Genomic DNA, 117050 nt, shown 5'->3' with positions numbered 1-117050 from the left:
CCACTGTGTCTGCTAACCCAATGGGGCAGGCACCACAGCAGTCCCACCTGGGGAGCTTTTCAAACTAAAGCAGTGAGAGAGAAGGGGAGGGGGACCAGTCGGTGATTTTCTTACCCTGGGTGCACATTGGAACTAACTGGACCTTTTCTGAAATAGCAGTGTTAGGGACCCCGCCCCAGAGATTCCGATTTAATTGGTTTATGGTATGGCCTGGGAATTTGCATTTCAAAAGTTCTTCAAATATTTCCAATGTGCAGTCTAGGTGGACACCTACTTAATAAATGGACCAGAAGATTCTGAATCAGTAGATTTGGGGTAAATCAAACTTTCCATATATATATATATACACATATATATGTATGTATGTGTGTGTGTATATATATATATTTTTTTAGAGACAGGGTCTCATTCTGCCACCCAGGGGAATGCAGTGGCAAGATCATAGTTCAGTTCACTGCAACCTTGGACTTCAGGGCTGAAGCAAAGTGAGCTTGCCTCAACCTCCAAAGTAGCTAGGGCTATTGGCATGCACCATCACACCCGGCTAATTTCTTAAATGTCTTATAGAGATGGGGTCTGGCTCTGTTGCCCAGGCTGGTCTGGAACTCCTAGCCTCAAGTAATCCTCCTGCCTCTATCTCCTAAAGTGCTGGCATTGTAGGCATGAGCCACCACGCCTGGCTCCTTCACCCCAGAGACTGTGACACTCCCCACTGCCCCAGGGTCTGGCTACTCCAAGTGTGGTCTGAAGCAAGAGCACATCGCTGGGCGCCTGTAAGAAATGCAGTCTCAGGCCCTCCCCTAGACCTGATGACTGAAAACCACAGTGTAGCCAGACTCTCGGGAGATCAGCACACACCTTTAGTGCCGGCAGCGCTGCTGCGAGGCGCATGGGCTCCTTTGGGGAGGACAGCAGTTTAGGTTCTGTGATCAGGGCTGGCTCGTCTTCTCTTCCATCGCCACCCACCTCCTGAAGCTGCAGACACTTTTCTAGTGTCATCGGCGTAGTCTGTCCTCATATTATCTGGGCCTTGCTGCTCCCATGCCGTGGCCATCTGTTCACGGATCCGTCGTTGGAAGGTCTGGGCACGTGCATGGTTTGATGAAGCAGCAAGGGGGTCCCAGGCCTTTCCTGCCAGGGAGGGACATCACAGAGTCTGGGCGTGCACCCAGGAGTGGGCCGGGGGATTGGGTGTTTCTCCCAAAGATCTAAAGGTCGTTAGATATGCAGGTTGGGGACACTACACACTTATTCTGTGAGGTTCTAGGACCAATCAGAGGGAGTTATAGGGAAGGAGGTTGTGGTTCAAAATAAAGAAAATGTTCAAACAAGCAAGAAGGGGCTGAGTCAGAGGGGAGAGGACAGCTACCTGCTGAGTTCCATACCCGGCAGGGGGTCCATCATGGTATGTAACAGCTTCTGCCCTATCAAGATTTGTTGACTTAAATGTAATTGGTTAAAAATGAGTATAAATCCCTTGTCTGTCCCTTATTGGTAGTTTCTGTGCACTATAGGATAACCTGGCAATCTTTTGTGTCCTTTAAAGCTTTTTTGTCAGGTGTTCAAATTTCTGTGTTTTCTTGTTTTCTCAGTATGTTCTAATTCTTTTTCATCCAGCTTATATCTGCACCACATTCTTTCCAACAGCTAAAATACCCTAACTGGCCCACAAAAGGGGGTTTGTTAAATCCTGCTTAGCTAAACAATGAAACAGAAGTTGTCAGGAGTATTAAGATACAAGCTTACTGTAGTTGTAAATGAAAATAGCATGTTGCAAAATAGCCTGTATGGTAAGATCTCATTACAAATATTTTTAATGTATATTCCTAGAAAATACCTAAAATATTGTGGTTCTTGTTTGGACTAGAGTCAGGAATCTGTCTGCAAATTGAATGAGAGGTAGAAAATCAAACCCAAACGCACAATTTTAGTGAGTTCAGGGGCTCCCTTCCCCCCAAAGCCCACCCATCAATCCAGGGTAAGAACCAGGTATCTAGAAGGGTCCTACTGAGATGCCAACAGCATGGTGTCCGGGTGGGTGGGATGACAGGTGTCCTTATGAACTACTTTTTACCGCACTGTATCTTTCCCTACCCCCCTGTTCTGAGCATCTATTACTTTTGAATAAGAAAAACAAGCAAATAAAAACAAAACTGGTTCTAAACTCTACTTTAAATGTCTAATTCATTTTAGCCAGCTCTATCTAATTGGCAGTGTTTTTATTTGAGAAAATTGCAGATTTTTAAAAAGTGGACGCTGCCAATAACCAGTTAACAAGGAAGCTGAGGCCCCAGCAGGCACCAGGGCAGGATCAGAACTCAGGCCCTTTGCCTACATCCTCCCTTCCTTTCCCACCATAAGCCCCTTTCTGCTTTCTCTCTCATTAAGCCAGCAGGGCGGGGGTGTCTCAGGCATTCGTGGCCTGGACACTCCATTCACTGACATGGTTTGTGTGGATTCTAGAGAGTGGACAGCCACTGGGCCGGGCAGCCTCCACATATGCCTCTGCTTTACCGGAAAAGCACACTGGGCTGTGGATCAAATGCACAGAACGCTGGCACCAGGGCCAGGAGCTGTCTGCCCACTATGAAAGTCTGCTCTTGGGGGATTCCATGCCATTCATTTGCAAAACATCCCACATGGGATGTTTTCTTGGGAATACCCAGGCGATATTGACAAGTCCATCACAGACACATCCTCCAGGCAGGCTCTGGCTTGCTCTGAACCAAGTGGATGGAGTAGGACACTGCTCTGGGAGTCCTCACTGTCCCTGGCAGGGCTTAGGACCGGGCTCCATCCCATTTCCCCTCTGAGGGGACCTAGTGGATGCAAGAGAATGTGTCTGCGTCCATGCCCAGCCAGAGCCTATGCCAGCAGCTGCAGGCTCCTCCGCAGAAGTGCCAGGAGGCTTGGCTCAGCTGGAAATTCACTGGGCAAATGGATCTCAGGTTTCAAAGCTGAGAAATGAGCGTGAAGGTTTTTTCCTGGTGTCAGGGCAGATGAGCCCACAGTGGGTGTTCTGGGTTCCCTAAGGTCAGCCACAGGATGCATTTTGTTTCTGAGCTCTGGTCTGTGAGGAGGAGTATCTCTGGGCTAAGATGACTCTCAGAGACGGCTCCACCAGGCGGAGGCCCACACTGAGGACTTCGTCCTATACCTCATCAGGGACTGGGCAGCAGGCACTTACACGATTCAGTTCTTTTTTTTTTTTTTTGTCTCGCTTTGTTGTCCAGGCTAGAGTGAGTGCCGTGGCGTCAGCCTAGCTCACAGCAACCTCAAACTCCTGGGCTCCAGCGATCCTTCTGCCTCAGCCTCCCGAGTAGCTGGGACTACAGGCATGTGCCACCATGCCCGGCTAATTTTTTATATATATATATCAGTTGGCCAATTAATTTCTTTCTATTTATAGTAGAGACGGGGTCTCGCTCTTGCTCAGGCTGGTTTTGAACTCCTGACCTTGAGCAATCCGCCCGCCTTGGCCTCCCAGAGAGCTAGGATTACAGGCGTGAGCCACCGTGCCCGGCCTACGATTCAGTTCTTAAGAACATTTGCAAAGTCAGCCAATAGTTAATAGTCAAAGATGTGTAGATTTTTTTAAAAAATTCTTTAATGGCTTTTCAGAAGAATTACAGAAACACAGGTTCATTATTACAAATTCAAATCATATATAAAGAAGTAAAAATAACTCTATTATCCTGAAGAGGCACAGAATAAAATAAGGTATCACTTTTTAAATTAAGAGATTGTCAAAATTAAAAGGAATGACAATATCTAGCACTGGCAAAGTGCAGGCCAGGAATTCTCAACCTTTGATGTAATTCTTTGTTGTAGGGGATTGTCCTGTTTATTAAAATTTGTATCATGAGGAACTTTACTTAAAATACACTTACAAGAGTAAAAACTTTTTTTTTTTTTTTTTTGAGACAGAGTCTTGCTTTGTTGCCCGGGCTAGAGTGAGTGCCATGGCGTCAGCCTAGCTCACAGCAACCTCAAACTCCTGGGCTCAAGCAATCCTCCTTCCTCAGCCTCCCGAGTAGCTGGGACTACAGGCATACGCCACCATGCCCGGCTAATTTTTTCTATGTATATTAGTTGGCCAATTAATTTCTTTCTATTTTTTTATAGTAGAGACGGGGTCTCGCTCACGCTGGTTTTGAACTCCTGACCTTGAGCAATCCGCCCACCTCGGCCTCCCAGAGTGCTAGGATTATAGGCGTGAGCCACCGCGCACAGCCAAGAGTAAAAACTTTTGTTTTTTTTGGGGGGGTGACTATTTATTAAGAGACAGAGTCTACGTTGTCTAGGCTGGACTCAAAACTCTTGGACCCACCCAAGTGATCCTCCTGGCTCAGCCTCCCAAGTAGCTGGGACTACAGGTATCCACCACTGTGCTCAGGGAGTACAAACTTGTTTGACAAACTTTTTAATGCAGCACCATTGGTAATATTTTAGAAATTGGTAATGACTCAAATTAAATAATGTTAAATGTAAAATGCCCAGACACAGGAAAAAATTTCTTTTTGTTTTTATGAGACAGAGTCTCACTCTGCCACCCAGGCTAGAGTACAATGACATATTCACAGCTCATTGTAACCCTAAACTCCTGGGTGTGTGCTACCATGCCTGGTTAATTTTTTAAAAACTTTTATTAAAGACAAGGTCTCACTAAGTTGTCCAGGCTGGTCTTGAACTCCTGGCCTCAAGTAATCCATCCACCTTGGCCTCCCAAAGCTCAGGGATTATAGGCATGAGCCACTGTGCCCTGCTGAAAAGAATTTCTATGTCTTTCTTTCCAGAAAATTAGCTCTGATGTAGCAAAGTCTTCAAGATAAAATTATTCAGGGGAAAAGACAAGGTGCAGAAAGTGTAGAGGACATTTTTATAAGATTTAAAAAACAAAACTGTATAAACAACTGCAAATGCGAATGTATTTAAAAAGCACATACACAGAACTACGTTATGGGTTTTGTTTATTTAAAGCCTGGAAGGAGGTGTGCTAAGCCACATACAGTGGCTGTTTCTCTGCAGAGTAGGATGAAAGGGCACAGGGGAGCACATGGAATTTTTTATTTCTATTTAAAATATTCCAGCATTGCTTGCATCACCTTACAAGGACATTGTCAAATAATAAAGATAAAAATAAGAGGTAGGAAAGGAAGAAAGAAGGACAAGAACTCTCACTGGAGTCCTGCCCTCCCCTCCCCTGGAGTAAGCAAGCCGAGCTTAAGGGGCTCCTCATGCTCCGCGATGGAGTCCCCAGGGCAGCCTCATCCATACCACCTTGCCAGATCCTCGAAGCAATGCTTCCATGTTGGCAGACAGAGGTAGTTATTTCCATTTTGCAAATGGGGAAACTGAGACCCAAAAACATAGTGACTTGCCCAAGCCCTGGAGAGATCGAGGGGTCCCAGATCTCTGGAGTCCCGGGCTGCTGTTTCTTCTGCTGCAACTCCCCCCCCCCCTGCCCCGGCCCAAGTAACGGGGGCACGAGCCGCAAGAGGCTCTTGGAACCACCGGCCTAACATCTATGCCCGGTCCAAGCTTGTGCCTCGACTCCTTCAGCTCCTCTTCAGCACTTAGGCTTCGCACACAGCGGGTATTCGTCCCTCTAGAGCCGTTTTCATCCTCTGGCTCTCCTTTTCTGAGGGCAACGTGCTTTAGAAAGCGCATCTGGCTGTCACTCACCAGCTCAAGAAGCGGCTTCACCTCTCTGCGCCTCATCTGCAAAAGGGAGATAAATGTACCTAACTCAAGGACCATTCTGAGGATCAAAGGAATCGTGTATGAATGCATTTTGTAAAATATAAAGTATTTCAAAATGACAGTTTATTTTAACAGAATAAAACTCTAGCTCTCTCTCTCTCTCTCTCTGGAAGTTTAGAGTAAGATTAGTAGGGTAATTGCAAGTGAGAGTACTTGAATGAAAGTATGAAGTTGCAACAGGCACAACTACGGGCGTGGAGGTTGGGAAGAGTTCAGATAATGGGTCAGTACCCCTAAGCTCATATCTTACCCAAGTCAGGTTTCTTTGGAACCTATTATTGGGCTTTGGCACTTGTGCTGTCGCCAGGGAGAGATCCACAATGCTAAACATCTTAGGGCATGGGCAACAAGGAAACGAGAAAAAACCAATGTGTTACCAGCACCTCAAGATTGTATTTCCACCCACAGGAAAACAGACCAGGCAGGAAACAGGTTAATATGTCCACCAGGGTTTATGGAACTGCTTGGTTAATTTATTAACATTATAAAAAGTAATGTAGGTGGAAGTGCCTTGGGCATGGGACCAACTCCCACCATCCCAGGGAAACGCAGTAAAACCCACCTTGTAAAGAGACAGCAGCAAGAAAGGCCACTTTAGAAAAGCTCAGCTCACTGCTAGGCAGGGTGTGGTGAGGCAGCGCTATTACACACGCTGCCGAGTGTGTGAGTGGCTCATTACTTTCCTTTTAAGCAATTTATCAGTGTGTCATTGGAGACTTTCAACAGTTCACACCTTCTCACACAGGAGTTCTAGGTGCAAAATTCTATTCTAAGAAAATAATCAGACTCATGGTCAGATGTAGACACACACACGGTTTTGTATGTACACACACAAAGATGTTCAGCTCAGAGTCACACACACGCACGCACACACACACACACGCGCGCACACACGCACACACACACAGACACCCCCCAACTGTCCAAAAATAGAGGAATGGTTAACTGTAAAATATTAATAAGTTATGAATATATTTAAATGATGGATTATACAATCATGAAAATCATGTTTAAGGAATATTTTGTGACATGAAAAATGCTCACAATAGTAAATGAAAAAAAGCAGGACATAAAACTTAGTTTATAAATATTTAAAATATACACGTTTAAAATAGTAATGATAATGATGATGATGATGATAGTAGCAGCTGACACTTATTGGATGCCGTGAGCCAGGCAGGGCTCCACCACATGACTCATTTCCACCTCTCCAGTCCCCTAAGGTAGGTCCCTATCATCACTCCCGTGACTCAGAGCAGTGAAGGGGCACGGGGCTGGGTGGTGTGTCCAAGGCCACGCAAGGGCGGGCACAGGGAGGCAGGGCTTCCAGCAGAAGCCTTCCCTTGCGGCTCTCGGCCCTCTGTAACACTACGACAAAATGCTGAAAATGGACATCGTCGAGTGCTGGGACCGAAGAGCAGGTGAGTTTCTTCTTTATCCTAAACTTTCTATAGAGGCATATTTTTCTTTTGTTAAAATTGGTTACTGCAAAAATATCAACACATTCAAATATTTCCAAAATACAGGGAGAGAGTATTAAATAACCTAAGCTCCAGAGAGATGGGAGGAGGGAAATCAAATTCAATTACACTGGAAGGGACCAGGAAAGGCCAGCAGACGAGGCCTAGAGGGCAGACAACCAGCTCAACTGGAAACACGTTTCCCTGGGTATTTGAGGGACATTCATGTGGATGACTCGTGGGACAAGGGGACACTACTGGACACGGAGGTGTGGCGCTGAGGAGCCACGTGGGCTGGAGACGGATGTGGCGTGAACAGCAAGCACATGTGCCTGAGGCTGTGAAAGACACCACTGTTTCCGCTTGTCCTTCGCCTCCACTCCTTTCTTGGGGTAACAGCAACCCATCTCTCCCCTCAGAGAACTACCCCACCTTTCCACAAAGGCTTGGTGAGACAATTAAAGTGCCCTGCCACCCGGGGAGTGGGGACATCTGCCAAGATCAGGGGAAAGGAGAAAGTGTGACGTGTAAGCCAATGCGCGTTTGTGGCCGATGATCCCTAACTCCTCATTAGCACGCAGCCCCCAGCCTTGCAATCAACGGCCTTTGCTGCTTAGGGAGCCACTGCTCAGCTCTGAGTTTTAAATTTGGATTTTCTTGAGGCCACAGTGAGACAGTCTTAAAAGCTGGCTTTGTTGAAGGAGGAAAAGTTTTCCTAATTTCCAAATCTTTCCTTTGCAGATCAAGAGAACAACCTGGGGACGAGAAGATAGAGATTTTCCATAAGCCACAGTGTGGAGATGACGCAGAACAAGGTCAAAGACAAGCTCCCATACAGCAGGAAGGGACAAAGGCCTTCTGGTGCCGCCAAGGAGAAAAAGCAGGACAAGAGTTCAGATGCAAGTGTTCTGGTCCACCCTCCTCTAAGGTCGAATCCTCTGTGTGGGGCTCAGAAGCACCAAGACAAGTTTAGGGGACACTGGTGTCCCACTGCCCCGAGCACAGCCCCAGGAGAGCACTGGCCTCTCAGAGGACCCTCCCACGGGCCAGGTCACAGAGGCATCAAAGCAGCCCTGGGAGATGGTGTGCGGACAACAGCAGTTCCCCGTCTCCCCTTGGCCTGGGGGTGCCACGCAGGTGGTCGAGAAGTGTGCACACGCTCCAGTGATGAGCCGAGAAAGGCTGATGGATGAAGAAAGGCCAGGTGACAAGCTGTGAGGGCCATGGCACACACATGGCCCTCGAGACAATAGACACTGGCAATTTTCATGATTATAAGCAGGTCAGTGTACTGCTCAGGAACTACTAATAAATTAGGTCGGCCCCATCTTGGTGGGTACTACCATAAACCATAATGGCTAGGGACAAACCCATAGCAGCCATGTGGCAGTGAAGACCAGCAAAGGGCAGAGAACAGCATCTGAACCATAGGGCTCCCCCACTGCCCCCTTATATCCAAAGGCCACCCCATGACAATGGAAGCAGATGGGAGACGCGAGAGATCCCAACTTACTGAATATGTATGCAAAACAGAGTGCTGGAAACCAGAAGAGACTGAAATGCCCCTACAGTGGGGAGAATGGAGGTTGAGAAGAAAGTAAGATCAGCTGAGAGATAGAGAGGAAGTTGCATTGTTTTTGCACCTGAGTAGGAATGGGCAAAATGTGCCCCTGCCACAGAGCCCAATCAGAGCTTCTCTCCCAGGAATTTGAATCTTGTAAGGAGAGACACATCGGGACCAAAAATGCAGGGAACCAAATCACCCTGGACAATGCCCCAGAGACTGCTGGCACCTGGAAAAGGCTTCGTCTGGTTCCCAGGCTGATAAGGCCTGGCTGTTCAGCTTTTCCTTTTGTTGAGTTAGTTTTCTGATATTCTTCCAGTATATTCCTTTTTCACTCAAGCAGGTCAGCAGGTCAGAGTTCTTCTTTTTTTTTTTTTTTTTTTTGAGACAGAGTCCTGTTTTGTTGTCCATGCTAGAGTGAGTGCTGTGGCGTCAGCCTAGCTCACAGCAACCTCAAACTCCTGGGCTCAAGCAATCCTCCTGCCTCAGCCTCCCGAGTAGCTGGGACTACAGGCATGTGCCACCATGCCCGGCTAATTTTTTCTCTATATATTAGTTGGCCAATTAATTTCTTTCTATTTATAGTAGAGACGGGGTCTTGCTCTTGCTCAGGGTGGTTTCAAACTCCTGAACTCGAGCAATCCGCCCGCCTTGGCCTCCCAGAGTGCTAGGATTACACGCGTGAGCCACCGCGCCCGGCCCAGAGTTGCTTTCTACATTCTCGGACCCAGGATGATCCTGGAAGTGAGTGCGAGATGAGAAGAGAGCCGAGATGTGGCCCCCGAGGGCCAGGAGATGGACAAGGAGAGGCCCTGAGGACACCCGCACGTGCAGTGGCCGCACAGGCCGGAAGGGGCATCAGTTAGGGAGGCCGTGTCCAGGGCCAGGCAGTGCTCGGAACTCAAGCAACGTAAGAAAGAGACGGGGACGCTGCATTCAGCAAAGGAGGTCACTCACGACCTTGGCAAGGTGTGTTTCCGTGGGAGAGGAGCCTGGTTGCAGTAGGCTGACAAGAGGAGGAGGGAGAGAAAGAAGTAGAGACACTGACCACGGCTCCAACAGGGACAAAAGAGAAAAGGAAAGGAGCTTTAGGGGGGAATCTGGGTAGAGGGGGGCTCTGTGGGTTTGGGTTTCCATTTTTCGTTTGTTTTCGTTTTTTTTTTTTTTAAATATGAGAGAAGACACGATGTGCATCGGCATGTACAGAAAACGCTGTGAGTTTCCTGAGAAGGTGGGAGAGATGGGAACCAACGTGATGTCAGAGTAGGGGCTAATTTGAGGAGGAGGAGGAAGGGGGACAGAAGGGATGGAGACACAGGCAAAGATCAAGGACATACAGCAAGATCTCGTATCTAATGGCTTCTGAGGACACTTCTATGGTGAAACCTTTTCTTTTTCCCTCAGGCAGAATTAGATGTTCACGAATGAGCAGAGAATGAAGATATACTTTGAATAGTAACAGTTGAGGGTCAACACTTGAGGGGGAAGATCGGGTCAGAGCACATGGAAAGGAAAGCACAGGGCAAGGAAGGAATTCTTGAGAGTTAGGCTGAGCCAGGAAACCGTGACACAATAGTTCCAATGTAGGGTAAATTGAAGACTCTTACCACGACGGAGGTAATTCAAACTGAAAATCCAAACCCAGGCATTCTGCAGCTGGGCAGATGTAATCATTTATGAATGCTTAAAGGCTTAATTCAACAGCTTTAGAGCAGGGGCTCTTTAAATTTTTTGTTTTGCACAGGTAATACATTGACATGATTCAAAAGTCTAGAACACACGGTACATAAGAAGTCTGGCCTCTCCCACCTGCCCCCCATTTCTGAAACACTTCTCTTAGTCCATCTTGTCAGTGTTTCTTTATGCACATACAAGCAAAACAAATATACTAATATATTCTCAGTTGTACATCCTTTTACTATTTATATGTCTTAGATATCTTTCCTCAGTGCACACAGAGCTTCCTCAAACTTTTTTCTAGTGTTTTTTTTATTTTTAAATTTCAAATTATGGGGGTACATTTTGGTTACATATGCTGCCTTTGCACTGCCCAAGCCAGAGCTCCAAGGGTGCCCACCCCCCAGACAGTGTGCTCTGTACCCATTAGTTGTGAATTTACTCAGCCCCTCTACCTCCTTCACTTTGCGTATGCTCCAGTTTTTTTGCTCAGTCCTCTACAGATAGACACTTGAGTTGTTTCCAATCTTTTGCAAGTGCAACCCATGTTGCAATGGATAACCTTTTACATAAGTTATTACATATATGTACAAATGTCATCTACAGGGCAGATTCCTAGGCTTGTAATTCTGGTAGATATTACCAATCAGCAGGGCTGCCTGTTTCACAATCCCTCCAGCAATGTATCAAAGGGCCTGCTGCCGATTCTACCCCTCGCCTACCCCTACCTCCACCCCCGTCCAGAGTGTGCTGTCAAACCCTGGGCTTCCTGCCAATCTGACAGGTTCACGATGGTATCTTAGTGTACTTTTCATAAGCACTTATCTTTTGAAGATTAAGGTTGAGCAACTTTTCATGAGTTTAAGAGCCATCTGTATTTCTTTTTCTGTGAACCATCTATGTGTCCTTTGCTCATTTTTTCTCTACTTCTGCTGTAAAAGTTCTTAACCTGGGGTTTGTGGCTTTCCCAGGGGATACTGTGACTCAGATAAGGTTAACAAGTATTGTGGGGTGGGGGGAAGGAGAACTCACACTAATCCAGTATCTTGAGGCATACATATAGGGGTTTATTTTTACTTTTTAACTTTTTAAAAACTTTTAATTGAAGCTTAAATATACACACGGAAAAATGTACATATACTGTTACAGAGCACACTCCTATAACCAACATCAGGTCAAGAAACAATATCACCAGCACCCTAGAAGCTGTCCTCAATACTCCAAAGATTCTTTTCTTTTGTAGCTGTACTTCTTGATTCCACCTTTTAGCCTTAACACCTTCCTGATGTCATCATACAGTTCAAACTGCAAAGTTCCAATGAATGGCAATTTGAGTGAGAAGGCAAGCGGTTCACAAACTTGGTCTTCAACAATGTGAAAATCCACAGTGAAAGGCTTTGCCACAGTTAAGGCAAGAGGACCTGCGACCCTAGGGCTCCCTCTGCTGGTAACAAGTAGCAACCAGGAAGACACCCCCGCCCCGTGCCCCATCCAGAGTTTTTGAGGATTAACTGGAGTCTCAGAATTCAAGTTGCTGCAAACTTAATGGGAATCTGCACAAAGGGGCATGGCGAGGCCACTTAACAAGGTGTCACAGAGTCGTTCGCTCCCCAATCTGTTCCCCAACATTTCAGTAAAGCAAATACCAAAATAACAGGCCACGATAGCTTTGGGGCTTTGAAGAGAATGACGAGAAAGGGCAACTAATCCCCACTTCCCCAGCCCTTACCTATTTCCTCCCCACCCTATGCCAAAAAAACCAAAAAACAAAAAAAACCCCAAAAAACAAGAGACTGGTGTGAAAGTCTCTGATGCTCAAATTGCCTGTCAAAGGTGTCCACAGTCCCCAGTCACGGCTCTAAAAGACCAGCAGGCAAATGGACTTGCTGAGTTGCTGGAGCGGCTGACGGATGGACTCCCTGGCGCACTCGCTCATTCAGTGCATACGGTGGCAGACCCTGTGCTGGGTACAGGGATGCAGGATGCAGGATGCAGCCCCTGCTCTGATGGGCTACATGCAAAGTGCCTTGGGGACAGGGACTAGGAGGGAGGGGGGAGGCAAGAGAAAAAAATGTAATATAAATGTATCTTGTCCTCCAGAAATTTAGAATCTAGCTGGAGATACAAGGAATGTACAGAAAAAAGGCTAAAAAATAACTTAATGGGGCACCTGAAGAAGTCCTAAGTGAAGTGTTACTGGAGTACTAGAGACAGAGAGGGGCCCTGAGCTGACAAGGTTGGCAGTTGGTGGACAGAGGGGCTGGAGGCTGTTCAATTATAGATTTTTGCAAAAGAAGATGCCCAGTGAAGTCAACTGGACACCAAGTAGAACCTCAAGGGAGAAGAGAGTAGGGAGGACTCAGGATTACCACCATCCAGGGTAGGTTACAACCATAACCCAGGTTGTGGGTCCATGAACTCTACTTTGTCAGGGTATCCAGAGCTGATCAAATTAGGGGGGGATGGGCCAGGCGCAGGGGCTCACGCTTGTAATCCCAGCAGTTTGGGAAGCTGAGGCAGGAGGATCGCTTGAGCCCAGAAGTTGGAAACCAGTCTGGACAATAGAGCAAGACCCTGTCTCTACACAAAATTAAAAAAAAAAAAAAATTCAAGGGGATGGACTCGGTGTTGACCAATGATCTATAAGCCAGATGAGAATTCACAGAAGGAAAGATAACCTCCCCACTACTGGGATGGATGCTCATGTTTGCCCCTTTCCTCCTATTATTTCCCACCCTCTCCTTGGGGGTCCTCATCCTTTCCTGTGGCTTCAAGGCCACCTGTATGCAGACTCCACAGTCTCTACCTCCATTTCCAATCTCCCACTTGAGCTTCTGACCTGTGTATCTTCCTGCCCCCAGGACACTTGCTGCCCCACAGATCTCTCGGGTTCAGTATGTCCCACCTGAGCTCGTCATTTAGCGCTATCTCAGCATGGGAAGGCAGTGACAGCACCAACTCTAGCCAGGCAGCCTAGGCTCAAATTCTAGCTCCGTCACTTGCTAGCCATGTGACCTCAGGTGAGCTACTTCTCTTTGCTTCAGTTTCCTCATCTGGAAAAATGAAGATAATGGTGATTTTATAGGATTGTTGTGAGAATTAAAATGAGTTTTCTGACACACACTAAGAGCTAGTATTAGCTGTTATTATTTTCCTCCATTTAAATGTTGTTCTTTCTCTGTTTCTGTCAACTGGATTTAGTAGAGTTTAATTAGACAGGCAGTAACATCCCTTCGGCTACGCAAAGCAGAAAGCAAAATACTGACTTTCGCTCACTGCCCCTGCTGTTCACATTCACTCTCTCGCCAAAGCCTCATCTACACAACTTTTCGATGTGTTAACTTGTCCTCAATACCGTGGCCACCTGTTCTCCAGATCACTGCTACCTTAGGCCTGGCTCACTGTGCCAGGCCACACTGAGACCAGAATAATCTTCCTAAAATAAATCCAGCCATTTCTTCTCTCTCCCATGACCCCCATGGTCCTTAGGATAAACTCCTTGCCATGGTCTTTAAGACCTTTCATGACCCGATTCCTGCTTTCATCAGCACCTCAAACTCCGTATGTCCGAAAGCAAACTCTCCCACTCCCCAGACCTGTTCTTCCTGGATTTCCTCCCTCAGTGAGTGGGCCACCTACGGAGACATCCCTGCTCAGCCTAGCACTGTCCTTCAGCCCAGGTGTCAGGTCTGGCCGTCCCTCAGATTATTCCCAGTGCCTTTTAAGTGGCCGCTTTTACATTCCCCTCCCCGTCCCAGCTACTTTCTAAGAGGCTGCCAGAATGATATCAACTGCTAACTGGGGCATAACATTTTGTTGAAAATCATTCATGACCTTCGGGATAAACTCCAAGCTCTTTAACTTGACTCTCTCCCTGAGCTGGCCTGGCCTCGCTCTCCAGACTCGTTCTAGCCCCTCCCTCTGCCCCGGCAACCTCTGACTTCCCAAATGTCCCCAGGAGCTTCTCCCAGACACGGCCCTGCACCTCCAGAGGGGGCTCGGCAACCCTCCGAGGTGCCCACACCACACCCTGTCCTCTGCTGACTCTGGGGCTCTCCAGCGAGACCACCAGCTTCGCAGGGGCTTCTGCCCAGCACCAGGCAGGCAGCAAGTGTTCGCTAAAGTCTGCAGAAAGAATGAGCGGAAACTGAGGACACGAGAGGCAACCTGACACACTGTGGTCCCACAGCTGAGCAGAGCCACTGGACGCAGCTCTCTTCACTGCCCCAGCCTTCCAAAATGAGCAACGTACATTTACTTTCCACTGCCACACTGCCTTGGCAACAGGAAGTATTTCATAACGGGATGACTGTGGGGATTGAAAATATTTAAATAGTTTCGGTCACACGGTGACACTCAATGCCTTCCTTTGATAAGTAATTACCGAGTGCCAACTATGTGCCACACAAGAGTTTAGGCCCTGGGGATATACTGTATTTTCATCAACTCTAAGACAACATTACTTTAAATACTTACCATATACTGTAGGTACAATTAAGAAAGAAAAAAAATACTACCATTAAACTAGGACATACTGCGGATTATACTGTGTTTCCCTGAAAATAAGACCTATCCATAAAATAAGCCCTAGCAGGATTTCTAAGCATTGGTGCAATATAAGCCCTACCCCCAAAATAAGAAGTAGTGATGGGCGTGGCTACGCAGCGTATCTGTACAACCTATGCATCTTGTCGCTGGGCGGTAAAGAAGACGAGCAGCCCTTCTCATCTGTCCCATGAGAGCTCTAGAGCTCGACATGAGAGATTGGGGCCAATGGTTCTAAAGGAAATAGAGTTGCAAGAAATTCAGGATGGAATTTGGGATTTGGAGAGTTATGATGATGTTCTAGAAGAAGACGACTTAACTATATTTGAATAAATGTAGATTGTTGTACCATACTTAAAAAAAATAACACATCCCCTGAAAATAAGCCCTAGGGTGTCTTCTTGAGAAAAAATAAATATAAGACCTTGTCTTATTTTTGGGGAAACACGGTAAAACACATCCAGATTTTAAGAGTGCTAAGTTGTGGGAAAATGTGCAGCTTAGACTCAATTAAAAAAGTGGTGATAAAGAAAAGAGATAAACTCTCTGTCCTCAGATAGCTTCTATTCCAGTGAGGGGGCCAAATAATAACAGACATTGTCAGGCAGTGGTAAGTGCTATCACGAAAAACAAAGCAGGGGGAAGGGCTACAGAGTAGATGGCGCTGCTAGGGTAGCCAGGGAAGGCCCCTCTGGGGAGATGATGTGAGCGGGGATTCCAATGAAAAGATGAGTTGTGGGTAAATACTGTTCTTGCAAAGGAAATACCAAACGTAGAAGACCTGAGAGGGAAATATGCCTGGTAGGTTCAAAGACACACAAGGCAAATGTGGCTGGAACAGTGCCAGGCCCTGGGCAGCTAATTTCCTCAAGCCCACTGGTGTTTCCAGGGTGAAAGCAGGTGTCCCTGGTCTAGCGGGGTATGTATGGAAGGTGGGTGTGGGTAGGCTAAGAAGAGCAGCGTAACCCAGCAATCAGGAAGGTGGTGTGGAGTCAGATTGCTCAGATTAGAATCCGTGTTCTGCCACTTACAAGCTGTGTTACCTTGGACAATTTATCTAACTGCTCTGAGCCTTAGTTTCTCCATCTAGTTTCTTCAGGACATAACAAAAGTATCTGTTTCACAAGTTGGTTATGCTGATTAAATGAACAGTTGTAAATCAATACACAAATCATAATTTTTATCACTACCTTCTATCTATCCCAAAGGCATTTTAAAAATTATATCAAGGTAAAGAACAAATTAAATTATTTGAGCCTTAAAAGATAAGACTGCTTTTCCAGATTACCAACTGGCAGGATGGCAGCCACATTGGTAGGGAAATAAATTAAAGACTGTGAACTTAGATATAAAAAAAATAATTTTATGCTTTGTATGGAACCAAAGAAGACCCGAATATCAAGAGCAATTCTAGGCAACAAAAACAAAATGGGAGGTATTAATATGCCAGATATCAAACTATACTACAAAGCTGTAGTAATTAAAACAATTTGGTATTGGCACAAAAATAGGAATAGTGACCAGTGGAGCAGATCTGAGAATCCTGATATAAAACCATCCTCATATAGGCATCTAATCTTTGACAAAGCAGACAAAAACATACACTGGGGAAAAGAATCCCTTTTCAATAAATGGTGCTGGGAAAACTGGATAGCCACTTGTAAAAGGCTAAAGCAAAGCCCACACCTTTCACCTGTCACAAAAATCAACTAACGCTGGATAACAGACTTAAACCTAAGGTATGAAACTATTAGAATTCTAGAGGAAAATGTTGGAAACACTCTCCTAGACATAGGCCTAGGTAAAGAGTTTATGAAGAAGTCCCCAAAGGCAATCACAGCAGCAACAAAAATAAATAAATGGGACATGATCAAACTAAAAAGCTTCTGCACAGCCAAAGAAATAGTCATGAAAGTAAACAGACAACCTACAGAATGGGAGAAAATTTTTGCATCCTATGCATCCGATAAGGGACTGATAACTAGAATACTTAGAACTCACGAAAATCAGCAAGAAAAAATCAAATAACCCTATTAAAAAGTGGGCAAAGGACTTGAACAGAAACTTTTCTAAAGAAGACAGAAGAATGGCCAACAAACATATGAAAACTTGCTCAACATCTCTAATCATCAGGGAGATGCAAATCAAAACCACGATGAGATATCACTTAACTGCAGTGAGAATGGCCTTTATCAAAAAGTCTCCGAACAATAAATGCTGGCGTGGATGTGGAGAGAGAGGAACACTCCTACACTGCTGGTGGGACTGCAAACTAGTTCAACCTCTGTGGAAAGCAATATGGAGATACCTTAAAGCAATACAAGTGAATCTACCATTTGATCCAGCAATCCCATTACTGGGCATCTACCCAAAAGATCCAATGACACTCTACAAAAAAAGACACCTGTACTCGAATGTTTATAGCAGCACAATTCATAATTGCAAGGCTGTGGAAACAGCCCAAGTGCCCATCAATCCAAGAATGGATTAATAAAATGTGGTATATGTATACCATGGAGTACTATTCAGCTCTAAGAAACAATGGTGATATAGCACATCTTATATTTTCCTGGTTAGAGCTGGAACCTATACTACTAAGTGAAGTATCCCAAGAATGGAAAAACAAGCACCACATATACTCACCAGCACACTGGTATTAACTGAGCAGCACCTAAGTGGACACATAGATACTACAGTAATAGGGTATTGGAAGGGGGGAGGGGGGCGGGTATATACATACATAATGAGTGAGATGTGCACCATCTGGGGGATGGTCATGCTGGAAACTCAGACTTGTGTGTGGGGGGGAAGGGCATTTATTGAAACCTTAAAATGTGTACCCCCATAATATGCCGGAAAAAAAAAAAAGACTGTGAACTTGTCTTCTTCAAAGTTATATTTTAAAACAAAAACGTATCTTCCTATATAAATTGATTGCTTTTACAGTATAAATGATGGAATTAAGTTTCTATTCAGTCACTTATAAGACCCCTGTAACAAGAAGGAAACACTGTTAGAGGAATGTTATGTCTACCATAGCTTTTAAATTAAATGGCATTACTATGTACTTAAGTTAATACCAAGATAATTTCCTGTAAAGTCCACACAAGTTCAGGTATTTTCCCATGGCTAGAATGATCCTGTGTTGCTGGAACAGGAGGCAGGTCTGGCTTCTGTTCACTCAGATCACATGTTTTGCGGCTTCTCTAACTCATTCCAAGTCATGAGGTACCACACAGTGAACGAATCCTATGTATAATGACTTAAAACTTCAGGCCATGTCAGGTGTGTGAGCTAAGAGACTTTGTATTCCCAAGAGACTCTCATCTTCCAAGTATTCCTTGAGTAATGAGTCGTATTCTCCATCATAACTTTATGATGGAGATGTGCTTACAAAAACTGAAACACTTGAACTTTCTAGATATTAGTATTTAATGTTATAACAGGTGGAAATCAGGTAAAATGACGATTAACCAAAATTGTATTGTACATCTACTAGCCCCCAGGAACGTTTTAAGATCTGGGAATTCAATAGCGATCTACACACAGTCCTTGCTCTTGAGGATGTATGAGATTTTATCTGAAGTTATATTTTGAAATGGCAGCTTAAAACGTTATTTAATCTTGATGCAATTCACTTGGCAAGGTCTGAGAAAAAAATCATATTTTCCTCTCTCTTATTCTTTTCCAAGAAATTGTTGACAAGGGCAAACACTGATAAACAGGCTTTTGAGACAGTTTAAATTCTGATTTAAAAGCACTGTGTGACACAAGACAAGTTAGAACAAGGTATCTAATCTCACTGAGTCCCAGTCATCCTCATCTGCAGAATGTGTAAAATCACAGGAGCATTAAATGAAAGAATATGTACATAACTGCTTGTCAGTAGAGGACAGCCATTATTATTATTGTAATTAAGTTCAATTAATAGTTTTCTTTCACCCCTGCCAGTTATTGAGCCTCTGGCATGAATAAAAAAAATTTTCAATGCTTTACCCAGGACTAAGTGCTTTATATTTAACAACCACATACAATAAGTTGCAGATTTCATTTCCAGACACAGGCCAGGCATTCCAAGGCTGGACAAAGCTAAACTATCTTTGGCAGCCTATCTAGTTAGTTAACTATACCTAAGGCATTGAGAAAAGGGGTGGGAGGGGCCCGTTTTGGTTCCTGGAAAAGTCCTTACTCTAGGGCTGGGCCAGAAGTAGCGCTAGCAACCTCTACTGAGGAAAGCCATCTTTTCCCACGAAGCTTTGAGAAGTGTAGACGTGGAGCAGGGGAGTGGCAGGCGAGGAGAGGCAGAACTAGATCAACAGAACCAGTCCTGGTGATGGAGGAGGTGGAAGCTGGTTGCACAGATCACCCTTTCCTGCCTGCCATTTGAGCAACCTTCAGAATCACAGAAATGAAAAAGTCCCTAAAAAATCACCTACTTAGGTGAACTGCCTAAATCTTTTTGCGAAATTCGGTGTGTAGGCGCGTTTCTCTGGTTAGAGGATCTATAGTTCTCACCATATTCTCAAAGGAGTGTACGGCTGAAAAAGAGAGATTCGCTAGCTGATACAGTCCAACTTTCTCACATACAAGATGGAGAAACTGAGGCCCAGAGAGAGAAAAGCAGCTGCCTCAAGACAAACAACAGGGACATCAAAAGCGAGCATTTCAATTCAACCCCAATTCCGGCCTCACATTCATGGTCCTGGCCATATCCAACACCTCCTCGCTTCCGTGCAGGACCCGAAAGATGCTAGGAGCAGAGGGCTGCTGTCAGAGCCCGGGAGAGGTCGCAGGCGGTCCAGATTCTAGCATCAAGCCAACCGCGTTAGACAGGGCTAGACTGCGATAAAGACTCCAGATCCCGTCCTCATCCCCGAATTCCGTTGCCTAGGTGACTCCAGGTAGAGGACTAAGCACCAGGAGACCCCGGGGAAGTGGAGGTAGTCGGCGACTGAGAAAAATAACGCCCACTCACTCACCTGACACGGAGGAGGAAGCAGACACGCCCCAAATGCGGGTCCAGAGCGAACCACGCGGGAGGGAGTAGGGAGAGAAAAGAATAACAGGAAGTGACGTACGGCGCACGTGCTCCCGAGAGGGCGGGTGCCGGGCGTTTGCCAGGCGCCGCCACCGCCCCGCGCCTGCGCAGCCGCCGCCTGCCGCGCCGCCGACTCACTGGGGTGGGAGGAGCATGAGCAGGGGGTGCGGTGCGTGCCAGAGTGACGCAGGCGCAGTGCGACTCCGGAGGCGCGGGCCGACCCCTCCGCGGGTTTGGATCCGGGTCAGTCAGGCGCCGCGATCGGGGAAGAGACGATCTGAACTGACGGGACCGGGTCACCGGAGCGCCCCAGCTGCGAGGAGGTGAGTGTCCTGACGTGATGGGGAGGGGCCGCGGCACCGCGTCTCGGCCTCCACGCCCGGCCTGGCCGCGGGCGGCTCCCCCTGGGCCCGCCTGCCTCCAGTCGCGCCGTCTCCCGGCGCCCACTGCCTGGGCCGGGCCTGGGCCCCTCCGCGCCCCCTCATCCTCTGCGGCCTGGACCTGCCCGAGCCGCCTCTCTCCCCTGCCCGCTCTCCTGTCCTCCCGCGGCCCCCGCCCCGGCCCGCTCCTCCGCGGTCTCCCGCGCGGCCGTAGCTTCCCTTTTCGCCTTCCTCGGCCGCCCTTTGCCCCTTCCCGCCCTTTCCCGCTTGCCTGTGAGCCCCATTCTCGTTGGCTGCCTCTTCGGCCTCACTCCTTTCTCCTCCCGCATCCCTTGAGCTTTGGCCCTACTCCAGCCACTCATTCTGGCCGGGGGACTCTCCTGAGGGCGCAGCTTTCCCACTGGAGACCCCGGGCAGGCAGAGCCCCTGGACAGCTCCCCGCTCGGCGTTGTCCCTCCTCTCCGTGTCCCCCCAAGTTTGGACCTTTTCTCATGATCCTGTTTAGCCGCGACAGGTCCTGATTCTGCGTGAAAAGAATTAACATGGTGTTTCGGCTGTAGTACTGTGAGTGTGAGTGGGTGTGCAGAGATGTGAATGTGTTTTTTGTCCTAGAAGCCGATTGTTTCAGCCCGGTCTTGTTTACCTCTTCGAGAGTTGGTGGGCCGGGTTTTGTTTCCCAGACTCCACGTTTCCTGCTGGTCTGGGAAAGTTTTGAAGTCTTTAACATTGTGATGACACGCTTACGCGCGGATCCCTTATTTGTCGTTCTCAGGTCTTTTAAGGGTCCTGGAAATGTAGACCTAATAAGCTTGAGGTTCAAGGAGGTCCTGGTTAAAATGGCAAGGTGTAAATAAGATTGTGACATATACTATTCGTAGAAAGACAAAACCAGGAATTTGCCCTATTGATGGAGAAACTTAGAAGAACTTACCTTTTTTGGAAGGTTGGGGAAAATCCGAGGCAAAGTTAAATTGCCCTGTGGGATTTGACTTAAAACAATACAAAGTAACTTCTAATAGGCCTTTAAAAGTTCTGTTAGGGGATTAGTTCAACCAGAAGTCAAAGCGGTGAAAACGGCAAGAATGTCTCCCACAATTTTGATGTTAATGAAGAAGGACAAACCAATTGTATCTGTTGTGTGGAATGAATTGTGCAGCTCTTGCTTTGAGTGAATGGGAAGCTATGAATACAGAAGAGCATAAGCTTTTTGTAATTACAAACATGGCTCTAATCTAGTACTTAAGGCAATGCCTAAGACTCACCTTTGCTCTGGGTTAAAATAATTGAAAAAAAAAGGTGAGTAATCAAAATCCTGGAAGTCTGAAAATGTTTACACAGAACTTCATTTCTAAAGCTTTAGTCTGCAGCCAGATGTTTATTTCGGTCTCTTTTGTTTTTTAGATGGTAGATCTTTTAGAATGTTAACTAGGTTTGTATTAACATTTAGAGTGGTCACCAGCCATACTATTAAGTCAGCACTGTATAATTAAAATTTACATATGTGGGTGCAGAGCTGAGCAGTGTTATAGGGTCAGCTCCTGGAAGTCAGGAATGAAATTTGAGTCCTTACAGAAATGGAGTTCACAGGCTTCTATCCCTAGGATCTAGTGCTACACTCATGGTAGAAATTCTGTAAACATTTGTGGAAGGAATGAATTTCTGCCTATAGAATTCAGCAGTGTATATTTAGATGTGATGCTTACTTAAATATTGACTGATTTCTAGAGAGGCCTAAAGAGGATTGAGAATTGTATGGGGTCTGTGGGTTGGGGAGACTGGCTTAGATGATTTTTTAACACTTTAAGGGCTGAGCATTTGACTAACTGGTTATAAGGTACTTGAGAACAATAAATCAAACTTTAGTTCTGGCAGCAGGAAGAATTTGTTTACAACATGCAGTAGTACTCGTTTAGAGGCTGTGGCGCTTCGAAATATTAGAATAAGTGATCTTTGCTCACTCCCCCTCCCCCACGTATATAGGACATTATTGTGTATTTGAGAGGATCCTGCTGTAAATTGAATTAGAGACTGGTGAAGTATGGAATAGTATGGATAATGTGTCTTCATGTTCAAGTACTAGTTAAATAAACCAGCAAAGTATGTGTGGAGAGTGTATTTAAATTTTTTGTGTTAAGTTGAGGTGAAAGCTAGCTGAATTCTTTTGAGACTGTTTTCAGTGTTCTTCAGAGAGCTCTGCCTAAAATACCTTAACTTTACATACAAATAAATAAATGGAGTGAAACATCTTGATTCCTTGTCTCTTTATTTTGCAATTATGACACTTTGACCTTTGGAATAGTAGCGGTCTCACAATTACATCAAACCCACCTGAGATATGAGCAGATACGGAATCAGAGAGGACCCAAGGGTCCACAGAGGCACTGCTGCTCCTGCTGAGAGTGCCATGGGGTGGTGGGAAGATGGGGTTGGGGGTAATAGCTTAAAATAAAGAAGTGAAGTGAATCCTCTGCACAACAATTCTCTATCTTCTATTTTTTGTTTTACTTTTTTTTTCCTTCATGATTCCCTGTGATAAGTTTATAGATACTGGTTTGCTTATTTTTGTTTGGGATTTGGTACCTACTAATTACCCTGAGTGAAAAATAATTTGGAGTCTAAATTCAAGGGTTTATTAACAGACTTCTTTGTTGTGTTCCTTGTCACTTTGGTTAGTCCTTCATCCCCTTTTCTTTGTTTAAATAGAAAAATTAGGGTGGAAGAAATGGAAAACTTTGGTTAAGCAAATGAGTTAAGAGATCATTTAAAGGTGCATCTATAGAACAGTAATTTTTTTTCTTTACTTTCTACCTCTTTCTTTTGGCTAAAGAAAAATTCTATCTTGTTTGAGTTGCACTTAGTTCATTTATTTTCTTTCTTGTTTAATAATTAGAGTATTCAAAGCTATGAAAAAAAACAGTGAGTCTTATTGGCAGAGTGTTAAAATCAATAATCATTGAAATAAGTTTCTAATTCTGCTTTAACAGTGGTAAAACATGTATTCTCTAAAACATGTATTCATGAATATTGATACCTGGGTCAGATTGCCTTAGAGATACCCTATCATGTGTCATGAAATTACACTTAATTGGAATTGTTAGTCTAGACAAATATTTAGTATCATTCTAAAGAATCAGAGTGCTCTAGCTTGAGATTTTTTCCTTTTATTTCTGATGTAAAAGTCATTTTGTCCATAGGTTTCTAGACCAACTGAGGAGATTTTTTTCCCCTGTTAGAAAGTATACTGAAACATAGATTTCAGGTGATCTAGCTTCCAAAATTGTATAGTAGGATATTGGCATCAGGTGTTTGGAGAATTTAAATTCTGTCATAATACATATCCATTTTCTGTATCATTTCAATTCTTAAAGCCTATAATGTCCTAATTATCTACACTTAAACTTCCTTTTAGACATAAAAATTTGCTTTTTTTTGCCTTCCAACAATAATGGTATCAGGAATATGTATTTTTAACAAAAGCTATGCTTTTGATCGCACCTGTTTTCACTTTGCTCATCTTATTTTTCTTTTTTAGTATTAACTGGAACATCTATAGTAGTGTAAAAACTTTCACAATGAAATCTGAAGCCAAGGATGGAGAGGAGGAGAGTCTACAAACTGCTTTCAAGAAATTAAGAGTGGATGCATCAGGGTAATTAACTGTGTAATATGTTATTTAGAATTATTTATTTACTAATTTTAAGTAGTCCCTGTCCCCTAAGGAGTTCTTCCTCTTTTAATATTTCTCATTCTTAGAAGATGTAAATGGTGATAGTGTGACATTCTACTAATTGCTGTACAGTAGTTTTATTTTTAAAAGAAACTTTATTTTTAAAAGAAACTCTTTTCTGTTAAATTTGAAAAATAGCAGCTCATTTGTACTCCAAGGTTGGGTGTTTTGGTTTTCTTTACCTTTGAGGAGGGGTCCCCCTTCTCTTTTTAATCAAAGAGTCTTAAATCAAAGATTATCAAGCAGTGTCCCATCAGGGATTTCCTCATACATCTCAAGGGAATGACAGTATTTTCCACTAAAAGTGAATTGGTTCAGTAGAAATCTGTGAAGACATTGTCGATTTCATGGTCTGTGATTGCTGAGTCTATCACTATGGAAACCTCTATTCAGTAGGGTTCTGTCACTGAGATCAATAATCTTGGATCCTTTGGTCAAACTAATTAGAGCACCTGCAGACCAGCTGCTGTCTGAATGTTAATATTTTACCGTTTGCAAAATGTTCTGTACAAGACTCTTCTTACCCCAATTCTTTGCCCCAGGCCAAAAGAAATCTCAAAATTTTAATGGATATAACAATTTTTCTTTTGATGAATGGAAACCAAACACTGGAGGTGTAGAGTAGAACATTCCGCAAGTAATATTAATGATTGCTAATGTTTATTGCTCACGTGCTATGCCCTCAACACCGGAGTCAGTACTTTGTGCACGTTATTTAATCTTCCAGCCACCTTGGAAGATAGATACTACTGTCATTTCTGTTTATAGATTAAGGCACAAATTAAGTCACTTGCTAAAGGTCAAATTGGTAGAAAGTTGCAGAGCCGGGATATTTGAAACTAGATAATGTCTCTTCAGATCCTGTGCTCTTATCCATTCCTTTATATGGTACCGTGAAGACAATATGCAGTACCTAGCATAAAGTAAAAATTACATAGATATTGTCACAGCTGTCTGCCTATTCCTAGAATTATTTTTGGCCTACCAAATGGGAAGATTTATGCTCATAGATTTGCACAGGTGCTTACGTTTGCTTCTATGATACTCCAAAAAAGTACTTTTCTTCCAAGTGGTTCTCCAATATGGTCATCTTGCCATTTCATATCGGGACTTTGATAAGCTATTTTGGGTAACAGAAACAAAGCACAGAATCAGGTCCAGATTTTAGTCGCAGTATATTTATTCCTTTGTGACTTCTTGTATAGAAATATTTTTTTTAAATCAAGAGAATACTAGGAATGTATACACATATACATACATATTTCTCAGTGTGTAAATTTATATAAGTAACTCTTGATACACAGACTTCTTTACTGATGTTTTAAGAAGTTTAAATGTAAAATTAAGCTTTTGGTGTCCCTAAAAACTACTTGGAACATAAAAATATCTTTCAAAGTATCTGTACAATATATGGTCAAAAATTATATATTTGTAGTTGTGATCTACCTTGAGTAAAATTATGGGAAGAGAAGGAACAGTAGAGAACATTTGAGAAAACCAAATAAGAGTACAAGGGGTGAGTCATTAGCATGACTAAGCAGAATAAGACTTGTGTAGTGTAGCGTACCTTTCAGTTGTTTCATATTGTTGCCAGTTTAAAAATGGGACATCTAAGGTACTGACTCATAAACTAACCAAGCTTTGTCAGGAATTTAGCATGATCCTGTTCAACAGGTTTGTGATTCCTAATGGTATTTATCTTATCAGGACAAATCTCTATATATTTATTATAAAGCAACAATCCTTTTTATCTAACTATAAAATAATATATGCTTATTATAGAAAACTTTCTAAAAGCAAAAAAGTTAAGAAAGAATTACAATTTACCATAACTGCTATTAACATCTAGACCATCTGTACCTGATACCCTATATTTTTTTTACATAGCGGATATCATAATGTATGTATAGGTATTTACCTATGCTGTTTTCTTATAATATTATTTAATATAAGCATTCTCCTATATCATTACAAGTTCTTTGTATACTTAATTTTTAATAAATTCCTAATATTCTTTTGTATAGATGTGCCATAATTTATATAATACAGTATTTTTCTATTGTTGGATATTTAGGTTATTCCCAGTTACTTATTATTTTGTGTTTCAGTGAGCATCTTTTTACTTAACTAGATTTAATGTATCTTCCTAAAGGATTTTGTCAATACCATGGCATATATAGTAGGTATCCTGCATATGTATTGAAAATGCCTGGAAGGATTTACGCCACAATGTTAAGTGTTGACAATCTCTGGGTTGTGAAATAGTAGATGATTCTCTTTTTCTCTCTTTCAAATTTTTTCATGTTTTTTACTGGGAATCGATATTCCCAATGTAATTTTAAACCATAAAGATTTAACTCAGTAATATTTCACATTTATTAGTTGTAAAAATTAGAATGTTTCTGATGTTGTATAATAATTGAAATATGTATTCATTTTTAAGTTAGATTGAGTCTCCTAAAGTTTCTGTACTTAGTTCTCATGGCTCTAGTTTGCCTGCATAAAATAAACAGTCAGTGTTAGCATTCTCTCTGGACATAAGGCCTGATTTGCCCCAGAGAAACAGCCTAAAAGTCTATTTATATCCTGCTGCTAATTATACTTACAGATCATTCTTTGGCTTATGCTTTTTCAACCATGGACTTTTCGGGATCCTTCAAATTTGGTTTTGGAGGAAAATTTACACTAAATACTGAGCAATTTTTGAGAAACCCAAACTAGGAAGAAAATTAAGACATCAATAATAGCTTTATTTGAGTTGGTGATAGCAATAAGTTCTCCTCATTTTACAATTTTCTATAGCAGTATACATTGTTCTTGTCTTCAGGTCCATAGCATCTCTGTCGGTTGGAGAAGGCACAAGTGTCAGAGCATCAGTCAGAACAGCAGCAGATGATACCAAACCTAAAACCACATGTGCATCTAAAGACAGTTGGCATGGGTAAGAGCTTTTTATGGAGATGATTTTTATCCCAATACCTTAAAATATTACTGAATTTTCTTTCCTGTGTGTCCTGGAACGATTAGGTTATAATATAAAACCCAAGATCCAGCTATCAAGAGAATGACCCATTCTTCTCAGTTGTGAATTTACTTAGACTTTCTGTTTGGCCTGGTCCATAGTAAGGTTTTATACATTTTCTACATGTGTTTTTTGTTGTTATTATTGTTTTGAGACAGAGTCTCACTTTGTTGCCCAGGCTAGAGTGAGTGCCGTGGCGTCAGCCTAGCTCACAGCAACCTCAAACTCCTGGGCTCAAGCGATCCTCCTGCCTCAGCCTCCCGAGTAGCTGGGACTACAGGCATGTGCCACCATGCTCGGCTAATTTTTTCTATATATATATTAGTTGGCCAATTAAATTTTTCTATTTATAGTAGAAACAGGGTCTTGCTCTTGCTCAGGCTGGTTTCGAACTCTTGACCTCGAGCAGTCCGCCAGCCTAGGCCTCCCAGAGTGCTAGGATTATAGGCGTGAGCCACTGCGCCCAGCCTACATTTGTTTGAGAAGAATGGGTTCTTGGGTTCTATGGTCCATTAAATCAGGCTTTTAAATGTGTTATTTGAATCTGTATTCAATTTTTTTGTCAGCTTGACCTGTCAATAATTGAGATGGTGAAACCTCCCCCATGGGAGTAAATTTGTGTGTTTTATATTTTTGCTTTATATAGTTCGAGGTTATTTTGTTAGGTTTGTACAGCCTAGGTTCATTCAAGTTTAGAATGTTTTCTTCCTGGTGAATTGAAACTTACACTATGTAGTGAGTGACATTCTTAATCCTTCATAATGGCTTTCGTCTTAATGTCTACTTTGTCTGGAATTAATATAGCTAATCCAGTTTTCTTTTAGATAGTGTCTGGAATTAATATAGCTAATCCAGTTTTCTTTTAGTTAGTGTTTGCCTAGTGTATCTTTTTCTATTTTTTTTCCCAACCATTCTGTGTTCTTAAGTTTTAGATAGTCTCATGAAAATAACATATGGTTAGGTTTTATTGTGTTCTGTTTTATTCAATCTGTTCAGCTCTTTAACTGCTGAATTGAGTGCATTTACTTTTGTTTTGATTATTGATATATTTGGACTTGATTCTGCCATTTTACTTTATGTTATTTCTCCTGCTTTTTCCTATTTTTTCTTTCTACCTTTCCTTTTTCCCTAGGAATTTAAAAAAAATGTTTTTTTAATTTAAAAATTTGTTTTAAAAATAGCTTGACAGGGTTTTGTTTTTTTCCCTCTACTTGTTTGGAAATTGTACACTTGTTTCTATTCTTTTAGTAGTTAGCCTTGATTTTACCATGCAAGCTTTTAATAAATACAAAAATCGGTAGTTTTTTTGTTTTCTATTTTTTTCCTTTTGAGACTATCTCACTCTGTTGCCTGGGCTAGAATGCAGTGGCTTCATCACAGCTCACTGCAACCTCAAACTCCTAGGCTCAAATGATTCTCCTGCCTCAGCCTCCTGAGTAGCTGAGACCACAGGTTGGGTGCCACCACACCTGGCTAATTTTTCTATTTGTTTTATAGAGACTGAGGGTGGGGGAGTTTGGCCAAATTAATAGTATTTTAACCTTACTTGTTAGAATCCTTTTACTCTGACTTCCATGATATAGTTACCCAATATTTAATTTTGTTACTTCTTTTAATCTCACAAACTAAGTTTTGTTATTATTAAACAAACAGTGTTTGTTTAGACTTTTCTACTTGTTCACAGTTACTTTGTTCACCATTTTCAGCCCAGACTTTCCATATAGGATCACTTACTTGCTTCTTAGTTTCTTTAGTAAAGGCTTGCTATTAGTAAATAGGGCTTCTGCATTGTATAACTCCACATAAAATACATTTGAATGGTGCCCCCTGGAGTTATTTATGTCGTGTATATATAAATATGCAATTGTCCCTCTGTAACCCTGGGGATTGGATTGCTTCCAGGACTACCCTGCCCTTGCTAAAATCTGATGATGTTCAAGTCTCTTATATAAAATGGCATAGTATTTGCATATAACCTATATACATCCTCCTGTATAGGTTAAATCATTTCTATGTTACTTATAATACCTAATACGGTGCCTATGAATCATTTCATTCATGCGGATTCAGTGTAGTACTTGGTGCACGGCAAATTCGAATTTTGCTTTTTGGAACTTTGTGGAATTTGCCCCCCCCCTCAGAATATTTTTGACTGAGGTTAGTTGAATTAACAGATGTAGAACCCATGAACACATGGGGCTGACTGCAATTTGCTTTGATTTGTCTGAAAATATCTTTATTTCATTCTTGTTTTTGAAAGATTTGATATACTTAAAATCATAGTTATAGGTTGGCAGTTATTTTTTCTTAGCACTTGAAGGTACAATTCGTTGTCTTCTGGCTTCATCATGTTGATATTGAAAGCCTACTTTCAATCTAATTGTTGTTCTTTTGGAAATAATCTGATTAGCATCTGGCTGCTTTTAAAGTCTTCCTGTGATTTTGCTATTCTACAGTTTTGCTACAATGTGTCTATATGTGGATTTGTTTTAATCTTGCTCCAGTGTGCTTCATGTATTTATAGATTCTCTTCTTTCATCACTCAGAAAATTTCTCAGTCATTAGCTCTTCAAAAAACACTGTCCTCCATTTTCTATATCATTCCTTCAGAGACCATAGACTTGTTCTGTCTTCCATCTCTCTTAATTTTTACCTTTTTTTTTTCCAAATTCTTGTCTCTGAATTGCCTCTTAGCAAACTTTTATTAAGTGCCATATAGTAAATATTTTAGCTTTTGAGGCCAAGAGGCCAAATCCAAGGATATTATGTGAGTAGTTACATAAGAGAGAAAACTTTTACCCTACCCTGTTTGCCTGGGGTTAGGTCATTCTGGCTGGTGAACACACTTTGTGTTCACTTGCTGAGACAGTCTTAGATTGAAATGAGTAGCCTGAGGGGAGGGCTTGGAGGAGTGGTTGGGTAAGGAGCAGCATCAGGATCAGTTTTACTCTGCCCCAGTGACACCCAGATCCTACCATGCCCTTCTATTCTCCAGAGATCCTAGCACCAGTTGAGTCTCAAACTGAGATTCTGCCGCTCAGTGCTCAGCAGCTGACAATAACAGAGGCCCAACATGTAGATAGTAGCCACTGTGGATCCTGGAAGTGGTGCAACATGTCCACTGACCAGGAAGGCTGGCAGGGAGAACAGGGACCAGGGTGGGGGAACACCCCAGTCTGGTCTCTGGCTCACAGTGCTAGCCCACTGGAGCAGTGTCCGTGTACAGGAACATGTAGGGGGCCAGATTGACCCATGACCTGTAATTTGCTGGCCTCTGTTGTAAATAATTTAGATTTATCTTCCAGTTCAGTGATTCATTCTTTAGCTGTGTGTACAGTAGTCGCCTCTTATCCATGGGAGGAATACATTCTAAGACCTCCAGTGGATACCTGAAACTGCAGATAGTACTGAACCTATTTGCTGTCATTCGGAGCATGTTTCTGTTCACGTCTTCCTCCCATAAATTTGATGCCTTTTTCATTGTAACTAAGGACCTATCATGCACTATGCCTGTAACTTTAGCAGTTTGAGGTGCAATAGCAAAATGATCAAAAATTTCTTTTTCCTTCACAGTTTCATGGAGAAGATTCATTTTACTGTAGATCTTAGCAACCTCAGCATATGATTTTTTTCCCCTTATTAAGTCAAGAACTCTCATCTTTATACTTAAAGAAAATTGTCTTTTTCTGTTGCTGTAATTGAGTGCCTGAGGCTGGGTACTTTTTAAAGAAAAGAAATTTATTGCTTACAGTTCTGGAGCTGGGAAGTCCAAGAGCACGGGGCCAGTGTCAAGTGAGCGCCTTCTTGCTGTGTCACAACATGGTGAAGGGCATCACATGGCAAGGGAGCTCACAAAAGATGTCCAAACTAGCTGTTATAACAGACCCACTCTTATGATAACTAAACTACTCCCTCTATAACCCTAATCCATTCATGAAAGCAGAGCCTTTATCACCCAGTCACCTCCCAAGGGTCCCACCTCTCAACACTGCTACATTGGAAACCAAGTTTCCAACACATATCCTTTTAGGGGACATGTTCAAACCACAGCAGAAGCAAAAGACTTCTCTTTGGTATATCTGAAGTGCCAGCATTGCCACTCTTGCACTTTGGGGCCATTATTGAGTAAAATAAGGGTTCCTTGAACACAACCACTGGGATACTGTAGCAGTTGATCTGATAACCAGGACAGCTACTAAGTGACTAATGGGCAGGTAATATATACAGTGTGGAGAACGGGACAAAGGGATGATTTTCATCCCAGATGGTACAGAGTGGGACATCGCAAGGTTTCATGACACTGCTCAGAATGGTGTGCAATTTAAAACTTAATGAATTGTTTATTTCTGGAATTTTCCATTTAATATTTTGGACCACTGTTGACCACAGTTGACAGGTATCTGAAACTGGAAAGTGAAACCACAAATAAGAGGGGACTGCTGTGTTCTGCTATTTAGGCTACCCATTTAGTTTAATTCTAAACATAAAATATTTTATTTCCAGGAGTCCTGTTTGATTCTTTTGTCTAATTTGCTTGGTAGTTTTGAGTCTCTGTTTTTTCTTTGTTCTGTTCTTTCATTTACTTAAATGTTTTATAAATAGTTATATAGTATGTCCGGTATCTGAAAACCTCAGGGATTCTAAATGTTTGTTTTTCTGTCAGCTGTTACCAGTCATAGAAACGAATTATAAATCTGCTTCTCTATTTAATAATAATGGCGCAGTGGCAGTTTGTGGCATTAGCCTCACTGTAGTACTGAAGCAGCTACATTCACGTTTAGGGTACAACCTTTAGGCTTTACAGCATCAGTTTAAATTGTCTTTGTGAGGTGCTCCCCACAGACACACTGTTACGGTTCCCAAGCCTGGGGTTGAGACAGGGCGGGTGTTCTGCACCAGCTGTTTATCCCAAGTGAGTCAATTAAAACTACCCTTATCTCACCTATTTCTATAGCTTACTAATGTGAAGATATTGAAGTTTTTGAGACAAAGACTTAGGCAGCTTGAATATGGAAGCAGATACATCTCTTGGGGGAAATTTCTCTTGGGGGAAATTTATGACCTTAGACTCAAATCTGAGAGGAGGTAAGTTTCCAATTCTTTTAAAGTTCTGTTTAAGAGGGCTCTGTATCCCAACATCTTCTTGTATATTTTTTTCCTCTTAGGTCTACAAGGAAGTCTTCACGAGGAGCAGTGAGGACTCAGCGTCGACGACGTTCTAAGTCTCCTGTCCTTCATCCTCCAAAGTTTATACATTGCAGTACAATAGCATCTTCTTCCAGCAGCCAACTCAAGCACAAAAGCCAGACTGACGCCCCTGATGGCAGCAGTGGGCTGGGAATTTCAACCCCTAAAGAGTTCAGTGCAGGAGAAAGCTCTACTTCTCTTGATGCTAATCACACAGGGCCAGTCATTGAGCCTTTGAGAACTTCGGTTCCAAGGCTCCCATCAGAGAGTAAGAAAGAAGACTCCTCTGACACTACCCAAGTCTCCCAAGCAAGTCTCAAAGCCAGTGATCTCTCTGACTTTCAATCCGTTTCCAAGCTAAACCAGGGCAAGCCATGTGCATGCATAGGCAAGGAATGCCAGTGTAAGAGATGGCATGATATGGAAGTGTATTCCTTTTCAGGCCTGCAGAACGTCCCTCCCCTGGCTCCAGAACGAAGATCAACGCTTGAGGACTACTCTCAGTCACTGCACACCAGAACTCTGTCTGGCTCTCCCCGCTCCTGTTCTGAGCAAGCTCGAGTCTATGTGGATGATGTGACCATTGAGGACCTATCAGGCTACATGGAATATTACTTGTATATTCCTAAGAAAATGTCCCACATGGCAGAAATGATGTACACCTGATAGCAAGAAGTTAATTCATGTGCTTTAAACCAATGAAGGGTTATCAAAGAGATTTAGTTAATGGCAGACCTTGCAGCCACTTTTGTGTGAGAAGACATCTCTTTCTGCTCACTGTGCTTGCAATAAAAACTTTTCTTGGCATCTCAGTTAATCTTACCTTCATTCTTTAAACTTAACTGAGTTCTTACAGTACCCATCAAGGCAAGCAGATCAAAGGAGAATCCCTCTCATTTAGAAATGGTCCTGGGGGATGAAGAAACTCATTACTTGATACTGTCAGCAGTGGGTATATAGTAAACACTTTTGTAAAACAGTGCATTTTTCAGATCTGTTCAAGATTTGGTAGCCAAGGAAAATCAAATGTGGTTTTGTAACTATATCGAACATTTGTTATGCTGTAGTTGCCAGCCTAGAATATTAGAAGTTATAAGACTGATTTAAACCATCTCTGATTTAACACAAGATTTATTGTGTCTATAAAGGTTTTTTATGTTATTGTTAAGCCAGAGATCTAAGGTTTAGATTCAATTTGAATAAACTAGCTGGCCTGCCCTGTATTGTTTGAGAGTTATTAACCATCACTAAACAAATCCCTGCTGATGCGTTTCATTCCAAGGCATGTTACATGAAGTTTCTCAAGCAGCTTGGAGTGGGCTGCTTCACTTGGAGGGAGGGGATATAATATTTGAAACTAGTGAGTATCTTTCTCACATCTGGCATTTTTATATATGGCATGTATTTTGTAATCAGTTGTAATATAGGTCTCATACTTCAGCCTCAAATGTTCTAGATGGTTATTATCTCTTTGAACTTCCCTCTCATCCCAATAACCCCCAGAGAGAATTTTGTACATTTCTGGTCAACCAGCCCAAAATCCCCCAAAAGTTTGGTTAAAAAAAAAAAATCTATCCTCCATTCCAGCTAGAGGATGAATCCCTATCTTTTTCAGGTATTTTCAAAATGAATTTTGTATATTCCACATAGCTTATATTTTAATTCATAACATCATGTACCCATCAAATTTAGTGACACTGTTTAGCCATGTTAACGTAATGTTAGCAGAAAGTTTCTTTTATTTATAGTTTAACATCCCACTGGCTGTATGGCTGATCCATGACAGTGGGGTTGTGGGCTTCACAAATAGGTGATTTATACTTGGGAGAGGTGGGAGGGGTATTTCCTAGAAAAGCTCTGGATTTGCTTAAGTAGTGGGAGTCCCCTGCTAGTACCAGCTTAGTGCAGATTCAGTAACACGTCTGAAGGCTGTTTTACAGTGAGGGAGCAAAATGCCTTATCACAGCATTAGAAGCTGTAACGTATTTCTTACGCAGAAGGTACACTAGTATATCAAAGGCAGCAATTCTCAAACTTTTTGGTCTCCTTTACATTTCCAAATTCAGGACCCCAAAGAGGTTTTGTATGTGGGTTATAACTCAGTATTTACCATATTAGAAATTAAAACGAAATTCTAAAACTACTTTGTTTAAAAATAACCCATTACAAACTAACATAAATAACATTTTTTATTTTTTTCTTGTATGTGCAATTTATTTTGATACAATTGAAAACATTTATTAATATTATGCTATTCCAAGTACATTTTCCAGAAATATATATCACCAATGAATTATTAGAAAGGCTTATATTACAACACTATATGTATCTAAATTATAAGAATGTTTATCTGAAAAATAATTGTTAGTACAGCATTGAAAGACCTTGGCCAAATATTCGATTAACACCATTTGGAGAATTTTCTATATGTTTTAACAGTAACATACTTTTATTACTCTGGTAACTACTGAAATTAATCAAAATCTTTCATAAGCATCTAAAATTTAAAAACAAAATAATAAGAAAATAAAAATTAGTATACTCTGCCATCTGCTTACATACCTGTTCAATGTGGCAAATCATAATCTGCAGAGAGATTGTTTTTGAAACCACATAATTAAACTTTAAAATAAAAAGATTTAATTTATAAACTACTAATGCTGACTTAGATGTTATAGGCAGTAAAAATTTGGATGTTGGGAGGAAGGAAGAATGGTGTAGAAAAAATATATATAGGCATCTAAGAAAAGTGCTTCATAATTTTCTAACCTTAATATAAAGCACCATTTTATTGTTCTCTCAATGCCAGTGTCTCAATTGGTCTTAGTAATCTTATCAGCATTACATAATCAATTTCAGAAATTATTGGATGAATTATAATATTTTATGAGTAGTTGTATAAAGAACTAATCTAACTTTTATGTATTTGCAAAGATGGAGAAATGTATCCATAGCACTTACATGTAGAATGCATTGGGACAAAGAAGACAAACAAAAGATGCATGACCAGTGCCCTCATCCCTATCAGTTTTAATTGTGAATGTCTTGAGAATAGATATTTTGTACTTTGCCTTTACATTTTTATTTCTTGAAGCTCCTCTCCTGGCTGCACTTATTATTTTTCCAGTTTCAATAGCCTAATTATGGATTACCTTAACAAAAAATGTGTGATATTCAGGGAGGAAGAAATCTTTAAGCATAGAGGTCAATGGCTATGTTGAAGTCAGCCAGAACAGTGTGGCTCACAATAATATACCTCTATTTCATGGAACAATAAATAACATTTTTAAATGAAGAATAACTTTTCCAAAAAATATTACAAGAGAGGCATTGTTCTACATTTAATGTTTGGCTTTAAAGAAGACATTCTCATACATGCTCCTGCATTTACTCTCTCAGGATATCACATACTATGCGGTTTCCAGCAAACTCTTGTATACTTGTGAGAGAATGAGTGTGAAAAGGTCAAATACAGGCTAAGTATCCCTTATAGGAAATGCTTGGGACCAGAAATGTCTCGGATTTTTTTTTCAGATTTTGGAATGTTTGCACTATATACTTGCTGGTTCAGCATCCCTAATCCTAAAATCTGAAATGCTTCAGTGTGCATGTCTTTTGAGCCTCACGATGAGACTCAAAAAGATTTTCGATTTTTTGATGAGGGATACTCAGCCTGTAATGTCTTAGGACAGGGAAAATTGTTTTGACCTCCCAGATTCCCTAGAAGGATCGCAGGGACTCCCAGACCATACTTTGAGAACCACTAATCTAGCTTCTGGTTGTAAAGGTACCACCCCATCCTCACCTCCACTACTAGTGTTTTGCCTTATCTACCTTTTTAGTTTTTTTTTTTTTTTTTTTGAGACAGAGTCTCACTCTGTTGCCCAGGCTAGAGTGTCGTGGTGTCAGCCTAGCTCACAGCAACCTCAAAACTCCTGGGCTCAAGTGATCCTTCTGTCTCAGCCTCCTGAGTAGCTGGGACTACAGGCATGCGCCACTATGCCTGGCCAATTTTGTTTTCTTTTCTTTTTAGACAGAGTCTTGCTTTGTTGCCCAGGCTTGAGTGAGTGCCGTGGCGTCAACCTAGCTCACAGCAACCTCAAACTCCTGGGCTCAAGCGATCCTCCTGCCTCAGCCTCCCGAGTAGCTGGGACTACAGGCATGCGCCACCATGCCCAGCTAAATTTTTCTATATATGTTAGTTGGCCAATTAAGTTCTTTCTATTTATAGTAGAGACAGGGTCTCACTCTTGCTTAGGCTGGTTTCAAACTCCTGACCTTGAGCAATCCGCCCGCCTTGGCCTCCCAGAGTGCTAGGATTACAGGCGTGAGCCACTGCGCCTGGCCTAATTTTTTTTTTTTACTATATATATTTTAGTTGTCCAGCTAATTTCTTTCTATTTTTTTAAGAGACGGGGTCTCTTGCTCAGGCTGGTTTCAAACTCCTGAGCTCAAACGATCTGCCCGCCTCGGCCTCCCAGAGTGCTAGGATTACAGGCGTGAGCCACCGCGCCCTGCCTAAGATTAGTTCTTAAACCTTTTAAGTCCTTTTTAGTTTGCTTTTCAAGCCAGTGGTCTGATTATTTACTCAATGCTGTTATATTAACCCAGCAGTCACTAGAGAATGAAGAATGATACATATTCTTTTCATACAAAGTTGTTAGAAGGAGTGAGTGTAAGGATTGAAAAGGACAAAGTTTCAATGACCTGGTAACTTGAAGAAATCCAATTTGGATGAAAGTTTAGGCATTCCAGATTTGTGGGAGTTAGTTGTAAGTCTCATCATCTCATCAAAATCTTCCTGAAAACATGAATCTTGAAGTTAAAAATTACTCTGCTCAGACCCAATTGGACCAACTTTAATATTAGTGTCCCTCATTGGAACGTTAGCTTTTCATCTGTGGATGTGACTTACTGAACTAATCTTTCTGTGATGCATCCTGGAAAATGAGTTCAGTTTGTGAATTGGATTGTTTCGGTTTTGGTGTTCTGGAAAAGTAGCATCCTGATTTCCACATGCCTTCATTTAACAACTTTTCATTGAACATTCATTCAACAAATATTTCTCAAGTGTCTATAACACCCCAGGCGCACTGTACTAGGTGCTGGGACTAGAACAGTAAGCAGAACAATATCATTGTCCTCAGTGGAGAAAGATGATGAACATGGAAGTGGTATGGAAAGAAAGGATTAGGAGATCGGAAGGGCCAGGGTAGGGGTAGGGGTTTGCTATTTTATTTGGGGTGGTCAGAGAAGCTTCTGTGATAAGATGACATTTGAGCAGAGATCTGAAGGAATGAGAGTGAGCCACGGGCGGGATCTGAGGGAGGAACATTCTTGGTAGAGGAAATAATCAATGTGCCTTGAGTAGGTGGAGTCAGAGAGATGAGGTGGGGCCAGATCGTGGAGGTCCTGATAGGCCATTTTCAAGGCTTTGGCTCCTAGTCTGAGGAGCCTCTGGAGGGTTCGGAGCAGAGGATATGTAACATGGTCAGACTTACCTTTCCTTTTTTGAGACAGAGTCTCACTCTGTTGCCCTGGCTAGAGTACAGTGGCATCATCGTAGTTCCCTACAACTTCAAACTCCTGGGCTCCAGCCATCCTCTTGCTTCAGCCTCCCGAGGAGCTGGGACTATAGGGGCGAGTGTGCCACCACTCCTGGCTAACAGACTTACCTTTTAAAAGAGCACTGGCTGCTGCGTGCAGACTAAGGGAAGGCAAAGAGGGCAGTTAGGAGGCTCTTGTAGTAAATCAGGCCATGGGGTTTGGTGGCTTGGACACTTGGCAGTTCGGGAGACAGGGTGTGCCCTGGAATTATTCGAAGGGATTTATTTGCTAATGCACCGGATCTGGGGTGTGAGAGAAAGACATTAAAGATGACTTCAAAGGTGTTAATAAATTGGGAGTCAGCTGGAGGAGCGGATTCGGAAGGGGAAATTGGGAGTTTGGTTTGTTCGTGTCAAGTCTGAGGTTTTTATGAGATATACAGAAATGTGAGTAGGTGGCTGGATAAATGAAGATCAGGCTGGAAATGCAAATTTAGGAGCCATCTGTTATTTAAAGCCATGTGACTGGAGGAGATCACTTAGGAAAGGAAAGTAGAGAAAGAAGTCAGACGACTAAGCTCTGGGACATTTCCAAGGAGCAGAGGTCAGAGGAATGAGGAGGAACCAGTAAGTCAGGAGCGGAACCAAGAGGAGGATTCTAGAAGTCAATTGAAAAAGCGTTTTAAGAAGGGAGCCACCAGCTGCCAAATGCTGCTAGGAAGGACGGATGAGGAGCACCCACCACGTGCAGGCCCGGGGGTCTGCCATCTAGGGGTTCCTTTGGTTTTGCTTTGGTTTTGGTTTCTAACAGCTCCCAGTTTGGGGGAGGAGCCGGCGCGTGGGAGGGGTACCTGACCCAGCCGGGAATCTTGTCTGGGAGGCTGCCTGGGCAGGCCAGGCTTCCTCAGCTGAGCCTGCAGTGGCTGAGAGGAGCTCGCGTGGGTTTCTGTGCTGTCTTTCTGCTCTGGATTTTTGGTTCTCTCCTCTAGGTGCCCTGAGGAGCAGCAGCCAAGCTTGAGAAGTTGAGAAATTAATAGAGGGAGGACGTGACCAAAGAACAGAACCAAAGAAAAGACCTGGGAAGAGGAAAGAATGGGATAGCTACCTTTAAAAACAGTTTAAAATTCATTTCAAGTTTAGTAAATTCCACTTGGTTTGAGAACTTGGTTTCCCTGAGGGAAATCTGTTGCAATGCACATGTGGCCGCAAGAGGGCTCCCTTGAGTAGGGAGGGACAAAAAACAAGCAGCTTGTCAGAGAGCGCCACACGGGGCAGGTAGGGCCAGTACCGAATCCGGGGAAGAATTTTACTTAAACTTTCATAAACTCACAGTGTCCCTGTACCAGTAACTTAGTTTAGCATTAGAGAAACCACAGAGTAATGTTGAGTAAATGTGTATTGAGAAGAGTAAGGAGTGCTTTAATGTCAAGGTCTTTAATATTTAGGAGAGTTTCTCTCTTTGGTGATTATTTTATTAAGCATGATGGTATGGAAAGAAAATTATTATGTGAGAATAATATTGGTAATAGCTAACATTTATTAGGTGTTTAGTGTGTTCTAAGCCTTTTTACAGTATTAACTAACTCATGTAATCCTTACCTACCCATGTAAGGTAGGTACAACTATCCTTAATACCAATAACCCTTTGAGGTAGGTACTTTTACAGATGAGAAATTTGCAGCTTAGAGAAATTAACAATTGGTCCAAGGTCACACAGCTTGTTAGGGGCAGAACTGGGGATTCACACACATAGCTAATTCCAAAACTACATCACACACAGCCTACAGTTAAGTAAAAGAATTCATGAATTTATACATGTTATTAAGAAGCAGTTTCTTGATTGGAAAACTTAACAGTGGTTTTTAACCAGAGATGAGAATCAGATTCAGTGAGAAGCTTTTTATTTTTTTTTTTTTTTTTTTTTTTTTTTTTTTTGAGACAGAGTCTCGCTTTGTTGCCCAGGCTAGAGTGAGTGCCATGGCGTCAGCCTAGCTCACAGCAACCTCAAACTCCTGGGCTCAAGCAATCCTTCTGCCTCAACCTCCCGAGTAGCTGGGACTGCAGGCACGCGCCACCATGCCCGGCTAATTTTTTTTTTTATATATATATATATTAGTTGGCCAATTAATTTCTTTCTATTTTTTTTTTTATAGTAGAGACAGGGTCTCGCTCAGGCTGGTTTTGAACTCCTGACCTTGAGCAATCCGCCCGCCTCGGCCTCCCAGAGTGCTAGGATTACAGGCGTGAGCCACCGCGCCCGGCCCGAGAAGCTTTTTAAAACAATGCAACTGCCCAAGTCTTCTCCCAGGACAAGGTATTCTATAGGTCTGGGGTGGGCCTCTGGGATCTGTTTATGTTTTTAAGTTCTACAGCTGGTTCTTTTTTTTTTTTTTGAGACAGAGTCTCGCTTTGTTGCCCAGGCTAGTGTGAGTGCCATGGCGTCAGCCTAGCTCACAGCAACCTCAAACTCCTGGGCTCGAGCGATCCTTCTGTCTCAGCCTCCCGAGTAGCTGGGACTACAGGCATGCGCCACCATGCCCGGCTAATTTTTTTTTATATATATATCAGTTGGCCAATTAGTTTCTTTCTATTTATAGTAGAGACGGGGTCTCGCTCTTGCTCAGGCTGGTTTTGAACTCCTGACCTTGAGCAATCCACCCGCCTCGGCCTCCCAGAGAGCTAGGATTACAGGCGTGAGCCACCGCGCCCGGCCTACAGCTGGTTCTTATGTGCACCCACCCCTGGAAGAGAACCACCATCGGCAGCTGCCATGGATGAACAGTAGATAAATTTATATAGGTGGCACAGCTTACTAGGGTGTGGAAATGGACTCTCAGCCTTAGAACAGGATTACAGTGATTTACCCAGCATTTAATGATAGAGGGTAGGGAACTCAGGTGAATCAAACTCCTCTAGCTTCCAGTTTGTCATGCTCTTCCCTCTTCCTTTGACAGCAGAGCTGGAAAGAAACTTGTGATTCTTCAAAGACCGTGGCAAGAAGTGGTAAAAGCAGAACGATCTGGGGTAGCGTTGAGGTGTCCTCAGAAGAGAATTGTGCAAGCAGGCTATCAGTGGACCTGGCCAGGGTATGAGTCCAGTTACCCAGATGATAGTCTTTATCCACTGCTATTTGCTGCCTGTCGGCTTGGCAAACAGACAGAAACAGTGAGCTCAAGAGGCTGGGTGTTTCTACCTGGTGGCGAAATGCAGACACAGAAGGGACTCTCTAAGGTCGAGAGCTGCGAACAAAGACAGAATCAAGTCATAAGAACAGGTGATGAGCTGGGAGGAGAGGAGAGAACACTTTCTACCCATTTCTGAAACAAGAGCAAAACTTCTGCAGTGACTTTAAGTGGCCTAAGTCGTCATGGGATTTGGAAACGTCAGATAAGTTTAAAGGCAGATGATGGTCTAATTTTCTCTACTGCCTTCTGTGCTTGATTTCTCTGCCCAACCCTCAGTGCCCCCCTCCCCCGCCCAGCTTCCTATTCTTCGTGGCTCTCACCTTTCCCAGAATTGCTGTATACTCCTGGCTCCGCTGGGATTTACAGTCACTGGCCCAGGCACCAGCTTCTTGTCGTGGAGAATTATTTGTTCTTTTTACTGGAGTTCAGTGGGAACCTGAGTGCTGGGAATCCACCCAGGCCCTTCGTTCTTGACCCTGCCCCAAGAGCTTTCGGAAGCCTGGCCTCACAGCCTTTTGGGACACTAGAGCAAAAGAGAGCTTGGAAAGGGAAATAAAAAAAAATTATGATCGCTGAGTATTTCTGAGAGGACCTCTTTCCAACACAACCCACGCTCTGTGTCTTGCAGACAGAGCCAGGAGGGCGGGCTCCTCTCCCTTCAGAGGGTTGTCCCAGCCTTCCCGGGGTGGAGGGCATTTGGGGTTGTGCGTGAGAGCTGGACTCATGTTTGGGGGAGCTTCCAGACTGTGTCCAGAACTCACCTCTTTTTCTGAGTTCTCTCCTCTGCTTTCAAAAGCACATGTGAAACTGTCCCGTTCCTTTCTCTTTAGGTCACCGGATTCCTTTGATGGGGCTGGCAGTGTCGCCGTAGCCCCAGGTCCTGTTGGGGCAAGTGCGTGGTGGTGGGGGTGCTGGGACCTGCCAAGCCCTGCGCTCTGGGGGATTTTCAGTGTTCCAGGACGGGGTGTTCTGCGAGGCTCCCTCTCTCCTCCCTCCGCTGACTCTGTGTCCTCCCTGCCCGCAGACCCCAGGCCTCCCTCGGGGTGGAAGGGAGCTGTCACCCTTGGGAAGAACAGACACCCAGTCCCCCGGGGCTGCCTGCACTTAGCCCTCAGCCTCCTTCCTCTCTGCAGCCCCTGCCTGGGTGGCGGGTTTGAAACACCCCTCCTTCCCGCTTCGAAGGAGGCCGGGCCGGCCAGGGGTTATTTTGGGAGCAGCTTCTAGATCCGATGGCCTTGTTAGGGCAACGCTGACCTTTCCGTGCGGGAGGAGGCCGGGTTGGGGAAGGGGCGGGGCGGCGGCCGAGCCTCCCGCCGCGCACGCCCACCGCGGAGAAGGGGGCCAGCGGGGCGCGGGGCCACCAGGGGACCGTCCCGCCTGGAAGCCCGCGGGACCCCTGGCTTCTTAAAGGGATCACACCGCTTTTCCTTGGACTCCATGGAAGCCGGACGCGGGACGCTTTGCGGGGACTTGGAGTCCCTCCTTGGCGCCCGGGTCCCCGCGGACGGCCTGGCTGGGGCCGACTCAGGGCCCCGGGCATGGCACTGACCGGCCGCCCCGGTGCCGACTGGGCTCCTGGGCTCGGGCAGCCTCTGCCGGCGTCCTGCTGCCCCCGTCCCGGGGCGCGGCGGTGAGTCCGGGGCCAGCCCCGGGGGTGCCCCTGCACCCAAGCTGGAGCACCGGGAGGCCGTCGGGGGCTACGATGAGATGAGCGGGGGCCGCTTCGACTTCGACGATGGCGGGGCGTACTGCGGGGGCTGGGAGGGGGGCAAGGCGCACGGGCACGGGCTGTGCACCGGCCCTAAGGGCCAGGGCGAGTACTCGGGCTCCTGGAACTTCGGCTTCGAAGTGGCAGGCGTCTATACCTGGCCCAGCGGAAACACCTTCGAGGGCTACTGGAGCCAGGGCAAGCGGCACGGGCTGGGCATAGAGACCAAGGGGCGCTGGCTCTACAAGGGCGAGTGGACACACGGCTTCAAGGGGCGCTATGGGATCCGGCAGAGCACCAGCAGCGGTGCCAAGTATGAGGGCACTTGGAACAATGGCCTGCAGGACGGCTATGGCACCGAGACCTACGCAGATGGAGGTGAGCCCAGCCTGGGACTTGTGGGGTGGGGTGGGGCCAGACAGGGTGGGGGGCACTGGCCGAGGGCAGGAAGGCTGGGGGCAGTTGGCACAATCCGATGGGCTGGGGTGTGATGTGCTGTGTGGCTTCGGGCAAGCTGCTCTACCTTTCTGAACATCCCTTTTCTTGCAGTAAAGGTGGGGCCCATAAAGAGGGTATTGAGAGGATTGGCAGGAGTGCTTAGTACAAGGCCTGCCATATAAATGCACAGTCCAAACACACTGATAAAACGCAACTACTACTGTTTGCAGGTTGAGTATATAAATAGCCATGGAATATGCTCTAGCTTATGCTCTAGCAGAATTGGAGTCTAGTGTCAACTTTGCCATGAAAATTATTTTCAAGCAACAGATCATGAGGAGTGTCCATCCATCCATCCATCCATCCATCCATCCATCCATCCATCCACATATCCACCCACCCACCCATCCACCTATCTATCCATTCTCCCACCCGCCCACCCATCTGCCCATCCATCCATCCACCCATTCATCCACCCACCCACGCAGCAATCCATCTATCTAGCCACTCGCCATCTATCCATGCCTTCTTTCATCCAATGAGTATTTCTGTGGTACTTCCTCTTTGCCAGGCATTGAACAAAAGATTAGATTTAAAGAGGAATAAGAGACGTACAGTCCCGGGCTTCAATGATAGGCGTGCAGACAGTTATACGCATTCTACCCAAGTGTGCAGAGTGCTGTGGCAGAAAGGAGCACTTCGATTTAGGAGATCAGGGAATGCTTTGGTGGAGGCGATACCTGAGCTTGATCTTGGTGGGAAAGTTGCATTTGTGAGGCTGGGAGTGGGGACTATCCAGGCAGAGAGGGGCGTGGGTACAAAGGTTCAGAAGCATGAGAGTAATCAGTGGGTTAAGGAATCAGAGAGGAGTTCTCTGTGGCAAAACAGCCCTATGAAGTGACAGGGCACAGTCATTATCTCATCCACTGAATGTAACTTTGGACATATCATTTATCCGGGCCTCAGTTTCCTCATCCATAAAATGGAATGCTTTATAATATTGGTAGTGGTCAGTGGACAGGTCAGTGGACAGGTCAGTTCCAGCTGTCTACCAGTTTGAAAGGCAAATTCCGGGGCCCTAACCCAGATCTTCTGAATCAGAGTCTCTGAGTGTGGGCCCAGAAAACTGTTTGAATAAGCTTATGTGGCAATTTTTTTTTTTTTTTTTTGAGACAGAGTCTCACTTTGTTGCCCAGGCTAGAGTGCCGTGGTGTCAGCTAACTCATAGCAACCTTAAACTCTTGGGCTCAAGAGATCCTCCTGTGTCAGCCTCCTGAGTAGCTGGGACTACAGGCATGCGCCACCATGCCCGGCTAATTTTTTCTATATATTTTTAGTTGGCCAATTAATTTGTTTCTATTTTTAGTAGAGATGGAGTCTCGCTCTTGCTCAGGCTGGTTTTGAACTCCTAACCTAGAGTGATTCTCTAGCCTCGGCCTCCCAGAGTGCTGGGATTATAGGTGTGAGCCACTGTGCCTGGCCTATCAGGCAATCTGTATACACCTTACAGATTAAAAAGTGTTGCTTTGCATGAGGGGCTAGCAAACTAAATCATGGGCCAAACTGGCCCACTGCCTGTTCTGTACAGCTGGTGAGCTGAGAGTGGTTTTACATTTTTAAATGTTTGGAAAAAAATCAAAAGAACAGTATTTTTGACACGTGAAATTATATGGAAGCCCCTACATAATACATCCTCTTGTCCCACAGATCCTAAAGTATTTACTTCTTGACTCTTTATAGAGAAAAGTTTGCTGGCTCCTGCTTTAAATGGTCTTTCAGACTTCTCCTGACTCAGAGAATTCTACCAAGTCTTCCTAATGTGCAGCACTGGAAAGAGACACACAGATAACTCACAGCTGGCTAATTAAAAAAATCACATTTGGCATTAGAAGGCATTTGTAGGATATTATATTTGTCTCCAGCCCTTGGGCACATGGAGAGCGGCTGCAGGTGCACAACAGGTTTATATCTGGGCTTCTCATTAGTGGGTGTCTGGATCAAGGCCTGGCCTCGAATGTGTCTGGATGTGCACGAGGTTGTGTCCCTGGAGTTTCTGCAGGCACCTGTGGCTGCTACACAGCACTGGCCGGAATGGAACAGCGCTCAGGACAAATTCTGCCCCTGCCACTTGCCAGTTTGGTGACCTTGAGCCATTCACTGGGCTTCTCCAATTCAGTGCAGTTCAGAGGTTTACGCCGGGTACTGTGCTAGGCGCTGGTGACATGGCACCGAGCAAGCCTCGGTTTCCCTGCCTAGAAAATGGGGATGACCCTTGAGTGTGTACATGGCGTCAGTTACCTATGCAACGTGGTGCACTGCAGGCACACGCCGAATGTCCCTTGCCTTCCCTCTTCTCTGTTTCCAAACCAAGAGGGGTGTGTGTGTGCGTGTGTCGGGAGTCCGGATTTGAGTCCCAGACACTCGTATTTCTGGGTTGAGATGAGTATGGGAAACTATGGGGTGATCTCCCAATCTGTCTAAAAGGGGAAGACCTATCGATTCATTCATTCACGCAACCAATATTACTGAGCACCACTCTGTTCCAGGCACTATGTCACAGCAAGTTCTAGGGGCAGTGAACAGGACAAGGTCCTTAAGGAACTCTCTGTCTAGTGGAGAAGACAGACATAAACCAGAAAAAAAAAAAAAACATATGTAAGGACCAGATCAGAGAGGGAAGAGGGTGCTTGTTTTCAGATAGGGTGGTCTCAGAAGCAGGATGGGGAGGCCTAGAGAGGAGGACTTTCGGGCAGAAGGAATGTCAATGCAAAGGCCCTGAGGCAGGACTGGGCTTGGAATGAACACCAGGGCAGTAGGGACAGAGTGGATGAAAGGTACAGGCAGGAGTGGACGTTGAAATTGTGGCCATGGGCTGGATCCCACCGGCGTCGTAGACCCTGGGTTTATCCTAGGTGTGCCCGGGAGCTCTTCAGGCCAGGTAACCAGAGCCCCTGCTGCGCTGGTGTGTCGGAAGCCTGTGCTCCAGGCTTCTCCCCGATGAGAGATGGCCCCACATCCACGGGCCCTGGAAACCGCACAGCTTCTCTCTCCCAAGCCACACACGAGGTGTAACTATCCAAAATTAGATGTGGCCACTGTTTCGGAAAATCTCTTTAATCAACCTGTCATCAGTCCCCCGTGGGTTCGTTAAGGATTTACCCTATGCTCTCTGCCCTGCCCTGGGCAGCTGAGGGAACGTGGACACGTAAGATCCTGTGATTAGGAACAGGTGGGAGTCGGGCAGCCCTGGGCTCTTGCTCTGGCCTGACCGTGTGATTTCATCCCTTTGATCCTTAATTTCCTCGTCCATAAAATGCACCTATCCTAATCTCTCAAAAGGTTTCTCATGGGATAAACAAGTGCTCAATAAATGGTAGCTGCTACTGGTGGCTATTAACTATTTTTAATTCATCCAATAAATGCTTCTTGATTATGATGAAGCCAGCACTGGCTACACTGGGGGCGTGGAAATAAACAGAATGGAAAAACTCCCTGCCTTTGCAGCAAACCTAACAGGAAATGGCACTACAGGACAGTGCCGGGTGCTAGGCAGGGACACACAGGGGACCAAACGAGCCAGATGTGGCAACTACCAAGACTTAGGCATTGAGGGAAGCTTCCTGAAGTACGCGGCGAGCCAAGCTCTGAAGTAGGTGCAAGAGTTAGCAGGTAACAAGGCGGGAGGGTGATACTCCAGGTGGAGAGAAAACAGGGTGCGTAGAAGTTGAAGGTCCAACACGTGCCGCCCAGCCAGGAGATAGAGCTGGAACTTGCGTCTTATTCTACCACCTTTTCTGTAGTCAAATGTTACAGGTGCCTTCCTGCTCTGAACCAAAGAAAATAGCAGTTTTCCAACCTGGAGCGTGGTGAAATCAATTTCACTATCAATCATGACCTGCACTTTCCAAAATGAAAGCATAAAATAGAATAGAATAGAAAATAATAGAGTATGTCACACAGAATAAGATAAAGTATTATTTTTTCTGAAATGATTGTTCATTTGGGGAATATATGTATGTACATACAATGCGTGAGACAGTATGTATGTTTTTTAATGTCTATATTTATAATATGTGCGTGCCATGATGTAAAATGTATTTCTTACCACAGGTCATAGTGTTGTTTTTTTTTTTTTTTTTTTTTTTTTTGTTTTTTTTGAGAGAAAGTCTCACTCTGTTGTCCGGGCTAGAGTGTCATGGCATCATCACAGCTCACAGCAACCTCAAACTCCTGACCTCAAGAGATCCTCCCACCTTGGCCTCCCAGAGTGCTAGGATTATAGGCGTGAGCCACCGTGCCCAGCCAGGTCACGGTCAATAAAACTTGCAAATCACTGTTCTAAGGTGACTTGGCCTGGCACCTTTGTCAAAGCTCCTGTCATTCCTACCTCCACGGACCCTCCCCTTCCTCCAGGCTGTTGTTTTGGTCTAGGGCTAAGCCCTCCAGCCTAGGGGAAGGGGAAGCTGGGGCTGGCATAGGAGCTCTGGCCTCCCAAGCCCTGTTGTAGGCTGCTTGGCCCCCTCCCCCTCCTATAGCCCTCATTCCTCCCCTGGCCATATATAGCAAAGCTAAAAATAGCTGCTGACTTAAAGCACATGCACACACCCCAGCCTCGAAGGAGCAATGTGCTGCTAGGCGGGCTGGCTGTTCCCACCAAGGGACTCCAGCACCTCAAGGGCCATTAGTGCACCTTCCTTTCTGAGATTTTTGACCCGGGACCCCTGCCTTGGCCTCAGAGGCCTATAAATGCCCTGAAACTTCAGGCAAGATGTGCATAGACTATCTGTGTTTTTCTGGGAGGTGTTTTCTCAGATGGTCATGAGATTCTCAAAGTAATCTAGTGCTCAAATAAATTCCAGAACCATTGATTACTTTAATAATCCCTTCCCCAAAATGTGCAGTGGAAAAACCAGGCCTGAGATTGACTGTTTTTCATAAAGCTAATGATAATATTAATAGTTAACATTCGTGGAGTGCTTATTATGTGCTAGGCGCTCTTCTTGGCACTTGATGTATGTTGTGTTATTTCTTTTTTTTTTTTTTGAGACAGAGTCTCGCTTTGTTGCCCAGGCTAGAGTGAGCGCCATGGCGTCAGCCTAGCTCACAGCAACCTCAAACTCCTGGGCTCAAGTGATCCTCCTGCCTCAGCCTCCCAAGTAGCTGGGACTACAGGCATGCGCCACCATGCCCGGCTAATTTTTTCTATATATATTAGTTGGCCAATTCATTTCTTTCTATTTATAGTAGAGACGGGGGTCTCGCTCTTGCTCAGGCTGGTTTCGAACTCCTGACCTCGAGCAATCTGCACGCCTCGGCCTCCTAGAGTGCTAGGATCATAGACATGAGCCACATTACAGGCGCCTGGCCATATGTTGTGTTATTTCAACCTTCACAATAACCCTATGGGGAAGTACTGTTTTGCAGATGAGGATAGTGAGACAGAGATCTTATAAGTATTCTCACTCAAGTTCCTCTAGCTAACAAGCAACAGGCATGGAACTTGATAATAATAAATGATAATTGAATATTTCATATTATTAACATGTATTTTAATAAATTACAAACAATGACACAAAATAGTCAAGACTGACTATATAATTTGTGGGACCTGATTCAAAAATGAAATGATTTTTGAAATCATTAAGAATTTCAAGATGGTGACCACAGAGCATTAACCCAAGCTCAGGACCCTTCGAAGTGCCAGGCCCTATTTGACTATGTACTTCCAACACCCGTGAAGCTCACCTTGACAATAGCAATAACTGCCATCTACCATTTATTGAGTCTTTGCTACGTGCCAGTCTCTGTGCTAAGAATCTTACATGCATTGTATTACTTAGGCTTCTTATTAACTCTTACCTACCATACTAGTGGCTTTCCAACTTTTCTGATTGCAGCCTGACTATAATACATGTATTTCACACTGGAATTCTCTGTACCTACACACATCTACAAAAATGTAAAACTTAAACAAACCATCACAAACCAGTATTTCCCCTCCTACATGCAGTGCTTGCTATTTTCTCTTTTATTTTGTCTTGTGAGAATTAAATAATGCCCTGTTATGTGTAAAGCTCTTAGAGTTTGGCATGTGTTAGTGCTTTCATTATTATTTTAATATTACACGCCGAAAAGATGAAGCTTTTGCATTTAACTATGGCGATTGGGTCAAAAACCCAAGCTTCTGTGCTCTGGATCCACTTTTCTTTCTCTTGTCCAAAGCTAACGACTTAAGTTCATTTCAGTCCACAGAACGCAGGAGCTAAGTGATTTTGCCAGGAGAGAGGACTGAGCAGTAATGCCTGGTGTCACATTCTCTGGGCCTGTCAGATGTATTCCTTGCGGAGATAAGCTTGAAGGAACTTAACCTCTAGACTTATTTATTTATTTGCTCCCCCAAAGAATATCTTTTCTATTGATCTATTTGTCTAACTTTATAGCAATGCCATGCTTCCTCAGTTACTGTAGCTTTATATTATCTTAAAAGCAGGCAGAGTAAATTGTCCAACTTTGCTCTTCTTGTTCAAGATTGGATTATTCTAGGTTATTTCCATTACCACATACATTATAAAATCAGCTTGTTGATTTATAGAAAAGCCTGCTGGGATTTTGCTTGTGACTGCATGAGATCTATAGGTCACGTTGAGAGAATGGACATCTTATCAGCTGTGAGTCTTCCAGCCCACACACATAGTGTGTGTCCCTATTTAAGTCTTTAATTCCACTCAGTGATGTTTTGGAGTTTGCACTGTCTTGCATATCTTTTGCCAATTTTATCCCTAAGTATTTTGTTTTTTTATAATATCGCAAATGGCATTTAAATGTTATTTTTTCAATTGTTCATTGCTAGTTTATAGAAATACAATTAGCTTGTATATTGACTTTGAATCCTTTTACCTTGCTAAATTAATGTCTTGGTTTTAAGTGAGGTTTTTGTTGTTGTTTGCTTTTGATTTTCAGGTTTAAAAGGAATGTCTTTTTTAAATTTAAAAATTCTTGATTGCTATTAAAAATCAAGCGTAGAGGTCCTAAGACAATCTGATATTACTAAAGGGAGACGTGGTACTTAAGCACCCTAGAGTCAGGGCTCAAATCCCAGCGGTGCCAGCTCTTAGCTCTGTGAACCTGGGCACGTCCTGTAGCCTCTCTGAGCTTCCGTCTCCTTTTTTCCATTGGGGATGTTAAAATCTCCCTCAAAATATGGGTTGAGACAATGAAAGGAGATAGACATATAAAGCACGTGGCATCCTGGCACATAGAAAATGTCGAAATATATGTTCTCCTTCTTGTATGTCCTTCCTACTCCAAAGGGTGAATTAATTCAGGATGGCCTGAACCATCGCTGTCCCTGTCTTTGGGAGAATGTTTGAGCAGAAAAACTGGTTTTTGCGTTTAGAGCAGTTAAGATGACAAGACTTTGAGTTGCTTAGCCCCGCTAGTATCAGTAGAATCCGTGCCAGGCACGATTCCATTTCGAATGTAGAATCAGCATAATTTAACCTCATGTTGAAAATCTCATGTCCCAGTTCACAGCCAGGGGTCAGCGTGACAGCCAGCTGAGTCGCTGTCTCGGCAGCTTCTTGGCATGATCTGGAGACCCCAGGGGAGCGGAGCGGACCCTCGGCAAGACAGGAAAGGGGGCATAACCAGTCTTTCCTCTCGGTGGCCCTGTCTTCTGTGATTCGTGCGTCCGATTGCCCGAGCCTCTGCAGACGTGCCCCTGTGCAGGCCAGGCCTTTGGGATGCCTCGAGCTTGCTTGTTTCCAGGGCCTACTCGTTCCTCATTCCATTGCCCCAGCAGCTGTGCCCGGGGCCAGGCCTTGCAAGCCACACCCTTGTGCGGAATGTCCAGTCTCATTTTCGGAGGGCCCTGGCTGAGGGTGGAGTGCCCGGTGAGGGGGACAGGGCTGTTTCCTGCTGTAGACTAGAGGGCTGGCCTTGTTCTGTCCCATCCATTCCCAAGCCAGAGCCACAGAGTAGGTGGGCGGCTGGGGCTGGCCCTCTTGGCTGCTGAGTAACTGCCACTTCCTGCTGACGGGGGGGGGGGGGGGGCTGAAGAGAGTTGACTGGCACAGCCCCGGGCCTGGAAGAACCCACAGAGCAACCCACGGGCAGCAGGAACTCCAGAACGACCCTTTCTAGGCCACCAGGGACACCCGGTGCCTGGAGGCCTTCACGCCAGTGCTGGCTGACTGCTCGGGGCTGGGGACAGTGTAGACCGAGGGCCGTATGCAACCAGTTTGGCATGTGTCATGCTTTTGTTGCTTTTAATTTTAATGAAATTGGAATTCTTTATGGACACTTTCCTAACAAAGTGATCAAATTTAACATCATCAGTGAGCGGTCACACTGTCAGCGTGTACCCGTGACGGGACAAGCGGAGAAGGACGTGACACCACCTACACAATACTCCTGCCAGGAGGGTGTGGGTAGTGTGTGCGGGGCCTTGTAGGCCAGTGGAAGATTTTGGCTTTTATGCTGAGAAAAATGGGAACGACAAAAGTGACAAGATCTGAATTCTTTGGCTACTACATGAAGAAGAGCCTGTTTGGGGCTGGGGTTCGAGGGAGGCAGTGTTGAGGCCAGCTAGTGAGGCAACTGCAGTGACGCGGGTGAGAGAGGGTGGCGGCCGAGACCACTGTTGGGTGTCGGCCAAGGTGCTGAGAAGCGGTACTTGGAGGAAGGGCTGGTAGGTTGTGCTGACCGGTGGCACAGGAGGAGTGAGAATGACATGGCGTGAGGTTTGTGGGAGAAGCTCAGTGGGCAGGTCTGAGCACAGGCAGGGTGGGCCTCCTTTTGAACCCAGGCTCTCCCCACATGGCCCCTTTTCCTCCCGCACAAACCATTTTTTTCTGGTTGCCCAGGCCCTCAGGTGCTGAGCTGACGCAGGGCCTGGCCAAAGGGCTGTCACCCATACACAGCCCGAGGCTGTCAGCACCCAGGCCATGTCACCTGGCGAATCCTCCACTTCTTGTGTGAGCTGAGGGGCACCGTCCGGGGCAGCAGCCTCTGGGGGAGGGGTGGTGGAGCCTTGCAGGGGAGGGGACTTGTCATCCACTAGCTGCAACCCGACCCTGCTCCCAGGAACCGGGCACAGCCGCAGCAGCGCCTTTGCTTCGGGTTGTCTGTCGGTGATCCCAGGAAACCAGAGACTGTGGGGATTTGACGGACGGCAGCATTTGGAAGGCATGGGAAGGGACTTCGGTGCCACCCTTGCGGGAGAGCCAGGGAGCAAAGCCTGGGGATGGTTATGGGGGAAATGTAATGCCGTCTACATGCTCACCAGAGCGACTTAAATTCGTGAGACCATGTGATGAAGTATGAAAGCCATTTAAAAAGACAGAGGTAGACACCCACCTATAAGCATATGGAAAGGAATCTAAGGCATTTTAAGTGAACAAAAGCCATTTGAGAAATATTTATCGAGTGCCTACCATGGGCTAGGTAGTGTTCTCAGAGATAGAGAACAGCTACTTTTTCATCTGTTTGTGACATGTATAGGCTCATAAGTGAATAGAAAAAGGCCTGGAAGGACCTAAATTGTTAATAGTGGTCACCTCTAGGGAGATGCCATTTATTTTATGTACTCATCTATAAAAGCATAATGACTTTTACAATTTTTAAAAAGTTCTCCCTCCCCACACTCAAACAATATTTACATGTAGAAATGATAAGAAGCCCTTAGGCTGCAAAAGGGATCTGGGGGGGGGGTTAAGCAGAGTTCCCCAGAATCTAGGCTCAGAATCCCAGATGGCCACCCCTTTATCGTCCCTGCTCTGGGGTATTCAGCTCTTCAAGGCAAGGCAGAGTTGAAAGAGCAATTGAGGCAAGAGATCTGTTCTTTAGTCCCAAATAAGCTACTGCAGGCTGTGTGGCCTTGGGTGGGTCCCTCTACCTCTCTGAGCCTAAGCTTCCTCCCCTGTATAATGAGGGAGCAGGACCCAACTTACCCCAAAGATAAGTCAATCTTCTCCCAGTGCAATACCAGCTAATGGGCTGTGGCTACATGGAGAAGTGGCGAGACCATATTGGGATTCAGCATCATGATTGATTAGCAATGCCTACTGGGACATAGCATGGGGAAGAGATGGTGAGATGGCCCATGTGGTAGCAGATCACTTATTGCCTGGGACTAAATGGTCTTCAAGCTCCACTCCAGCTGTGACCTTCTCAGGATTGAGATAGTGTCCTTCACACCAGAGTTGAGGTTGTCTATGACTGTGTTGCACATTTGCAGATACCAGGGACCTGATAGTCCATATTAAATACGGGGTGCTGGCACCACCTCCTACTGGCTCATGAGAGCCCATCATTAAATTTTCAGGAATTTTGCAAACTGGCTGTTCAACTATTGGTAGCTTGACCAGCCATGGTGGGAGAATTTACATGGTGGAAATTGGTTAGTGCTTCAAATCAAGGTTGGCTGCTTTGTTTTTCCTGAAAAGCTAGTTTACCAGTAGTACACCCTTAAATATTGTGCTAATAGGAAACGAATGCCCTTCTTTCCTTCTCATGCAAATTTAGGGTGACCAGTCATCTCGGTTTGCTTGGAACTATCCTGGTGTCATCATGAGAAGTCCCACATCTCAGGAAACACGTCAGGCTCAGGCAAACTGGGATGACTGGTCACCCCCCCCAGTCCTTTCCCCTGAAATGAAGGGGAGCTGACGTTTGTCGAGGGCCTGAAATCTCCGCTAGACACAACCCATGCAACACAGCGACCATATAAGGTAAACTTGCTAACGCTCACTCTACGGAGAGGAGATAGACTCAAAGAGAACTTGTCCAGGGCTGTGTGCTCGTTCATTCATTTGACAGTGTCTGCCGAATGCCCTGCGTGTGTGAGTCACTGCATCGCACGGGGAATGCTGGGGTGGGCGAGGCAGACTCGGTCCCTGCCCTGGGGAGCAGGATCCTCACAGCAGAGACCTGCATCTGACAGTTACTTAGCCACACGGTGTGACAAACCATGGGAAGGGGAAGGGGAAGGTTTATGAACTGATAACAGGGGATGCTGGCCCGGTCTGGGAACCGGAGAAGGCTTCCTCGAGGAAGTGATGTTTGAGCTGAGATCTGCAGGATGAGCATGGGCTGACTTGGCGACAGGGAGACCACGTTGCACAGGCAGAAGGGACAGCAAGCGCAAAGGCTTGGAGATGAGCCCAGAGCGTGTCGTGTTCCAGAGAAGACCTGAGCACAGAGACTGAGAGGGGCGTGGGGTCCATGAGGCTGGAGAGGTTGGCGGGACCGGATCTTGTGGGCTTCGTGGGTCACAGTGAGGAGTTTGCACTTCGTCCTTCTGATAGACTCTGGGGCACACCCTCAGATACCCCTCAGCACCAGGGGCCTCAATCCCGCGGCTCCCGGGAGTGTCAGCGGTGACCGTGCCTGGCTGGGCGCTGCCCTCATGGAAAGCAGTTGCTTCAGCCACTGTTCCCTGCAGGAATACGGAGCCCTGGCCCCTGCGTCGCTTTTGGGCAACTGTGAAGGGTCATTCCGGCTCAAGAGATCCCCTTGGGGTCAGCTGGAGATTCCGTTGCAGATGTTCAACATTTCCCACCGCCAACTCCTGCGTCCTTCCTCACAGGGGTTCTTTCCGAGAGCTCTAACCCCAAACCACCCACCTGCAACCTCAGCCTCAGACTCTGTGCCCTGGGGACCCTGAGCCAAGGCAATCCCCAGGCACTGGGAAGCTACGAGGCTCTTAAGAGCCAGAGTAGCCTGTCGAGATCTGCATCTTATAAGGCAGGTGACGCTGGCAGCAGCAAAGGGTCACCTGAAGTGGGGAACAGGGAGGATACCACGACAGTCAGCCAGGGAGCCTGGGATGGCTTGGACTAGACGGACGCGGTGGAGATCAAGAGAAGTGGAAAGGGTAAAGAGATACATAGAGTCAGGTCTATCTGTTTCCAAAGTCCATGCAGTTCCCACTATTCTTTGCTGCCCCCAAAGCTGTCTTAGCCCTGACTTGCTTTCTCTGGGATGCTGGGTCCATAGTCCTTCTCAAAGTGGGTTACAGCCCAGCTGGGATGAGTCTCCGGTACTCGGAAGCATCTACATGACGTCCGTGGCATGGGCGTACCTGTTCCCCACAGCGTGCCTTTCTGATTTACCTGGTCTAGCCTTGGTGTGCTTGGACAAGAGCCGCTGAGCCTGGACTCTCTGGCGCTCACTCCACACCTGCCATGCTCCGTCTCAAGCCCTGTGCGAAATCTGTTGATGACGTTTTCACGGGGCCGCCCAAAGATCTCGTGCTAACATCTGATACCATGTGAGAGGACTTGAAGAAGGACCAGGAATGGCTGGAAGATAAAGTAGACAAGGCGTAGACAAGAGAGCTGCCCTAGGAAGTACGAAGTGACACATGTCCCAGGTGATAAGGAAGGAAGTTGGTTTCCCGAGGACGGCGGCTTTGAAACTGGGCTTTGAAGGATGTGGGAAGACAAGGCTGGGGAGGTGAGTCAGAACCAGGTCACGAAGGGGCTGCACTGTCGGGTAAGGACATCCACAGGCCAGGGAGACCCCATAGAGGAGCAAGTCCTGTTTCCTCTCTCCACCTCTGTTCAGTTCTCCAGTGTCTTAGTCTGTTTTCTGTGACTTACAACAAAATGCCTGAAACTGGGTAATTTATAAGAAATGAAATTTATTTCTTACAGTTCTAGAGGCTGGGAAGTCCAGGGTCAAAGGGCTGCATCTGACGAGGGCCTTCTTGCTGGTGGAGACTCTCTGCAGAGCCCTGAGGCCATGCAAGGCATCACACGTGGTGGGGCTGCATTTGCTAACTCAGGTCTCTCTTCCTCTTCTTATAAAGCCACCAGTCCCACTCTCACGATCCATGAATCGATCAATCCATCCACGAAGGCAGAGCCCGCACGTCCCAATCACCTCTCGAAGGCCCTACTTCTCAACACTGCCACAGTGGAGATTAAATTTCAACATGAGTTTTTGGGGGTATAGCAAATATTCAAGTCATAGCACCCAAGGACACTGACGTTCCAACCTCAGATAATTTCCTAGCAATAGGAAGGTGTCGCTGGCCAGATGGGTGGCGTTCTCAGTGCCCATCCTGTATTTGGAGCAGAACCCCTGGTCTGGCCCACGTGTCTCTTCTCTGTCTCCAAGTGAGAGTCTGGATCTCCTAGCCTTTCCTTGAAGTCTCAGTCTGTTTGAGGTTGCTACAGAGGAATACCTGAGGCTGGGCACCTTATAAAGGCAGAAGGCGGAGGGGGAGCCAGTGTGTGCAGAGATCGCATGTTGGGAGAGGAGGCAAGAGAGAGAGAGAGAAGGAGGTGCCAGACTATTCCTAACAACCAGCTCTTGGGAACTGATAGAGTGAGAATTCACTCACCCCCCAAGGGAGGGCATTCATCTATTCATGAGGGGTCTACCACACGACCCAAACACCTCCTACTAGGCCCCAACACTGGGGACGAAATTTCAACCTGAGGTTCAGAAAGGGGCAAACATCCAACCCTGAGGTTTAGGTGAGGACTTGTGAACCTTTAACTTGTAAGGGATGTTCTGAGATTCTTAGAGGTGCAGGCACTCATCAGGGCACTTGGGTGTGACCGCCAACAACTGCCACACTGTGTCGTCATGAGGGATTCATTTAAATCCTTAGTTTCAGTTTTTCCAACTGTAAAATCAGAATGATGATACCTGTTATCAGTTAGGATTTTTTTTTTTTGTCTGTAGGTAACAGAAATGACTTAAACCAGTACTTTCCAAGAGAAGTATAATGGGAGCTATGTATGTCATTTAAAATTTTCTAGTAGCCACATTTAAAAAGGGTGAAATTAATTTTAATATATTTTATTTAACCCATTATTCAAAATCATTTCTGTGCCTAATCAATATGTAATTATTAAGGAAATATTTTACATTCCTTTTGAAAGAATTCTTTAAATTCAGTGCTGTTCAATTTCTACATGTGGCTAGTGGCTACCATATTGGACAGCACAGACTTAAACAATAAGGATATTTATGATCTCATGTAAACAAGAATCCAGAGGTAGAGCAGCTCTAGGATAGGTTAACTCAGAGGCTCAACAGCATCAACAAGGACCTTACGTTCCCGCCACCTTTCTCCTCTGCCATCCACAGAATGTCAGCTTTGTTTGCAGCTAACTCTCCTCATGGCCCCAAGATGGCTGCCATAGCTCCAGGGGTCACCTCCAGATGCATCAACATCCAGCAGAAGCAGAGGGCATGTTTCTCTACATGTATCTCTTCATAAGAGCAAAGAATTCTTTCCTGCCTCCCCTGCTCCCCCACCTACCTGACTTTCCCTTGGTCTCAATGTCAGATTTAATCACGTACTCAGATGTAATTCAATCATAGGCAAAGAGGATAGACCTGAAAGCCTGGCTTAGAGCAATCAGGATTTATCCCTGGAATTGGAGACAGGCTTACCTCCCTCTGATTCATGGAGGAGGACTGGACACTGGAACAAAATTGAAGTTCTATCAGCAAAGAAGTAGAAAATTGCCATTGTGCAAAGTTGGTTTAATGGAACACAAATCCTGGCAGATGTTCTGCAAAAAGTGTCTTCTCATTAAATGGCATCTGCCTCTTGGACATTCATGGTATTCCTGAGTACATTAGGTGTTCTGGTAAGTCCCGTGATAAGGAAACCTTTCATTTTATGTAACTTTGATTTTTCTCAAACTTTCTTGACTTCAGAACTGTTGTGTTTTTTTCTCCCCCCGATGAAAACCCAAATCTTGAGAAACACATTTCTGGAGATCTTGCCTTAATGGATTATTTGTTTGTACAGCAGGGAATGCCTTCCGCAGGCTATATGCTGCCACATTGACCCTTTTTGGTTGGAACTGAACAACCTGTACAGACACGTTGGGGAAATTCCTACAGACAAGGGCAAAGGCAGAGTATCCAGGGGCTCAGACCACAATCGTCATTTCCCTGAAAAAGAACAGAAAGTACAGTTTCCTCTGGGCTAAACCCATCCAAACCTTGGATTCGTACCCTGTGGGAAAGCCTCACATGAGATCACGTGCCGAGGCCGTTGGCATATGGCTATTTGCTTATTTTCCTTGCCTTAGCCCTAATGATCCTTATAGTGTCTTCCTTCCTGGGAGAGACAGATCTCTCTGTCAAAGCACATGCATTCAGACTGATGCTTAAAACCACAGTAGAAGCCCTTTTATCTGATATCATTAAGACCATTTGTAAGCTGGTTAATTGAATGAGTCAGTGAAAGCAGAGAAACATAAAAAAGATGCAGATATTATAATTTTTTTATTTTAATTTAAATCACATATGTGTATAATGTTTAGTCATTCAACCTTTATTTTTCATTCACTGATCTTTGATGATGAAGTCTTTTTTTTTTCTTTTTCTTTTTTTAATCAAGACAGAGTCTCGCTCTGTTGCCTGGGCTAGAGTGCCATGGGGTCAGCCTAGCTCACAGCAACCTCAAACTCCTGGGCTCAAGTAATCCTCCTGCCTCAGCCTCCCAAGTGGCTGGGACTACAGGCATTCGCCACCATGCCTGGGTGATTTTTTCTATATATTTTCAGTTGGCCAATTAATTCCTTTCTATTTTTTAGTAGAGATGGGGTCTCGCTCTTTCTCAGGCTGGTCTCAAACTCCTGACCTCGAGCAATCCGCCCGCCCCGGCCTCCATCCAAAGGAATGAATAAACACCCAGCTGAAGCAGGTATCATCACCTCCGTTTCATAGGACAAACTGAAGCTCAGCAGGCTTAATGAATTTATGCATGTTTTTTAGAATGACTCGGTGTCAGAGTTAAGGTTAAAATCCATGTCATTCTGTACTAAACCAGAGCAACTGCGGGGAGAAGGCTATATTCAGGTTTTATTGAATTCAGCAGCCCTGTCTGGGGGACAGGACTGTGTTTACCTTGGTTACAGCCCCCACTAGCCTTTTCCATGCACCCCAATAACGCCCAGGGTTTGAGCTGCTGAATCTAGACCTGAACACCCTTGGCAGTCACTGCCAACCTATGGCATGCTGAGCCACGAGGGAAAAGAGTTATGGTTTCTGCCCCTCGAAGAACATTCAGGAAATGACAGTTGCGAATTCATCAGCTGTTTACCGAAGGCATCTGTGGGCCTGGGAACTGCGCTCCATGCTAGGATCAGAGCGGGAATAAGGTAGACACGGCTCCCTCCCTCTTGGAAGCCAAAGGCAGGTAGGGAAGGCTCACAGTGCACGAATGGTCATAATAATTGTCTAAGCGCACTAGGGGAAAGCGCTAAGAAGAAGGGTGGCGTAACGGCATGTGTCTGTTTCCGGCAGTGCTCAGGGAATGAGGCTCAAGAAATCTTCCTGAATGAAGTCACAATTAAGCTGAAGCTTCAACTGTCAGTAGAAGTTGGCCAGGGGACTGGGAGGAGAAGAGCACACTGAGAAAAGGGGACAGCATGTGCAAAGTCCCTGGGGTGGGAAGGTGAGCGTGACTAGAGAGCAGTTCAAGGTGAGGCAGGGGAGGTGGCAGGGGCAGCCCATGCCAGGCTTTGTGGGCTGCCGAGGACCTTGGTCCTTGGCCCGAGGACAATAGGAAGCCCTGCAGGGTTCACAAAGCCTAGCGAGGGGCCAGCCCAACTGTATCACAGGAGGCACCGACGACGTCTGCAGAGGGTCCCTCTCTGCAGATGGCGGTGGGCAGGGTCTTCCTCCTTTGGATGTGTTCTCCCTGTCCCCAGGGGGAACTGTCCTGTCTTAGAGAGAGTCAGGCTGGAGGTGGCCGCAGCAGCTGGCTTTCCCCCCTTCCCAGGGCCCCGTCACTCCCAGCCTCCCTTGGGTGTCTGTGCCCCTTGCCACTTGCTTGTAAGTTTCCTAATATAGCCTGGCCGCTTCCTCCCCAACCGGTGGCCAAGAGCAGCTCTCCTGTTGCAATCTCAGTTTTTTCCTGAGCTTAAAGGGACCATGTCAGCCCATTTCATGCCAAGTTTAAGCTAAAGGTAGGTTGGCTGATTTAATTTCACAAACTCGTCCAACCCAGAGATTAGATGTCTTCTCTCTCTCTCCCCGAATTTTCCATCTTCTCTGCTCTATTCTTGTTCACTTTCTCCTTTCGTATTTTTTTTTCTTCTTTCTTTGGAGGAGACATGGAAGGAGCATAGCTAGATGTGCATGGAAGTGAGTTTTGCCTCTGGCTTGTTTATTGGCTGTGTCATCTTAGATGAGTCCTCTGTCCTTGCTGGACCTTAGTTTTTTCTCGTCTATAAACTAGTCCCTATACAATACTTCTCCAGTTATTTTCACAGAGGTGTTTGCAGAGGGATAAAGCAGAAAGCATAAACTGTTATAGAATGTATGCAGTTCATTCACTCATTCATTCATCCATTCAACAAATATTTATTGAGTACCTACTTGGCACTGTTTTAGACACTGAGGATACTGCAGTGAACAAAAACAGAAAGGAATCCCTGCCTTTACGGAGCTCGCATGCCAGTAAAGGAGATGGTCAATAAACAACAACAACAAAAAAAGCAAAATATATGTTACAGTAGATATGCTACGAGGAAAAATAAAGCAAAGAAGGGAGATATCATATCTTGGGTGGGGGTGATAATTTTAAATAATGAGGTCACGGATGGCTTTACTGAGAAGGTGACATTTGAGTAAAGGCTTGAAGAAGGCAAGGAGGTGAGCCACACAGATATCTACAGGAAGAGCATTCCAGGCAGAGGGAATAGCATGTGCAAAGGTCCTGAGGCAGGCCCATGGCTAGTGTGTGGGAGGAACAGCAAAGAGGCCTTTGTGGCTAGAGTGGAATGAGGGAAAGGGGAGAATGGAAGAGAAGAGAACAGAACAGAGAAGTGACGGGGATGAGGTCAGGTAGGGTCTTATGGGCCATTAAGGAATTCAGCTTTTCCTTTGAGTGAGAAGGGGCAATGCAGTGTCGTAATCTGACTTACTATATTCGAACAGAATCCCTCTGATTGCTGTGTTAGAAACAGGTAGAAGGGGCAAGGGCAGAAGCAGGGGGCCAGTGTGGCAGCGACTATGAAAATGCAGGTGAGAGAGAACCGTGGCTCAGACCACCTTCTAGTGGAAGTGGAGGTGGTGAGAAGCGGCTGGCTTCTAGATTCATTCGGAAAGTAGAGCTGATGGATTTCCTGATGGGTGTTTTTTTTTCTTAAATTTTATTTGCAATTTATTTATTTAAATTTTTAAACAATCAACTTTATTGATGTATAATTTCCATACAATAAAATGCATTTGAAGTATACATTGGTGACAAATGTATGCACCTGTGTAAACTACCAGCACAATCAAGATACAGCACATTTCCACCCACTCAGAAAGTCTCCTTGTGCTCCTTTGCATTTGATCCTCCCTGGCAACCACAGATGCACTTTGTGCCACCATAGGTTAGTTTCTCCCGGACTTTCATGTAATTGGAATCGTACGGTTTGTGCTCCTTTGTCTCTGGCTTCATTCCCTTAGCATGTTTTGGATGCCCATCCACGTGTTGCATGTAACAGTATTTCATCACATGGCTGCACTACCATTTGTTTATCCACATACCATGTGATGGACTTTTGGGTTATTTCCATTTTGTGTTGTCTCATATTTTATCCTCAAAAAAATCCTGCAAAGTGGGTATTACTTTTTCATTTTCCAGATAAGGAAACTGAGAATCAGAAGAAGGGAACTTGTCCACGGTTCCATGGCTGAGATGATATTTGAACCCAGGTTGACTCCACGTCCATTCTGTCCCACTGCCCCCATCCAATGTGGTCACATGTGAATGAGCCTGGCAGGTGGAACCTATTCGTTCCCCATCCGTCTCCCCAGTGTTCATCCGTTGGACCACGTTCTCGTTTCTCTGGGCACTGCACCTGCCATGGAGCCCCATTTCCCCACTTGCTCAGCTTGAGTCGGATCGTAGTTCAAGTCCCAGTTCTGTTCCCAGTCACGTAGCTTCTCTGGACACCAATCCACCTATGCAGTGGAGGTCATTTCTGCATCTTCCTCTGGGAGAGCCGGCCCAACGCTTTCCCCTCCATTTCTCTTTGGCCCTTTTATAGCTGATATTTCAAGATCCTTAGTTTTTCCAGGGTGGTCCCTGAAGGGAAGGAGGGCCCAGATGTGTCTCACCTCTGGCCACTCCTCCTGCTGTACAGAGGGCCTGGGAGCACCAGGGACCTTCCCTGGCAGATTAAATCAGAACTTCTGGTGGTGAGGCCCAGGGACCCATCGTTATATTGGGAAGCTTCCCTGGTGCTTCTAACGCGCACCAGGATTAAGAACCACGGGCTCGGAGCATGAGCTTTGCTTTCAGATAGACTTAGGTTTGGACCCTGCTTCTTTGGTCAAGCTGCTTTAGCTCTCAGACCACCAGCTTCCCCTCCTGGAAATAAGCATCTCCTTGGGACCCACCTCACAGGACTGCTGAGGGGCTGAAGCGAGCCTTTGACATTGGACCTGATCCTGAATGGGGCCTCTTAATGCAGAAGGGGCTAGGGCGGGGTAGGGGTGGGGCCCTGAACTGGAGCAGCCTGTGCTGGGAGGGACCAGGCAGGGCAGGGACATCTAGACGTGCTGCCCTTGTCCTCCAGAGGCACGGTGCCCCCTTTTCTAGGAGCCCAGCATCTCAGAGTTAGGTCAAGCCCTAGAGAGCTTTTCACCCAACACACCACTGATAGACAAGGCAACTGAGGCATTAAGAAAGGGAGCTGCCCAAGGTCACCCAATGAGATGGAGTCTGTGGACAGGCCCCGAGAGTCACCCTGCAGACATCAGTGGAGCACGTCTATGTGCCAGGCACGGCTCCAGGTTCCAGGGATCCGTCAGAGCACAGAATAGAAAAGATCCCTGTCTTCACGGAGCTTCCACTCTGGCAAGGGCAGAAAAGCAATGAATGTAATAAATGGGTCACATGTATGGTAGAGGGTGAGAAATGCCGTGCGAACAAAAGGAAAAGTAGGGAAGGGAGCAGAGTGCTGGCCGGGGTGAGGGGCTGACATATCGCAATTGTCAATAGCGTGGTCAGGGTCGGTCTCGTGCAGCAAAGACTTGAAGGATATTGGAGGGAAAGAGTCCCAGGCGGAGGGAACAGCCAGTGCAAAAGGCAGAATAAGAGCACGCCTGTGGAGTGAGCTTAGGAGTCTTTTTCCTGGTTGGCTGTTTCAGTTTCCCAGCCGTCCTGCTCTTGGGCATGTGATGGGAAGAAGGCCATTTGGTTTTTGTCAACCAGGGGAAAGCATAAGCTTGTGTTTAAAACAAAGGCTCCTAATTTCTGCCTTCAGTTCGGCTCATGTTATGTATCAGGCACTGTACTATGCGCTGGAGGCATGAAGACGGAGGCAGCGGTGAGCGGGAGAGAGGGACCAAGACGGTGGCACAGGGGGGCACAGGGGTGTGTGTGGGTGGGTGAGGGGAGATGTGACCTGGAGGTGGCTGTGTTTCCCCATGTATGGGGACATCAGTCTCCAAGCTGACATCTGCAGAGGGGAGGGGAAAGGGTTGGGGAAGTCAGCAGGACATAGATGGCAACTAAAAAGCACTGGATGGTGCATTCGCGCAGGGAGAACGGGAGAAGGTTGGATGGAGGCCTGGGAAGCACCACGTGTTGGGATGGGGGTTATTTTGGCAGCTGTGTATCAGTTTTTTCATATAACTCAGGTGCCCTCACATGTTGGCACAAGTTTATAAAATCACAGTATCACAACATTTTTTTTTTTTCGAGACAGATCTCGCTCTGTCCTCCTGGGTAGAGTGCAATGGTGTCATCACTCACTGCAACCTCAAACTCCTGGGCTCAAGCGATCCTCCTGCCTTAGCCTCCCGAGTAGCTGGGACTATAGGTGTGCCATGACACCCAACTAAGTTTTCTATGTTTAGTAGAGACGGAGTCTCGCTCTTGCTTAGGCTGGTCTTGAACTCCTGAGCTCAAGCAATCCTCCCACCTCGGCCTCCCAGAGTGCTAGGATTACAGGCGTGACCCACCGCACCCTGCCTCAATCATATCTTTTTGTTCAGAGTTTTTCAGTGCTATTAACTCATTTAAACCTAAAAAAACCCACAAAACCCTATGAGGTAAGAGGCAGTTATTATCTCTGACAGATGAAGAAGGTGAGGCACAGAGAGGTTAAGTCAGTTGCCCAAGGTCACACAGCTGGGAAGGGTAGAGAGGCAGGATTTGGACCCAGGAGCCCGGCTCTGGAGTCTGCTGTTAACCACTAGTCTGTGCTGGCTTTCAACTCTCATAAGGCTTGTGTGGCCTACTAACAAACTCCATCATCCCAGAAGCTCATGACTTGTGTACCGGCAGGGCCTTGGTTGCTGACACCTCCTTGTGCACACCACTGTCCTTTGTACGTTTGGTTTCACATGGTCTCAGTTTCACTAACGCCCACAACCTGGCTCACTCAGCCTCTGTTCTCTGACACTCAGATGGCCTTGCACACTCAGATCCTCACACACATCCCGATGCCACCCCCCTGGGACCTCAGGCACTCACCCCACCGCGTACACACCAACCTGCACATTCATGATCGAGACACGCATGCCCACAAAAGTGTCTCGGAAACACAGGCTGGTACAGACACACACCCACAGCCCTGTGTCCTCCCGCTCTCACACCTGCACGCCAACTCCCTGGCTCATGCATTCATGACCTCGAACGTCCACACCGCCGGGGTGCCAGGATTTCTGTGCGTGCACGTTTAACCTCACGGACCCACAGGGCCTTGCCTGTTCCCACGGCTTTGCACCTCCACGCTCTGGCTCACGCAGCCTCGCCTTATCTTGCACACTCGTGGCCCTGCCACGTCCCGCCAGAGGACATATTCACGCTGCGGTGCAGACTGCTCCTGGCTTGCCCTTCGCGCTGGCCTCACGTAGGCACGGGAGCCGGGCGCTCTGGGCGCCGCCCCGCCTGCGCACCGGGTCGCCGTGCTCGCGCGGGCCGTCGCGCCGCGCCACTGACCGCCTCTCCTCGCCCGCAGGGACGTACCAGGGCCAGTTCACCAACGGCATGCGCCACGGCTACGGGGTGCGCCAGAGCGTGCCCTACGGGATGGCCGTGGTGGTGCGCTCGCCGCTGCGCACGTCGCTGTCGTCCCTGCGCAGCGAGCACAGCAACGGCACGCTGGCCCCCGACTCGCCCGCCTCGCCGGCCTCCGACGGCCCGCCGCTACCGTCGCCGGCCGTCCCGCGCGGCGGCTTCGCGCTCAGCCTGCTGGCCAGCGCGGACGCGGCGGCGCGCGCGCCCCGGGGCGGCCTGTTCCAGCGCGGCGCGCTGCTGGGCAAGCTGCGGCGCGCAGAGTCGCGCGCGTCCCTCGGCAGCCAGCGCAGCCGCGTCAGCTTCCTCAAGAGCGACCTCAGCTCGGGCGCCAGCGACGCCGCCTCCACCGCCAGCCTGGGCGAGGCCGCCGAGGGCGCCGACGAGGCCGCGCCCTTCGAGGCCGACATCGACGCCACCACCACCGAGACCTACATGGGCGAGTGGAAGAACGACAAGCGCTCGGGCTTCGGCGTGAGCGAGCGCTCCAGCGGCCTCCGCTACGAGGGCGAGTGGCTGGACAACCTGCGCCACGGCTACGGCTGCACCACGCTGCCCGACGGCCACCGCGAGGAGGGCAAGTACCGCCACAACGTGCTGGTCAAGGGCACCAAGCGCCGCGTGCTGCCGCTCAAGAGCAACAAGGTCCGCCAGAAGGTGGAGCACAGCGTGGAGGGCGCCCAGCGCGCCGCCGCCATCGCGCGCCAGAAGGCCGAGATCGCCGCCTCCAGGTAGGACCCGGCTGGGGCGCATGGGGTGGGCTCGGTAGGGGAACGGGTGCTGGCGCAGGGCAACCTAGGAGGCCCTGTCTCCAAGCCTCTTGCTGCTACTTTTACCGTCACGGGTTCCCTGTGATCTTTGGGGGGTTCATTGGATGCTGTCCAGGAGCTGGCGTCCCCTGTCCACCCAACCATCCATCCTCTCCTCCGTCCACCCAGCCTCACCCGACCCCTCCGTTGCCTTAACCCTTCTGTTCACCCAACCTCTCTAATATCCACCGAACAGCCATCTCTCCAGCCATCCTCCCCACCCACCCAGCCACCCACTCCACTTTCTGTTTACCCACTCAGCCATCCAGTCACCTCCCCAGCCCCACAGTCAGCCACCCAGACATCCATCCGAATCCATCCAATCTCCTCACCTGACTTCTCTAACACCCACTGAACAACTCTTTCCATCCACCCACCCATCCCGTCAGCCTCCCCTCTGATGTCCCCCTGAACAACCACTCATCCACACAACCACTTATTCACTCCCGTCCGCCCATCCGATTTTCCATCCTTTTATCCACCTTAACCATCGACTCAACTGCCCAGACATCCATCCAGACATCCGGACACCCATTCGACCTCCCATCCATCCCCTCATCCACCAGTCACCTGCTCTCACTGCACTGTTCCCATCCCCCCAGCCACCCGTCTTGACCTGCAGTCACACATCCACGCACACAACTGCCTCGCTTGCCCAGCCACCCGCATCGCCCAACACAGCTCCACCCAGCGGTCCATCCACGCTGCCGTTCCCTCCCCACCCGCCCAGCCCTGCGTCCCTCCAGCCCGTCCACCAGGCGCCCGCTGTCATCTACACTCAAGCCCCTCTAAGTCGTCTCATTGCACTTCAGATAAACTTCTAGTGTCGGCTCCAAACATTTGCAGCACCTACAAGGCACACAGCAATTTTATGAGGTTTACAGATATTTGACTCATTCACTCCCCTTAACAACCTTTTAAGACGCCATGTTGCAGATGAGCTAAATGAAGCTCAGAGAGAGAATGTGACTTGTCCAAAGTCACATTTGGTGAGTCGCCTTTCCTAATCTGGTTCCCACTCTCCTGTCCAGCCTCATCTTTCTTCCTTCCTTCCTTCCTTCCTTCCTTCCTTCCTTCCTTCCTTCCTTCCTTCCTTCCTTCCTTCCTTCCTCTTTCTTTCTTTCTTTCTTTCTTTCTTTCTTTCTTTCTCTCTCTCTTTCTCTCTCTTTCTTTCTTTCTTTCTTTCTTTCTTTCTTTCTTTCTTTCTTTCTTTCTTTCTTCCTCCCTTCCTCCTTTCTTTCTTTCTCTTTCTTTCTTTCTCTCTCTCTCTTTCTTTCTTTCTTTCTTTCTTTCTTTCTTTCTTTCTTTCTTTCTTTCTTTCTTTCTTCCTTCCTCCTTTCTTTCTTTCTTTCTTTCTTTCTTTCTTTCTTTCTTTCTTTCTCTCTTTCTTTCTCTCTTTCCTCCCTTCCTCCCTTCTTTCTTTCTTTCTTTCTTTCTTTCTTTCTTCCTCCCTTCTTCATTTCTTTCTTTCTTTCTTTCTTTCTTTCCTCCCTTCCTCCCTTCCTCCCTTCTTCCCTTCCTCCTTTCCTCCTTTCCTCCTTTCCTCCTTTCTTTCTTTCTTTCTTTCTTTCTTTCTTTCTCTCTTTCTTTCTCTCTTCTTTCTTTCTCTCTTTCCTCCCTTCCTCCCTTCTTTCTTTCTTTCTTTCTTCTCCCTTCTTCATTTCTTTCTTTCTTTCTTTCTTTCTTTCTTTCTTTCTTTCTTTCTTTCTTTCTTTCTTTCTTTCTTTCCTCCCTTCCTCCCTTCCTCCCTTCCTCCTTTCCTCCTTTCCTCCTTTCTTTCTTTCTTTCTTTCTTTCTTTCTTTCTTTCTTTCTTTCTTTCCTTTCCTTCCTTCCTTCCTTCCTTCCTTCCTTCTTTCCTTCCTTCCTTCCTTCCTTCCTTCCTTCCTTCCTTCCTTCCTTCCTTCCTTCCTTCCTTCCTTCCTTCTTTCTTTCTTTCTTTCTTTCTTTCTTTCTTTCTTTCTTTCTTTCTTTCTTTCTTTCTTTCTTTCTTTCTTTCTTTCTTTCTTTCTTTCTTTCACCATTTTTGCCCTGGGTCTGGATTGTTTTCCTCTGTGCTAGTCACTCTGGCCTTTTATCATCCTTCTTCAGTTCCTCCTGCTACAGGGCCTTTGGCCTTTGCTCATGCTACTTCCTCTACCTGGATTGCTCTCCTTCCTCTCTCTTCCTGCCCACTTAATTTCTACGCCTACTTCGAAGCTCAGGTCAAGCCTGACTCCCTTGGAGAGCTGACGAGGTCCAACCCCCGGGGACTCTCACCCAACTTCGTGACCTATGCTTAGAGCGTTCACAGCTGCAGCTTCACGTTGCTTATGCGATTTGCTTTTGATCTGCCACTTGTGAAGGGCTCCCTATGTGCCAGTCACTGTTCTGAGGTCTTTACCTTCCTAACTCATGTAATCTTTACGAGGTCCTAACGAGGCAGGCACTGCTACTATTCTCATTTTGCACATTTGGTGTGAGCTGCGGAGACAGCAGAGGGTGCCACAGGAGGGAGGTGCAAGGAAGGCACTTGCCTGTCCCGGGGCTGTAGCGGTCGTATTGGAAAAGGGGCCGATGTTCTTCAGAGTTCAGCAGACCTAGGGCCAAATCCTGGCCCTACCACCTTTGAGCTCAGTGACCCAGGCAGATCACATTGCCTGTCTGAGCCTCAGTTTCCCCATCTGTGGCACCACCATTGCTTAGTTGTGTGTCCTTGCAAATCAGTTCTCATCTCTAGTCTCAATTGCCTCATCTATAAGATGGGGTTGGTCTGAGGTTTAAGAGAGGCAGTGCAGGTGCCGTGGTGCACGGGCCTGTGTCGAGGTGAGTTCCCCAGGAAGCAGACTTGGAGAAGGGGCTGAGGGAGCAGGAAGTTTGTAGGGAGTGCTCTCAGGATCAGCACTGCGGGGGTGGGAGGGAAGCAGGACTGGGCAGCGGGAGATGCTGGGCTGCCATGCCGTCCCCACGAAGGGCTCAGCCCACCACAAGGGGCGCTCTGCAGTAGTGCTGACCTTCAATGCTGTCCCAAATTGGGGTAAGGGAGCTGAACCTTTACACCCTCTGCATCGGATGCAGGCTACCTTCCAGAAAGGGGCTTGTCCTGGGGCTGGACAGCTCTCTTCAGCCAAGGGCAGTCTCTGGAGAGGGCCGACAGCTGGCAGCTCTCTGAGCAGCTGGGAGTGGAGAAATAAATCCTGCAGTTCTGAAGAGGAACCTGGGTGGCCCATCCGGGGTCCTACCACAGTGTGGGACACCAAGCACGGGCTTAATAAATATTACTTGTCATTGTCGTCATTTGTTTGACATTTGTGGAAACTGAGGCCCAGAGAAGGAATGTAATGTGGCCAGGACCACCTGGCAAGCAAGCGGGAGACCCAGGGCAGCAGCCCCTAGCTTTCTTATTCTAGAACTTTAACCAGCACATCTTGCTGTCTCTAAACTTTGTAAACTTCCATGAATGTGTGAGCAGTTAATATTAAGGGGGAAAGAAGGTACGGTTGATTTTCTTAAGACTTCGTGGTTAGAAGCTACTGTGGTGTGAATGTTTGTCCCCTCCAAAACTCGTGTCAAAAGTAGATTGCCATTGTAACAGTATGGTAACAGTATTGGGAGAGGGAATGAGGCCATAAGGGCTCTACCCTCACAGGTGGGATTCAAGCCCTCATAAAAGAGCAGGTTTGGGCTGAGCACAGTGGTTCACACCTGTACTCCCAGTGCTTTGGGAGACCAAGGTGGGAGGATCACTTGAGCCCAGGAGTTCAAGACCAGCCTGGACAACATAATGAAACCCTGTTTCTACAAAAAAAAAAATTAATAATAATAATAAAAATCACCTGGGCAAGGTGGTGCACACCTGTAGTCTTAGCTATTCAGGAGGATCCCTTGAGCCCAGGAGTTCGGGGTTCCAGCCTGGCCAACAGAGTGAGACCTTATCTCTTAAACAAACAAACAAACAGAAAAGACCAAGAAGAATGAGTTTGGCCCCTTTCACCTCTTGGCCCTCCTGCCTTCTGCGATCTGAGGATCCAGCCTTCCTCTCCTTCCAGAGAACGAAGTGTGCAAAGTGTCATCTTGGAGGAAGAGAATGGCCTCACCGGACATCGCACGTGCTGGTGCCTTGACCTTAGACTTCCCGGCCTCCGGAGTTGTTGGCCAGGACATTTCTGTTGGTGTCTGTTAGCCAGCCCGTTGTCACAGCAGCACAGATGGTCAGAGCCAGGCTTCTGACCAGGTGATCGTATAATTTAGTGTCTAAACCCGGACACTTTTATGAGTAAAAGGGAGCACTTTTTAGAAATAAAACTTTTATGTTGGGATAATTTTAGATTTACAAAGTTGCAAAGATAGTACAAAAAGTTCCCATGTCCTCTCTGCCCCTTCTGTTAACATCTTACATTGCCATAATGCATTCGTCACAACAAACACTGGCACGTTACTGTTCACTGACCTCCAGACTGCACTCGAATTTCACTAGTTTTTCCACTAATGTCCTTTTGCTATTCCAGGGTCCCATGTCGGATCCCACGTTGCATTAAGTTGTCAGGCCTCCTGGGTCTCCTCTGGTCTGTGATCGTTTCTCATTCTTTCCTTGTTTTTTTACGACTTTGACAGTTTTGAAGAGTACTGGTCAGATATTTTGTAGAATGTCCCTCCGTTTGGGTTTGTCTGCTGTGTTTCTTTTCTCACTTTGTCACCCAGGCTGGAGTGCAGTGGCATGATCATAGCTCACTGAAATCTCAAATGCTTGGGTGAGGAAAACCCTCCTGCCCAGCCTCCTGAGTAGCTGGGCCTATAGATGCATGCCACCATGCCCAGCTAATTTTTTTTTTTTTTTTTAGATATTTTGTAGAGACATGGTCTTGCTATGTTGCCAGGCTGGTCTTGAACTCCTGACCTCAAGTGATCCTCTTACCTTGGCCTCCCAAAGTGCTGGGATTATAGGCCTGAGCTACCACGCCCAGCCAGGAAATGTCTACATATATTATTTGAAATTCTTCTGTGTGGAAGATTTGCCCCTTCTTCCAAAGGGAACATTTTTAATAATTGTACCAAATGTATATGGGCACAACAGGTGTAAGCCTGGAGTGTCCTGGGCCACCCTGGGACAGGGCAGAGCAAAGTAGGTAAGAGCTTAGGCTCGTGGTTCAGAAGACTGTGAACTGGAACTCTGGCTCTTCTACTAAATAGCTGTGTGACCTTGCCCAAGTTGCTTCACCACTCTGAACCTGGGATCCTCTTTCCTGATAGGGCTGTCAGAAGGAGTAGATGAGCTAATGCTTATAAAATGCTTGGCCCTGCGACAGCCAGCAGTAAAAACAATCCTTGCTATCATCTAACAGTGTTAGATTTTTTTTTTTTTATTTCGGCATATTATGGGGGTACAGATTTTAAGGTTTCAATAAATGCCCATTTCCCCCCCTCCTCCCAAAAGTCTGAGTCTCCATCATGACCATCCCCCAGATGGTGCGCATCTCACTCATTATGTATGTATATACCCGCCCCCCTCCCCCCTCCCACCTGCACAATACTCTATTACTGTAGTACCTATGTGTCCACTTAGGTGCTGCTCAGTTAATACCAGTTTGCTGGAGAATATATCTGGTGCTTGTTTTTCCATTCTTGGGATACTTCACTTAGTAGTATGGGTTCCAGCTCTAACCAGGAAAATATAAGATGTGCTATATCACCATTGCTTCTTAGAGCTGAATAGTACTCCATGGTATACATATACCACATTTTATTAATCCATTCTTGGATTGATGGGCACTTGGGCTGTTTCCACAGCCTTGCAATTATGAATTGTGCTGCTATAAACATTCGAGTGCAGGTGTCTTTTTTGTAGAGTGTCATTGGAAAAATATGGAACGCTTCACGAATTTTCGTGTCATCCTTGCGCAGGGGCCATGCTAATCTTCTCTGTATCGTTCCAATTTTAGTATATGTGCTGCCGAAGCGAGCACTAACAGTGTTAGATTTTAAAGGTGAGGAAATGGAAGTTTGGGGAGAAGGAAGGATGCCCCCTTACTTTCCCCTCCCTCCTTGTCGTGCCTGCCGAACTTGAACGTGGCGGTGTTGAGCTCCCACTGTGAAGGCCGCCAGGCTCTCGGCTGGGAATTGAGCCAATGGAGCCAGAAGCTGGCGTCCAGCCTCCTCCACTGGATGATGCTGTGTGGGTGCTCGGGCAGATTTGGAGTCCCCGTGTGCATGCGGAAGGAGTCCTGTGTGCCCAGGGGGCTGGTGCCATGGGGACAGGGCGCTGCTTGGCTCGGTTTCCAGCTCAGGCTGAATTCCCAATTAAGGGAATTTTGGGGTCAGGAGGAAAAGCAGGATGTGGCCTTGTTCCTCGTACCAACTTCCCTCTCCTGGGGCTTTGTGAGCTGGCTGGCTGCAGCGGGACAGGCAGCAGCCCTGCAGCCACCAGCCGCCTGGCACCCAGGCAGGGCTGGCATTTGTCCCCACTGTGGGACTTAGGTGGAACTTGTCAGCCCAGAGACTACTAAGAATAGGACATCTTTCCCAGGAGAAGGGAGAAAGCTGAGACAGCTCTTCCTTCTGAAACAGGCAATGGACTGGAAGAGATGCCTGGCCTGTGCTGTCGAACGTGGCAGCCCCTGGCCGCACGTGCTGCTGGGCGCTGGGCATGCGCCGGTCCGGGTGGGGACGGGCGGCGGGTGTGACACTCACGCCGGATTGTGAAGACCTTGTAGGAAAAGAATGTACAGGAACCTGTGAATAATTCTTAAAATATTGATTACATATCAAAATGATTACATTTTAGATATACTGGGTTAGAGAAAACGTATTCTTGAAATTGATCTCACCTGTTTCTTCTTGCATTTTTTAATTCCGTTACCAGAACATTTAAAAATGACATATGTGACTCGTGTTATATTTGTATTGGACAGCGTGGCTGTAGACGCATTCAGGGCCCTCAGGATAGTCCAGTTCCTTCCCGGATCATACGGGGAAACTGAGGTGCGGAAAGGGATAAAGAGATACCCACAGCCACTAAGTGATCGAGGAGGTACCAGATTCACGGTTTCTGGTTTTGTGGCTAAGAACTCTTGTCGTAACGCCTTTTAAGGTCGTGGATCCTGGATTGTGGAGGGAAGCTGGGATGTTAGGGGAGGTGCCCAAACTTTGCTGGTTGTCATGCCAACGCCTGATAAATGGCCCTCTTCCAGGAGGAGCACAGTCAGTAGTGAGGAGTGAGGCTTTGGCAGCTGTGCCTCTTGCTCTATCTCATCTTCTCTCCAGACCTCGGTCCCCTCGTGTCTGAAAGGAGGTCCACCTTGAAGTGTTTTCATGAGGGTTAAAGCAGAGTCCGTACACGAAGCACTCAGCACAGGGCTGGCAAGTAGGAAGCACTCAATAAATGTTGGCCGCTGTGGCCATTGCCTAGTATTCTAGTATTGTCGTTGTGCCACCAGGGCAGAGTTTAGGGCTGGCCTGGAGGAGTTCTCAGCCGCCCCAGGGGCTGAGGTTCAGAACATCTCAGGTTTTATACCAGGATGGCATCTCTGAACTGGCCTGTCTTCTCCCCCCCACCCTCATCCCACCTCCACCTCCATCTCTTCCCCCCCTGGCCCTGGGAACTCCCAAGCTGAGTGCAGGTTGGAGTTGGTTTTGCCAGGAGCTCTCTTGCAGGCGGGTGGATTTCTCCGGTGAGCTAAGAGAATGCATGTCTACCGTGGCTGAGAGCTTGGGCCGTGGCATTGGATGGACCCAAGTTTGAATCTGGATTCAGCCTCTTACAAGCTGTGTGACTTTAGGCAAATGATCTCACCTCTCTGGGGCTCACTTTCCTTTTCGGTCAAATGGGAATTATATTAATTATATTAATTCCTCCCTCGAAGTGTTGCTGAAGAGAGTAAAATAAACAGTTGAAGGCATGCAAGGAGGTGCAAGCTGTTCTTTTGGATCATGTAGCATTCTGTGCTGACCCAAGAGTCTCCCCGGAGAAGGAAATCACCCCAGGGAAGACCCTCCCTGTCTTGCAGTTCCTGCAGCTGTGCATCCCCAACTGTCATCTTCTGCGTGACTTTCAGTGTTTGCTACATCCATGTACCACTTCTACTTACCTTCTTCATCTTTAAACCAACTTACTTAAACATACTTGGGTATGTACTTAGGTAAATTTATTGAAAAGGAAGACTTTCTAATCACTGTTATAAATGGGAAACCAATATCACAGGGAGTTCTGAAAAGAGAACAATGTTATTGAAGTCTGAGGTCAAACTATTGATGGCCAAAGGCACTGAGCCTGAAGTCTATTTTCTTTTTGTTAAAAAGAAACACTCGGCTGGGTGCAGTGGTTCACGCCTGTAATCTGAGCACTTTGGGAGGCCACGGCAGGAGGATTGCTTGAGGCCAGGAGTTCAAGATCAGCCTAGGCAACGTAGCCAGAACCCATCTCAACAAAAAGTAAAATACAAAATTAACTGGGTGTGGTGGCACACACCTGTAGTCCCAGCTACCTGGGAGGCTGAGGCAGGAGGATTGCATGAGCCCAGGAGTTTGAGGTTGCTGTGAGCTAGGCTGACGCCACGGCACTCTAGCACATTAACTGCTGTATGAGTTGTATTTAACTCATGCTAGTTTTGAGCCTGGGGCCTCGTGAAGCATATGTAATTTACAGGTCTCTGTCTTGGGAGCTGTGTGGAATATTTTTCAAGTTGCACATACACAGAGAAAACAATAAAAAATAACACTATTTTCATTAAAGTAGAAAGCATCATTTTGTTTTTGCAGTTTTTATTCTATTTTTATAATAAAACTGTGGCCCCGAGGAAAAAATATTTTATTTCCAGTGTGGCAGTTAATGTGCTAGCCCAGGGAACAGAGTGACTGTCTCAAAAAAGAAAAAAAAAGAGAGAGACATTGGCAAGAGATCGACTAGTATGAAAAAGCTGCAGGCACCTAACCGAGGCTTTTTCCTTGACAAAAGAGAAGGATGGATTTGGTGCCATTTGAAGCCATGACTTCTCACTGCCAACACTCATTTCCAGCACCGCCACGGGATGCGGGTCACCCAGAGGGACGAGGATCTAGTCCAAGGGAGAGTCTTGGCAATTGCCCATGTTTGAGCCTGTTTATTTAGTTTTAATGTAACAAGCATTCATATAGTCCTTATTTCTGGGAGCCAGGCATGATTCTAAGTACCATGCGTATATTGACTTATTTTATCCTAAAAATAACCCTGTAAGGAAAGTACTGTTACTCTCATTTTACAGATGGAAAAACTGAGGCACAGATAGGGTAAGTGTCTCAACTAGGACATAGCTGAGTAGGAAGCCAGGTGACCTGGTTCTAGAACGCTCTTAACCGTGCATGATCTGACCTTTGGTCGGTTTTCTTTCACGAACCTCGAGTAGTGTTTACTCTGTGCTGGCTCGTGCTGGGGCACCCAGGGGTGAATGAGTGTGGTCAGCATCCTCCAGGGCCCCCCCTCCGCAGCCTTGTGGTGAAGCCAGGCGGGACTGGACGCAGTCAGTGGTCAGTGGACGCAGCAGAGGGAGGAATGACCTGCAAGCGGTGGGGCCCGGAGCAAAGAGTACCTACGTGTCCCTGGGGAGGTCTGGGGACACTCCCTGCAGGGGCCAGGCTGGGAGTTTGCCAGGTGGAGAAGTGGAGGCCAAGGTCGTCCCAGGTAGAGGAATGAGAATGTGCAAAGGCATGGAGGTAGGAATTTGCATGGTGTATTTTGGGAGCATGAGTCACTGAGAATGCCGGGGTGGGTGGGGGAAGATTAGAGATTAGGCAGGGGAGGTGGCCTGGGGCCGGGTTAGGACGGGCTTTGAGTGCCGGGTGAAGCATGTTACAAACTAAAATATTAGGGGGCCCAGGCAGGTAGCAGGCCTGTGTCCTCCTGGCTAGAGGGTGGTGGGACCTTGGGGACCTGGTCTCGGCAAGCCCCCTGGGAAGGGGCTGCCACCTTCTCTCTGCCCTGTAGGAGCGTGGATTCAGTGCTAGCCCAGCTCTCGATGTTTCAAGAGAAACTGGAGATTTGCATTTCGGCATAAGATCTTTGTTTTTTGACTTTTTTATTGAAAACATCCAGTATGTATAAAAATAGACTGGTATAATGAATACCCATTTACTCATTAACTGGACTTAACAATTGATAGCAATTTTGCCATATTTGCTTCTTTGATATCTAATTTTTTTTTTCTGAAAAAGCCTAAAGTAATTCACCTCAAAGTACTTTCAAGTGCACCTGTGGAACATAAGGGCATTTCCTACATAAGCCTTAAAGCCATCATCGTACCTAACAGAGATCAACGGCAATTCATTATGCGTTATTTCTTCCTCCAAAATTTATTCAATATGTCTCATATCTCATTGGTTCCAAGAAAGAGTTCTCTTCTCGTGGCTTTAATTTGCACTTCCCTGAGGACTAATGATGTTGAGCATCTTTTCTTATGCTTGTGGGTTATTCGTATGTCTTCTTTGGAGAAGTATCTATTCAAATCCTTTGCTCATTTTTAGATTGGGTTACAGTTGGCCCTCCATATCTGTGGGTCCCACACCTGCAGATTCAGCCAACCACTGATCAAAAATATTTGAATTGCATAAAAAAAATCATACAAATTTTAAAATGCAGTATAACAACTATTTACATAGCATTTGCATTGTATTAGGTATTTTAAGTCATCTAGAGATGATTTAAAATATATGGGAGGATGTATGCAAATTATATGCAAATATGCCATTTTATATAGGGACTCGAGCAGCCACAGAATTTGGTGTCTGAGGGGGTGCAGATACCAAGGGACAACTGTATTTGTCTTTTTATTATCGAGTTGTAATATATTACAACTGGATACAAGTCCTGTATCAGAGATATGGTTTGCAAATATTTTTTCCCATTCTGTGGGATGTCTTTCCACTTTCTTGATGGCATCCTTGGAAACACGAAAGTTTTTTATTTTGACGAAGTCCAGTTTATCTGTGTGTTCTTGTGTTGCCTGTGATTTTGGTGTCAGGCCTAAGAAAACATCCTCTAATACAAAATCTACTCCTACTGGTTAGGAGAAGAATAAAAAAATGAAAAAAACAAAATGAAATCTATTCCCGTATTTTTTTTCTAAGCATTTTTATAGTTTTACCTCTTACATTGAAGTCTACGATTCATTCTGAGTTAATTTTTGTACATGGTGTGGAATCTAATTTCATTCTTTGGCTTGTGGATGTCCAAGTTATCCCAGCACTATTTGTTGAAAAGTCTATTCTTACCCCATTGAGTTGTCTAGACACCCTTGTTGAAAATTAATTGGTCATAAATGTGAGAGTTCATTTCCGGATTCTCAGTTCTATTCTGTTGTATGTCCGTCCTTATGCCCGGTGCTGGTCTTGATTAGTGTAGCTTCGTATTAAACTCTGAAACTGGGAATTGTGAGTCCTCCAACTTGGTTCTTTTTCAAGATTATCTTGGGTATTTTGAGTCCCTTGCATTTCCACATGGATTTTAGCATCAGCTTGTCAATTTCTGTAGGAATGAAAAAGGCAGCTAGAATTTTGATAGGGATCTCTGTTGACTCTGTGGATCAATTTGGGGAACACTCTCATTTTAACAATTTTAAGTTTTCCAATCTGTGAACATGGAGCACCTTTCTATTTATTTAGGTCTTTAATTTCTTTCAGTGATGTTTTGTTGTCAGTGTACAATTTTTTTGTTAAATTTATTCTGAAGTGTTTTATTCTTTTTGCTGCTATTATAAATGGAATTGTTTTCTTAATTTCATTTTCAGATTGAGAGCTATATCCTAAGTCTCTCTTAATCTAGAGTCATCCTCCTCCCATTTTTAATGACATACAGGACATCTTCTGGATTTGTCGGGTTAATTCCTTATGGTGCTATTTAACTTGTTGCTCGCTTTCCTGTACTTATTGTAAATTCTACCCATAACAGATTCAGGGTCAACTTTTCTGGCATGAAAACTTAATAAATGGTTTTGTATACTTGATTATTGTATCACTTCAGGAGGCATATAATGCCTGGCTGGTATGAATCTTCCAATTCTTAAGTACTTTGCATAACAAATCAGGGGAACTTGGTTTGGGAGCAGGGGCGAGGCACAGAGAGGAGATGGAGGAGGTGAAGAGGGTGCAGAAAACGGAAGTCAGAACAACAGAGAGTGACAGGGAGCAACAGAGAAGCAGGGAGAGAGACCTAGAACGTCTTTACTATACCCTAAAGCTCTCTCATCTGTGCATGAAAATCCACCAACACGGGAAGGTGGATATGCACATGCGTGCACACACACGTGCATGTGCACAAATATTATGTAGGCCAAATAAATCATGCATGTGCTCTGTGCTGCCCCTGGGTCCCCTTTGGCTTGCTCTCTCTAAGCAGTGGGTGGGCCCTGGAGCTCGGAGTGGCCAACTCAGGTGGGCAGGACCCTTCTGGCTATCTCTCCAGTGACAGTGAGGGGTCACACAGCAGGGGCCAGGTTGTAGGTAGGGGTGGGTCAGGGAGGAACCTGCCACCGGGATTTGGGGAGATTACAGAGACTTGAAATGTGACAGGGCCATTGAGTGGGGAGGAGGGGCCTGGTGGCACCAGTAGGAGGCTGGCCAGCAGCTTGGGGTAGAGTTGGTCAAATTATCCTTTTTGTATTCTTTTCTTTTTTTCTAACTGGAGAATTCATGTATTAAATTCTTACAGGTAGAATTGCTGGGTTAAAAAAGAACATACATTTCAATGGTCAGAACCCCAGTGTTGAGTGTAGAGGTGGCACTCTGCCCAGTGCTGGGTCAGGGGCCTTGCAGGTGTAGAGACACGCATGCCGTAGACTGGGGGTTTGGAGAGGTGCCCAGAGCAGACGGGCAGAGAAGGGCAGTGACGAACCCAAGGTCGTGCAGCTCCTCAGAGGGCAGCTGGGGTCGCCTTCGCCCTGCACGTTCTTCCTCTGTGCATCCAGGACCTTGGCAGCAGGTGGGAGAGAAACCGAGAATCCTTTGTTTCCTTGTCACCGCATCCCCTGCTAGGGGAAGCCCCTTGAGTTGGAAACAGAGGCAGGCACGCAGAGCAGAAGGGGCCTGGGCTGGCCCCGGCTCAGCCCCTGTTTGCAGTTAACACCTCGCAGCCTCAGCTGCCTTGAGGGTCCCGGGGAATCTCAGATCACAATGGCCAGCGTTCTTAGATGGCATTTATTGAGGACTCAGTACATAGCAGGCACTGTTGTAAGTGTCCAGCTGAATTAGCTCATCTAATTCTGAAGCACATGTCCATAGTCACATAGCTTGTAAGTGACAGAGCTGAGGTTCTGACCCCAAGTCTATGTTCCAAGCCACTCACCTACTCTGCCACATCAGATACACTGAGCTTCTCTTTTTCTCTTTCTTTTTCTTTTTTTTTTTTACATTCTTCTAAACAACATACTTGTCCTTAAAATTTAAGGAAAGTCAGAATAAATGAAAAATAAAAAGTAATAAAACCGCTCACCTGTGTCCACCCCAGTTGCACCTGTGAAATAACCATTGTTAACAGTTCACTTACAGACATCTTCCATTTACCTATTCTGGTTGTGTTCTTCATAACTAGGGCTGCCTACATGAATGTTTTTCAACTTTTCGATGTAATATTTTTGAGATCTTTTCAAATCTGTGCACGTAGATCTGCCTCGCTCTCTGTCACAGCTGTGTACCGGCCTGCAGAGTGGTGGTGCCATGATTTCTTTAACCAGATCTCTCTTGCTGGAGCTGGAAACCATTTCACATTGTCATGATGACAGGCGAGGCTGCAGTGGACAGCCCTGGACACAGACCTTCAGTCATGTGGTTGGGCAAAGGGATGGCTGAGCCAAGGCATTGTGTCCCATCGGGGACATTCAAGCATCGTTGGAATACATTGGACATATAATGCCAGTCCACCTGGGTCTCTGCCTGCCATTGTCTGTCGAAATGCAGATTTCGTGTTCTCCCAGCAAGGTCCACAGCACCCTTGAGTGCATTAACACAAACAAATAATTCATTCACCTCTGTCCGGTGTCTCACCCCAACCCTCTAACAAATGTTCAACAGTATTTAAAGAATAATCGTTGCAGGGAACATACAGATCATCATTTATGTGTTAAAGTCCTACAAGTGGAATTGCTGGGTCAAAAAGAATGTGCATTGTAATTATCAGAATCCCAGTTAACTCCTAAAAGGGTTGCCCCAAATTTAAACCCTTTCTGCCACCAACAGCATGCAAGAGAACAGTTTTCCTCACACCCTCGCTGCCAGCAGTCTTTGCATCTTTGCCAAGTTGTTTTAAGACAGTCAGGTGTTCGGGGAACCTGGCAACCACCTTCAACACCCCTCTGAACAACCACCCAGACCCACAGAGCCAAAGTTTGCCCTCGTTCTCGCTGTTTCTGGCTCACCTCCTGCGATTCCTGGACGAGAGGTTCCATGGAGCGGGTTAAACTCCCTGAGGATGGGCTTGAAATGGTGGAAAGGCCCCTGGGCCCGGGCTCCTGCCGTTATCACATCCCTCCTTTGCGAATGGCCAGATGGACAAGATCCCTTTGCGCTCAGATGAGAATGGAATTTCCTGAGTTGTCAGAGCTGGATTCTCGCGACATACACGAGACAGCTGTGACTCCCAGGCTGAGTGGTCTGGGGAGAGAGAGAAGGGCTCGCCGGGGTCCCTGGCAGCAGGGGGATGTTAGCACTACGGGGACAATGTGTTTGGGCTGATCAGGCCTTCCAAGCTTGGAGAGCAGAGAACTAGAGAGAGGACCCAGGGTGTCCCCATCGGTCCTCAGAAAGAGCAGGCCAGAGCTGGAAGGCACCTTAGGGAGGCTGAATCTGCTCATTTCACAGATGAAGAAACTGAGGCCTCCCTGGAAAGGGGCAGAGACCCAGCCAGGGTTGCGCAGTGAGCCTGGGCCAGAGCAGAGAGGCGTGTGGCCAGAAGGCCGGGTGAGGGAGGTCACATTTCATAAATCCAATGGGAAGGGGACAGGGTTCTGCGAGGTGGAAACGTGTGTTTTATCTCCTCCACCCCCAGCCCTATAAACCGTGCTCAGGGTCCAGCGCCGGAACCTTTCCAGCTTTACTTTTTAGCCTAAATAGACTCAGAGAACGGACAGGCACACGACACCCTGCACCTTTGGGAGAAAATGCGCCTCCCCTCAAATGCAAGAGAGTCCCCACCTCCCAGTGAGGCCCGTGCTTGGCCCCAATTCTGGCCCCTGAGCTGAGTGCCAGAGACTCAGGGGTCAGTGCTGGAAGGGCCGGGACACAGAATGCCGGAATGACAGTAATAACGAGAATGCTGGTGGCCGTGCAGGGTGAGTGTTTGAAGCTCGGACTGCGGTCAGGCGGCCTGGGCTCTAGTCCTGCACTGTTACTGGCCTTGATGGCTTTGGTCAAGCGACGTCCCCCTAAGCCTCCTGTACCTCCAGGTCTTCATCTCCAAGCTGAGGGCCCTGGGGGAGCCTGCCTCATGGGCACACGAGAGGATCGGGTGGCCGTTCACAACCGGGAAGAGCTCAGGGCAGCGCCTGGCTCAGAGCGGGCCCTCTCCCAGCGCCCCCTCCCAGGCTCCGCGCTGGGGTCCTTTCTGTGCGTCGTTTCATTCACCGCTCGTGAAGGAGGTGCTGCTCGTTATACTAACCCATGTCACAGAGGAGGAGGCCAGTCCCAACTCACAGTGACGGACCCAGCCCGGCTTCAGAGTCTCTGCTCCGGATTCCACCCTCCCACCCGGGGCGGGAAGAGGAGGTCTCTCAGCTCCAGCGTTTCCTGTCACCCTCCTGCCAGCTGATGTTCCGAGCCTAGACCTTGGTGCCCGCCATCCTTTTGCGTGGCAGAGCGTTGAGACGCTGAGAGGGGAGACTGGGGACCTGAGGTCCAAATCCCACCCTGTTACTTGCCCACCGCTGTCCTCATTTGCAGAATGGGGACAGCGACAGCCCTGCCCGCAGGGTTATGGCGAGGACTGGATGAGGTGACGTGTGTAAAGGGCTTTGCACGGCCGTGGCGCTCGGCAGGCGCTTGATAAGTGGGGAGCATGGCCAGTCCGATCACCGTCTGTCTTACCCGGAGGCCGAGGCCAGTGGAACTTGGGGAGGCCAGCGGGCTCCTTCTCCAAGCGTCATTCTTCCCCAAGTGCCGTGTGGCTCCCTGGCTTTCCAAAGCCTAGTCCAGCTTCCACTGGACTTCCTAAGCCCATACCAGCAAGTCTCTGCCTTTGGGAGGGGAGTTAAAAATAAAGCCAGTCTTCACATCCTTCAAGTAAACACCCAGCTCTCTAAAAATAGTGCCCTCCCAATAGGTCTTTGGAGCCAGGCCGGGCTCGAGGGCTGGAAGTCAGCGGGGCTGGTCCTCGCAGCTAGGCACAACCCGGCTGAGCCCTGCCGCCCTCTGCTGCCTGCCGAGCCTCTGCTCCCGAGGGGAGCCAGGCGCCCCGTCTGTCTCCAGCCCCTTCTCTCTCTCCACTGCCACCAGCCCAGTGCTGGCCACCGGCTGCTCACGCCCCACCACAGGCGTCCCTCACTGGCTCTTCCTGCCCTGTGCTCTTCTACACACAGCCCCAGCTTTTAAAATGTTAGCCTGCCCACGCCACTCTGGTCTACCAAACTAACTTTTTTTTTTTTAAGAGATAGAGTCTCACTCTGTTGCCCAGGCTGGAGTGCAGTGGCCTGATCAGAGCTCACAGCAACCTTGAACTCCTGAGCTCAAGGGATCCTCCAGCCGCAGCCTCCTGAATAGCTGGGACTACAGGCATGCGTCACCACCACGCCTGGCTAAATTTTTTATATTTGTGTATTGATGGGATCTCGAACTCCTGGCCTCAAGTGATCCTCCCACCTTGGCCTTCCAAAGTGCTAGGATTACAGGCATGAGCCAGCACACTGACTCTGATGTACGAAGCTCGCATGGAGCCCTTAGTTTGGGTTCCTGCAGAAGCAGAGCATGAGAGGAGGGTTCGGGCACAGGTCGTGTATTTGGGAGGTGACACCAGGAAGGGGGAGGAGGGAGGGAGAGGGCGCAGAGAGTGAGGGAGGGAAGGACGAGCCAGTGCAAGTGGGTGCCATTGTGACGTGGCTGCAGATCACGGGGACTGGGTCCTGCTGGGACCTCTGTACCCCTAGGATTGTCCACCTGAAGGATGGGCGTGGCCTCTGGTGCCTCAGTCTCGGAGCGTTTCTGCTGGGACAGACCTCCCTCCACTTCCGGTTGTGCTTGCCTTGGGGCGAGGGTGAGAGGCCTCCTGCAGATGAGCAGGCTCCAGGCAGGGTGGACAGCTGTGCTTGGGTGGGACCCCAACAGCGCTGGGTACGTCCGGCCTTATGTGGAGCTGCCTCCACAGTTGTGGTGAGACTGGGGGGAGCAGAGGAGAGGTGTCGCCGGCCCCAGGGCTGCCTGCTTTTAGGAGAAACTCCAGATTCCCTACTTTGGCCCCCAGGACACTTCCTGTCTGGCTCCATTTACGCCACCAGCCCTGTCTCATGCCACCCTCGATGCCACTCACCTTCAGTCGGTTCCTCCAAAGCACCATTCTCTTTCCTGCCTACAGCCCTTTGCACAGGCTGTTCCCTTTGCCTGAAATGCTTTTCCTTTACTTCTGCTCTCTCACTGTCACCTGCTCGCTCATCTGGCCTCACTCAGCTCAAATGTTCCTTCCTCAGGGAAGCTCTGAGTCCCCTCCAGGCCGGGTCCCCTGTTTTATGTGCCCCTGACGCCCCAGCCCCAGGTACCTGGCATGGCACCTGGCAGGTGCGAGAGGCCCCGGAAGCCCGGGTCACGGACTGACGTCGGAGTACAGGGCACCTTTCACTTCGCTCATTTCAGCCTTGGAACACATTCGGCGCGTGGTTCTTGGGAGCCTCCTATGTGCCGAGTAGCGTTCCAGGCTCTCGGGGAGGAAACCTAAATATCTGGGCCTTCACGGTGCTCAGCGCTCCCCGGGGAGACGCGAGCTGGCAGGCACGAGTCAGTGACAGCGCCGTGGCCGGGCCGGCCTCCCTGAGAAAGGCCTCGCGGACGTTTAAGCAGAGTGCGAAGGATCTAGGAGGGAGAGCCCTGGGGACTTCCGGGGGAGGGTGGCCCAGCAGAAGGCGCAGCCAGGGGACGCTTGGGGTGGGCGTGTGCTTGGGCTGCTCTGGGGACAACAAGGAGCCCATGTGGGAAGCGATGGTAGTAAGACACGAGGCCAGGCTGGGGACTCGGGGCTACGTTATTCAGGTTGGGAGCCGCTGGCAGCGTGTGGCTATTTAAATAAACTGAAATTATTAATGCATACACGAACAATTTTGTTCCTCAGTTGCAGTGGCCGCGTACAAGCGCTTGGTAGCTGCTGTCTCCGACAGCACGGGTATGCAACAGGCTCCTCGTCACTGGAAGGTCCACCGGACGGTGCCTCGTGGGGCCGGCAGGTCACCGTGGGGCACGCTCACAGAACCGGGCACGCGGCCTGGGGGCCTGTCCTCACCTCCCAAAGTGGGGATGATTAGAGCGTGCAAGGCCATCTGGTCCAACCCCGGCCACTGTCAAAATGCCTTTCTGGTCGTCCTTGCCAAGTCACTGGGTCACTGCTTCTGTGTCTCCAGGCACGGGGAGCTCACCATCTCTTGAGACGGTCCAGGCCAGCTTTGGACAGCTTTGCCGTTTGCATGTGCTGAAACCAAAAGGCCTTTGTGCCCGTCTGTAGCTGCTCCCGAGGGTCCCAGTTCTGCCCTCGAGGACTGTATGGGTCAGGGCCGTGTTCAGCTGCAGGCACTAGAACCCGTCTGTCCTGCCTCAGCCCCGGGCTTACTTCCTACATAATGTGATCGGAGAGGCGGTGCCAGGCTGATGTGGCAGCTCCGTGACACCCCCGGGGCCCCACCTCCATCTGTCTGCCCTCCTGCCGTCTTCAGAGTGTGGCTTTTGTCCTCACACTCAAAGGTGGCCATTGCAAAGAGGCCCAGCTTGGCCTCTGTATTCCAGGAGGGAAGGAGCGGAAGGGCAGAGGTCAGAGGTCAAAATGCAAAAGCTTCTCTTCCTGGGGAAGCGAAACCCACCCCGGGGATTTACCGTTCCCTCGTGCAGAGGAGTCTGGGAAGGCGAATATTTTTAGACAGTCGCGTTCCTTCTCTGAACAAGCTTGGGCTGCTGTCAGTGGGAAGGAGGGAGAGCATGGGTATTGGTGAGCAGCCAGCAACGTCTGCCCTGCAGGCCCTGCAGACACTTACAGACTGTGATCTTGCGGGCCGGGTGTCGTGGCTCAGGCCTGTAATCCCAGCATTTTCGGAGGCCAAGGCAGGAGGATCGCTTGAGGCCAGGAGTTTGAGACCAGCCTGGGCAATATAGCAAGACCCTGTCACTACATAAAACAAAGGCTGTGATCTTCCCATCCCTGAGTCTTCCCTCGTCACCACATCCCTTAGTCCCTTCACTCTGCCTCTGTTTTCGCATCTCCTCAATCTGTCCATTTTCCAGATGGAGAAACAGAGGCAGAGGCGTCATTTATGGTTAAGAGCACAGGTGTTGGGGTCAGATAACACTCATTTTTTGGGCAAGTCACTTCACTGAGCCTCAGGTTCCCCAATTGTGGCAGGTGGCAGAAGTTGATGTCGTATTTACTGCTGAGGGTGCCAAGTCCTGACCACAGTGCTTGGCATACAGTAGTCATCCAGTGGTGGCAGTTGTTTTAATTATTATGACTATTATTACTCTTACTCAAGTGATTTCTCCTGGTGTCACTGAATGAAGAACCAGAGAGGATCACTAGCATAAGAATAATAATAGTTACACAGGGTGAGCTCTCTGTGAGATCCCCCATTGGCCACCCCAGCGACATCTCTCCCCTTAGGTCTCCAGAAAACGTGTGCTGTGGGGCCACAGGTAGGAGGGAGGGTCTGTAGTGGGTGGGGATCCATCTCCAAAGCCACCTTTGGCCAAGCCATATCTTTGTAGGGACCTGTCTGTCACGTCACCGCTGAAATGCTGTTCCCATCGGCCCTGGCTTCCTGCAGCCCTGTCTGGGAAGCGGGTGTGACCCACAAGGTCGTGGCAGCCAGGTGCCAAAACCTCAGCCCCATGGGACTTCCTGCAGCCTTGCCAGAAGCCTGGCCGAGGGGAGGGGCCCCTGCAGCCCTGAGCCAGCGAGTGTAGGGTGGGAAATGCCGCAGAATGGGGCCTCTAGACGGGGAATTGCCAGAGGCTAAACCGGGGTGTTCTCCTGGGCCCAGGTCTACACAGTTCTTCCCTGACCGCCCCAGCTGGGGTAGATATGGGCATAGGCATCCATCCCGCTGCAGAAAACCCACACTGGGAGGGCCTAGTCATTTTTTTCTTTATTTAAAAAAAAATGTGTCATACATTGATTTGGTTCAAAATCCCATGATTATGAAAGTGTGAAGAGTCTGTCTCCTCTCCGTGTCCCCACCTTGTTGGCAGGGCCACGCCCCACAGGCAACTGTTGTTTGTAGTTTCCTTTCTTTCCTTCCAGAGGCACTTTCTGCATTCATGCATAAAGGTGGAACACATGAAACTGCTACTATATGACCAGGTTCGCCTACAAAATGGCAATTTCATGTGATTCAACTTAATATATGTAAATGCATATTTAGATCCCTGTTTTTCTCTTTCTTACACAAAAGGTAGCGTATTATACATACTGTTTTGAACCTTGCTTTTTTCTCTTTGCTGTATATATATATATATATATATACACACACACACACATATATATATATATATATATATATATATATCTCAGAGATCTTTCTCTATCTTTCCAAATAAAGACCTTTATCCATTTTTTCAGTACCTGCACAGTATTCCATTACATAGCTGTGCCATGAGTTATTTAATCAGGCCCCTGTTATTGAAAACAGTTGATTTGGTGGCTGTCAGACTTTTGCTGTGTTAGATAAAACTCCACACACATCATCATTTTACCCCTGGGGCAACATATTTCTAGAATAAATTCCCTTAAAGTGCAGTTGCTGGATCAAAGGCTCTCTAGTGGTTGTCCCATTTTATCTGCCCGTCCACATTGTTTTAGGGTGACAAGGCCTCTGCCACTGGTTTGCTGAATGACCCTGTGCAAGTCCCCGAGCCTCTGTGAGTCTCCATTGCTCAGAGCACTGAGTTCTCCTTGCCTTGTGCTCCAGGAAAAAACGCCGGCCCAGATTCACTTCCCTGCCTCGAGTTTCCCACGCCCCAGTCACGTGGGGCTATTGTTACTGAGGATTCCTTGGGAGACGACTTCAGCCCAGAGGGAGTCAGTCCCAGGCAGCCCAGTGAGGTCAGCATGGAGGAGCAGACAGAGGGACCTGCCTGGGCAAAGGCACACAAGTGTGACAGCAGGGCACCCCAAATGCCAGTCACTGGGGTGCCTTCCATAGCCACGTGCCCTCTGGTTTATCATTCCCTTACTATTTAAAAAATATCTTAACTTTCTTAAACCTAAATTTATGTTTATAAAGGAACCTTAGATCATTGCCATAAATAGAAATCCAGAATGAGAGTAAAAGAAGTTAGCCAAAAAGCAAAAAAAAGGAAAGACAAAAACCAGAGTGAAGCAGAACATCCTTACATCATCCCGAAGTCTACTGGGAGCTCAGACTCCAGGGCTTGCTGCTCTTCTCAGTTAGGAAACAGTATAAGAGAGGCGTTAAAGACATGTTAGCACCAAAGGAGACTTTCTTATTGATGCAATCAGGATGGTTGAAACTGAATTGTGAAAGAACAGTATTACTTAGTGAATGGCCTAGTACCATCTGTCATTCTTGGTCATACCAGTAGAAAGCACACTTTAGAGACACTGGCCCAAAAGACATTTCTCTTCTCTCCCTTCCCAGAGTCTCGGAGAAAAGGAAAGCCACTCTTTGGAAGGGCTTGTCTTCCAGGAACTAGACTCCATGGGGCTTTGGGTAAGAGGAGCCCAAGCTTAGACAGGCCTTGCACACAGCAGGCGCTCACTAAATGCTCATCAGTGACTGAGTCATTAGTGGGCTTGAGGGGCTCTCATGAAAGAAGGATAGACATTCAGACAAACAGGTGCCTTCCTGAATCTTGTCCAAAGAGAACCAACGTCCTCCTCTCTCTCTGTCCTCCGGTCGCAAATGACTGAGGCTTGTTGGTGGGGCCCTGCGGTAGGAGCCACCCAACCTGGACGAGAGGAGCACAGGGTCACCTTTGCCACCTTTCCCTCATCTTCCTCCATCCCTTAATTTGTTTGCACTAAGTAGGAAATAAACACACAAATGTAGAAGAGATCAGCCCAAGTTTATTTCTTGCCTGAGTCTTAAACAGGTGCCTCCATTCAGGGGCCCAGGCTCCTTCCACCTTGTGGCTCTGCCACTTTCAACATGTGGCATCCGAGGTCATCGTGCTCTTCTGCATGGAGCCTGCACAAAGGAAAAGCACACAGGAGGATGGTCATGGGAGGTGTGTGTTGGCTGGGCCAGGAAGTGGGGTGCATGATGTCCTTTCACACAAGATTGACCAGAAGCCAGTCATGTGACCATCTAGGGGTGTGCCTGCCCAGGAGGAAGAGGGGGCTGGGCTCAGCCGTGTTTAGTGAACATGGCCTTCGAGGTCCTTCATCACCTGCCTCCATCCTAGTTCTGCTTTTACTTTTGACATTGCCAGGCTGAACTTTCCTCAGTTTCTTAAACACTGTGTGTATGTGTATGTGTTTTAACATCTTTTGGTACCTTGGCTGTTGCTGTTCCTGCTATTTATTAATAAAACACCCTTTCCTCTCTTCTCTGACCAAGCAGCTCATACAGTTTTGGAAAATTAGACCACAGCCTCAGAATTTAAAATAAGATTTTGTGATTTTGCAAGAATTGCATGCAGGGAGAAGAGAGGACACCTGTATACCGGCTGGAAGAGTCCTCAGCTCCTTCACAGAGCCAATTACAGGTTTTCTTTTACACCCAGATGCTGCCTGAGACCCACTGTGAGGACTGTCCTGTGATAGACAGGGAAGGGGACCTCTTGTAGTCATAGATGGCAGACTGCAAGAGCTTTTTGTCAAGAGAGCTAAGAATCTGTTTTTCTCAGGAGGTCACGGGCAGAGGTGAAACAGAAGGGTCTGATTGCTGAGACAGGTAACTGTTCTCCTAGTTCATGTCTGTAAGGAGAGGGAGTGTGCTGATTAAATAGCTCTCCAGAGCAGGAAGAACCCTGCGTCCTAGAACCGGCCCATTCCCATGGTGTAAACGCTGCTGTCGTGGCCGATTCCAGGCTGCCGCTGTGGTGTCTGTGTGCGATCGTCTGCTCTCTGGAGCAGGCGAGAGCTTGCACGGCCCCTCCAGCCCACGCCGCAGCCCGCAGCTGATTTCTTCATCCATACTCTGCTTCAGGCCCTAGCTCAGCAGTCTGAGCTTTCTGGGTCCCTTTTTCTTCTGAGCTCTATTTTAGAAGCCTGGACATTCCCACCTGGGTGGTTTTCCTCTAGATTTTTCCCTCTTAGTCTATAAGCTCCTTATGGCCAGAACTTTGGTTTTAAGTTTCTTTCTATCTCTGCTGCATTGTCCGATGCCCACATTTAGTGCACCCAGTAAACGCTTACAGAAGGCTGCAGGGAGAGGGACGAAGGAGGTGGCTTTGCAGAGCGCCAGGGAGCCAGTTCCTGCTCTGTGACTTCTTGGCAGTGATACCGCAGGCAAATCCCTTCACCTGTCTGGGCCTGTTTCCTCCTCTCTAAAAAGTTCCTTTTTTGTTTTCCTCTGCTCCCACTCGGCCAGACCTATCACTGCATGGTAACTAGGGTGATAATAATAGTAACAGCTACGTTTGTTCATTCGGCCAATTTTTGTTATGCATCCGCTCTGAGCCAGACCCTGTCATGGGTGCTTGGGGACTCACCAATAAAAAAAACAGACAAAGATCCTTTCCTCCTGGCCTTTACTCTCTCCATTTGCAACCTGCCCTGGACGGAGTGGACTTTCTCAGGCGTCATCCCACCTGATCCCTGGGCAGCCCTGAAGGGGGGAAGCTCTATTTTACTGCTCCAGGGAGTAGAGTCGGATGAGTTGCCACACGTGAGCCGGGGCGTCCGGGTGGGGAAGGGGCTCACCCCAGCACCTGGTCCCAGGACCAATGTTCTTAGCCACCAGGGCATACCCCGCCCCCTCGGCACGCCCACTCCTGCCGCCCCTCTGCCTTTGTCCAGGCCTGAGTCGCCTCTCCCCCGCCCCATCTGCTCCTGTGGACACATCCCTCAGGGCCACCGAGACCCGATTCATCCCTGACAGTGTCTTTTCTATGTCTCAGGCCCTGTCTCCACCTCCTTCCTCATTGTTCTGGGCCCTGGAGTGGAATCTTTCTTTGTTTCACCCACACTCAACACCTCTGCCCCTTCATCTCCCCGCCCCAGGGGCTAGGCACGGATGCACACGACGGGCTTAGTAAACATGTCTTCATGAATGCATTGGAGGCCTTCATTTTTGCTTGAACTCTAGCTCAAGTCTTGGTTTTAAATGTCGTCATCATACAGTTTATTTATTGTTCCTGGGAAATCCGAAGGTCAGATCTGTTAAATAAAACCTAAATCCCCCTCGTGTGTACCTGCTGTGTACTGAGTGTGGTGTTCACTGCTGCAGGGTTACAAAGGTCTTCGGTCTCACTTGTCTCTTTGGCGTGATCACAGCCAGGATGACCACACAGCCCTGTGTGCCTGGGGCGGTCCTGGCTCATGTGGGTATAATTGCACGAACAGCCTGCCCTGCACTCGCAGATGCTCTAGTTTGATGATAAGCTCCCTGGTCACCCTAAACAAGGCCTGGGTATATGGCCTCTTACTGCTCAAATACCAAGCCACTTAATCTTCCCTACCCTATGATGTTGGTGCTGTTATTATCCCCATTTCACAGATAGGGAAACAGAGGCCCAGAGCAATATAGTGATTTGCTCAAGATCACAGAGCTGGGGAGAACCCCCGTGATCTGGTGCCCGAGTTCTCCCGCCCAACCTCAGGAAGAACTTCCCTAGGATGCCTTTCCCAGCCCCGTGCCCCGAGTGCATGTGTCTTCCCCCAGCCCACGCCACCAGCATCCAGGGGCTTGTCCCAGTCGTGACTGCTGTGACGGGACGACAACAACAGGGCTGGAATCCCCTCTGGACCCCTCATGCCTGGCACAGGGCCTGGGGCCAAATAAGACCTCTGGAATGCTTTCTCAACCAAGGGATGTAGTTTTCCAGGGCAGGGCTGGGTTTCGCCCCTTCCTTTCCTGTCCCTGTGACAGCAGGGTCGCCAGCCCCCAGGAACAAATGGAGCTGCCTGGAATTCCTCAGGGCTGCTTATCAGTTTTCAGAGCAGCCTGCACGGGGTGCGAGTGGGTGTCAGTGGCACTGGGGGCTGCTCTGGGACACGCTGGAATGCCCCAGCCAGCAGCCCCACTTGGGGAGGGGCCGGAGGCGGGGGAGGGCTCAGCTGTCACATTCCTCCCGCTCACAGCAAGCTCTCCTGGGCGCCTTGTCCTTATTTAGGCAGGAGATGTCTGCTGACTTTGGCCCTCTGGGATGCCACCGCAGGCCGGCTCCCGGGCGGGGTGGGGCCGGGGCAGGGAAGAGCACACCCAGAGCTAGGTCAGCAGGCTCTTGGTTGGGCAGGCCGTCCCCAAGGTGGGAGTGTAGCCCTTTGGGAGAAAACTCACTCTCTAAGTAACAAAAATAGCAGCTACCATTCACGGGGTGCCTACCACATGCCGGGCACCAGGCCAAGCTAGTCTGTAAGCTCCAGGAGGCAAGTCTCCCTGTTCACTGCTGTACCCCCAGAATCTAGCCGAGGACTTGGCACACAGTAGGTACTCAGTAAATACTTATCACAATTCAATGAATGTACACTTCATATGTCATAGTTCACTTAATCCTTACAAGACCCACTATAAGTCTAGTGGGTAGCTAAGTGCCATTATTAACCCATTTTACAGATGGGAAAACTGAGACTTGGAGAGGTTCTGTGACTTGGCCAGGTGTCATGCAAGTTGGACATGGGGGCGCTGGGGTTTGAAACTAGGTCATCTGACTTCAACACTAACCATGCTTTCATCTTCTCATTTTGGAGTAAAGCCACATTGGAATTCCTGGCTTTGGCCTTCACTGGCTGTGTGAGTTGGATGGGATACATAACCTTCTCACCTATAAAATGGGGATTGGAAATTGCAATTGTTGGCTAAATCTACGTCAGAGGATGTTGTGGGTATTTATTGAGATAACACAGGCCAGTGTTTTAGCACCGTGCCTGGCACATAGTAGGTGCTCAGCAAGCAGTGCCTGTTAATCATGGTGGTGATGATTACGATGGTGATGATGATGAGCCTTCAGCGGCCTCCTGCCGGGCTGCACCCAAGGAGCAGAGCAGGCAAATGGCGAGGCCACCTTCCAGCAGGGTGTGTCTCCCTTCCGGAGCACAGTCACAGTCATGGCCCTCTGGAGAGGGTGGCAGGGCCATCTGTGGTTTTCTAAAGAGAAACATTCGCTGCTCCAGGGCCATCCGAAGCCTCCCGGGTTCCCAGAGCAAGAGGCTGGGCGGGGTCCGGGGTTTTACCCTCTGTTAACACGTGGTGCGTGGTCACGTTCTTGTGCCAGCTTGATCACCCAAGGCTTCCGTGAGCAGCGCTGTGAGCACCGGGTGTCTGGGTTCCCATCCTTGCTGTCTGTGCCCTCGGGCAGGTTATTAAAATACTCAGAGTCCAAGTTCCCCATGTGTACACTGAGGATTATAGTAACAGCATTTCTTTCATAAAGTGGTCGTTCGGGTGAAGTGATGTAATGTGTGCACATACTTAGGATAGGGGCTGTCACATAGTAAGTGATCCTTTCAACATGTCTGTAACAGAATAACAATTATAATAGCTAACTTTCAATTACTGAAAATTGAAAATGATCATACAAGCTTCTCCGGGCCTCAGTTTCCCCATCTTGTCCACTGTGTTGGTATTAAATGACATGAGATACTTTCTGAGGGTACTCCCAGCTTTCACAGCTCAAGTATATGTGATCCATATAAGGAAACGTTTATCCAACAAATACTTAGCAAGTCTGAATATTTGTTGGATAAACAGGCCTGCTACCTGGCAGGCTATGTCTGGTAGAAGGCACACAGTAGTGAAGTTTCTGCACCTTGTGGGATTCACAGACTAATAAAAGGAAGATAAAGTAACCTGGCAGCCAAGTGCAGGAGACTGTAAGAGATCTGGCAGTTTCCTGGGGAAGGGTTCTGAAGGATGAGTAGGAGTTCACCAGGTAAAGAAGTGAAGGATGGGATGGGGACAAGAGTTCCCAGGAGAAGAAACCACCTATGTAAAAGCCCCAGGGTAGGAACAATAAAGAGGGCACATCTGAAGAACTGGAAGTTTCTGTCTGCCTAGAAGGCTGAGTTTGGAGTCAGATGCGAGGCTGGCAGGAATTAAGTCTGAAGTCATATTAAAGCATTTCCATGTTATCCTCTGGGCACTGGGAAAGGCACGGTGGGGACGTGAGCAGAGAGAGGGTCAAGACCAAGTCGCTAGAGGTGGCCTCTGGGGAAGGTTTCCTGGACCAGATGGGGCATAAGAGAGAAAACTTAGATCCAGGGTGGGTGTCCAGCTAGGCACTCCAGCAGGGTCATGCCAGTTGTTAAATATGGAAATATTCTGTGCTGGTTCGTCACTAGCAGCTGTCCTGAGCCCCCTGAGTATCCCCTGGCCGCTGCTGCTGTGTCCATTTGGCCTCTCGTGGAGGACATAGTCTTCCCCAGCGCCCAGCAACTAAGTGGTTAACTGCCTGGCACAGCAGGTAGTTCTATTATGCATATGTGTATATATATATATTAACGATTACCTCTTGTCTACTTCTCAGTGGAGCTTTCCAGCTCTAAGAAGGCATTCAGAACATCAGAGAGAACGGGTCCCAGCCTGGGAAACTTGTATTTTAACCCAGTCCTTGCCCTCTTCTTACTGGGTAGGCTGAAGGTTAGACTGGGACATCCTGTAGGGCCACCCTGCACTGACTGGGGCTTAGCTCAGGCTTTGGAATCAGCGGACCCGCAGTTCCGTCCCAGGGCTTCCCGGCTGCGTGGCTGCCCTCGCAGGTCACACTGCTGCTGGGAACCTCGTTTCCCGTCCCTTGAGCGGACACAGTAATGCCTGCTCCTTGGGGTCGTTGTAAGGAATAAATTAACCACAAAAATCCTAGCACCCATAGAGGCTATATTTTTAAACTATATCTATATTCATTTATTTTGTATTGAGTATACAACATGCACATTCAGAAGATAGAGTAGGGCTGTGTCCGTCAGAGTGCTGGCAGGAAAGGGGACATTGCAAGGTTTAATTCAGGCGACTTCAGTGAAGGGACTGCTTGCAGAGATACGGGCAGAATATTCACAAGAAGTGTGAAGAGGCTGACAAACCCAGTTTCTCAGAAAGAAAACTCTTAATAGGGGCTTTGGAACAGAGGCCATGTCCCCGAGCCTTCACCCTAGACCCAGGGCGTCTGCACTGTGGGGAAGGAACCGCAGGACAATTGGGGTCGGCCTCTCAGGGAAAGGCCAGGATTTGCCTAAGGGCAGGATTGATGGTGCGCACAGGAAAGTAGGAATCTTAGAGGTGCTCCCAGAACGCGGATTCATCAGAAGCCAACAAAGCATCCAAGATGGGTTGCTTTAGCCTCTGTAGGAAGCTGCTGGACCCCAGGTCTGAAGGGGCGAGGGGGGAGTGGTGTGATTACTGGGGTGGGGGGGGAGTTGCAGCTCTGCAGGACGGAGCCAGGCAGGAAGAGAGAGGGGGATGGGAACCTGGACCATCCTCTCCTCCCGCCCTCCAGCCTCTTGCTCATGCCTCCACCCCCATCCACCGGCTAGACCCGCTGGAAGCCTTGAGCGAGGTGCTGGGTGACAGGCTGCAGAAGAGTCTCCCCCGGCGCAGGGCATGGCGGGCAATGGTTGGGGTGGGGCAAGGGAGGAGACGGGGCACAATGGAAATAACCAGCCCAAATGCTGTTTGTCCCCTCCCTTCCACCTCCGCCTCAGCCTCCTCCCAGTTTCCCTCACAGTAGGCCATCTGTGCTACCAGTTTCTTACCTGTCCTTCCACTAATATTCTATATCTAGAAGAGCAAATGGGTTTGTTTGTTTGCACAAGTGTTACAATATACATTCTTTTACACCTTGCTGTTTAGCTTTCCCCATACAGAAAGATCAGTCTCATTATTAGTATTGGCTACATAACAGTCCTTCCAATAGCAAACTTTTGCTATTACAGTGCTACAATAAGTACCCTTGTACTTGTGTCATTTTGCACAGTTGGAATATATCTGTTGGCCCCATACCCAGGAGGAGGCACGAAAATATATAGATGCTAGATTTCTAAGGAAAAAAGAAAGATTGAACAATTTGAAATAAATACGAGTATATGGAAACATGGAAAATCATTTAAGTGAAAAAAGCATAGTAGAAACAGCTAACACTTCTCTAGTGCTTACTCCGTGCAAGGCATTGTGTTTAGCCCTTTATGGACATCAACTCATTCAATTTCCATAACAACCCCGTGAGGTAGGTATTACTATTGCCTCTTTTGTGTTAGTTATCTATTGCTGCATAACAAATTGTGCCCAGGCAGAGCAGCTTAAAACAACACATGTTTGCTGTGAGAACTGAGTCCTCTGGCTCAGGGCCTCTCACAGGCTGTGGTTAAGGGGTTGGCCAGGGCTGTGGTCTCATCTGAGGGCTCCGCTGGGGAAGGATTCGTTCCAAGTTCCAGCTCGTGGTTGTTGGCAGCATCCAGATTTTTGCAGCCTGTTAGACTAAGGACCTCAGTTCCTCTCCAACACAGCACTTGCTTCATCAAAGCGAGCAGGAGAGTCTGCTAGCAAGAAAGAATTCATGTCTTTTATAAACTAACCATGGAAGTGACATCCCATCGCTTGTGCTGTATTGTGTTCATCAGAAGCATGTTACTAGGTCCAGCCCACACTCGAGGGGAGGGGATCACACAAGGGCGTGAATACCAGAAGCCATCTGAGAAATCCACCTGCCACCTCAGTTTTCAGAACAGAAAATGGATGCACAGAGAGGGTAAGTGACTCGCCCAGGTCACACAGCTAGGAAGTGTGAGTCAGGGATTCAAACCCAGATAGCGTGACTTCGATTCCATGCTCTTAACCACTGTGCCTTGAATCTTCTTTGTGTTCACAGCCCTTTTAAAAAAAATAGGTGTGTACATTGTGTTGTAAATGGAGGACAAAAAAAAAAAAAAGAAAGAAAAAAGAAAAAAAACGGAAGAAGCCCTAGGAGTGCACATGGACAGAGAGGAGGAAGGCAGGCTCAAAGGCTAAATAGCTATTGTGTCAGTGCAGTGCCTTCAGAGCACTGCTACTTCAATAGTACAGTTTTGACAGTTTGTAAAATGTCATTTTAAAATGGGACACAGATTTTTTTTGAAAAGGAAGTGTCCTTTCGCTACTCCGAAGCCCTCCGCCCACCCCCACAGTGAAGGCCTTCCTGCCAGCAGCTTGGCTCCAGGTGGGACTGTGGGGCCCAGTCCCCTGGGGGGAGGAGGGGCAGGACCTGAGGCCACCTCGGTGTCATTTCACTGGTTGCTAAAGTGCAGCGAGACCCCGGTCCTACACAGTCAGCCAGGCGACGGCCAGGCCCCAGCGGACCAGCCTCTGTTCCCAGGCGTGAGTGGGGTGCACTGCAGGTGACCCAGCGCTGGGCCCTCGCAGACAGGCGGCAAGGGTGCTGGGGACGTACAGCACTGTCCCTGCTGCCGGGCCCTTCCGGAAAGAGGGCTGGGGCCAGGCAGCGTGGCGCACGTGTGGCTCAGCCAAGGCTGTGGTGCCGGACAGACCTGGGTCCGGGCTCGCGCCGGGTCTGGACTGGCTAGCGAAGAGCCCGGGGCAGACGATGTCCCGAGCCTGTGCTTCCTGCCCTTAGAGCGGACTGTCACGAGGACGACGTGTGATCACACAGGTGGCTTCAGCTTCCTGTTGCTGCCATAACGAACGCCTACACGCTTGGTGGATTCACACCACGCAGACATATTGTCTTCTAGCTCTGGAGGCTGGAAGTCTGAAACCGGTTCCGCTGGGCTAGAGTCAAGGTGCAGCAGGGCCGGTTGCTTTGGAGGCTCCGAGGGAGGACCCCGTTCCTCACCCTTTCCAGTCGCAGTGGCCACTGGGCCCTCCTCGGCCCCTCCTCCGTCTTCGAACCTCCCCCCTGCAGCCTCTGCCCCCATCGTCACAGCGCCTCCTCCTCTTCTCTGATCAGGACACTTGTGATGGCAGTTAGGGCCACCTGGGTAATCCAGGATAACGGCCCCGTCTCTAGATCCTTCATTTCATCCCATCTGCAAAATCCCCTTTGCCGTATAAAGTAACACCCCCAGCTTCCCGCGCCCAGGATTGGGTGTCTTTGGGGCCATTACGCAGCCGGCTGCCCAGGTGGAGTGTCTGGCAGATAGTTAGCGCTCAGCCAGCAGCAGCTCTTGTTCCGCTGCCCCCCCCCCCAGGACGAGAGTGTCGCACACCCGCTGGCTCACCGGGGGAGGCTTCTCACCAGGCTGGGGGCTCCGCTCCAAGAAGGGGAGAAGGGTCGCTGTGAACCATGATCTGGAAGAGGCCACCACCACGGTGGGGAGATTTCGGCGGGGCTTCCAAGGCAGAGGGGGTCTGCAGAGGGCCTGAGGGTGGCACAGCCCCAGCCTCAGAACCCGCACCCAACACCACTCTGCTCCCTGCTTCAACTAGAGCGGCTCTACAGAGAGCTGCTGCGTGCCAAGCCCTGTGCTGCATACTTTATGTCCATTAATTCACTCTGTTACCCTCACAACCCTGTGAGGTGGGGGGCTGCTCACATCCCCATTTTACAGATGGAAAAATCGAGGCACAGAGAAATTCAGTAAGTGACCCACGGTCGACAGCGGTGTTCTTAACCACTGCACAATACCAAAATGTTCATAGCCATGTTTTTCTTTTTTTTAAAAAAAATCTGCTTACTTTCCAAAATTGTCTATGAGAAAGGCATTTTATTTTATTTTACTTTATTTATTTTTGAGACAGGGTCTTGCCCTGTCACCCAGGCTGCAGTGCAGTGGTAAAATCATAGCTCACTGCAGCCTCAAATTCTGGGCTCAAGTGATCCTCCTGCCTTAGCCTCCTGAGTAACTGGGACTACAGGCATGTGCCACCATGCCCAGTTGCCGATTTATTTTTATAATATATACCTTTGTCTAATATTCATAATATATATTTTATAATATAGAATCTCGAGATAAAATACAATTTATGAACACATAGCATACCCAATGGGCTTTCTCCTGCTCTGTGGTCCTGTTTGTTCCACGCTGTTTTGTCTCTTGCCAGACTCTACATCCTTCGAGAGCAGGGTCCATGTCTGGCCCTGCTCTCATTATAACACTAATGGGCAAGTGACTTAACCTCTCTCTGCCTCAGTTTCCTCATCTGTCAAATGGTGGCAGTACCTACCTCATAGGGTGGTATGAGCCCATAGACTATTTCCCATTTTTCCTTATTGGAAGCAGTGTTCATAAACCTAAATGTAGGAACTAAAACCATAAAACTCTTAGAAGAAGATACAAGAGTAAATCTTTGTGACCATGGGTCAGGCAAAACCTTCTTAGACATGACATTCAAAGTCCAGGCAACAAAAGAAAAAAATAGCTAAATTGGACTTCATTAAAATTAAAAATTTTCTTTAGATAATCCCTTTATGCAAAACTACAAAATTTAAGGAAAAGTATAAATAAATTAAAAACTTTTGTACTTCAAAGGACACACCATCAAGAAAGCGAAAAGAGAACCCACAGAATGGGAAAAAACATTGGCAAATCATATATCTGATAAGTGACTTGCATTAGAATATATAAAGACATTTTACAGCTCAGTAATAAAAAGACAAAAAACCCAATGAAAATTGGGCCAAGGATCTGAACAGACATTTCTCCTAAGAAGATATACACGTAGTGATTAAACACACAAAGAGATGCTCAATGTCATTAGCCATTGGGGAAATGCAAATCAAAACCCCAATGAGTTAGCACTTCACAGACCACTATTATGGCTCTCATAAAAAATATAGATAATAAAAGTGTTTGGGAGGATGTGGACATACAGATACTCTTAAATGTTACTGATGGGACGTAAAATGGCACAGCCACTTTGAAGCCAGTTTGGCAGGTCCTCAAAAGGTTAAACATTGAGTTATCATATGATGCAGCGACTCTGTTCCTAGGTACGTGCCCAAGAGGAAGGGAAACTTGTACACAGATGTCCATAGCAGCATTATTCATAATAACCAAAAAGTGGAAATAGCCCAATGTCCATCGACCGTTGAACAGATAAAATATGGTTTATCCACACAATGGACTGTTATTTGACAGTGGAAAGGAAAGAAGTACTGGTGCATGCTGGGACGTGAGTGAACCTCCGAATGGTGCTTAGATGGCATATCCCAATGTGTTGGCAACCAGGAGAATTTTAAAAGGGAATGCTGGCAAGCAAGCATCGTTGTAATAATAATAAAAACAATAATAACAATGATAGCTGGTATTTAAGTGTTCAGTTTATGCTAAGCATTTTTTTTTTTTTTTGAGACAGTCTCACTCTGTTGCCCGGGCTAGAGTGCCATGGTGTCACCCTAGCTCACAGCAACCTCAGACTCCTGGGCTCAAGCGATCCTCCTGCCTAAGCCTCTCGAGGAGTAGCTGGGACTGCAGGCATGTGCCACCATGCCTGGCTAATTTTTTCTATATAGTTTTAGTTTGCCAATTAATTTCTTTCTATTTTCAGTAGAGATAGGGTCTTGCTCTTGCTCAGTCTGGTTTCGAACTCCTGACCTTCAGTGATGCACCCGCCTTGGCCTCCCAGAGTGCTGGGATTACAGGCGTGAGCCACCACGCCGGGTCATGCTAAGCACTTTTGTACTATCTCATTTTGGGCTCCCAGACATTTTGTAAGATAAGTATTTGTATCCATTTTACAGTAGTAGAAACTGAGGCCCGAGAGCAAAGGTCAGATACCTAGAAGATGATGGTGCCACGATTTGGACTTGAGCTTGTCCCTTCATCTTTCTGGGGCGGGCCTTCCTTGCAGGGCACCGCCCGCCTCGCTGAGCACTGTGTGTCTCTCCAGCAGCCAGTACTGGGCCCCAGGGAGCAGGGGCTCAGCGCACGTTGGCTCGGTGAGAACGAATGGAGTCCCAGCTGGAGGAAGAGGGACCCCCCTCAGTCAGGGATTCCTGACCATGCTGTTGCCTACATCCTTGGGGTGGAGGATCTCTCGCGGGGAGCCGGTGGGCCGGTGGCTGGACCCGGCTGTGGCTGCTCCTCCGGCTTAGCCTGGCCGTCATTGTTCTGGGGGTCGGCCGTGGCCAGCCAGAGCCAGGGCCAAGGTGCTATTCTGGGCGCGGGCAGGGCAGTGGCATCTGAAGCATCTCCACTTCAGCAGGACGCTCAGCAGCGCCGTCCCTGTGACCACGTCTGCAGCCCCCGGGAGGCTGACGAGGCCTGAGCTGGGGACTCTGATTATCCGCCCCCGTCTTCCCAACTAGCATGGGCTTCCTGTGCTGAAGGATTTTTTTTTTCCCCCATCTAAAGTGAACAGTTCAGTGGCATGTAGTGTGTTCAGGATTTTTGTTTTTGTCACCTCCAAAATCTGCGCACCTCATGCATTTTCTGCAACAAGCACTTACATGGCACCTCCCGTGTTCTGGCCACGGGCCTGTGAGCCGCATGGCTGTGAACTGACTTACTCTTCACACCATCCCTAGGCAGGTGCTGTCATTGTCCCCATTTTACAGACGAGGAGCCTGGGGCTCAAGGCTACAAGGAGCAGAGCTGGAATCTGTGCCCAGGCAACCTGGCCATAGCTGTCCCCTGTCACCACCCCACCATGAAGTCTGTGGCCTTTGCTCTGAGCCCCTGTTCATCCACCGAGTCCCAGAAACCCTGCCTGGTCAGCCTGGCGGGGCTGCCGTAGGCTGGGAGCCCCCCAGACGGCTGCTAGGCTGCTCATCCCCAGCCCCGGACCCAGCACGGGGAGGACCTGGCCCAGCGTTGGTACTGGCAGGGCGGTGGCTTGGTGTAATGGGTTTAGAGCTTGGGCAGATTCGCTTTCTAGCTGTGTGACCTTGAGAAAGTGACTCCACCTCTCTGAGGTCATGTATATTTATAAAGGAGACCATAGCACAGAGTTGCGCACAAAGTGCTCAGCAAATCACCAAGATCCGTATCATTAATACTAGTAGTGGAAGAGACATTCGTTGAGTGAATACATTGGAACGGGGATCAGCAAACTCTAAGGGGCCAGATGGTAAAGACTTTGGAGCTTGCAGGTCTTATAGTCTCTCTGGCAACTTCTTAACTTTAGACAGTATGATTGAGCATGGCTGTGTCCAATAAAACTTTATTTATAGGGACATGGATATTTTTTATTTTATTTTTTTAGAGAAACAGGGTCTCACTCTGTTCTGCCAGTTGGTCTTGAACTCTTGGCCTCAAGCGATCCTCCAGCCTCAGCCCCCCCCAAGGAGCTGGGGTTATAGGTAGGCACAAGCCACCAAGCCTAGCAAGGGACATGGATATTTGAATTTCGTACAATTTTCATGTGTCATAAAATATTACTCTTTTAGTTTTTTTCCAGCCATTCAAAAATATAAAAACTATTCTTAGCTCAAGGTTGGTACAAAAACAGGCAGCGGGCTGGCTCTAGCCACCACTGTAATCTGCCGATCCCTGAACTAGAATGTAACCTCCAGGGGGGGTTGGGTGTTTGGTTTGCTTCTGTGTCCACGAACAGTGCCCAGCGCGTAGTAGGCACTGTAAAGTTGTGCTCAGTGAGCGACCAGTGCGTAGAAGTAGGTCTTGGGCTGGTCCTTTAAGGGCAGGGGCGTGGCAGGAGCAGAACAGCCTGAGCAAGAGCCACATGAAGGGCCCCACAAAGCCACCAAGGCCTGCTGGAGACAACTGGGAAGCAAGGCTGGCTGTCACCAAGCAGTTGGGGGCCCAGGAGTGGGGAACGCAGGCCAGGGTGGGGGTGGGTGGCCTCAGCAGTGGTTCTGTCGGGTGACAGCCCTGCCCCTATCCCAGAGCCACCAGCCTTATTTTTAACCCTGCTGACAAAAGTTAATCCAAATGAAATCAAGAAGAGTGTTGCCTCCCTGTCCCTCTCCTGGCCCCAGTGACTGCTCCCTTCCCTTCTCCCCCCCACCCCCTGTAGGGTCAAGGGCCCCCCTCAAGACCCTCACCCAGAGGCGTGAGCACGGAAATGGGGAGAGGCCAGAGGAGCAGGAATGGGTCCTGCGTTTCCCTAGCTGGGCCTCGATGGCAGGAGAGACACCTGGTGCTTAGAGAAAAACGTCCAAGGCTCCCGGGTCGGGTAGGGGGTGGCGGTTCAGCAGGCAGGAACAGCCCAAGACCCAAGACGAAGCTGACTTTTCTGTCTGCAGAACACATGCTTCTCGGCCTTCGGTGACAGCGGGTGCATCTGGAGGGCTCAGCAAACACACATTCCTGGGCTTGTTCCCCCCAAATTCTGAGTCAGTATGTCTGGGGTGGAGCCTGAGAATCTGCATTTCTAATAAGCTCCCAGGTGATGAGGATGTGGGGGCGGGGGGCACTGTAAGCACCACCGCCTAGAGGTGGTGGCCTCTGGGCCACAGCAATTGAGCCTGCCCTTCCCCTGTGAGTGGCCTGGTACACGCTGGGCTGCCTGAGGGTCCGGAGAGCCTTGAAGGGCTGGCCTGTGACTGGGACTTTACTTTGAGCACAGTAGGAAGCCACACAAAGATTTTAAGCAAGAGGTGAGGCCACCTGGGGTGTGGGTTAAGCGAGCTCCTTGTGCCCCCCCCCTCCGTGTGCAGGGACGGCTGCAGGGGTGAGCCTGCAGCCAGGGACAGGACATATGGGGGCTTTGCAGGGGGAACGGCAGAGGGTGGGGAGACGCAGATGCAAGAGCTATCAAGGGAGTGGAGAGGCAGGAGTCGGTGACGGACTGGGTGTGGACGTGGAAGGAGACGGGAGGGAGGTGGGAAGAACACTGGGGTTCCCAGCCCGAAGGCGAGGGGCTGGGGGCAGTTCTGAGACCAGAGCGGGCGCGGGGAGAAGGGCTGATCGGGGCTCAGTCGTCCAGGCTGAGGGCCCGGCAGAGGCGCCACCGCCCCACACGCAGCCCTCGTCACCTGGGCTGGAGGCCACCCCACTCGACCCCTGTTCTGGCTGCCCTGGAGGGTCCGTAGTGGAACCCCAGAACCTTCCAGGGCTCTGGGGGGAGGCTGCCATTCCCGCCTGAGGAGCCCCACCCACAGAAAGCAGCAGAAAATGAGCATCATTCAGCTCCCATGACCAAAAAAGGACATTCTGTCAGTTGGAAGGTTTGCCAGCCCCTTCCCTCCTCCCCCACCTGGGGTTCCAGGTTCGCAGGGAAGTGGCTCTGAGAGGTTTAGGGCTTCATCTCACACACACCTATGCGCAGGCAAAAAACAAAAACAAAACAAAAAAAAAACGAGCCTGGGATATGCATGTCCCACACTGGGTTTCAATGTGCAAATGTCATTCTTCTCCTCCTCCTCCTGCTCCTCCTTCACCATCACCATCACCATCATCGTCATCACCATCATCATCCTCTGGGCTAGACACTTCCACATGCTGCCCCACGCATTTCGTCCTCACGGCGACTTCAGGAAGGGAGAATTATTATCTCCACTTTACAGGTGAAGCAACTGAGGCACAGCGAGGCAAAGCCGTGCACCCAAGGTCCTAGCGTCCCAGTGGGGTTGGGGCCAGGGTGAGGTGAGGGAGGGAGGGATTCAAGTGCAGGGTCTAATCCAGTCTTTCTTTAAAATCTTCTTCATAGTTTGTTCATCAAGGATTTTTTTATGCATTAATTTTGACTTTTAAAGGGTTTGCATTAAAGTACGATTCACGATTCATCTGGATCACTGAGTTTTTTTGGCATCCCTGTACATTTTGCGCCCGAGGTGAGCACCTCAGTCGTCTCACCCTGTCCCCAGCCTCGGCAGAGCCAAAATTGGGATCCAGGGCCAGGGATTCAAAGCCGCGCTCTTGACTCTTCTCTGGGCTGCCTCCTTGCCCGGGCACAGGTGCACACCTGCGTGCCTGTGTGCGTGTGTGTGTTTGTGTGCATGTGTGCGTGTGCGTGTGTGCGTGCGTGTGTTCTCTCCCTGGTGGCATGGCATGGTGGACAGGACAGGTCTGGGCTTGAAAGCTCACGCCACTACTCATTATCGAGTGGAAGTCGAGCCTGCGGTCAGGGGACAGACTCCAGATCCCAGGACGCCTTGGTTTGAATCCCGACTCTGTTACTCACTAGCTGTGTGAGTTTAAGTGGATTCTTTGAAACCTTCCTGTGCTTCAGGTTTCTCCTCCGCAAAGAGGGGCGATCGCAGTAACATCTTAAATGAGTTCGGTTCCGTCATGCGCTCAGCACGTGGTCAATGCTTTGTCGATGTTAATTATTTTGCATCCTGTAGCAAGATACCTCCCTGAGCCTCGGTTTCCCCACCTGTGAAGTAGAACCAGGTAAAAACTACCTCATGAGCAGTTTGGGGGATTGTAAGGAATAGATAAAAGGCATGGAATGTAGTAGGAACTTAAGGAAAGCTCTCTCTCTAACTGTGGGCCCACTTCCGTGCTGGGGACTAGGATAAAGAGACGTGCACGTCACCTCCCTGAGAAACGAACTCATCTGCAGAGAGTGGACATTCTGACCTGACCTTGCCGTTCCCCAAGGGCACCAAGCTCTTGCCCCATCTCTTGCACATGCTTTTCTGTCTCCCTGGCTCGCTGTCCCCACCCACCTTTATGGGCCCAATGTATATATTTCTTCAAGTCTCAACTTAAATATCACATCCTGAAGGAAACCTTCCCTGACCAGCCACCTGCACCGCCAGTCTGTATTAAGTCTTTCTATTCCGCATTTCCACTGTGTTCTCTCCTCTTCCTTCACCGCACATTTCACAACTGTAATTAAGTACTTTTTATTTAATTGCATTTTCGGGTTTGTTTACTATCCAGCTCCGTTACCCAACAGTGAGGGCAGGAGTTGGCCTGACTGGTCCCCAGGTGTCTCTGTCCTCGGCCCCTGGCCAAGCTCCCAGCGAATGCTCTAGAATAGCACTCGAGTGCACAAGTTCTAAAGACCTGTTGTCTGGGTCAGAATCCCAGCTTTTGTGCTATATGACTCTGTGGCCTTGGGCAAGTTACTTCACCTGTTTGCGCCTCAGTTTCCTTTTCCGTAAAATAGGGATAATAATAACAGCATCAGCTTCCTAAGGCATTAGGATGATTATATGAGATAATCTTCCTAACTCCTTTAGAACCATGCCTGACCTACTTGGAACAGGACTGTTATTATTATTGTAGGTAATATAGACTGTTAGCTAGACTGACAGCTGAAACAGACATGTCCCAAATCTCAGGTACTTACTACAGAAAAGGCTTCAGATTTGCTTGTATTCACATTCAATCGGAGGACTGTAGAAGGGGGCTTTGCTCTGTGCAATCATTTATGGGCTCACGCTCCTTCCACTGCATTGCTTAACTTGGAGTCCACCAGGAGCTTCTGTGGATAGAATTTGGGGGCCCAGGAACTTGGATGGTGTTTTAGGTTAGATTCCCTAGAAGCAGAGCCTGAGATGGGGATTCTTGTGCAAGTGATTTATTGAGGAGACTCTCCGGAGAGAGGGGAGTGAGAGAAGCAGGGTGGGATAGGGAGGAGCTGAGTGAGCATGTGGTCTGACCCACCAGGGGCTCAGGAGAATGAATCATACCTACGGCGGTTGCAGTTCTTTCCTCTTGGGAAAGAACATTAGTGTGGGTTGCCTGGGTGGGGCAGTATTTTAATTTCTGGAACAAGCTGCTTGTAATTCTCTGGGGTAGCAATGAGCCATTAGCAGCCAACACCGCAGGTAGGGGGTGGGCACATTTGCTCAGTAAAGGGATCTGGGTGGGGCACCAAAAGTGTCTACTACAGATGGGAAAAGCTACATCTCTATTTTTACTAACCTCTAACTGAAATTTATGTTTTCTTCAATTAAGGAAGTAGGCAATAAACCATAGTAGTAGTAGTAGTATCTGTGACTTTGTCGCCAATAGATATATAGAAATCACATATATTTTCATGTCACATTACTGTTGTTGCAGATATCCTTAAAATATCCTTTATGCTAATCTATACTTTTAAATTACAGTAGTTATTAGATTTGATAGTGTTTTGTTTCATGTGTTAATGAATGACAGATTATTATTACAAATTTGTCCTTTTAAAATACTTTGGTAGCAGTGTGTAACTGCATCCATTTGTTATTCCATGTATTTTATGCATTTGTTTAATAATGTTTAATGCAAAACATTATTCTGAGAAAAGGGGTCCATCGGCTTCACCAGACTACCAAAGAGATCTGTGACACAAAAGAAGCTAAGTGCCACCCTATTCTTTTTTTTTTTTTTTTTTAAAGACATATTCTAGCAGAAATGCCACCCTATTCTGAGGCATCAGCCCCCTCTGCATTCAGTCAGCAATGGGGGGGAAAAGTAGAGGTTTTTATGGGCCCAGGCCTGGAAATAGCATATATTACGTCTTCCCACAATGCACTGCAGAACTCAGGCACCTGACTACCCCTAACCGCAAGGGAGGCTGGGAAATGTAGTCTATCTGTGTGCCCAGTAAGAAGAGAAAATGGTCTGGGGAATGTACAGCACCAATAAATGTTTGTTGAGAGCCTGAGTGACTGATTCCTCTGCCCAGGGTGTCTCTTTGTGGGTTGGGGAGAAGTGGTAGAAGGCTGGTCCTTTGGAGGAATCCTGAGCCTCCCACCATGTTGTCTCCTTAGGACAAGCCACGCCAAGGCCAAAGCTGAAGCTTCGGAACAGGCCGCCCTGGCCGCCAACCAGGAGTCCAACATTGCCCGCAGTTTAGCCAGGGAGCTGGCTCCGGACTTCTACCAGCCAGGTAGGGCCAGCCAGGGAGGGATGGGCAGGACAGGGTGGGGGCGGTCCCTGGGGTGGGAATTTTCTTTGCCTGCTGGAAGCTGAGATGCCCAAGTGGGATCATGGATGCCTGTGAGTTTTGGAAACTGTGGGGCATGGTGGGGTATCCCCTAAACGTGGGACAGGATGATGCAAGGGGGTGTGGAGAGACGCAGCTGCCTTCATGCAGAGCTCGCGGTGCGGGCGGCAGAGTTGCCTCTTCTCCCTGCTCCGAGCAGGGCGGAGAGCTGGATCTAGTGACACTTAGTGAGGAGACGTCACTAGTGGATGACGGATCAAATGGCTTCTTGTACTTGCTCAGCAATTTCAGTCAAGCATTAATTGAGCACTGTCCATGAGTCAGGCACTGTGTGGGCTCTGGGAGCACATAAGTGGGGTCCCAAATCTAGAGGAACAGAAAGTCATGAAGACAACATAGTTGGGGGGATGCAAATGGACCGTGTTCATTTAAAAGCTAACTCCACTGCTTACCGGCTGCGAGACCTTTAAGGTCTTTAACCTCAGGAAACCTCAGTTTCCTGATCTGTAAAATGGGAGTAAGAATAATGCCTACTTCTTTGTGAATGGATTAAATGCATGTAAGGTGCATGCCCAGTCCACAGTCAGCTGTCAATGACTGTGGCTGTTGTCTCGCTGTTGTGGTTAAGTTTCACAAGCAGGAGGAGTGCTGTGAGGTTAGGACAGGGACGTGGGCGCTCCCAGGAAGCAATTAACCCTTTTAGGCAAGGGGAGGTGTTAGGGAAGGCTGCCCTGGGGAGAGGCCATTTCAGCTGAATCTTGAAGGCTGAACAAGAGTTTATCAAGTCAGTGGGTCTCAAACTGGACACAGATTTCCGAGCCCTCCCCCAGAGTTTCTGATTCAGTAGGTCAGGGGTGAATGTGCATTTCTGAGGATCAGGTGATGGGGTTGCTGCCAGGCTGGGACCACACTTTGAAAACTATGGCACCAGGTGGTGCTGGGTGGGACAGGTGAATCGAAAGGAGGGGACTGCGGGTACAAAGGCACAGAAACTCGGGACAGAGTGGCATGGCGGGAGGCTAGATCATAAAACAGGCAGTGGGGGTGAGAGTGAGGGGGCCCTCCTGGCTCTGACACGGACTTGGCGCGTGGCTGGGGCAGGGGAGCCCCCAGGGTAGATTGGCATTCTCTGCAGTGAATGAGCCACATGATGAGATTTGCTTTGTCTTTAAACATTATTCTGGCTGCAGAAAGACCAGAGGAAACTAGATGGGAAACGCAGGAGCACAGATCTGTGCCTGGGAGGATCAGTCACCTCTGGTCACAGCTCTCCCCCTGCTGGTACGGGGAGAGTGACACTAGCTGGCTGCCTCTCCCTGTGTGTTGGCAGCAACAGCTGTGACTGTGCTTGTGCCAGGCAGGGAGCTCAGCATTTTAACATGCATTTTCTCAGTCAATCCTTCAGTTAGTATTTATGAAATGGGCATGATGAGACCCACTTCTCAGACAAGGGAATGGAAAGAGACCAGTGTCACAGTTGGCAGGATCACCAGAGCCAGACCGCCTGGGTGCTAGCCCTGGCTCTGCCCTTTGCCAGCTGTGTGCCCTTGGGCAAGTGCTTTAACCTCTCTGAGCCTCCCTTTCTTCATCTGTAAAATGGAGGTTCACAATAACATCAACGTCAGAGGGTCACTAAAATCATTAAAGGAGTTAATATTTGGAAATTGCTTAGAACAGCGCCTGGCACTTGGTCCGTGCCACGTTGAGTGCTGAGTGAATGAATAAGGCTCAGAGGGGTCAGGTGGCTGGCCGGGCTCACCCAGCAGGGGCCGGGGCTCATCCAGCCTCCCTGCCTCGCCCTGGCAGGTCCGGAGTACCAGAAGCGCCGGCTGCTGCAGGAGATCCTGGAGAACTCGGAGAGCCTGCTGGAGCCCCCGGAGCGCGGCGGCGCGGGCCTGCCGGAGCGGCCCCGCGAGAGCCCGCAGCTGCACGAGCGCGAGACGCCCGGGCCCGAGGGCGGGCCCCCGTCGCCGGCCGGGACGCCCCCGCAGCCCAAGCGGCCCCGGCCCGGCGCGTCCAAGGACGGCCTGCTGGGCCCGGGCGCCTGGAACGGCGAGCCGGGCGGCGAGGGCAGCCGGCCGGTCACGCCGTCCGAGGGCGCGGGTCGCCGCAGCCCGGCGCGCCCGGCCACCGAGCACATGGCCATCGAGGCCCTGCAGGCGCCGCCCGCGTCGCCGCCGCCCACGCCGTCGCAGGAGCCCGAGGTGGCGCTTTACCGGGGCTACCACAGCTACGCCGTGCGCACCGGGCCGCCCGCGCCGCCGCCCTTCGAGGACGAGCCCGAGCCCGAGCTCTCCGGGCCCGAGTCCGCGCCCTCGTCCCCGTCCACCGCGCCCTCGTCCCCGGCCGCCGCCCCGATGCACGCCCCCGCGCTCCGAGGCCCCGCGCCCGAGAGTCCCGCCAAGCTGGAGCCCAGGCCCATCGTGCCCAAAGCTGAGCCCAAGGCCAAGGCCCGCAAGACTGAGGCCCGCGGGCTGACCAAGGCCGGGGCCAAGAAGAAGGCACGGAAGGAGGCAGCGCTGGCGGCGGAGGCAGAGGTGGAGGTGGAAGAGGTGAGGCTGTTGGCCAAGGAGCATCCCAGGTCAGGTCCCTGGAGGTAGTGGGGCTCGAGGCAGGATTCAGGTGCAGGCGACTTCCGGGTTGCTGGGGTCCGGGAGATGAAAGCAGGACAGGGCGGGGCGAGTCCCGCGGGGCTGTGGATTAGCCGAGCGTAGCCTTACCCTATCCACAGAGGACTTGGGACCATAGTTCCAATGGCAGCCTTCCTGCCTTCCTACACCCTTGCACCTGGTGTCCCATCAGCAGAGACAGATCTCTGGAGCGGGGGCAGCTGGGAGCCTGAGCAGCCCCTGCCGGGTCGGGGATTGGGGCTGGGTTCCAGTTGCTGTGCCAGAGTAGCAGGGAGGGCTTCCTGGGGGCGGAGGAAGGGCTATGGGAGGCTGGGAGCCAGGGAAGGCAGCAGCAAGACGGAAGCTAGGCTCTGAGGGGCTGAAGAATGTGTCCCAAGGGGAGTTAACAGTAGGCAAGGCAGGGTGTCTGGGCTCCAGGGCCGATTCTGCACGCTGTGTGGTTTGGGACGTGTTCCTGTCCCTCTCTGGACCCCTTTGATTAATGATTTCCGAGAATCCTTCCAGCTGTGATGGTCTGCCGTCCAGATTACGGACACAGCAGTGAGCAAAGTGGGGCGGGGGGGGGGGCTGCTCTTAGGAGGGGACTTCCAGAAGCAGGAGCTGCTCCTCCGACCGGCCTTGCTGTGACCTGGGTGGGAATGTCTCAGAGGCCACAGGGACTCAGGCAGCCTCTCTCCCCTGCTCCCAGGTCCCCAACACCGTCCTCATCTGCATGGTGATCCTGCTTAACATCGGCCTGGCCATCCTCTTCGTGCACCTCCTGACCTGACCCGCGTCCGCCAGGTGCAGCCGGCTGGAGGGAGGGGCGGGGATTCTGGGCTCCAGGGTGCGGGGACAGGGAGTCTGCTCGGTACTAGAGGACGGTGCTGTGACTGATCGAGGCCCATCGCCCAGCAGAAGCAGGGACCCAGGGTGTGGGTTTGACAGATCATGCTCCTCCCCACCACACCCTCTTCACTAGCTCAGCATTTGCAGGGTCCCCGCTGACTGTCCGGTAAGCACTGGGCCTTCACTCACTCGCTCATTCATTCATGTGACCAACATTCGCCCAGCAGCTGCCCTGCTGGGAGCTAGGACAATCAGGGACGCCCTCCTGCTCTTAGAGTGGGGTGAACAGAAGAGTAAGCTCGTCATTCACAGCTCATTACGTGAAAGTCTCGCAGTTCAGACAGTAAGCAGATGTTTGCAGGCCCCCACATCTGGACTGAGTTCCCCTGGGTTGGTGGGACTCTCTGCCCTCCCTTGCTCTCCTCCCCTCCTCAGTCCTTAACCCTCTGCCTCCAAGCCCCACCCCTTCCTCTGTCAATGGGCTCCATCTCAGTTTTCTCCCCACGGTGGTGGCGCTGGGGTGCTGGGTAAGGTCCTATGAGAACGGGTGGCTGGGCTGAGCTGAAGGAGAGTGACCCTCACTGGTGTCAGGATGGTGTATCTATGGGAAAAGATCTTTCTCCTGCTCGGACCAGCCTTTACAGCCTAAATCCCGTGCTTGGCGAAGCTAACAGACTTTCTGCCCCTTGCCCAGCCCCCCACCAAGGACCCCCTTTTTTGATCCTGGCTTAGGTGGGCTGGAACTTATTGTGTCCCAAGAGAGTCTATATTGTCAGCATGTAAATAGCCAATGACAATATTAGCCTGGTAGGTGCTGCCCGGGGGTGAACGCTGGGCTGCATGGGTTCCGTGTTTCCGAGGGGACCTGGGAATGCGTCCTGCAGGCACTGGTCACTTCAGTGACCTGGAGGGTGAATGAACCCGATGACAGTGGGGAGGAGGAAGGAAGGGAGTGTGACCAGTACAGGGAACAGCATATGTGCATAAACAGAGCCAAGCATCCAGGGCCAGGGGAGCCCTTGAGGATTCGTTTCCAATTCCGCTGAGCGTCCGGGCCAAGGGCCAAGGCTGTCCTGGGGGATGCAGAGGTGGGATCTTGCCCCAGAGAAGATCGAGCCTGAGTGAGGTGACTCAGTCTCAGGGCACCTTCCTCTCTCCCTCACCTGACCCTGTTCCTGTCTTTGCAGAGCCAGGCGTTCCTGCTGAGGACACGAGGACCTGTCTTCCTGCAATGTCAGGCAGGGTGGCCAAGGAGGACTGGACTCCGGACCTGAAGCCGGGGGGTCCAGCTCACATTCACACCACAGGCGCTTAAGGAGCCTCCCGTGGTGCCTGCGCTGGGTGGCTGGTGGAGCCCAGAGGGAAAGAATGAGCTGGAACCTCCGGGAGCTTTCCGCCCAGGACAAGGGAAGAGCCGAGGTCCCTTGAACTTCCTATTTTGCCCCTGTCCCTCATCCTCATCCACTCCCCCACCTTGCCCCTAGGTCACCCTCTCCCTGGGCTTTTGTGTGTTTTGGGAGAAGTCACCTAACCAGGATATTAATATTAAATCCGGTCCCCCTCCCTCCTACCCCACCCCCACTTCACGTTAGCCCTCTGGCTGTGGGCTGAGGCCTCCCGGCATAGCTGGCGGGTCGAGGGGTGCCGAAATCCCTTGTGGTAGGCACAGAAAACCCCCTCAGACCGGTGCCGAGGCCCTTTCTCGTGCATTCTGGACCCAGCGCCCTCCCTTGCTTACAGAAGTTCTGGACGACAGAGGAAATGGACAAGCTCAGTCTGAATATCCCAGAACACAGTGCTGCCCTCCTCCCGCCAGTCCAGTCACTTTCCCCTCTGGACCAATAGAAGAGGGAAGATGATGGAGTCTCTGGCTGGGAAGCCACTGGCCCGGTGGCCGGGGGGGAGGGGCTGGGAAGAGGGGTTCAGGGGCAGTTATGCCGGCCCCTGTTTTTCAGTGTGCCTGAGCCTGAGGCTGGGGTTGCGTTTGGGGCTTCCAGCGTGGGATGCTAACGGGTCACACGCAGGCGCCCTGGGGCTGGCGGGATATAACTGCCCTGTGAATTGGTTTGTCCCCTTGCCCCACCAGGGCCCACTGCAGGCTCAGGGGAGCATGGCATGGAGCCCAGGGCGGCTTCCCTGGGGCAGACCCTCAGGCGGTGCTGGAGACAGGCTGCCTGTCAAGAAGCATTTCCCAGGAAGAGGGGAGCCAGTGGGGGGCTCCCCTTCGGCTTGCTTGGCAGAAGACAATACTTGCATGTACCTCACTTAAAGATGTTTTGTACCACGTTGGCTCCTGGCCCTCTTGCTTGCCAGGATTGGGGTGGGGGCCGAGGAGGGCCATGTTTCCCTGCTTCCAGGAGGAGGGAGGGACAGGGCTCCCAGGCCCCTCCAAGCCTGGGAGAGGTGACGGCACCAAGCGGAGCTGGAGGGAACTGTTGCTGGCCTGCCTCTGGACCCTGGGGCCTTGTCGCTGTGGCCCAGCCTCCCCAGGCAGGTCCGGGACCTGGAAGTTTGCTTGTGATGGAGCCGGGTTTCCCTCGCCCCAGGCAACACTGGGGAACCTTCTCCTCCAGCTTCACGCCTGCTGCTTCAAGCACGGCTGGGGCCTCACGGCTTGGCTGGACTCTAGGACTGCATCTCTGCGGAGAAGAGCTGCCGGTCCTCCCGCCCCAGCCCCGAGGCCCGGGGCTCTGCATCTGTGTTTGGGCTTCTCGGGACTCCTAGGGAATGGGGGTGCGGTGGGGGGAGCACTGTTGGGTGCTGACAAGCCTCAGGCCTCGGCTCGGAGATTACTGTCCTGGTGTTTTGGCCTGGCCCAGTGCTGGGACAAGCCTTCGGCTGCTGGGGCTCCCAGGCCTGGGTTTGGGGCTGGCGTTTGGGGTGAGGGTTCAGGATGCTCCAGTCTGTGCAATAATAAACCTGCATCTGCTCACGGGCCGTGGCTGGGCTGCGGTGTCTGCTGGTGGGCCCAGGACGAGGGGCTGGCTGAAGGAGGTGGTGGGAGGCTGGGGACGCCATCCTGCCCATCCATATCCTCCCTCTCCCTCCCAGTTCCCTTGACCTCTTGGGCAACTGAGGGGCTTCAGTTCTGGAGGGTGGGTTCAAAGACCACAGACCATTCACAGTGGAGTTTGAGTTTCTAAAGCAGACTTCCAGAAACTTCTCTGTGCAGCTTGCAGTAGAAGCAAGAGCCTGCCCTTTGAGGTGGAGACCCCTGGGCTCCAATCCTGGCTCAGGTGCTTTCTTCACTTCTCTGAATCTCAGTTTTCTCTTCTGTAAAATGGGGATAGTGGGAGTGCCTAGCTCCGGGGGTTGTGGTGAGCATTACATTAAATGTGAAGCTCATGGAAAGTCAGCTGCAGTTGAAAAATGGAGATGTGTATCGTAACTGTTATCGTGTGCAGTACAGTTAGCTCTGTTGCAAGCCCCGTTGCATTTTGACGGAGCCCCAAAGGGGTGGAGATGATTCAGGCCCAGTTACACCGTCACAGAGCATGTCAGAATGGGCCCAGATACCAACTCCTCACTCCACAGTGGCTCAGAGAAAGGACTTGCCCACGGTCACACACAGCAAATCAGTGGTAGGAGAGCAGTTCTTGACCTGTTTGCACATGAGCCCTGTTCATGAAGGTTCTTTTGAAGCCAGTGGCCCCGGCTAGAGGGTTGGAGGGAAGGGCCCCCCTCCCAGCAGCAGGCTGGAGGTCAGGCACGCCCCGCATTGACTCGCTCACCAGGAGCCCTGGTTGTCTCCCCAGCTCCACCACTGCCTTGCTGCGCGTCCCCTCACTCACTCGTTCCCCCTTCCTGTGCCTCAGTTTCCTCTTCTGCCAAAAAGACTATGATCCCTGCCCCATGGCCATAGGCAATGCAGTTGTGAGACTCAAATGAGGTAGATTAGGAGTGGTAAAGATTTTTAAAACTCTGGAATGATCCCAGGGTCCTCAGGAAGAAGGATGGGCTTGGAGGAACCGCAGGAGGGGTGGCGGGAGTGGGAAGGAGGAGGGGATTGTTTTAGTCTGCAGGGACATTGATAAAACCCACAGAGGGGAAGGGGGCGGGCAGCCAGCCCGGTCAGCTGGTCTTGCAGACCAGAGGTGTGTGTGGGCGGGGGGTACGGGAGTGGGATGGGGAATGGAAGCGTGGGGGAGGTGAGTTAGACTCGCCTTGGGTGGTGTGAGATGAGGGCTGCTTCCTGAGCCCTGTCCGAGACAGGTGGGATTGGTTCGAGACAGCGCCCCCTGGTGGCAAAGGCCCAGGACACAGCCGGATGAGGCCTCTGCTTCCAGGTTGACCCCAGGCAGCTCTAGGAAGCCTGACCTGGCCCCTGCCGTGGCCTGGATTCATTTCAGGTGTTTTGTACCATGCGTGAACTTACGAGCATTGCAGGGAATTATACTCCTGCCAAACAGAGCACTGCTTAGAGAGAGAGGTAATGGACTTGAGAAATATTTGCTCTCAGTTCAACTCTTGTTCCTGCAAGTAAAATTTACCATGACAATGACTCATAGGGACAAAGTTTGAAACCACTTGTGGGAGTAATTTTTGGAAAGGAAAACTGTACAGAAAGATGTCCCAGGGACAGCACTGAATGTGGCAAAACTCTTCATGATACCAAGGAAGAGAGGACACTTTCTACAATTAAAGACTCTTCACAGGAATCAAAATGACGAAGATTTTGGTCAAATGAAGATCATCTAAAATTAAACTTTTTTGCATCTGCGGTATCTGGAAAAGCCTTATTACATAGAAGAATATTTCTGAAGGAGAGAAACCGCAGGGATATATTAAGTGTAGTAAAGGTCTCATGGACAAGTCAGGCTCCGATGACCATCAGAGAATATACACAGGGAAAAACCCATGAATGTAATGAATGCAAATAAATATTTAGGCAGCAGTTAAATCTTCTTGTACATCAGAGAATTCCTTCAGGGGGAAAGCCTTAATGTAACGAATGTGGCAAATCCGTTAGGCAGAGTGTACATCCTGTTGCATGTCATAGAACTCACACAGGCAAGAAATTGTGTGTGTAGTGAATGTGGAAAATTCTTTGGTAGGAAGTCATGTGTCATTTTACATCGGAGAACTCATAAAGGAGAGAGATGACATAAACGTAATGTTTATACAACACCACCAGGGGGCGTTGGCGTGTGGGAAACCCTCCACCAGCAAGTCGTCCCATGCCGTCCATCGGAGACTACACACGGGGGAACATGCAATGGATGTGATATGTGACAGAATGTGTGAAATATGCAATGTGATGTATGAAATATGGATTGAATGTGGGGAATCATTTGCTCAGGAAGACATCCCCAAAGGACATCACGGGAGAACTCACGCAGGACGAGAAACCCTATGCGTGTAAATCACGTGTGAGTTAATTCAGGCATAATACAACCGTCACTGTACGTGCGTGAGCACACACGGGGGAACCTACGAATGCAGGAGACGTGGGAAACACTGGATCGTGGGATCAGGTCTTGCTGCACGTGGGAGAGCTCACACATGAGGGAAACACGAGGAATGCAAGGTATGCGGAAAAGCTGTCATTGACGAGTCGACCCTCACTGCTCATCGGAGAACACACACAGGCAATAAGCCCCATAAATGTAACAAAGGGGAGAAATCATTTGGTCAGAGGAGACCCTTCCATGTGCGTAAGAGAATACACACGGGCGGCTCCCCTTGCGTGCAAGCGGTGTCTGAAGTCATCCCGCTGGAAGTCAGCCCCTTTTGTCCCTCAGGACACTGACATGGCAGTGGTCCTCAATGTGTGGTTCCCGGACCGGCAACGGCAGCAGCAGCTGCTGGGAACATATCAGAAATGCGAAGTCTTGGACCGACCTACGAAATCAGAAACTGTTTCCATAGGAGTCATAAGGTTTCCATAAGGCGCTTTTGACACACGCCTAAATGGTCCGAGAACTACTGCTCTATAGGAAAAGAATCCTGCAAATGTCATCATTTTTGAAATACTTTTACCCAGAAGTGATAACTATGTCCTCACTCAGGTACCCAACTGGAGGGAAAACATTATAATAAATGTGGAAAATCATTCAGTCAGGAGTCAGATTTCTTTATATGACAGATAACTCATTTAAGGGAGAACCCCCAAGAGTGTAAATATAAGGTGGTAATTGGTTCTAGCAGAGACCACGCCTCGATGCACCTCAGAGAACTCACGTAGGCGACAGATCCTGTGTGTGTCACCAATAGAGGGAGTCCTCTGGCAGATTGGCCAGTCTTGTACATCAGGGAATGAACACAGCCGTGACATCTATGGCTGTAACCTAGGTGAAATCCTTTTGCATCAGTCAGACCTGTTGTACACCAAGAGAACCCATACTGGGGCAAAACCCTATGAATCGATGAATGTAATGAACGTATGGGACATGGGCTGACCAAAAGTCACCCTTTGACTTGAAATCAGAGGAGTCACAGAATAGATACCCTAAGAAGGCCACCGAGATAGGAAATCCATCCCACAGATGCCAAGGGTGGATATTTAATAAAGGAGTGAAAACTTTGAAAAATTTTAATGAGCAAAAGCTAGCAATAAAGAATTGAGACATTATTTTTCAAAGATTCTATTTTCATGAAGT

At 48.2% G+C, this 117050-nt stretch overlaps 2 protein-coding genes, 1 long non-coding RNA gene and 1 other non-coding gene across 5 annotated transcripts; 2 read left to right on the top strand and 2 right to left on the bottom strand.

The window, feature by feature from the left end:
- Positions 1-5052: 5052 nt before the first annotated feature.
- On the bottom strand, positions 5053-20087 carry LOC105880134 (uncharacterized). Its single transcript, XR_001158033.2, has 2 exons — positions 19989-20087; positions 5053-5721 (listed from the first exon to the last, which is right to left on the bottom strand). It is a non-coding gene; the product is annotated as an uncharacterized LOC105880134 (long non-coding RNA).
- Positions 20088-20157: 70 nt separating this feature from the next.
- On the top strand, positions 20158-33175 carry OSER1 (oxidative stress responsive serine rich 1). Of its 2 annotated transcripts, none has more exons than XM_012780936.3 (4): positions 20158-20370; positions 23960-24076; positions 26982-27095; positions 32342-33175. In XM_012780936.3, the coding sequence occupies exons 1-4, from the start codon at positions 20201-20203 to the stop codon at positions 33027-33029; spliced, it is 1089 nt and encodes a 362-aa protein (XP_012636390.1). In that variant the 5' UTR covers positions 20158-20200; the 3' UTR covers positions 33030-33175. The 2 variants fall into 2 exon arrangements, with proteins under 2 accessions (XP_012636390.1, XP_012636397.1); XM_012780943.3 differs by lacking the exon at positions 20158-20370 and adding an exon at positions 21208-21723.
- An 8798-nt stretch (positions 33176-41973) lies between these two features.
- JPH2 (junctophilin 2) lies at positions 41974-113388 on the top strand. Its single transcript, XM_012780958.2, has 6 exons — positions 41974-43180; positions 65185-65971; positions 106818-106936; positions 108800-109545; positions 110312-110406; positions 111639-113388. The coding sequence occupies exons 1-5, from the start codon at positions 42802-42804 to the stop codon at positions 110390-110392; spliced, it is 2112 nt and encodes a 703-aa protein (XP_012636412.2). The 5' UTR covers positions 41974-42801; the 3' UTR covers positions 110393-110406; positions 111639-113388.
- On the bottom strand, positions 71883-71989 carry LOC142861437 (U6 spliceosomal RNA). Its single transcript, XR_012912667.1, has one exon. It is a non-coding gene; the product is annotated as a U6 spliceosomal RNA (small nuclear RNA).
- Positions 113389-117050: the final 3662 nt, after the last annotated feature.

The sequence above is a fragment of the Microcebus murinus genome, chromosome 16 (genome assembly GCF_040939455.1).
Source record: "Microcebus murinus isolate Inina chromosome 16, M.murinus_Inina_mat1.0, whole genome shotgun sequence".
NCBI classification, from domain to species: domain Eukaryota; kingdom Metazoa; phylum Chordata; class Mammalia; order Primates; family Cheirogaleidae; genus Microcebus; species Microcebus murinus.
This window is presented reverse-complemented; position numbering and strand designations above follow the sequence as displayed.

What these genes read in the sequence shown, in the direction of transcription:
- OSER1 (XM_012780936.3), top strand. Translation starts at nt 20,201, where the DNA reads ATGAGCAGGGGGTGCGGTGCGTGCCAGAGTGACGCAGGCGCAGTGCGA. An exon ending in AGCGCCCCAGCTGCGAGGAG is followed by an intron (nt 20,371 to 23,959) that starts GTGAGTGTCCTG and finishes TTTCTTTTTTAG; the next exon opens with TATTAACTGGAACATCTATA. An exon ending in TTAAGAGTGGATGCATCAGG is followed by an intron (nt 24,077 to 26,981) that starts GTAATTAACTGT and finishes TCTTGTCTTCAG; the next exon opens with GTCCATAGCATCTCTGTCGG.
- JPH2 (XM_012780958.2), top strand. Translation starts at nt 42,802, where the DNA reads ATGAGCGGGGGCCGCTTCGACTTCGACGATGGCGGGGCGTACTGCGGG. An exon ending in CGAGACCTACGCAGATGGAG is followed by an intron (nt 43,181 to 65,184) that starts GTGAGCCCAGCC and finishes CCTCGCCCGCAG; the next exon opens with GGACGTACCAGGGCCAGTTC. An exon ending in GCCGAGATCGCCGCCTCCAG is followed by an intron (nt 65,972 to 106,817) that starts GTAGGACCCGGC and finishes TTGTCTCCTTAG; the next exon opens with GACAAGCCACGCCAAGGCCA.